This window comes from Polyodon spathula, chromosome 25, assembly GCF_017654505.1.
Source record: "Polyodon spathula isolate WHYD16114869_AA chromosome 25, ASM1765450v1, whole genome shotgun sequence".
NCBI classification, from domain to species: Eukaryota; Metazoa; Chordata; class Actinopteri; order Acipenseriformes; family Polyodontidae; genus Polyodon; species Polyodon spathula.
Window position 1 is genome coordinate 6,861,328 of NC_054558.1, and position 136,945 is coordinate 6,998,272.

General features: G+C 42.3%; 4 protein-coding genes across 12 annotated transcripts; 1 reads left to right on the plus strand and 3 right to left on the minus strand.

Annotated features, from left to right (window-relative positions):
- Positions 1 to 33,174: 33,174 nt before the first annotated feature.
- On the plus strand, positions 33,175 to 35,393 carry LOC121299692 (leucine-rich repeat neuronal protein 2-like). The gene has a single exon (XM_041227623.1). The coding sequence runs from the start codon at positions 33,198 to 33,200 to the stop codon at positions 35,331 to 35,333; it is 2,136 nt and encodes a 711-aa protein (XP_041083557.1). The 5' UTR covers positions 33,175 to 33,197; the 3' UTR covers positions 35,334 to 35,393.
- Positions 35,394 to 42,714: 7,321 nt separating this feature from the next.
- Positions 42,715 to 52,250, minus strand: LOC121299693 (protein Mdm4-like). 3 transcript variants are annotated; one of them, XM_041227625.1, is made up of 11 exons: positions 52,073 to 52,250; positions 50,181 to 50,275; positions 49,820 to 49,894; positions 49,418 to 49,551; positions 49,056 to 49,105; positions 48,149 to 48,216; positions 46,868 to 46,967; positions 46,578 to 46,729; positions 46,102 to 46,248; positions 45,781 to 45,867; positions 42,715 to 45,672 (listed from the first exon to the last, which is right to left on the minus strand). In XM_041227625.1, the coding sequence occupies exons 2-11, from the start codon at positions 50,256 to 50,258 to the stop codon at positions 45,109 to 45,111; spliced, it is 1,455 nt and encodes a 484-aa protein (XP_041083559.1). In that variant the 5' UTR covers positions 50,259 to 50,275; positions 52,073 to 52,250; the 3' UTR covers positions 42,715 to 45,108. The 3 variants fall into 3 exon arrangements, 2 of the variants coding, with proteins under 2 accessions (XP_041083559.1, XP_041083558.1); XM_041227624.1 differs by having other exon boundaries at positions 48,149 to 48,222; XR_005947451.1 differs by lacking the exons at positions 42,715 to 45,672; positions 45,781 to 45,867; positions 46,102 to 46,248; positions 48,149 to 48,216 and having other exon boundaries at positions 46,638 to 46,729.
- A 1,005-nt stretch (positions 52,251 to 53,255) lies between these two features.
- LOC121300190 (adenosine receptor A1-like) lies at positions 53,256 to 57,747 on the minus strand. The gene is made up of 2 exons (XM_041228686.1): positions 57,217 to 57,747; positions 53,256 to 54,949 (listed from the first exon to the last, which is right to left on the minus strand). The coding sequence occupies exons 1-2, from the start codon at positions 57,564 to 57,566 to the stop codon at positions 54,283 to 54,285; spliced, it is 1,017 nt and encodes a 338-aa protein (XP_041084620.1). The 5' UTR covers positions 57,567 to 57,747; the 3' UTR covers positions 53,256 to 54,282.
- A 7,859-nt stretch (positions 57,748 to 65,606) lies between these two features.
- LOC121299958 (plasma membrane calcium-transporting ATPase 3-like) lies at positions 65,607 to 111,445 on the minus strand. Of its 7 annotated transcripts, none has more exons than XM_041228236.1 (23): positions 111,145 to 111,444; positions 110,317 to 110,872; positions 91,457 to 92,050; positions 86,168 to 86,365; positions 85,263 to 85,520; positions 84,834 to 84,959; positions 84,611 to 84,736; positions 82,684 to 82,719; positions 80,773 to 80,934; positions 80,198 to 80,412; positions 79,536 to 79,778; positions 79,005 to 79,249; positions 78,465 to 78,693; positions 77,476 to 77,655; positions 77,117 to 77,204; positions 76,399 to 76,505; positions 75,596 to 75,787; positions 74,793 to 75,006; positions 74,045 to 74,256; positions 73,697 to 73,804; positions 73,426 to 73,608; positions 69,890 to 70,006; positions 65,607 to 66,749 (listed from the first exon to the last, which is right to left on the minus strand). In XM_041228236.1, exons 3-23 carry the CDS (start codon positions 91,650 to 91,652, stop codon positions 66,450 to 66,452), a joined length of 3,735 nt encoding a protein of 1,244 aa, XP_041084170.1. In that variant the 5' UTR covers positions 91,653 to 92,050; positions 110,317 to 110,872; positions 111,145 to 111,444; the 3' UTR covers positions 65,607 to 66,449. The 7 variants fall into 7 exon arrangements, with proteins under 7 accessions (XP_041084170.1, XP_041084164.1, XP_041084165.1 ...); XM_041228234.1 differs by having other exon boundaries at positions 66,671 to 66,749; positions 69,787 to 70,006; positions 111,145 to 111,445; XM_041228230.1 differs by lacking the exon at positions 69,890 to 70,006 and having other exon boundaries at positions 111,145 to 111,443.
- Between the last annotated feature and the right edge of the window lie 25,500 nt (positions 111,446 to 136,945).

Consider the following 136,945-nt stretch of genomic DNA (forward strand, 5'->3'; position numbering starts at 1 on the left):
ACTAAAAAAGTATTTTAGGAAAATCCATGTAATAATTTGGGGAAAATGTGTAGTTGTTTTTACTTTGATGTGTTTATATAGTGATAAGGCTTTGGTATATATTGTAATTTGTATCAGTTAATATTTTTTTATAGTGTTGTCGCCTTGCCTGGGTCACAACACAGCAAAGTTCTGAGCTGTTCTGTGCAGAGCTAAAACCATTCACATCTACAGTTTGCCAAAGGTAGCTGCAGGGCTCTGCATTTCTTAGTTATGCTGAACCACAATGGAATTTCACAGGAACATACATTTTCTCACGCATTACATTCAGGGCTGTGATTTCAAGTGACATCTTATTTAGTGTGAGCAGCATTGCGGTCTTAACTAGCGATTAACTACCAGCAGAGGTGTGTCAAGTCAACATCTCAGACTTTTCATAACCAATAATCTGATTCAAGCCCACTGCATCTAAAGGTTAGATTTACAAGTTCATTTATTAGCTTTAAGTCTGGGCTTAGCTCGAGGAAACTCCAGGAGCAGAGCTGAGCAGCCTGTGTTATTCATACTCTCCGCTATCACTGCACGTTGCGAAAGCTCTCCGTTCCCTAAATGAACCTATGAAAAATTCACTTTTTTAATAAATCACACTTTTCATATTGCTGCTGCAGGCAAGGGCAAAGGCGGCTCCCTCTCCAGACAGTAATGAGCTGTCTCCCAGCCCACAGAGATGGGTTATTATCCCCCCTTTAGCCTCTTTATTACATATAGGTGTGACTCCCTATCAGTAATGCATATGCTTGTGAGTTCATCAAGGATGCCAGTTAGTGCATATGGCATTATAGAAAGAGTATTGGGTAACACTTTCCATTCATTGTCTCTAATTTCTGTGTAGTTACACAGTAGTTATTTAGTGACTACATGTGTACTTACACATCATTACAATGTTATTATGCATAGTTACAGTGTGTTTAATATGTCTCCAACAATTTTCTTTTTTCCTGTCAATAACAGAATCTGCCCAAACAACACCATCAACATCTTTCACTCTTCAAAATAACACATGACAGGAATTGGTATTTGTGTCAGTTTCATAACTGTGCATACTGAGGAATGCACACAACCTCACACTTCAATTAATTATAGCTCAAAACACACTGTCACACCTCTATTACCCAGTTGCTAGTACGGATGTACAAGAGGTATTGTGGATAACATCAGTGAATGCTACACAGACAATGCCTGGATAGCGCTTTTATTTTTAATGGGAATGTCGGTGTACAGCTGTGGCCAAAAGTTTTGCATCACCAAGAATTTTAGCAACTGTTTTTATTAGGTAATAAATAAGGACAGATTGGGGATCTGGTTATAATATTGTGTAACACATATCCCTGTCCTGGGTTTCTTTGCTCTAGGATATTAATTTTATTAAGGAGCACACATAGATGTTTTCTTTATTTCTACTAAGTCAGCTGCAACTAGGTCCTTCTTAAAAAGTGTATTCCCTAAAAGAGAAAGTCACATTGTATTCCTAAACTAAACAATGTTGTGGTCAATTAAGCACAACATATTGTACACAGCATAAATGCACATCGATTAGAGACACCGTGTAATGTGTCACCAACTTATTTAACAAGTTAGCTAAAGATTTAAAGATGCGATTGACGCTGCAGATCTCAAATCAACAGATAGAGAATTCCAGGAGGATTGAATCTGACTTGCAACAGCTCTGAGTTTACATTTAGATTAAAACAGTGAGGGTGTCTGTTTCTATTGCTTTAACCAGAACGTCAACAAGCAGGATTACATACAAATTACAGAAACCAGTTACAGTGTGGGTACAATCCCCACAGCACATACCACTGGTGAAGTTACCATAGAGAATCATTGATATTCTGGTGTTGTTTGGTTCTGGATAGACAACCGTGTCAAAAAGTGGAGGTGAACGGATTCATTTAAAAAAAAAAAAATATATATATATATATATATAGATATATATATTGCATTTTCTAGGTTTGAACTTTGCAACATTTCTTTCCAAGTGATAGTTAAAAAGAGAAGTTGAAATGTCGATGTGTTGTGGGGAATAACTCAATCTCACTTGTAAAGCTCTGTTCCTTAGAGATTGAATGACATCTTAAGCACCTTGGGGACAGACAGGAAAACAGCTCTGTATGCTCTTAAAATACTTCAAAGAAACCCTAGTGAAGAAGCGAGAGACACACTAAGACAGCTTAATACACAGCTGAGGATGGATGTGCACTGCCGCGTATAGATTCTGAAGGATTCGGCAAGGGTGCACGATAATGAGAAACAGAAAAAAACTTTTTCAATCAAAAAGCAGTCTAATCAAAGAGCTGCAACTTTATATTTATTATTCAGTCTGCTTGGCTATCTATCTGTCTTAATTGGTCCCATTCTTGAGTTTTCCATGCTTTTCAAGTTGAGCTTATGATAAGCCAATCTACAGTCGCCTCTGCCCAAGGCTCTACATATTGGCTGTAAGGGGTTCACACAACATAGGACCGCCCAATCAAAATGCAGTATTAATTAGACCAATGGACAATCCTACATCCCAGTGAATCGGTAATAGCGACTGGCTTTCATAAAATGCCCTTTCAGTAATAAAAGCCAGACCGGAGCAAACTGCGTTCGTCATTAACACACAATTGCGACCAGTTTATAATAAGCTTTTATGAATAAAAACAGGCAATGGTTTTTGACAAGCCTTTGTCTAATTTCCAAAGAGGAGCAAAAAAAAAAGACTCATTTGTGAGTAGAGTACAGATACTGAAACACTGACTAGATTTGACCCTGGGATGAAAAGTTTATTCCACTCTGTTTTTACATGCCTGTTAAGCACCATCATATTTCCAATATCTGAATTTCTTGAAATAGAATCGCAGAATGAAATAAGAACTATATATATATATATATATATATATATATATATATATATATATATATATATATATATATATTGCGTTGGTTGAGAAAATTGTATTTCTGTTTGGTGGTGATGTCATGACATCTATACAATATGGATGAGGGGAGCACCCAATTACAAGTGAAGGTTTAGACAGGCTTGGTCTGTTCAGAAAGATGTTCGACGAACGAATAACTGGCCAGAAAATAAGGCACCTGATTTAAACTGTTCCTAGTCTTTCACTAGAAAAACTCATTCTTGAGAGGAGTAAGCCATGCAACGAGAAGAAACTTTCTGGGTCAATAGTCAAGGCTCTGAACACTGGTATCAAGCTCAGCTATGACTGACTGGCAGTATGCTGATGAATGCTGAAGGAAACTAAAGAAGTGTCATGTGGGTACATAACCAGTGGTCCAGTGGTTAAAGAAACAGGCTTGTAACCAGAAGGTCCCTGCTTCAAATCCCAACTCAGCCACTGATCTGTTGTGTGACCCTGAGCAAGTCACTTAACCTCCTTGTGCTGTGTCTTTGAGGTGAGATGTCTTTGTAAAGGACTGCAACTGATGCATAGTTGATAAAAAATAATGAATGTGTGATTATAATCCGATCTAGTCATGCCCAATCAGAGAGGCATCCACATTAAAATGATCACATTTCCCTCTGTTAATATGAAACAATTATCATTTTGATTGAGCCTTCCTTAGACTGTGCTTGAGAGACAATGCTCATCTCATTTGTCTGTCTATCTGCTTAGAAACGTAAGACCGTTCAACCCTTGTTAGTACACCATTCTCCCCTACTAGGGGGATCTCATTTAAAAGAGCTATCTAATTGAATTTTCTGCTTTTAAATCCCAGAGATCTAACGACTAGACCACACTGTTAACTTTAACCAATAGGTCACTCTACTTACCTCCAGTTCACTCAGCTCACAGTCTCTTAGCTCTGTAGACTAGGCTGAAGCTTCTCAGTCCTTCAGCTTTAGCCACTCGGGTTACACTGCCTCCACCCCTAGTCCTTCAGCTCCAGGGCGCATTGTGTCCAAGCCATTCAGCTGCACATTACCCACTGATCCCCACTGCCTCCCTCTCAGCCTCTCAGCGCTAAACAGAAAGCCTCACTGCCTCCCAATAAATTAAACCTTTGGTCACAGCTTGTAACATTTATCTCTTCTGAAACTTAAAGGAATTTACAACCCCTGAAGCGTAAAAGAGAAGGAATCATTTGTCATTTAATGCGTATGAAATAGCTGAAAATAAAGACATATCCTGTGGACATAATTTAGAAAACTTCAAACAGCCAGACGTTAATTTGAAAGTGTGATTTGTTTCTATATTTAGCCAGGAAGGCAGGAGGCAGGTGATGTGCAGGAGGCATTGGTGACGTCCATAATCTAAAAACATATACAACTGCCTTTGTTTTAATAACGTCATTAACAACTTAGTAGCGTACAAACAAACAACGTCAAATTAAAATCTTTAACACACACTGAATGACACACTGAATGAAAGCAGAAATCTACCTTGTTATACATTCAACAAACTAGTTATCCAGTATCTTTTAATAATCATGCTGTACCAGTTCAAATGGAATGCATGGTATTTAGTATGAATAAATGTTGAAGGTTGCCATGCTTATTGCATTCCATGCAAACTGTTAGGACAAGCTCCCAATACAGCCTCTATAATATCACACATACGCAAATATATACTTTATAGAAACGATCGCTGTGCTTATAATGATTAAACAGCTTGAGGTTATTTATCATCAGCACAGTACAAGAATGTGGTTCTTTCTGAGAGGGCACGCGCACACACACACAGCGCAAATTTAAGCCGTCTCAACTAAAATCACACCCAATTAACCAGCACACTGCGTGGGGCCAGGGACTGGGAAATTACACTCATTACTCTTGAAAAAGGTCCAGGGAAGAGAGTCCCTCTGAACAGTCGATGAAGCATGATCTTACCAGTGAGGGAACTAGTATTTTGACCCCTGTTATTATTTAGACTAAGCAGACTCCATAATAGCAGTACGGTGTTTCATGTTAGATTTCGAAATGTCACATTTTTCAATTTGTGTCAGTTTGCCGTTATATGGAAAACTACTACAAAGCGATATGTAATTCAGTCTGTTAACATTATCCAGCAGGTTTCATTTGACTTTATGATGCAAATCTTTTGGCCATAGCTGTATATGCTATTTAAAGACTGCTTTTTGCAAAGACTGGTTATGAGTTTGATGCTCATGAAACCTTTCTGAGCATTTGTTGAAAATGCCAGCAGCCTCATAAAGCTTTTTAAAATGAGCATTTGGTTGGTTGACTTCAATGTAATTTTCAGCCTTTTATCGTACACCCTTTTATCCAACTGGAGAATCAATAGCAATTTTATAAAAAATAAATAAAAGATTTAAAGCAAATATGAAGCTCCTGTGTTGAAACACAAACCTGACCGGAGGTGTAACACATTGGGCTAGATTGACTGAGGACCTGTAAATGAACATTGCTGGTAGTTGCTGTAATTCTACTGGGTTTCAGGGTCAGACGGGGCTACTGAAATACCATTTTGACCGGATCCGCTTGACGTCTCTTGACCCCGGCGATAGCGTGACATTTGAATGTGTGGCAGAGAGCATCCTGTCTCAAGCATCCCTGTGTTCTTCTCCTCTGCTTTGCTTGGCTACATCCTGATAATAAACCGAAGGGTAGCCGTGGGTCAGCGCACCCAGTTTATCTAAATCTTCTTGCGATGCAAGGCCGAGGCAACAGGAGGATGCATTCCGGCCTAGTGCTCAGAACCGAGGGACTGAGAGGTAAGCAGTGTGGTGTAATGGTTAGAGCTGAGGGACTGAGAGGTAAGCAGTGTGGTGTAATGATTAGAGCTGAGGGACTGAGAGGTAAGCAGTGTGGTGTAATGGTTAGAGCTGAGGGACTGAGAGGTAAGCAATGTGGTGTAATGGTTAGAGCTGAGGGACTGAGAGGTAAGCAGTGTGGTGTAATGGTTAGAGCTGAGGGACTGAGAGGTAAGCAGTGTGGTGTAATGATTAGAGCTGAGGGACTGAGAGGTAAGCAGTGTGGTGTAATGGTTAGAGCTGAGGGACTGAGAGGTAAGCAGTGTGGTGTAATGGTTAGAGCTGAGGGACTGAGAGGTAAGCAGTGTGGTGTAATGGTTAGAGCTGAGGGACTGAGAGGTAAGCAGTGTGGTGTAATGGTTAGAGCTCAGGGACTGAGAGGTAAGCAGTGTGGTGTAACGGTTAGAGCTGAGGGACTGGGAGGTAAGCAGTGTGGTGTAACGGTTAGAGCTGAGGGACTGAGAGGTAAGCAGTGTGGTGTAATGGTTAGAGCTCAGGGACTGAGAGGTAAGCAGTGTGGTGTAATGGTTAGAGCTCAGGGACTGAGAGGTAAGCAGTGTGGTGTAATGGTTAGAGCTCAGGGACTGAGAGGTAAGCAGTGTGGTGTAATGGTTAGAGCTCAGGGACTGAGAGGTAAGCAGTGTGGTGTAATGGTTAGAGCTGAGGGACTGAGAGGTAAGCAGTGTGGTGTAACGGTTAGAGCTCAGGGACTGAGAGGTAAGCAGTGTGGTGTAATGGTTAGAGCTCAGGGACTGAGAGGTAAGCAGTGTGGTGTAATGGTTAGAGCTCAGGGACTGAGAGGTAAGCAGTGTGGTGTAATGGTTAGAGCTCAGGGACTGAGAGGTAAGCAGTGTGGTGTAATGGTTAGAGCTCAGGGACTGAGAGGTAAGCAGTGTGGTGTAATGGTTAGAGCTCAGGGACTGAGAGGTAAGCAGTGTGGTGTAATGGTTAGAGCTCAGGGACTGAGAGGTAAGCAGTGTGGTGTAATGGTTAGAGCTCAGGGACTGAGAGGTAAGCAGTGTGGTGTAATGGTTAGAGCTCAGGGACTGAGAGGTAAGCAGTGTGGTGTAATGGTTAGAGCTCAGGGACTGAGAGGTAAGCAGTGTGGTGTAATGGTTAGAGCTCAGGGACTGAGAGGTAAGCAGTGTGGTGTAATGGTTAGAGCTCAGGGACTGAGAGGTAAGCAGTGTGGTGTAATGGTTAGAGCTCAGGGACTGAGAGGTAAGCAGTGTGGTGTAATGGTTAGAGCTCAGGGACTGAGAGGTAAGCAGTGTGGTGTAATGGTTAGAGCTCAGGGACTGAGAGGTAAGCAGTGTGGTGTAATGGTTAGAGCTCAGGGACTGAGAGGTAAGCAGTGTGGTGTAATGGTTAGAGCTCAGGGACTGAGAGATAAGCAGTGTGGTGTAACGGTTAGAGCTCAGGGACTGAGAGGTAAGCAGTGTGGTGTAATGGTTAGAGCTCAGGGACTGAGAGGTAAGCAGTGTGGTGTAATGGTTAGAGCTCAGGGACTGAGAGGTAAGCAGTGTGGTGTAATGGTTAGAGCTCAGGGACTGAGAGATAAGCAGTGTGGTGTAACGGTTAGAGCTCAGGGACTGAGAGGTAAGCAGTGTGGTGTAATGGTTAGAGCTCAGGGACTGAGAGGTAAGCAGTGTGGTGTAATGGTTAGAGCTCAGGGACTGAGAGGTAAGCAGTGTGGTGTAATGGTTAGAGCTCAGGGACTGAGAGGTAAGCAGTGTGGTGTAATGGTTAGAGCTCAGGGACTGAGAGGTAAGCAGTGTGGTGTAATGGTTAGAGCTCAGGGACTGAGAGGTAAGCAGTGTGGTGTAATGGTTAGAGCTCAGGGACTGAGAGGTAAGCAGTGTGGTGTAATGGTTAGAGCTCAGGGACTGAGAGGTAAGCAGTGTGGTGTAATGGTTAGAGCTCAGGGACTGAGAGATAAGCAGTGTGGTGTAACGGTTAGAGCTCAGGGACTGAGAGGTAAGCAGTGTGGTGTAACGGTTAGAGCTCAGGGACTGAGAGGTAAGCAGTGTGGTGTAATGGTTAGAGCTCAGGGACTGAGAGGTAAGCAGTGTGGTGTAAGCAGTGCGGTAAGAGCTGAAGGGACTTGTAGAAAGTACAATACAATGCAAATACATTTTTATATAGCGCCCTTCACACCATGGTATCCCAGAGTGCTGTGCAAAGTTAAAAACATATAAGAGAGCTCATATGTACCATACACTCCAGATATCATTAGTTATATAAAAACACATTTAAAAAAAAAAACGGTTCCAGTGTTTCAACCTGCCTAATGTCAGCGGAGCTGCAAAAAGATTTAAGGTGTTTTTTTGGAACAACTAAAAGTTCTGCATTTTCTCAAGGAGCGAATAGGAATCTAGAGTTAGTTTTGCCCCCCAAAAATAAATAAATAAATAAATCCTGTTGATATTCTCCTCAAGGGTTGATTATTGACCGTTCCTGAATTGAAATGAATAAAATAGACCCGCTGATCTGGAAACAAACCACAACAAGCCTGGAGGATTCACATTTCAATGCTAAAATACTCCCCCCAGCATCACGTCCAAAAAGGAAAAAGTTCAACAAAGCGATGCAGCTAAAGCCTTTCGATGGGCTCAGCTGCAGTTCCAACGTGTCTACGGGGGATGCGATGAGCGGTTTCTATAGAGAGGCACTGAAGTGGAAACAAAAGCAGAGCTTCTGTGGGTCCTTGGATATCTGATTGAGTCACATTACCTTGTGTGACATACCTTTACTGCAGATACAAGCCCCATGCACGCACACAGACACAGCACACACGTGTTTGTGCATCCGCACATGATTGTTTGACAGACATTTCTCAGGTGCTTCTATTAATAAGCAAGCCCCAGGCTCTCATTATAAGGTTTTTGTTTTTTTTTCAATATACTACTGTGTCCAATTCATGTATTTAGAAAGAGATTTATAACCATAACCACTGTGTTAGTTTTAGCACCAACACACCTTCGTATTATTTGCCACTTTTTTCCAACTCATGTCTTGCGATTGATAATGAACTAGCCATCTGAAACAGATCTCTCTGAGTGCACATATTTCTCCCTGGGCTCCATATCTGGGATGAAGATTACTGTGCTTGCTTTTTCTTAGCATCACCATTCCCAATGTGTGCGATAGACTAATCAGGCTCATTATTATGAACGAAAGCATCTTCAGTCACTGTATAGCCATCAACCACACCTGGTATGCGGATGTGAAGAAAACAGTAATGAGAGCACTCTGCTCCTGACATGGAGTTGAGGGAGAACGGTGGGCTTTTAACAAGTGACGACACTATTTAGGTAGCGTGAATTAATAGTGAAACACCGTCTATTACTTTTTAATAAAACAATACTGCAACCTCTTTATTTCCATGTTTTTTATTTTAAAAAAATGCCACAGATAAACACACAAAGGATATGTCATTGCTATAGCTGTGACTTGAGCATGGTGCAGCTCGGTAACTTGTGAGTGTAACAGGGTGGATGCTGGGCAACTCAACACACCGCAATCAGGCATCCTAACTACAATGCAAAAGAGCCGGGCTCATCTGCATTTGTGCTTTTAGCACGTTTAACCTCATCTTAACTCACTGACAGGACAGAATCCGTAATGGCAACGTATCACACAACACTGCCCATTAAACTAGGTAGGCATAGGGATGGGGTGCCGGAAATGTACTGCTCTGCACTTACCAATGGGCTGCAATTACAACCATGGGGAGAGTGCGGACTGAGTGACAGTCAGATTGCAGGCTACACATGGCCTTCTAACAGAGTGAGGGGGAGAGGGGGGGAGCGGGGAGGGAGGAGACTCAGGAGGAAAAAAAAATTGTCCACTGAATTCTTTTCCACTCTATCTCTCCTGCTCAACAACGCTAGTCGAGAACAGCGTCAGAGAGAGAGAGAGAGAGAGAGAGAGAGAGAGAGAGAGAGAGAGAGAGAGAGAGGGACGAGGCAACAAGATCTACCATCAATCGTTCGCCTACACAGCTTCTAGAAAAAAGGATTTTTTTTTCTTGGTCTCTAGCAAACCTGGAAGATGTACTGATGCGCTGGAGAGCAGAGCAGGAGAACAACAAGAAAGAAGTGATAGATACAGAGAGAGGGAAAGAGGAACCCAAAGATGCTGTAGCACCCTGCCTCCTCACATAGTAAGTTCATTTATTAATTGGTATAAATGATGGTGTGGGGTCTCATAAGCTATATGTGTACAGAAGAGCTGCTGGCCAGTCAATATCCAACACATGATTGATGAATAGATTTCAGACATGCCTCGGGATTGTCATCTCTGCCCAAGTCTTCGCCAGATTTTGTTGTGACTGGCTAGAGAATAATGCTAATGCTTCATCTCAGAAGATAGTACAGACAAGACCATGGCGTTTTGGGATATTGCAATATTGGTTTGGTCATGTAATTATCTAACGATTATTTTTCTTAAGTCTGTTGCCTTTGTGAGATTGGTGTCAGTATCAGCTGGACTGTGTGCAGTACATGTATGATGTTGTATTTTCCATATCCATACAGTAAATATGCATATATAAATATACAGAGAGCACAGAACAGTTCTCCTGTTGCTGGCTTTGGCTCAGGTTGCCAGCCTGCTTCCCTTAACTCAGTGATGGGAAGCACAGCGCATTAGGAAAGGGGCTGGATCTATTTATCTAAGGCTTATGAATGCACATACATAATACAGCACAGAGCCTGGTGCTCTACTCTTGTGCCAAAGTGTGTGGGTGTCCACGATCATGTGTGTTCTGTGTCTGCGTGCATACTGCATATGTGTAGGTGTTCTATATGTGTGCATGCGTCGCGAGTGAACCGTGTGTGTGTGTGTGTGTGTGTGTGTGTGTGTGTTTTTATTTGTCCATTTGGTTCAACTGGCAAAAGCACATCAACTTGTTCTCACTCTCATTCCCCCTAACCATTTTTTGCACACACAGAATCGATGGTGGTCCCTGCCAGCACGGAGCAGTGAAACATTGAATCATACGTGGTAAAAAAAAAACAAAAAAACATTTGTGAGTGATACTATTAAACATGAAGACTCACCAGTCAGCCAAATATTCCCATGCAAGACTACAAAGCATGTATATATGTACTGTATCTGTGTAGGGGTTGAACGCAAATGAGTGTGTGTAACTGTGTCGCATATCTGTGTGTGCAGATTGTGCTCAAACTGGCACATATAGAAAGCCTGACTCTTTGCAGAGATCCTCAAGATTGTTCCAAACTATGTGTCGTGGTTTTGTAAAACACAGACAGAATACTGTCCACCAATGCAAAAGTCATACGAGCTGCAGAGCTGAAAAGCCAGTTCATTAACCTTGCACGCCACATTCAGCACCGCTCTCATAAAATACCATTAAAAAAAACATCCATACTGCATGAGCCTTCAAACACTGCACTGGATCGAAGAGGATTCCAGTGCAGCAGGAGAAGATCAGTCAGGGCAATGATCAGATGAAGCCACTGTCAGCGATTCATGCATCTAGCCAGAGGATTAATCACCATTACTATTGCTCTCAGTGATGCAGGTCGTCAATTAGACTGATATACCTCCCTGTGCAAGGTTACAGGGTAATTGGACAGACCTCAAGTAAGCCAGAATTCCATGCTTGACTGTAATCTCGGTTATTTGTATTGGATTTACCGCACTGTTATTGGGTAGTAGATGTTTTACAAACAGTTCCTGTGACATTGCTGGCACCAGAAAAAGTATGTACCTACTGAGATCGTCACAAATCGTGGTTATTCAAATCAAAACTTCTCCCAATGCGTACCCAGTTCAGGTCATACTGTATGTGTTAATCCTGATGTTTGAAGATTTCAGAATTGATGTGCATGTCCAAGGTCTGGTGATTGAACTCAAGCCAAATGATTCAAATGACATAATATGTTTATTGTCCAGAAGGTGGATTCATAGACCCCGATCTGTGCTGACTACCGGAAGATAACTCAAGGTAGATTAGTGCTAATCTTGGCATTGTGAAACCTTTTGATCAGTGATTGATATTTTATTGAGGTTTACTTGCCAGGTACGGGCATATCAGACCAGAGGCAGAACATTCATTAAATTCTGAAGTTCTTTATTAAAATGCCCATTCATGAAAAAAAATCCATGAAGGCATTTCTTCAACAAGATTTTTATCAACATTAAAAGTGCCAAAACCTAACAGCCAGCGGCACTTTGAAATGCTGCTATTTCCTGGGTCAAGGCAGAGGGAAACGAGGCCGTGGAACTGCAAAAAACAAAACCGTGAAAGCAAATGATCAGAAAACAGCATTACAAGCATCACAAGCCCGTCCCTTTTGCAATGAACACAATTTCAAAATTAATCCACCACTGTACAAATTGGTATTGTTTTATTTTCACATTTGTTGGTGGTACCTGTCTTGTTATCGTCAGGTAGTTGAGTTCTGGGATGTTTTCCGTTACTTGAAGAATTGGTTGCTCCTTTCAAAATCTGTTATATCTTCTCTCATTTCTATCAATTTTACTTACTAATTTACAGCTAACCATTGTAGTTCTTATATGCTGCATCTCTGTTGCATAATGTTGGATATCTTTGGTAATCTCCCTTTTAATGCAACAAGAATGATTGTAAATGAGGTTAGCATCCCTCAAAGTGACCTCCATTATATGCTGTACCACTAGGAATCCATCTGCAGAGCTAAAATAAACCGTATACATATTTACATACTAGAATGGGTATCGTAGCCACTTTAGAATGAGTAAATCATGCAAGTGGAGCGATGATTGGCAGGTCCCAATGAAAACATGTTCAATATGATGGTCTTAAGCGATTGCCGTACGTTGACGTTTATAGCGTTTGATCAGAGTGGTATTCTCTACCTGCATTAAATCCTGTGTGTGTCTAAACCAGTGTTTAGATCTCTCATAATATGTTCTTATGTTTGAGACAGATAAACATTGAGGAGGCACTGTACAGCTATGCCAAAAGCTTTGCATCACCCTATAGAATTAACACATTTTGCTTCATACAGTCGAATGAAACCTGCTGAATAATGTTACCATATTGAACTACATATTACTCTGTAGTTTTCCATATACGTAACAAAAAAATGATTTAAAAAAATTGTGACATTTTGAAATCTAACATGTAATACTGTACTAGTGTTATGGATTAAGGTTTTCACTACATCATTTAGTAGTCTCTTTGATTCCATGATGTTAAATAAATTATTACATTATGTTCATACAGTTTTTTTTTTAGTTTGTTTTTTTATTATTTCTCAATCCTAAAATTCTAGTCACAGCTGTATATTGTCTGATATATACTGTATGTCAATTTCTGGACATCTGACCAGTAGAATAAATCTGCTTTGCCTGCAGAAGGGTCAGATAGCTGTGAGACCCTCAATTACTAGAGCAAGCTGCTCTCTCCAGTTTGGGAGGTATTATATATCCGGGCATGCTAATGCTATCTAATTGTATTTCAGAGCATCCTGCTGGAAAATTACTGGTTAGTATCCAGTAAAATCAGGTTACTAGATTCAATCATCTGATTACTCTCCTTCTGAAGGCCAGCAGCCAAATATCAGGGCTGCATAAAGCAGGCATCTGATTTCTCCCTGTCCTCATCTCTCTCACTGCAAGCATACTCCCTCTCTCTCTCTCTCTCTCTCTCTCTCTCTCTCTCTCTCTCTCTCTCTCTCTCTCTCTCTCTCTCTCTCTCTCTATATATATATATATATATATATATATATATATATATATATATATGTATTTATAGAATGTGTGAGTCTACATTGTTTCAGTTTACTGTGATGTCAGACACAGTTTTGAGACTGGTTATGTCAGGAACATCTTTTTGAATATTAGTATTTGACTCAACCTTTATTTTTGTAGTATTAACAAAAACAACAATGTAGGATTGATCTAAATACAGAATGGCTTTAGCTTTTTCCAAATCTGTTTTCAGAAATCCTAAGACTTTTACAAGCTAGCACTACCAAACTAAACAGCAGATACACACAGTGCAAAGAGCTGCAAGATTGTGTCAAAAGCTATTCAGAGCAGTTGTAAACATGACAGGTGCGTGGGCCCTGAGTTTGAGGTGCTGCTGCTCGCTCTGTAACACTCACCTGGGTATCTCCGAGGGTCTGATTAGGAGATTGGCAGGCTGGCAGGCAGTGGGGGGCACTGTGCGACTGTGTTCCTGATTAGCTGCGATTGCAGGCTGTCAGCGAGCATCCTGCAGAGAAGTTCATTATTTCCCTTAAAGGGGCGCTGCTTTTAATTAGCATCGGAAATAATAAGTGACTGCCATCACTGCAGACTTGGCTTCTGCCAGAGTGGAAGAAGAACAGATGATGGAAGGGGGCAGGTTTGATCAAAAGAACTTCAAAACAAGTTGCCCCATGTTGGGGTATATAGTATGAATGACACAGCTCCCAGTGCAAACCAGTACGATAGAGGGAAAAAAATCCAAACTACATGGAGAAAGAGAAATGAACATAGTATTACACACACGCACACACCCACACACACACGCACACACAAAGAGTCACCTAATTACTAATGATAACGTTAAAGCACATTTTCTTTACACTTTAATTGTCCTTAACACGAACGGTGTACAATGTAGAATCTAGTTATCAATCTTTGCAAATTTATCCGAACGCCTTGCACGACAAATGTTCGTTAATACTCAAGCATAGTACGTTAAGTCACCAATGCACTGAGTGAGTGTGTGTGTGTGTGTGTGTGTGTGTGTGTGTGTGTGTGTGTGTGTGTGTGTGTGTGTAAAATTGGGAACATTTAAAGCAACCCCAGAGTGCCATACCTCACATTCATGTCACCTTTAAGCCCGTTCAAATGCTTTGTGTTTGATTCCAGCGTAATCCATGAATCCATGATGATTATGCACAGCACTTTGCTGTTGGCCAAGCTTTTTCTTTTTTTTTTTTTGCATTTACTAAAGTCCAATTTGCTATTGGGGTTGTTTGGAATGTGTTGAATGTGACACTTGCTGTCTCGGCATCAGCTTTATCGTACGTCTATAATGTTCACGGGCTCTAACAGTATTGGCCTGTGTAACACATACGTGGATGATTGTAAGGATAACCTGACTCCATATTTCTGTGGATTCATTGGGTGGGGGTCAGTCAGGATGCCTCATGACCTTCTCTCATTTAATGAATTTGTCTGAAATGATTATCCCCCTCTCCCTTGAACTGCAGCATTCCATACTGAACAAATGCCAGGCTTGCTATTTTTTACTCTCAAGCAACATCCACACCAATATCAAGGCAGACCAAACTTGTATTCCTTTATTTGTTTGCTGTTATTGTTGTGTTATTATTTTTCAGCCGTGGTTCTGGATTTGCAGTTGAATTTAGAGAGGGAGTCCTATCTGAAATAAAAGGAAAAGCTCTTAAGACGCACATTCGTCAAAATCTAATGCAATGGTGCAGTCTTCTAATGCTGCAGCAATCACTGTTTTGATACAAGTACAGATTGCCCGTCTGATCAGACTGTTTCTATAAACAGCCGGCAAATCCCAGAGGCCAGGTTTCCTGGCTTTGATTCATGGAAGGCATGTATAGTAATGTAGCCGTAATTTATACTTCTGCATTGCTTTCCTTTAAGACTGACACGACTAGAAGACAATGTAACGGGAAAGTCAGAACAGAACAGAACGTGAGTGCAGACGAGCCTGCCTCTTTTGCATAGCGGTTAAGACGCTTGCTTGCTGTGTGCGTAGTCGCCAGTTCATGCCCAGCCTCTGCCCCGCTGCACCATTCACAGAGACCCTTTTACCATGGCTTCATGTGCTCGATCAACCAATGCACTGATGACCTCAAAATCTTTGAAGGAAATGGCAATTGCCTATCCCAATCCAAAAATAAAACCTTATGGGTATCAGAGCTACTATAAACTGCAAACGACTTTCTTGATTCTATAGTAAAGTCAGTTTCAAGATTCCAAAGTTTAGAGGGTGTCTCCTGCAGGATAAGAACTGCTTTACTTGATATCCAATTGGCTAAGACAGTCTGGGATGTCTATCACATCGGAGAGGGCGCTTGCAAAACAGAACTACAGCAATGAATCAAAAACAAAATGAAGTGTTTATTGCTAAACCAGCAGGGGTGTCAACCCTTAACGACACTCATTATTCATATAGGTGCCTATCATTTCTTACAGATAGCTCTATAGAACGAATTGGATAGATTTTTTTCTTTAAAGAGTGCTGACCGAATGGAAGGTTAGTGGAAATAAGAATTGACAGCCGGGCTGCTTCGCTGGCTACAGACCTCTAACAATGAATGATAAACGCAATGATTATAGAGACAAACTGGAAGGCCAGGAGAAGGGAGTCTACAGATTGATAGAGACTTAGAGACACAGCAGCAGACAGATCACTGTCAAATACAGCACACTGATAGACAGCAAGCCCGACAGAGAGGCCAGTATCTGACAGAACAGGGGTCAGGGATTGGTGGCTTGGGAGCCATGCTGTATCTGGATCCTTAATAGAGGAATAGCTTTCTTTGAATTACATTTATATTGACTGTAAAGTGCAGAGCAATGCTGCCCCAATATTGAGACTTCATCATGCCCAACCCTGCAAAACTGTCTTACAGGTACGTTCTTTACGAGGAATGCTAACTACCTGCCTGATTCTTTTTTTGGTTTTGTTTTCTTTTCCAAATTCCGCTGCATGGTTAAGTGCTAAATTCATTTAAAAATACCAAAGTTAAAATTTTAATTTGCCATCGTGTTTGGCACTAAGGCCACTTGCTCTTGAAACCACATCATGTTTTGTTCATTTGAACAAAAAGGTCCCCTGTGATAGCCAGATGGATAGACAGAGACCGAAGGGGGGGGGGGGGGGGGGGGGGGGGAGGGGTTGGCACTCTTTCAAAAACTGAAACCAGGACAGATGGAGAGTGGTTCAGGTTAAAACCAACTCTTTCGAGACAGTTTTGAGACATATTATAGAGACACATTATAGTCTTTGCCCAGTGGATTTCTTTAAACTGCTTTGACATGCATCTCAATGTTAATACAGTGCAACAGACACAAATAGGAGCTAAGTGGCGTAGTCAGTTAGGGCACTAGCTTTTCACCTCTGGAGGTCCCAGGCTTGAATATGGCTTCAATCTTGTTTAGATGATAATCCCTCAGTGGACAGTATCATAACAAGAGGCCAATGATTGAGCCGTGAACATATTCTCTCAACCCTTAACAGAAAGGGGGATCTCTCCAGGATGAGCTTCAAACATAGGAGAGACTGTGCTAGTGTGGGGAAGCTTGCATTGCCACAGACCTACGCCCCCCCCCCCCCAAAAAAAAAAAAACATTATAAGATATATATGAAAGTATTAATCTACGTCCATTGTTGCAGTGGTTCCAGCTGCAGCCGAACCCCAGTGCCCTGAGTGAGCTGGGTGTAGGAAAAGGGTTAAGAAGCAGGTCAGCCTCCCTGGTGCTAAATCACAAGCAGGAGATTGGTTTCACCCTGGCCAGACGTGGGAGTTTTGTCATCCCGCTAATAGTCTTGTACTCGGAGAGGCAAATGACTGCAGCTGAGAAACTTAGTTTTACTGCAGCACATCTCGTTCCTTCAGCCACTCACTGTGCCGGGAATGACGGCACAGTGATAAATAAACGGCCGGCTTATTCACTCCTTTTCTGTTTGGATCTTTGAATTGGGGTTCTGGCTGCATCCAGGTTAATTTACTGGAGGTGAGAACATCATTCTGGACGTGTGCATGCAAAATAACCCATCATTGCGTAGCCTTCTATAGTCTCTATAAATGAGTGGGGGTGTGCTTTAGTTTTACAGGGAGCAGTTTGCTTTATAGGAAACACGTGATCATTTAAACCTTCCCACTTGCATGCCCCTCAGGTTAAACCACGATATTGCAGTGCCTACCTCCTAGTCACTAGGCTCTAACCACTATACTGTAATGCTTGCCTCCTAGTCCCACAGCTCCAATCACTATGCCACACCGCTAACCCCCCAGTCCCTCTGCTGAAGACAGAATAAAACCAAGTGTCCTGTAGTTTAAGAGCTAGTCTTAAATAACTTTGAACCCTGTAGGGAGCTGTGATAAATTTCTCACTGCAACTCTCTGGAGTCTGACATAGAGGCAGGTAATTTAAGTGCAGAATGTCTCTCCCCTCCATGGTAACCTTCAGTCCCATGCTGCCAAACCGCAGGCCTCTCGTTAAAGTGTGACCCATAAATGTCAAGCAGAGTTAAATCTAAGAGGTGATGTCATTAAAGTTACAGCCAGTGTTTGTCTGGCGAGCAGCATATTGTACTGTACGAAATCACACAGCAAAACCAGTCACTCGTAGCACTGGAACAGTAGGAGTCTCGTATTAAAAGCATTACGAGTGTTCTTTAGGAAAAAAAAGAACAAAAAACATCCCAAAAGTGCTTTTGTCACAGCTGGAGTAGGTTTCCATACATAGCATTTCATGTTACTACAGCACTGAGAGATTTTTGAAATTTCATCTGACTAATCCCTTAAAGGAAAAACAAAAACAGAAATGAGTTATGTCAAGAACAGGGGCTGAATTATCTCAAGAACCCGACATTTCCAACCGTTATGTCGAGGTCACAAGGTTTTTTTTCTTTTCTCATGTCCTCAATGAGCTGTTGCACCTAGACGTAGGTATAGCTATTAAAGCAAACACAAGGACATATTTGTACAGCTGCTAAATTTAAAAGCATCTGCTTAAAAAAATATATATATAAATGAATACAAAAATAAAGCCTTTTATAGTTTGGATTTTTCTGCTTTATGAAGTCAAATATTAATATAAATTTTAATTTATTTAAAAAGCTTGTGGCGTGTGTTGGACTACAGGACAACAACTCAAAACACAAAAGCAAAAAAAAAAAAAAAAATTCTTGCACGAGTAACCAGTAACTTGAAATTACCAAATTAGACCCAGCGAGCTGTCTGTTATTAAATGCTGTGGCACTGAACGCTCAAATTTACACAACACAGTGTCCGTTGTTCAAACAGGATAGCTTTTGAAAACATAAAGAAACGTTGCTTTATATTCAGATCATGAAAATGAAAAATGGTCCCAGAATCCCAGCTATTCTTCATTAGGAACATGGTGAATGTGAACTCAGTACCTTCCAGTTATAAACCTCCACTGGCATTGCTAAGAAGCAGCCTGCTGCTGGAAGGAGGCTGTGTGCATTGTTAAAGGGTGGATAAACACTCATATATATTCTACATCCCACTGCATTTCAAACACAGGCAGTGGCACTTTTACATGGCAAGATTGATGGGGACACCTTAATTATGCTGCCATCAGCTGATTCGCATCATAAAAAATATTCTCTCGCCAAGTAAAGGGGATGAAAAGCTGCATCTAGTCTAACGGTGGCACTCTCACACACACTCAACCTTCCTGGGAACTCGTAGATTAAAGACAGCCTAATACAACACTGCATTTTCTGTGCAGAGGAATTTGCTGGCTCTCAGATCCCCAGTAGTTCCCCACTTCCCCCTGCTATACTGAATTTAATGTAATGGTTCAAGTACGGATTTACATTACTGCTCTAAATTTGCTGTACTGTTCTGTACTTTTATTTAACTTTCAGGATCCCATCAACTCCAAATTAGCTCAGCTGGGGTGTCCCAGGACAAAATGTGGGGGCTGGTACACGTTTGCCATCAGGATCTTGTGATGTTGCCCAAGCATGTGATGAAGTACAGCACCCCAGATGGCTTCAGGCTGCGTATCTGTTCAGCTCTGTATTGATAGCATGTTCTGCACTAATCTCTGGCTAGCTAGCCTCGCTTTGTCTCCAAAGGCCCAGCTTTTGACAATAGCAGGACAATTACTGCATTAAACTACCAATTTGAGCTGTCAAATACTGTCCTGCTCCGTACTCCCTGCTCTGGTAACCAGGGTGTGATTAATAGCACAGCTCAACGTCCAGAAATTCTCCCTTCTCCTTTTTAAGTCAAGATTAGGCCATACATTATTTGTGAGCAGCAGTCACTGGGTTTTGTAAATGCTTACTGCACTAACAGCAACAACACCACTTTTTGTGGAGGTTTGGGACTGGGAAGCAGGAGACTATGTGTTTTGTGCTGAGCAACTTGCAGGGACCAAGCATGACCTGGTGGTTAGAGCTGAGGAACTGGGAGGCAGTGTGATCTTGTAGTTAGAGCTGAGGGACTGGGAGGCAGTGTGATCTTGTAGTTAGAGCTGAGGGACTGGGAGGCAGTGTGATCTTGTAGTTAGAGCTGAGGGACTGGGAGGCAGTGTGATCTTGTAGTTAGAGCTGAGGGACTGGGAGGCAGTGTGATCTTGTAGTTAGAGCTGAGGGACTGGGAGGCAGTGTGATCTTGTAGTTAGAGCTGAGGGACTGGGAGGCAGTGTGATCTTGTAGTTAGAGCTGAGGGACTGGGAGGCAGTGTGATCTTGTAGTTAGAGCTGAGGGACTGGGAAGCAGTGTGATCTTGTAGTTAGAGCTGAGGGACTGGGAAGCAGTGTGATCTTGTAGTTAGAGCTGAGGGACTGGGAGGCAGTGTGATCTTGTAGTTAGAGCTGAGTGACTGGGAGGCAGTGTGATCTTGTAGTTAGAGCTGAGGGACTGGGAGGCAGTGTGATCTTGTAGTTAGAGCTGAGTGACTGGGAGGCAGTGTGATCTTGTAGTTAGAGCTGAGGGACTGGGAGGCAGTGTGATCTTGTAGTTAGAGCTGAGTGACTGGGAGGCAGTGTGATCTTGTAGTTAGAGCTGAGGGACTGGGAGTGCCCTCATTGGTTGCTGGAGTATTGACATTGGTTGACTTCTATGTTTTTAGGGTGTCAATGGATATTTAAAGTGCTTCCTCACTTATTTATATGATACCCTGGAGACCCATGTCTGTGAGATTGATTTTCCTTGAAAGAAACTGTAGTGTTCAGGAGTGCTATATCCTGGGGACCAAGTCAAGGCTGTTTTTTTACCACAGTATCAAAGCAATGGATCGAGTGCATTGAACCATAGAAGGGCTATTAGAGAAACAATTTGTTTTTCCCATCTCTTCAGTTTCTATGCCAGGCTCCTTTTGTCATCCCTTGTATTAGAGTTTGAATTGAAGAACAGCAGGTGTCAGCAGGTAGCACATTCATTTTGCTATGTGCCATTCACTTTGCATTATCATCGTGGTTTACCATGCTTCTCTGTAACTGAATTGCTTTATGCCTTACTGCACTTTGCTGTGTTTTACTGTGGTGTGCTGCTGCATTTATAAGAGGTCTGTAAAACGCTGGCCTCTTTCAGTGTTCAGTATCCCCTGGTTCTGGGGATGAAGGGTCATCATGCCACACATGCTGTTTAATTAGTGCAGGCTGCTGCCTCTGCTTCCTCAGTGATCCGTCAGGAGGCAGATCAAAGCGATGTGCGGTGCGCTGAGGTTATTTACCGGGCTGCTGAAGTAACGTTACTAATTTATCTTCGACGCTTCCTGTGCAAGAACAATCAGAAGATGATATTGCATTAACCCTTCTGTCTCTAGCCCTGTACAGTGCAGTCTATTCTCAAGTCATTACAGCAATCAGCCATCACCCTGCACTTTAATATTGTGAAACTCTCCACGCCTGGCTTTCAGGCACTTAAATAATGAGCACCAGTCTAAACACTCCAGTCCCAGCTCTCCTTCACCATGGATTGTAATACTGTATAACGGGAAGTCTTGGCTGGTATGAAATTCAGTGGATTTGTTACCTTGGTAGATTTTGACGTTTTTTTTAATTGAATTGTTTATTTAATTCTACTTTTAATATCAAAAACATTCAAATACATGTTTAATTAATAAAGTCAGTCTTCTAAAACAGTATCTCATATACAATAATTCGTTATAGCATCTACAAGACAGAGAACAACAAAGAAGACCTAAAAATGAGTATCATAATAAGCGCTTAAACGCTCCAATTATTAGCATGTTGTTAATGTATAAATGAGTCTGATTTCTCCACCCTTCGTTATTAAACTGGAGGTGAGAAAATCATCTGCAGTGATGTATTATAACCTTTCATGAATCCTAATACTGACAAAACAGGACAGTACAGGACTTCTCAACAAGTGAGTGAGAGACACACTGACTGGACCTTTAATCCAAATAAAGTAACTTGTGTTGACACACCCTTTGGCGTTATTGTTCATCATTTTTGAGGATTCTCTTGCCTCTGATTAAAATTGTCGTAGTTAGATGACAAATACTTATTCGACTGCCCACACTTGTCTAAGGAGGTGTTACATATGAAAATATGTTCCCATCTCCTGTTGAGGAAGGCATGGATGTAAGCAATTGCTTGTGATTTCACGGTTTCAATTAGTTCATCATCTGACATTTTTCCAAGCAGTGTACTCAAGGATGTATTGAAGGATGCCATAATTACTTCATCCGGATAAACCACTATGCATCAAGTCAAGGACCCTTGCAAAACTTGCCAGTCAGTCAGTCAGTCACTAGTCCTCAATCCAGAATTGACTTACAGCCTACCAGAATACAAGTCTTAATTTCAGAATTTCATAGAACAAATTTTGTCATTTGTTTAGTGTCCAAGAGCAGTTTATGCAATACTGTTCTCAAAATTGGCGAGTTAAAAATAGTCAGAAGCAGCATCTTATTTAATACATATTTAATGGGAATAAAGCCTAGTTGGATTGATTTATTAATTTATTAATTTAGCTCAGCGAGTGGGAAGGTGTAAAAGAGAGGCTGAGAAAAAGACCCATCTGTGTCAGTTCCTGCCTTCAGGGGGAGAGAGGGAGAAAGAAAAAAGAGAACTGGCGAGGGAAAGGGAGATACCCCACACCCAACTGCAGTACCATAATTGTTTGGCTGTGGGGATGATGATGATTGCTTTAGTTAAAAGGTAATTAGCACCAATGGCCATCCATTCTCCTTGATGCCCAGGGGTGGATGCCACCATGCCATGTCTTTGGTTGGTTTAATGCCACCATGCCATGTCTTATTATCTAGCTCTGTTAATTACCCTATCGAGAGCAGCCACCATTGTCTGCAGGATGTCTAGGGGCCCTGTGGGTGGTGGTGGTGGTGGGGGTTCTCATAAGAAAGCTTCAGATCTGTGAAGCCTCAGCAAACACATATAACACAAACCCACCAAGACATCAGCCAGACGTATTCATATCTCCGCAAGGGTTTCTCCGGCTTCTTGATAGACCTGTGTTTTTCACTACCTCCCACTTTACTCTTGCTGCTCCCTTCTTCCTCATCCATGTGGAAAACCAATATATGTGGAATATAATCATCTAGACATCAGGTGTATAGCTTTATACGAAGTCATTAGCAAAGCTTCCCGTGCAACACAATACACGCCATGCTCTCGAATTCCACGTGGGCAGCTCAATTCAAAGGCATGGGAATGAGAAGTAATACAGGTTTTGACACATTTTGTAAAATGCATTTTCTAATCTCTGCAGGGGGACGGGGAGGAGACAATGAGGTGTAATGGTTAGATGTGAGAGGTGAGAGACTGGGAGGAGGCAGGATGGATTTGTACTTTGAGCTGATAGATTATGCTGAGACAGGGCTGGCTCGTGGCTAGAGCTGAAAGATTGGTAGGAGGCAGTAAACGGTTTGTTGCAGGGAAATTCTCGATCGGATTGCAATCTGCTATAGCCAACAGGCGGTATTATTTAATCAGAGTTAAACTCCATCGCCAGAGCCTTACGTTTCCTGGTTCAGATTGAGCGCAAGAAGCAGGTTTAGTGTCAGCATATTGGAGGGGCCTGGTGATCCATCAAGACCACACAGATCAATACTCTGTCCCCCTAATAAAAGAAGCAGGCGTTTCAATGACTGCAGAGTGTTATAAAAAGAACCATCCTATTTTGTTAAAAAGAAAAAGGCATTGCAGGGTCACTTGCTATTTAGCATCTGTGTGTGATTTTACGTTGAGATCCTCACTGGATCGCAGGAACAGTTGGTAAGAATTTAAAAAAAAAAACCTACAGAATGTGCCAAGCCATTTTCTAGAAGCATTACTGTTCAGAATAGGAATGACCTGGGCTTGCTCCAGCCTTATAGTGCCTCTGCAGTATTATTAGGGGAAGCACAGGTACGTATCTCATTTACTTTTAATAGTAATAAAATAAATAAATAAAACATCTGGTTTTGTAAGGCTTGAAGGCTGGATTTGGGAGAGAGAGGCAAAGGCGCTGGTGTGCATTAACTAATTCTGTTTAGTGAAATATAAAATCTGGCCTCACACACCGAACATCCTGAGCTCACATCCTCCGTCTCTCCGCATCTCTCGGAATGAATGGCAGAGAACTTCTGCTTTTAATAAATAGAAGACGTGCCATTGCTGCCACGTTCACATTGTATCCAGTAGGTTGCGCTATAATCACTCATCCTCCTGTGCCGAGTGAGTTTCAATGCCCTAGACTTCTTGGGGGCCAGAATGCAGTTAATCAGTGGCCTCAATTCCTATTTTTAATTTGAACTCATGGGCACTAAAGAGGCATCAACAACTGAGTTATAAATTTTATTTGTACAGGTGGTCTCTATCCCAGCTTTACTTGTCTCTGCAGAAGATGTCTATGCTGGAGATTGTCTGTTTAATGAGATCGAAAGCAGCTGGTGCCGGGGAAAAGCGAATGTTTACTGCAGAGGGCACCGGCAGAGCCTGCAGTCATCCATCAGCCACCACGCTCAGGAGCTTAATGAGCACAAGCATACACACTGAGAGCAGGGCTGCACCCACCCACACACTGAGAGCAGGGCGAGAGGAGAGAGGGATGCACCCACCCACACACACTGAGAGCAGGGCGGGAGGAGAGAGGGCTGCACCCACACACACACTGAGAGCAGGGCGAGAGGAGAGAGGGCTGCACCCACCCACACACACTGAGAGCAGGGCGAGAGGAGAGAGGGATGCACCCACCCACACACACAGAGCAGGGCGAGAGGAGAGAGGGATGCACCCACCCACACACACTGAGAGCAGGGCGAGAGGAGAGAGGGATGCACACACACACACTGAGAGCAGGGCGAGAGGAGAGAGGGCTGCACCCACCCACACACACTGAGAGCAGGGCGAGAGGAGAGAGGGATGCACCCACCCACACACACTGAGAGCAGGGCGAGAGGAGAGAGGGCTGCACCCACCCACACACACTGAGAGCAGGGCGAGAGGAGAGAGGGATGCACCCACCCATACTTCCATTGACAGCAATGGTGATCACAAAGGAGGAGAGAAGAGCTGCACACACACAAACATGCGTTAACTCTTAATAAGGTCACTGCATTGACAGCTGTTATAGTATAACTATTGCCTCTTAACCTCTATAAAATACACAAAAGGTACTTAGTTAATGCATATATTTTTTGGAAAGAGAAAAGAAAATACAGTTTCTGTCCTCACTTTGTTGGTGAAAAAAATGTCCTCACTGATACAACAGGTACACAGATATCTCAAGTGTCGATATTGGAAACGCTTCATTTAATAACTAACCTGTGACATACACTGTACAAACAGGTGTTTTCATTGAATATGCAATCGGAGCATCTCCAGTTCTTATCAAGAAACATTATATAATAACGATTTACTATCTTCAGCGCCTTGCAAAAACAAAGACGTGCATTCCTCAAACATGCGCTAATCACTTTTGTGGGCGTGTTCGTTCCCTTCTATCCTCCCAGCATGGGCGGTAAACAGTAACACACACAATTACACACACGCAAAAACGTGGGCTGAATCAAACAATACTGCAGATGTATCCCGCACACGATTAAACAGGGAGAAAGAGAAGGAAGAAGGTGAGTTTTAGACAGATTGAGGTGATCAAACGTAAATCTCTTTGAGAGTTTAAAGTGGTTTTGGAATCGCGGCATCCTGTCTCAAAGACACCAGCTCACTTGAAATCACTCACGATGTCAAAGCAGTGAAAAAGCCTTCCTTTCCCCAGAAGTCTTTGTTCGATCCAAACACAGACCAGAGGGCACATTACCGAAGCATTATCCTGAATAGAATTAGTTTCTTCTATGCCATTAGAAGCCATTCTACCTTTTATTGCAAAGACATTCGAAAAAAGAAAGTGCACGAAAATAAGTTCATGGATCAGTGCAAAGCTTGACCCCATTAAAAAAAAAGAAGAAAAAAAAACTGCTATAGTACTGGCAAGAGAGACCTAAATGAAGATTAGGTCAACGCTATAGCCATTATAAAGAATAGCATCTGGCAGAGTTTAATTCAGGCCAGAGCTTATTTAAATGCTACTGAATTTTTCTCTTGCTGGTAAAACACTTTGCAGTTCTGTTTCCACCAATTTACTCCACCGATTGTGATATGGGTTGAAAGGGTTAACAGCGCCTAGCCTGCAGTCACTATAGTGGTAACAATGAATCCGTGTGAGTGCGATCATTTCAGCAGCCTCGCTCATCTTGAATGCAAACTGCTCCCGATTTAGCAAATCATTAGCGTTGACAAAATAAAAGAGCCAGTCTGAACACACTTTCCCCGGGGGACTGTCTAAACCTGGTGTTACGACCTAGGATCCCTGTGGAATCCTCGTGTTGTCACATGTTGTCACTGTACCTCAATACAGAGTGAAGGCTGCTTATTGACTGCTCAAGGGACCGTCTGAAAATGCAGACTTTGCGCTATGAAATCCAGTACACAAAATTCTGCACCTTGCTGATTTGTGCAGGAGTCACTTCATGTCAGATTAACTAGTGACCCTGGCTTGACTATCTCAGCTTTATACCACATTTTAAATTCTATGTATATAAATTTTAAATGCACTAAATTCTAACTTAATATGTACAAGAGGAATCATTTCTCCAAACTCACATCAAGCAACCTCAGTTCATGCTACATATTAACTAGACTGTTTTACGTTCAAGTGCCATTTGCTCTTCTGTGGTGTTTTGAAAATCTTAAAGCAACGTCGCATGCTACCTTGGTCTTGCAATTTCCTCATGTAAAAATCAGGATCTCTGTAGTGATTTTCCCTGGATTCTAATGTGCTGCGCCCTGTTTGGAAGGCCCTGCTTGCTTGCTGTATTTTAATATTGCGAAGCACCAGCTCGCCACAAAGCACAAGCAGAGGAATGAGAAATGACTGCTATACTGTAGCACTGCAATTAGTAGTTTGTTAACATAACCTGGAACTACTGGGGATTTCAAATCACATATTAATTGAGTTACTCTAGAGGTCTCTACATTACTTGTATTAAGTTGCTCAGTAATATAAATCATTTCTTATAATTTGCTTGTGCTCTACATGCATCATGCTATTTATTGGATTTCATTAGTTACAGCACCAACATAAGATCACACAAACGCAGAGTAAATGAGAAGATACAGACAGAGCATAGCAGAGTCTAATTCAAATATGCCAACATCTAATTGATGTTGTTGGATATATATATATATATATATATATATATATATATATATATATATATATATATATATTATATATATATATATATATATATGTGTAAAATAATACAATATATAGTACAATATTAGCATAGTTAATAGTACATAGCACAATAATAACACACATTTTTTGTGAACGATTAATAATGTTAATTTCTAAATCATGCATAAAAGATCATTGAATAAAAACAAAAAAGAAAACCCATAGCAGCACTATTATTTTCTGTTGCTTAATAAGCTTATCAGAGGGCTGCTACTGAGTGTAACGAGAGTGTGTGTTTGGGGCTGGTCATAAAAGGGGCTCCCTATTGAAATTCAGGAACTATTAAACCTGTTGTGAAATTGCAGCCCAGCCCTTCGTTATTTCTACACGTCTTCAGTCAATTAGCAGTTACATGGCAGCTGCAGTCTGCCTCCCAACAAATTAGCTTAGCGTTAATAGACACGTATACCGATACAATAAATAGCATCTAGCTAGCAACCTCTTTAAATCATGCTCATAACTAAACTTAAAGCACTGGATTTCACAGTAGAGACAGTAGACAGTAGTGTAAAAGCCCCCTGAGATGCCATTGCACCATATACTGGTCAATGGCATGATGCAGAACTAGCTCTTCACATATCTTGTTCATTACAAGCTGTCCTGCATCGCTTAAGCCTATAAGTGGAGTAACACCCTTTAGCCACGGTCTGCAGAGAATTAAGTTTGATTTAATAGAAGTTGTATGCTGGCTTTGCTAAGTGTGGTATAAGCAAAATTAAAACCACACAACTAGCATGTCACACTGCAGAGCAGGAAGGAATGTGTAATAAGTGTGTAATTACCACATGCTCTCTTGCTTTCACGCTGCAACTGCTGTCTAATTGCATGGGAATTTACTTGTGACAGCATCACACAGATCACTTCCACATAATTGCACACTTATTCCATCAGTACCTTGTAAGACCAATGACCATTAGTACTCAGCTAGTTATTACCATGTTTTTACATTGTTATGTATAATAAAGCATAGTGAAATAGCAGAAGCTTCAGAAACTGCACAATCACTCTTCAGACTTAGCACTGGAGTAGAGCTTTCCTTTATTTCAACAGTATGCATGCCATACAGCACCTGTTTATTATTGTTCCAACTGTTCTTTATGGGTTTTTAATGTGTCCGTACCAGTCTTTGCAACTCTACTATTGTGAGAAGGGGGCATCCCAATGCTTCTTGAAAGATAATTAGCATTGCTGAGAGCGCACAGCTAATGCACACTGTATTTATATCTATGAACTCAATACTCTGTGTCAAAGTCGTAATCATTACTATAGATTTTAAACGAAAGGTTCCTTTCCTCCAATTAAAAAAAGGAATTTTCCTTTCCTTGAACGGATGCCGATCAATCGCTAATTTGTCTCATCTGGTTTCATGAATGTGGATCTAAACCGACACTGTGACATATTGACCAGAGAAAGGTGGATCATTGTTTGTTTCTCTTACTGTACTTAAGTCTGTCACCCCTTCATATAATTTCTTGAACAAAGTGACTGTGATTCAACCGTTAGTGTTGTTGCTTGGTTCTGGATAGACAGTATTCGGCCACACCAATGGATGCATTTCTGGAATGTACTAAGAACCCTTCTAACCTTTCTGCAACTGCGGATAGCTCTGTAAAAGCTTGCTAAGGTTATGAAATGCCAAGTTCCTAAAATGCTTTTCTAATTCCAGGTGATTTGCATGCATATGTCGTCTTATTCCCTCATTACTATTGTTTTTGCAATGTGTTTGTGGAAGATGCAGGATTCAGACTGTTATTTAAGATATATGATTCAATCCCGCCACAAAACACGATGCAAATCACATTTGGCAACACTTTACATTAAGTGGCTTAATTATTGTGTATTTACACAGTATTTAATAAATACATCTGTGATTACACATTATTATGCAGTTACAACCTACTTGTGTAAATATTTTTGCATAATATAACCCCAATCCTTTCCTGATACAATTGTGTACTTACATATATTGTGCAAAAAGATTTACACATTACATTGTAAATATGCATAATAACATTATGTAAATACACAGTAATTAGAGGAACTTCATGTAAAGTGTTAGTGTTTGTAAATACATTACTATAAAAAAAAAAAACCTTAATAAAAAGTTGTAACCATATTTGGGTAGCAGGGTCAGTAATTCGAATACAGCTGGGTCAAAACCAGCACAGTTCCTATTGAATTCATATAATGCAAGCATCATTTCAAGAAACCGTCACTACTTATATTGGTGATATTATTAAAGTGTGCTTATTCATCATGAATTTTAGATATAGGGCTTGTCAATTCATCCAACTGTGTCACACTGAATTACTACTTAATTTAAATGGGATAGCAAAACCTATGCCTTTTTATATGCAAGTACATTTGAATTATAGACACACCATAAAGTGTTAAGTAAGAAAGCTAGCGGTTAGTAGTTAGTCACCTGTTCACACACACATACAGAGGCTCAACATAGCCCCAGCTTCAGCTTCTAGACGTGAAGATGCTGGCTGACCAAGAACGAAGCACAGCTCGGGGGTGCAAGGGTGAAGGGGTTTACTACAGCAATTACTGGACTCTCATCTGAAAGCTCAGGGGGTGGTGAATGCGGTTCAACGCTGGCCATGGTAATTGAAGTATTTCGCAGCACTTCACCCACAGGACCTCAAAACCCCATGCATTTCATAACCTGCTGTGACATGGCTCATAAAATATAAATAGCAAGTCGATTCCCAACTCCCATGAAACATTTATCACGGCATATTTTTAACCTAAAAGCCTGCATAATGATGTGTTTATTACTTTGTTCAGTAATAACTATATAACTGATTAATGGAATAAAGCTGGATGAAATAATTAACAATAACAGGCAAGCAAGCATTGGTTGTTTTGTAGGAACAAGAATATAGGCAGTAACAGTGCACACGGCTGGCCCTTTCCCCTTTCTTTTTCTTTCCTAAATGCCCTGATGACCCAAGAGACATTTAAAACTATCCATTTTATCTGTGTGTTTTATGTAATCTGCAAGTAAAGAGCTATAACGAACACATTTCATTAGGGACAGAGGCATGGGGAGGAATTCTAAATGGGATCCGGTGACCTCAGTGGGAGGAGAGAAAAAAAAAAGAGAGAGCGAGAATCCATCACCATTCAAGTGAAGACGCCTCGCTCGGCTTCTCAGCTCTAATTGGGCTTTAATTGAACATCTAGCTGCTCCACAATTGACAAATTAATTAAGCAATGTTTGTTAAAAACATAACACGCAGAAGTATTCAGACATTGGCAGGCAGGTGTCTTTACATCACTGCAGGGGTAGGTGGGTTTGTGTCTGCAAGCCACAGCAGTGTACTGTGTTCTTCTGTCTGCCACTTTAATAATGTGCACTGGTCTGGACTCTCCTTTCTCAGCTCTCCGGTACTGATCAACGTGCATTTGCAACCGAGTGAGAAATAATGCATGGGACAAAAATTCTTTAACAGAACAGTGAGAACCCGTTCTTGAAGAGCACTTCCCTGTCTATCCAGCCATAAAGAACAGCAGGAGACCGAGATTTGTGGGCACTGGGTGGGAAATATATTATTTAACACGCCAAGCACAGCTCCTGGCGATACATTTCTAGCCACTTTGCGTTTAAAGCTGCTCATAACACCTCCGCGTCTCATCCTAACAGCTCGTGAAAGGATTCCAGGGAACCTCTTATAGGCTGGTGGGGTTATTACAGTAGAATCGTGTAGGCTGACTGGGAACTGTTTGATGGATGTCAGAAATCAGATGGAAATATGACACTTTGTAAATGAGGCTGGAAGCAGAGTTTTCACCTCCGACGGCAAGGGAAACAATTTCAAGCATATTCAGCCTGTCAATATTTAAAATCGGTTGTCACTTCTGATAAAAATCTACGAGGTGAGAACTGAACATCCATTATACTCACAGCAGGTAAGTTTTGCTATACAAAATGCAAAGGGGTTCAACGAATAGGAAAACACATTATATTTCTATCTATCTATATATTCCATCTCCGCATGTTGAATTATACATTGAAATTTGGCAAATCTATATATAAATGTGTAGATTTAACATCCAGTGTACTTCTCAATCTGTCTTTATTTATTTATTTATGTACATACATCTAGATTTTATACATGCAGACAGTTTGCATTTTACCCTACATTTAAAAGGTGCATTCAATCACTTAACCCTAGCTTATTGACAATATTATGTCCACATGCAACAGCAAGTAAAACTGTTCAGTAAGTCTGCTCAGTGTATCTATTCGTGTAACAAATGAACAACAACAGATAAGCTCCACTTGTAAATTATTAGACATGCTCTTGTGAAGGTCTTAAATAGGAGAGGGGGGTCATGGTGATTAATGATTGTTATTACTAACGGGATAATTATGTTTCACTCAACTTCACAGATTCCATCCGAACTACATATTCTTGGCATCAATTCAAATTCAAATTAGAATTTCTAAACTTATTTAAAAAAAAAAAAAAATTATAAATAATTTGTCAAATTTTTGTCTGCAGTCTTGGTTGATCATGCGTTATCTGGTCTGGTAATCATTTGCAGAGCTGTCTTTATTGCATGGAATTAGTTCCACAACATTAAAGCTACTTTTCTCAAATCGTTTGCTACAGCTTGGACAAACTTGTGGAGGTTTAACTTTGATGTCCTTGAATACATTTCTAAGAAAACAAAAACATGAAACACAGTTTTCCAGGAATGGGTTACCTAGTCATGTTGTTGATGCTAAATCACTGGGATCCTGCTAAAGCCAAACTTGACAAAGTTTTGAAATCAATCAGCTACTAGGAACCGGACGAGCACAGATGGGCTGAATGTCCTCCCCTTGTTCGTAAATGTTCTGTTGTTATGTTCTTACAGTTGTATCCAACCGGGTTTGGTACTGTAATGTGGACTAACTACTGTCCAGAAAGGATCAAGTTGAGACTTGGCGACCTAAACCAGATTCCAAATCAGGACTTGCGAGTTAAAAGGCTTTGTTATAAAGCTACTGAGTCACCTAGCCCTTTAGCAACCAGTGGAAGTGTAGCGATTTAAAGTACGGACGAAGACGACAGATGTCGTTGTCTTGTTTGGTTTCACTTTTGTTAATTCTTTCAATCACATCCTGGTGACTTTTTAATGCTCCCCTGTGACCTACATGAAATATAGCTTTCTGAATCATGTCTAGATTTAGTACACCGGAGTGTGGTCAGCTACAGTCTGCCTCTGATGGATGTAAAGATCAATAAGGAATACCTCATAGATGGTGGTGTTTCTTTTCTCCTCAGGGAACAGCATGGTGCAAGGGGAGAGGTTAATAGGGTTATGCTCTAGTGTACGAAAAGACACGGTTGTATTTATTCAACATTTCATGAGCTCTAAAATACTGTTTCAAGTGCTGTTTCATTTTAAGTACTGGCGCTGTCAACGGTTTGCATTCAGTTTTGTCAACACATGCCTGAAATGCTTAGAAAATCCTTACTTGCCAAATTTTAACTAAATCTTTTCTGTCTCTTCCTTTTAAGATGTGCTGTGAGTGAAGGTCGCCTCGTCTTCTGTTTTGCCGACCCCAGGATGTAAAAACGGAGAGAGAGCGCGCAAGCTGCAGGAAGGTGTGTGCGTGACACACCAGGTTGCTCTGTTGGATTTCCATTGCAACAGGAACAGTCTGGAAACTTTTTACAAACCTCGTCACGTCACAAAAGAAGACCACTAGAATCATTGAGACAAGACCATGGAAGGTTCCACTATATGTTACTTGTATCATTTGTGTTAATGAACGTCAAGGGGATACAAAAACAATAGAAAACAGAAAGCGAACAAAGAACCATCAGAACTGCAACAAAGAAAAGCAAAATATATGTTATAGCAACATCCTAAACCACACTACAAATACCTAGAAGGTAGTCCTTATTTTTTGTTTAAAGATAGTGGCTTCTGATAGGGCGAGAAAAACTAAACAATAAAAAAAAAAATACCATTAAAAATGAAATATATTGCAATGAGACTTCTGCAAGTCCACCTGCTCCTAGGAGTCACCAGCGCTCTGGTCATTCAGTCTGTGCCCTGGAAGGTCCCTTGTCCTCGGCAATGTGTGTGCCAGATCAAGCCCTGGTATTCTCCTCGCTCGGTTTATAAAGAAGCCCCCACAGTGGACTGCAATGACCTCCTGCTCTCTCGCTTGCCAGATTCCCTGCCTGCCGAGACCCAAACTCTTCGGCTGCAGAGCAATCTGATCAGCTCCCTCGACCAAACAGAGCTCCAGAGGATAGCAAACTTGACCGAACTCGATCTCTCTCAGAACAGCTTCACCAGCGCACGAGACCTACGCATCGCTGGAATGCCCAGACTCCTCAGTCTGCATCTGGAAGAGAACCAGTTCCGGCACCTCCCAGAGGCTGCCTTCTCAGGTTTCCCAGGCTTGCAGGAGCTGTATCTCAATCACAACCAGCTGAGGAACATCTCCCCTGGGGCTTTCACCGGCTTGGACAACCTTCTCCGACTTCATCTCAACTCCAACCGCCTTCGCGCGGTCGACCGCCGCTGGTTCCATGCCTTACCTCATCTGGAGGTCCTGATGATCGGAGGCAACCCTGTGGAAGTCATCCAAGACCAAAATTTCAAGCCACTGGGGTCCTTACGCAGCCTGGTCCTGGCTGGCATGGGCCTGAGAGAGCTCTCAGAGTGGGCATTAGAAGGATTAGCCAGTTTAGAGAGTGTTTCATTCTATGATAACCGTCTAACCAAAGTACCCAAAGAGGCCCTGCAGAAGGTACCTGGGTTGAAGTTCCTGGACCTGAACAAGAACCCAATCCAGCTGGTTCTGCCTGGAGACTTCAGGGATATGCTTCATCTGAAGGAGCTAGGACTGAACAACATGGACGAGTTAGTTTCCATAGAGCAGTCAGCCCTAGAGAATCTGCCTGAGCTAACCAAACTGGAGATCACCAACAATCCACGACTATCTTATGTCCACCCACAGGCTTTCCAGCGCCTGTCCAGCATGGAGAGTCTGATGCTTAATAGCAATGCCTTGAGCGCTTTACACAGACAGACCATACGTTCCTTACCTGGTCTCCAAGAGATCAGTCTGCACACCAACCCGATCCGTTGCGACTGTCTGATCCGTTGGGTGGGTGCTGAAGACGATAGGTCTGTCCGCTTCATTGAGCCTCAATCCACGTTCTGCTCAGAACCGCCAGAGCTCAAGGCAAGAAGGGTGAAGGAGGTCTCTTTTAGAGAGATGGCCAACAGCTGCTTGCCTTTAATTGCCCCAGGAACTTTTCCTTCTCATGCACGGGTCAGGCTTGGAGAGACCCTGTCTCTACACTGTCGGGCCTTAGCAGAACCAGAACCCAGCATCTACTGGGTCTCTCCCACAGGCCAAAGACTTTCCCCATCTGAAAGTTATGGACGGTACAAGGTTGGATCGGAGGGTACTCTGGAGGTCTTTGGAGTTACCCTAGAAGAGGCAGGTCTTTACACTTGTGTGGCACAGAATTTGGTTGGGGCCGACACCCGCAGTGTTGCTGTGAAGGTTATCGGGGTCGGGAAGTCTTTGATAAGTAGTAACAAGAGAGGCGGTAATAGCATAATTCTGCAGGCACGGGAAGTCTCAACACGATATGCTCTGGTTAGCTGGCCATCTAGACAAAACGTTCCATCAGCATGGCTGTCCTGGTTGGATAACAGAAGTGCTGAAGGCCAACACAGTGCCCGACTGCTAGCGGGAACTCGAGGCTTTAACCTGACACACCTGAGACCCAACACCCAGTACAGAGTGTGCCTGCACCTTGGTCCAGACGATACCTCCTGTCTTCATCTCAGGACTAAAGAAGCCACAGCAACTGCTGTATCTCCAGACCTGACCCCTGCAGCTCTACTTGCGACCTCTGCTTTGCTCCTGCTGCTGGCAGTCAAAGCTTGCCAAGGAGGGCCCTCTTCCTGCCTGAAAGAAGAGGACTGCCCATGGCAGGAACAATCAGAGAAGCCAAGCGTCTGCTCCCCAGTGCCCACAGCAGGAGAGTGCCATCTGGACATGCAGCAGTCTCAGACGCAGAGCTCGGATAAAGACTGCGGCAGTGTTGACAATGTTCAGAACATTCAGCCACAGTCGTGCTGAGTCGGACAGCCCGCACCTGTGATGCTACACCAACACTGGTCTCAACGATCCCCTATACCAGATGAAGTGGTACTGCTTTCGGGGCGGTGGACATACGATGGTGGTGATGTTTGCTAAAGGTATGGTCACCTACGTTCACTTTTTTTGTTGTAAAATGAAGATGTCAATACGTTTTTTGTTATGCAACAAATCAAAACTTACTCTTGTGGGGGGGGGGGGGGGGGGGGGGGGGGGGGATATATTACTCAAGACATTTTTTTTAATATATAGAATTAAGTAAGTATGTAGGCTAAAAGGAGACATGTTTCAAGTTGTGTTAGTGCTGCAGCAATTGGATTCTCTTAGCACTATGCCCACACTTGCCAAGTATCATCAGTGCTGTGATATAGTTTAAGTGGATCCTCTCAATCCTATGCCTCACCTGGATTGGGTACTGTCAGGGCAGTGACTAGAGGATAAAGATTACAGTACAATCGTAAATCTCGAAAAACTACTCACTTCTAAATCTTTTGTAGTCATTTTTGTATTACTTTAGTATAAATACATGTTAATTTGGATTCATATGTTGTTTTTTTCTGACTTTATGTGAACGAAAAGACACAAAAGCGCCCATTTTCTCATTGGAAATAGTGATATTTTGAAATTTACCTGTCCTGGTCACAAAAGCAAAGTTTGTGGGGAATAATAGCCATTTTCTATACTTTTGAGGCATAAGCAATTAGGAAATAACACTTACTACCCAGGAACAAAAAAAAAAAAAAAAACAAATTTGTTACATGGTGTAATCAGATTCCTTACAGCATACTGCTTAGTGAAGATGCTCAACACACACACACACACACATCCACAGTGGCTGGACATTTCCCAGTCAATGATGCAGACAATTGCCACACAGTGAGTTCCCAGAAGTCCCATCTCTGCTCCATTTACTATACATTGCCATTGGAAAAGTTCAAAATACTGAGTGTAACTGCTCACGCTAAGAGACTTATTATCTTCACTTCGTCTATTACCAACCATGACTGTAAAAACCGTGATGACACGGAGTATTCCCCAATATATACTGCACAACGTAATACAATAGCCAAAAACATTTCCCACCATACTGGTTTCTTGTATTGTACATCACATTAGGTCTAAATGTCTTTCTATTGAAGAACATTGACTGGTTACAGAGTGCGATCTCTCGTGATGTGATCTGGAGTTCATTTAGAGGGATAAGGGATAAGATTAAATGTCAACACTAGATAATATTATTGTTATGTTGTTTTCCCCAATTCACTGTACTCTTCAGATATTGTGCTTGTTCTGTAAATTACACCCTTGGGCGTGGAGGTAGTCTACCATTGCCAAAAAACACAGAGGGAAGGATGGAACCAGATCCAAGAAGCAGCCCCAAAAAGGTTTCTCCAACCAATCAGAGAGCTACTGCTGGGAGGATTGCTGCATCACAACCAATCACAAACATACAAAGAGATCCAATAGCCAATTGAGAGTTAGTGCTCGGTTAAACCAGAGATGAACAGATGATCAGCCTGGATCCGCACTTGAGGAGGTTCCCATGGACAAGATGTCTCTGCTTTGTTTGATTTTTGTAAATGAAGTGGTCAGCGTGTCTCCCAGACTCAGAAACCCTCTCCCTCTTCCTTTCAGTTTTTTTCTACCTGTGACTGTAAATAAAACGTTCTGGATTTCCTAAGCGGTGTACTGCTCTTATTTTGATGAGAATGTAGATGATGATTGTGTGTTAAATTCTATTTTGAACAATTATTAAAACATTTTGGAATTTAAACGGGTTGAGAATAGTTTTCTTGTGATCACGTCTTGTATGAAACTCCACAGCCAGGCTGCTACCCCAAAAATGGGCAAGTGTCAGAAACCAGAACCAGGGTTAGTTAACTGTTCTGCTGGAGTTATTTTTTCCTAAACCTCTCTACAGGTCTGCAGTGTTAAAAAGGAGAGTAAAAAGTCGAGTTGCAGAGTGGTTTGGACACTGCAGACAGAACCGACTACAGTCCCACTACGAAAATGGAACAAGATGCAACCTGCATTTTTATCTAGTAATTTACAGCACATGTGGAAGGATTACATTACCCTCTGCTCTAACCACTAGACCAGGGATAGATAACGCCATCCTGGAGTGCCATTCCATTACAGATTTAATGAAATGATTAAGCGCTTAAGAACTTGGTTTACCTACCTGGAACTCCCCATCCATTGCCTCCCAGTTAGTCTATAGTGGTTGAACTGGTAATCAAACCCAGAATCTCAGATATAACCACTATCCCACAATGCCTGCAGTTCACACAGTAATAAGCAAAGTGCAGTAAAACACATGCCTAAGGTTTCACAGACAGCAATTAGGACTAATCTTGGACTGCCTTACCTATAATAACATTAGGTAATGCAAGCTTAGTGCTAATCTGGGTCTCTGAAACCTTAATGTAAACAAGGCAGAGGCTGGGAGCAAACCAGCCACCCTGCGCACCACAACTGAGAATCTTAACCACAATGGAAGAGAGACAGGCTCTTCTGCCTTTGTCATTTTAGAGCTTTTAATCTCATCTCACCGACAAGGGACAGAATCCATGACGGCAGTGCATCACACAACACGACCCGTTACACTAAACATGTTTTACTGCACCTTGTCTTTTCATGTCTGATGGAAGCTGGATTTCAGCTCCAAGTCAGTTTTGAATGCAGGAGGAGGATTTCAGACCCCACAGTGAGACATCTCACATGCTTGTGTCTTCCCCCTGAGAAACACGACCGGTGGGGGGGGAAAAAAAAAAAAAAAAAAAAATCAAGAGAAGCAGGTGCCTGTGTTTCGGGAGCAGATGGTGACCTTAACCCTTCCCTGGCTGTGCTTTTTCATGGTCCTGCAGAACTAAACGGCAATTACCACTAGAAATAGTTTTTCTAAATGGGGAAATTGGGAGCTATCAAAGTGTGATTAATGAGCACCAGGAGTGCCGAAAGAAATTATTTTCCCCTGAGCCTTCTCCAGATATACTCCGACCGAGATTGCTTCTCACAAACAATCAAACTCACAATCCGCATATCACAGCCCAGTGCTTTATCCAGATCTCCTCAAACCCACTTCCTTCCATGCTGCAGCCCTGAGCTACTGCAACCTGCTGAAGACTAGAATCTCGCAATGCTGATTAAATTGTCTGAACAGTCAAATTTGACCTTTAAAAATCTACATTCCAAAATACATGAAAAAAAAAAACAACCCAAGGCTCTCTTTCTCTTCCTCCTGTTTAGACCCGGAAAGCTTGTATAGGATAATGACAGAAAAATTGATTGTGAAATCTATTTAGTGTGGCTATTGATTTTCTCAAAGGAGACCAGACTGGGTGTGCACGTACAGTAATAGAATATGAAAGCAGGGAGAAATGGAATCTGACACTGTCTAATGGACTGGAACTGGGTTGGAGTCAGGGGGATATGAGAAAGAAACAGCCCCTCAGCTCTACCTACCATGGCACACTACATCACCTTAGTGTCCCAATTCAAACCGCCAAGCCATGTGGCCTCACCCTAGAGCCTCACCTTTAACAAATGAGGCAAAATTGATTATTTCCCAGTCCCCCAGTTTAACCAGCAGGCCTAACTGCTCCCACTACTGACGCACGACCAGGCTTCTTCACTGTGGAGATCACAGCTCAGCTCTCCCTATACAAACACATCTGCAAGGTTAGAGTACTTAGGCATACAAAGAGTGTAGCAGGGCTTTGAGCCGTCTCCTTGCAATTATTTCTGAAAATTTTTCCCATGTCAAGCTAATACGGGCACCCCCTTAACCTCAGAACATTTCTCTATGCAAGTCAGCTAGCATTGCACAGACCAATGACAGTTTGGGTAAAAGGGAGCAGTGTACTTCTGCACTCTGAACATTCCCATGACTGTAATGCTGAAGTCCGGGGTACTGCCACTTGTGTGACCATCACACGACTGCCAAAAGTGCTTTTAGTGAAAAGGCAGTTTGGGCAGAACTGATGTTTGCTGCAGTGTTTTACACAGCACCCCACCTTCAGTACAAAGGAGACTATTTCTTACTGCAGAACAAAATAGCCATGTATGTTGGATCAAAAGCATCGCTCCAGATGAAACATTTGCTTAAATTTCACAATTATGCCTGGAATTTTCATAAAAAGCTCCTTTGCACTTTGAAAAATATAACAGTGGTCCCTCGAACTACACTTATTTTGTACATTAGCGTTACAGTTGCTGCATATATATGTTTTTTATAGCCAACACCCATTTGGTTGTGTGGGGAAAGTGCATTGATTTTTGTATTTTAAGTGAAAAAAATCTGGGTAAAGAACTGTAACATATCCTCTCAAACAGTTTTACTTCAAACAAAACCAAAAAAATGTGAGTGCAAGGGAGCAGCAGTGAGATATTTGCATGCGTTGCTTTAATATTCAGTTTGGTCATTTTTCTATTGCCATTTCCCACCGCCTCCCAGCACGGGTCAACTGTTTGAAGAGGCAGGGATACGAGTCCCTGGTTGAGGATATTCAGCATCTCCAACAGACACGTTTCCAGGAATTAAACCTTTTCCATTCTCTAATCGTTTCTTAATCCCTTTCCATTCCAGGTCAGTGTGCTAATGGGGGACCATCAGGTGACATAACCAGTGCTGACAGCCAGTAATAAAGAGCTGATCCCACATTACAGAAGCCAGGGGATTGTATGAAACAGCACCAAGACAGAGGAGAATAGCTTAGTACTACAGTAGCTGGGCTGGGGGATATGTAACACAGGAAGAGGGAGAGCACGAGAGGGAGGCAATTTAGTCTTTCAATTGAAAGGCACAAATACAGAAAAAAAGCATCTCGGAATGCAAAAATAAACTGGCATCACCACCCTACTGCAAATTCAGACAGATGACAATTACTGCACAGCAGGCTCTGGATATCTGTGTAAATACTGCAAGGAGGGATTGGCAAAAATCTGTCATTATTCTCTGGAGAAATCAAGCTCTTAATACAAGCCAAATACAAATTACTCAAAATGCTTATTACATGCATTTATATTTTCCCTCATGATTATCCTCGAATAAAGTTAATTATATTTGGGTCCTAACATATCAAACCACAGGACTGCCTGTTCATTCACTGACACCCAAAGTTTAACCTGCAGTTTACCTCACAGCCACAGAGCCAGACTTCAAATGCCCCCCAAAAATCAGATGCATTCTTATTGAGCCCACAATGAACAGCTTGCCCAGACTATAAACCGCATTACTGACAAGAACATTTGGAAACCATTTCATCTCTAGAAATAAGGTCAGACTGTAACCTTCAATGCAAAGGTCTTAGTTCAGTCCCTACATTCGCCTCAGTGAGGCTATTCACCACCAGGAGACAAACGCATCCAAAGACCTGCTCTTTGCAGACCTACAGTATATCATGCCTGTGTTGAATGCCCAATCACAAATTTGCATTTTGCTGTCTTTTTTTGTGTTTATACTTGGTATTTCTTGTGTGTTTTTTTTTTTGTGCCAGTGCCACAATTTCTCACTCCGCAATTGATACATATAAGCCAGTATGTCGTGATGCAGTACACCTCAAGCCCCACCTGCTGCCAGGCCCCTACAGATCTGCAGCAAGCCCCAGATTTCATACCACATCTACATTCAATATAATATTGAGTCCGACTAAGGTAACAAATTCCAATAGTAAGCTTACAGACTGCAGGTGAGAATTCATACTGTGTTAAGTGCGATCAATTCAGAGCAAATTCTACACCTGATTGCTCAAATTCCTGGAATCTGGACATTCTAATAACATACCTGGGGTTTTAATTGATTAATCACACCTGTTTGCTGGTGATATGAAATTGCATTGAAAGACAATTACAAGTAATCACTTTTACTGATGTAATCTGACATTTTCTTTTGAGCTGGACTGCCATTTACGATTACCTTCAGCCAAATGCCAAGTTTAAAAAAAAAAAAAAGATTAAACATACATTGAGCATCTGTATTACTGTAACTTTCCACCTGCACTACAACCTGGAATACTGTATTTAACAGATCCGCTTTAGGTATTCTGTCAGCTTTCAAGTTTCAGATAGTGGTCTTGGCCTTTTCAAAAGTTTCAATTTGCTCTGAAAAGCAGTTAATAGCAGGAAGCTACATTACTGCTAAAACATTAACAAATACAAAAAAATGAAATGTCCAAATTAAGAGCTTTCAAGAGAAATAACACACTAAAATTTATATATATATATATATATATATATATATAATATATATATATATATATATACACACCTTATAACTTGAAGCCCCACACTCAAATCAATACAAACAGTGCCATTAACACTCTTAATTACACTCTTGGGAAATGGTGCCACACACCTGGAATGAACAAATCGTTTTCATCAATGTAAAGATGTGAAGAGTTAGGAAAGTTCATGCTTGAAATTTACAGACCTGTACTGCACCTACAAATCTGCTTTGGTATTTTGCATTTTTATAATTGGCAGCTTCTACAAATAGAACGATTACTGGGTTTTTGGGACATGAATAACAGATAATGCACATCTGCTTCAAATGAATGCATAGAACAATTTTAGTCTATTTTGCCCACGTCACAATGCTTGATGTTTCCATTTGAATAACTCACGAAAATAAATCCAATCTCCTCTGTAAGTGTGTGTGGGTGTACCGTCTTCAACCTCTGAACCCTTCAATGAAGGGGTCACCTTACAGTCTGGCCTGTGCAGTCTTCTGAAAAAGTGAAAAAAAAACAAAAAACAAAAACACTTCACATACGACTAACAAAGGTAACTTATTGAGTGCTTTTTATTTAGGTTAGCTGAAGAGAAATGTCATTTATTGAGTGGAAGTTTATTTTGGTTAACTGAAGAAAAAGTATGATATAGCTGTTATTTTTCTGGATACCGTCTGAAAGAAACATGTTGAAAAAGAAATCTGTTTACTTGGGGCGAAGAAGATCCAATAAACATGTAGTACTGCTGTGAAGGAAAAGCACTGATGAGCAATTCTTGAAGTCTTTTTTTTCTTCGTTCTGAGATATTGAGAAATACGCCTTACAGTTGCCCGTTTACCTAGATCTTTAGAAGTACCATCCACTACTAAGATTTATATTATAATATACCAAAAAAGAGTTATAAAACCAGAACTTGAATACAAAACGTGTGTAAAAAAAAAAAAAAAAAAAATAAGATTCATATTTGAATCCTGCAATTGTTTGGAACTTTGCTACCTTCTGGTGGCTATAACTAAAACAGCACTGGCACATCTGTACAGCCTAAAGCAGACCCCTCTTCGGAAACATCTCTACGGTCTGCTTTTTCTTAATCTTACAATACCTCTAAAAACAAAGTGGAAATGAAAAATCCAAACCTGAACACCGGTCTCATTTATTTAATGTGAAGATTCTGTCCAACACTTGCGAGACAAAAAAAAACAAAAAAAAAACAAAAAAAACATTTTACATGTAAACAATTTCTCTAACAAATGGCAGTGAAGGTTCTTGGGAAAACAAGGTCAGACTGCAGTGTGGGGGGCGGTCATGGTTTCAAATACCACAATAACAACCCCCCAGTTTCACAGCTGTGACAAAGTAGCTGACAGCAAAGCCAGATTCTAGCATTGCCATCTTCCTTGTACCCACAAAACTTAAACCTCCTAACGCTGAACTAAGTTCTCTTTACAGAAATAAGAAACAATAAATGATCAGTCTTCAAAGTCCCCTTGTAGGAACCCATCCTGTAACTATTAACAATGGGGTGTTAGGCACATGTGGAGCACTCACCACTGGCAGGCATCACAGAGTTTTAAAAGTAAAAGGGGTTACGGTGGTTCCAGTTTTAGGTTCGGTTTCAAGTCTGCTTTTTATATTATGCACACAGTGAACAGAGCTGGCCTCTTCACAAGTTTCCCTTTGCACTGAAAAGTACTTAATGGCAGGTAACTACAGAGCTGCTCAAACATTTCTACTTCAAAAAAAAAAAAAAAAAAAAAATCAAATGTTAAAATTCAAGTGCTTTCAAGAGAAACAAAACACACACAAACAAATCAACAATTTTACCCCTTATAAGAGACGGCAGTAAAATTAAGTATTAAAGCCCCACGCTCAAATTAACATGACCAGTGCCATTAACACCCTTTTAATTACACTGAGGAAATGGTGCCACATGCCTGGAATGAACCAATCATTTTCATCAACGGAAAGGTGTGAAGAGTTAAGAAAGTTCATGCTTTAAATTTACAGACCTGTACTGCACCTACAAATCTGCTTTGGTATTTTGCATTTTTATAATTGGCAGCTTCTACAAATAGAACGATTACTGGGTTTGTTTTTTTGGACATGAAAAATAGATAATGAATATCTGCTTCAAATGAACGCATAGAACACATTAGTCTATTCTGTCTGGCAGTGAGAAAAAAAACAAAACACAAAACCCTTCTGACTAAGCTTTTAAAACTGCTGGGGTTAAAGCCCACAATAAATAAACTGTGATAACCAATAAATTACAACAGCAGTTATCATAACGCAGAAAAATAAACTTTTCACATATACTTTACATAGTAGTACAGCGTGGTTAATTACATTGGACAAATAAGATTTTACTATAAATTAAAACCTTCTGTACAAAAATACACCAGACAGCAAGCCTTTGATTAATAATAAGACTAATCGTTATAATACACAACTATATAAAAAAAAAAAAAAAAAAAAAAAAAAAAAAAAAAAAAAAGCTGTCAACGTTGAGGACAAGGGCAGGTGTTTCCACTGCCTGGGTTACTCTACCAAGTACCTCAAAAAGAACCATGTCCTTCATTTAATTAGCAACCTGTGCTCTGTAAGGCAAAATACATTAAAGAAGGGGTGGGGTAGCTGCTGACAACTTTCTGTACATCGAAACCCTTCCTTTACCGAGACCCGCACAAACTCTTTGAACTGCAGCATGCGTACAATCAACAGTTGTTTTTTTAAGCAGTATAAAACGAGCCTATAGCTAACTGAGGGCATCCAGCTTCAGGATGCAAAAGACTCTTAACTGAAAATATCTTGTCTTCTAGTTCTGTTGAGAAGGCGAGATTCTAAGTCCCTCTGCTTTCACCCTCCGGGAGTCCTGATCTGGAATACGTTTTGGCTCTCAAGTAAAATACTAACTAGGAATACAGAGTTCAAAAGTTCACCCCCCCCCCCCCCAATTATCAGTATGTGGCTTAAATTGACCTATCCCCTACCATCCAAGAAAAGGTGTCCTCCAATATAAGGTGCAGCAGCAAAGGGGTGAGAGGGGCAGTGTGTATGGGTGTGTCGGGGAAAGCCACATACCAAGGGTACCCTTTGTCTTCCAACAGGGCTAGGGCTCCATCAATATGAAGGGGTACAGAAATGCAAGCATTACTTGACACAGAACATTGGCAGTGGTGAAGCTTTGCCAATCCTGGTGCCTGCGGGCCCACAAGCTGTTCAGGTTTTTGCTACAATCTGATCTGAAATCTCAGCAGCTGTGTGCCATTTTACATGCACTGGAAAGCCTTGCAGATTTGAAAATAAATATTTAGTTTCTTATAAAAAAAAAAAAAAAAAAATGCTTTTAGTTGCCCCAAAGGGAGCAAGAAAGAGAATCATGGCACAGACAACCGAGGGAGAGCTGGTAAGCAGGCACAGATACAGGACAGCGGGACAGAAGGGTGGGGTGCGGGTTTATTTAAAGAGAGAACAAGAGAGAAAGACAGAGGAGGTGTTAAACAGACTCAGAGGAGTTTCGTTCAAAGCTAAGCGACAAAGATTTTGATGACTCTCTGGATGATCAGGCCGCAGCCTGGGCATGGAGAGCGGAATTTGTGCAACTTCCTGGCGCAGGAGAAGCAGGTGATCAGGTGGGCTGTCCGTCCGTGGATGATGTTTCCATTGCGGGGGCGAACATGACACAGGCTGCAGGGCTCCAGGATGGCTTCCGACCTCACGTTCATCCCCTGCCCTAAATCCAGCAGATCCAGACTGTCCCCCTGGGAGCTCTCGAGCCCCTCAGAGACACCTGAAGGGGTGAGGGAAGCTGTTGTTAGGGTTAGGGCTTTGCTGGGGGGCCCTGGTCTGTCAGAGAGGTGAGAGGGTAGGATGATTGGGTCAGACACGGTTCTGCGGCAGTCAGGGATATCAATCCCATCATCTTGTTCAGCCTCTTGCCCCACCGCACTAGCAGGGATGTCCGGTAGAGAGATGGCGTGTACCAGTCGTTGGCAGTCCTTGTACCAGTCTTTGCGAAGGGCCCAGCAGCGGATGCAGTAACGCTGCAGCGGGGAGTTGTACTTGCGGCACTCCGTACACTGCCAGGCATCCTATGAAAATATGAACGTCAAATGGGAGTAAAAAAAAAACCCACCACAAACAGGAAAACATAACACTCTGAAAGATCTTCGAGTTTGCAGTGAAGAGAGGTGACTGACCTGTATGGAGACCTCGGTGTCAGTGTCATCACTCTGACACTGAGAGTCTTCTTCAGGTTCCTTCTCAAAGAGAGAGCATTCCAGCATCTGTACAAGAGTCAGGGAGGGGCATTTAGAGATATGGGAAGAGGTGTGTGAGATGGGGGGGCAAATACAATTGTACTTTTTTTTTTCTTTAGATGGGCATTGAGGAGTTTAGTTTAGAATGTAAATCTGAAATACATTATTGTTTTCCCTTCTTCAAATTATCAGAAGCCTGATTGCTTAGATTGCTGGCTCTTGATCATTTAAGCGACTGACGTAGCACCACAAGACACTCACCTCTTTCTCTCCCCCCTCCTCTCTCTCGCTGCCCCTGTCTGACTCGAGGGCTGCTTCCTTCATCTCGATGCTGACTCGCTCGCTCTCTCCCTCATTCAGGAACCACAGGTCATCTGTGGTGTCCGACACAATGGCAGTGTCTTCATCCTGGCCAGGGGAAAACTATCTGCTCAGTTGTGTGAAAAAAAATTCTTCCATTTCTACAAGCAGACACACTTCTCTGCATTTCGGAGTGGCAACCAGTACGCACACTGTTTTATCTGAGGTTCTTTCTGCCACATACATATCTAGTCACATATATATTTATTCAGTGTTTGGCTGCCAGGAAAAATGTTTGAAGGGAAACACATGATTAATCAGGACCACACACAGTAAGCTCTAGTGAGATTTAAATATTATTGTACTAAAGTATAATTAAAACATCTGCCAACAAGAAGTAAATAACTCTACGCTTTCTAGCACTAGGACTCCTGTACCTGGTTTGAGTGAATATCTGTGGAGCCATTGCCCTTGTGGCTGTAGTTACTGCGCAGGTTCCCAAGGAACCACCAGGGCAGACCAGACAAGTCCCAGTCCTCCAACAGCACGTTCAGCTTTTTCCGTTTATAAGGCTGGCCGTCTTCAGAGTCTGAAAATAAAAAAAGAACATGAGGAAAGTCTGGGAATGAGACAATGCCATTCAGCCCATCAAGGCCCGTTTTTTGTTACCACACTATTTGTCCTTACTAGGGAGAGAGTGTGCATGTGTCTTGCAATTGGAAGTTACCTTGGTCAGGCTCCCTGTGTCTGCGATGCACGGTAGGTGGTTTGTGGGATCCGCTTGCTGTCTCTGATCCTGGGGTCTCCTCACACTGCCCAGTACCTCTCTGGACGAGGATGGAGAGAGAGCATGTTAACACACAGGAACGTCTGTGTTGAGAGGATGAAGCAATTCATCTCCTTGTCGCTGACCCCCAAGAGTGTGTCAGTAAGGGGTCATACAGGTTGCGAGGGTGGGGGGGGGGGGGGGGGGGGGGGGAGGGGGGGAGGTGTGTGGTGTTATTGTAATACTGTGTGGGCTGGCTTGCAGTATTGACAAGGGACCAGTTCTCTAACCAGAACACTTAAACTTCCCTGACTGATCCTTTCAACCAACTTCTCTTACCATACTTAAATACTACGATCAAAAGCTTCTCTTTAATTTGGACTCCCATCTTCATTGAGAAGAAAATGAAGCCACTGACCGAGATACAAAGACAGCCTAACCGCAGTGCTAGATCAGTTTGCTTCTTTTTCCTGTCGACTAACAGCTTTTCAGGATGGTATTACATTTTAAAAGCCATTCCAAGGATACGTGAACCCCTTATTCACTGTCGCCTCTAATAACCAAACAATATTTTAGTTTTCCATTGCAGTAAGGGCAAACCCCTATAATGCCAGTAATTTGACGGCTGGACTCTACTCCCCAAGAGGAATCAGAGAAGTATATGGGATTTGCTTTTGAATCTGAAGGACAGGGGGGGGGGGGGGGGGGGGGGGGAGGGGGGAGGGAGTTGGGAGCAGGAGTCAGTGAGAGGAAGAGAACCTACTTCACCCTTGGAGAGACAGCAAGGCAGAGAAGAGAACTCTGGAGAGACAAAAACAGAGACAAGGACTCTGTCCCCCATCTATGGGGGCCACCTGGTGGCTTCCTGAAGAAACTGCAGATTCCATTAAAACCACCAGGAAGGCCCTGAGATGGGCAGGTACAGAGACGGTGCCACTCTGTACAGGAAAACTAAGAGGCAGCGTTTCTTTCTTAATGGCAAACAGCCCTCAATCTTGGCAGTGGGGTTGCTGCAGCATGTCCAAAATAGGGAAGCAATGATAGATATACAAAGCTGCTATTATTACCAATAACTGACTTTGGGAATACATCGATTCAGGTAACACAAAGAGCATTCTGTGTTTGCATTGCTACAAAGGTGCATTTACAGCAGACTCTGATGTCAGAGGGAAGATGCCAAGCAGCTGTGTGCCCATGAGGGAGTAAACGCTGCCCCTCCGAAGCACCATGCTGGGGTTTTACCTGACCGGGCTCTTCTTTTGTTGCTTCAAGATTTGAATCCTTGGCGACAGAAAGAGTCTTTGCAGCACCTGCATCTCAGATAGGACATAGAAACAAAGAAAAAAAAAACCTTCCCCATAATTACTCATCTCACAACCATCAAAACATCACACAGTAACCGATCCACCGCCTCTTGGCAATCTGTCTGCAGATCACCATGAGACTGAACCCTCTCCCTCCCAATCTCACAACATGCATGAACTCACACACTTAGCAAGCACTCATGAACTTCAACATTCATGTCTCACATCTCAAAACCAACACACAATTCAGCAATGGGCATCTTTCACAACAGGCTCCCGCCCCAGGTCTTTAGGCATGCTTGCTAGGTAAGACCAATATTGCCACTCTCTGAACCACTCTGTGGATACATAGAGGATATCAGACTCCAGTGCTGCCAATCCAGCACCTTTCACGAGAAATTAATATAAAAGACAGAGCAGTAGAAGTAGACAAGACAAAGATGGATAGGCACAGAGTGAAATAGGCTAAAAATACAAAATGTTTTCTTTGTATTTCTATTTGTGTGGGCGGGGATGTTCTTTATTAACTAGAAGAGTGGTGGCCTTAAATGAAAAAGTGCCTGACAAAATGAGAACGCAGAAACGTAACTTGACCTTCACATTCTCATGCACAAAGACACCCTCACTAACGGACAGCATACACACACCCGTAAAAGAAATTAAATGATTTAATACACTTCTAACTCGATCCCAAAGGCATTTTGCAATTTTCCCATTTGAATTTCAAAGGGAAAACACTTTGCCAGTGAGGAGTATTGAGTTTCAGAAATCAGAAAACACCAGAATTAAAATAAATACAAATAATCAAAACCAAAATGTCATAAATGGTTGGAGGCAATGCTTACCTGTACAATTTAAGACAATCAGATTATTTCTCAGCATCTTATAGATTGGGCTATAAACAGAAAAGGAATATTTATTTCAGCATTGTCAAACAGCACATGAAGCTAGTATTTACAGCTGAGAGTTGATGCTAATTTTCTTTTCCCACACACAAAAATAACATCTATTAAAAGACCTAGATGGAACAAAATCTGTTCTACTTTTGAGCATGTCCCATTCCAGATTTGTCATTACCCAGGGTGTCAGCTATTTAAAACTGCCCCACAAGCAGCCAAGCACAGGAAATATGCAGTGTGATTGCTTCTAAAAATGGTTTAAATTGGGACCAGTTTTAGAGGCACTCCTGAAACGCAAGGAAACTTACCTGGGGTTTTTGACGGAGAAGCTCTTGACTTCCAGCAGTTCTCCCAGTGGGTCCTCCTCACAGTGCACCATGTGCTGCCTCTGCTTGTCATACAGCTGCTTCAGCATGATGTACTGTCCCAGGTAATGCATGACCTGTGGCAGAGACACACTCATCAGAAAAGCAACAACTTCACATGCTGGTGCTAAATTAATGGCACTATATAATTATTTATTTTTTTTTTTTAAGAAAACAGAAAAAAATGGATGTGAGGAGCTGGAGTGCTTTTTATCTTCCTTCCAGCAGTGTTCGGTTTCATTTCAATACAGCACAGTAAACAGTTCTCTCACAAGCACGCTAATGAACCCGATACATTTAGCTCAACGCCCCTCCTGGGGTGTGTGTTAATCAGCCTTTCCTCACCTCCTTTAAGGTGAAGGTATCTCCTTGAGCACCGGCCTCACAGAGGATCTGCAGCAGGGAGCTCTTGGGTTGAACCTGCACAGAGCAGCAAACACATCTCAGACACTCCCAGCAAAGACTAGCCCTTACAAAACAGGGTAAACATGCCAACTGAAAACAGGTTAGCACTGAGAATGGGTCATCACTTACACAGCCTTGATATATACGGTCGTACCTTTGGTATTAATCTGAATAGATACAACAGCTGAAATGTAAACAGGGAACTGCAACGCCACGTCAACAAGCGGTATTGAGTTCTATGCTACTGTGTTCTCAGGAACAACCCCCAACCAAATTCAGAGCCAATAGAAACTGGACTCACCTGGCTCATCTCCCCAGGTAAAAGCCTGCATGTCAGGTCTGATGATTGGTACCGTGTTGAGGCGGTAGCTGTGGTCATTTTTGGCAGTGAAACAGCTGTTAAAACAACATTATCAATAAAAACATTACAAACCAAAAGACGACAATATTTTGCCTGGCTACACATCAAGTGCCTATTAAGGTAACAAGTGTATTTAAGTACACACTGTAGTATTATATTAATATTAAAAACATGACAATGACTAGGGGTACAGAACGGAATAAAGGATCAGATGGCAGGAGAAAAAGAGATGATACCTATTGATTGAAAAAAGACAGACAAGCATGATCAGTTTAACATATTAGCCATTAGGTCATACAAGCTAAAAAAGTGCCATGCAAATGATATGCAACTTACAGAACCTTGGCAGAGTTGTGTGTATGTGTGCCAGGCAGCCAGCTTCCTCAATGAGGGTAGCGTGCCTACAGAACTCATTTTTAGTCATCATAGGTCCTGCCCTGACATGTTGGGGCAAGATGTGCTGCCCACAATGACACATCAGACAGAAAAAAAGTGACAGGGACAGCTGAGTCAACTGCAAACCAGCAGGGAAATCCAGGGAGATAAACATGAAAGGGGATTGTCCAATTAAAATGTCAGAAAGACAGAGTCGGCTCTTGGGAGTTTTTTTTTTTAAAGGAAGGAGGATATATTTCAGAGATTCCAGGTGGCAGAGCTGAACACAGATAGCTAGTTGCACAGACGCTAATAAATCTTAAACAAGTTAGACAGTAATAAAATAAATGCATTTAGCTTAACTAACTCATTTATGCATGCAATTTAAAGCATGCTTTTTCTGGAAAGTGGGATACTGCCTCTTCACAGTTGTACTGGGAAGTTACACAATGCTTGTTATGCTTAACTCGAACTTATGGCTAGGACCACCCCTACAGATGGCAGGCTTCACTTCACTGCTTTTACTATTTAATCAGGTGTCTTAACGTAGGTGCTTGGGCATTTTGATACACTATTTTAATCTTATGCACAGTAATTTCCATTGCCCAAGCTCCATTCTAGAATACAAATCATTCGTACTAATAGTCCTGCCATCACATCCCTCTGCAGGTTCATTTAGGACTCGGCAAGAATAGCCAGGACACCTTTCTGTCCGTTTGATTGACTGGCATGGCTGTAGCGAAGTAGCACAAAGCCAGCCCCTAAACACAAGCTAACAATCTATTTGCATACACATACTCCAAAATATTTTGAGCAGTTACTATACGAAAAGCAATATTTATCTTAATTTGCACTGCATTTTATTTAATTGCCAATAAACTTCCCGCCAGACACGAATATCAAAATGTAACATTATTTTATGAAAAACAGAAAGATAAGAAGACATATTTGTTGGTAAATTGCGTTACTTTGATTCGTGACAGCCCGTAACCTATTCCGATAGTTTTACAAGTAGTAACACAAAATAAATATCAGAATCTTGCAATATGGGGCCTACGTCGTTACCACGTTAACATTAAAACCAATAAACCAATACCTTCATGAATCACAGACAAAAGTATACAGCTTGTATTGTGCCGTGTTTTTTTCTTCCTAATTATGAAAACAACTTGCGAGATAGTTAGCGCGTTAGTCTAATGTACATTTATCACGTCTCGTCTCACACACACACACATTGGCCTGGCCTTGCTGCATACCTATGCATACACACTCACAATCTCCCGCATTATGGAACAACCTCAATCTTAAAATCAACACCGTAAAATCGCAAAAAAAAAAAGCCATTGCAAATCTGAAACACTTAAGCAAGTTATCGTAATAATAATACACATTTCATACTACTGTTCAGTTTTGTTTGGCAGTGGGGAGTGTCGCAAAGTAAATAAAGCGAGACTCGCCTTTAATTTCTTCTTTCTACTCGCTCCTACATGGTAGCTCAAATACTTGTGCAGCCCTTCTGGTCTGTCATGGTTTTGTCTTATTTAAAAACGTGGTAAAGATTTAAGTTCATTCGCTCTTTCCCCGAGCGATTCCTGCAGCCCGGAGCATCTTCACAGAGGTCGAATCCAACATGGCGACCAGACAACTTCCGGGTTAATATTTTGGGCACGTCTGCAGTTTTAATCCCGCATTAGGCCGCAATGTTTTGAGTAACAAAGACTTAAGTTATGCTTAAGCAGCGCTTGTGTTTTATGCGCACATTTTATATATAAACAAGTTTCCTTATCTGTTCATTAATACAGTGCCATTTAATTTTGATTTAACAGCTAGTTAATAACTCATTTGCCTGTAAACTAAAGTTGCACCCACGCCATATATTTGAGTTCCTTGTAGAAAACAGAATTTACCCCTGAAGCTGTGTTTGTTGGGATGGAATTAAAGCTATTATTTTGGCAAACCATAGCTGAAAAATTAGTTATTGAGCTATGTTTTGTCAGTTTCGTTTTGTTGGCATCTGGATCTGGTCTGAAATAATAATAATAATAATAATAATAATAATAAAAACAGAGTAACAGCACCCAAAGCTCAGGAGTATGGCAAACTGAAGTTTAAAAGGACAGGCCACACAATCAGCTCCCTGGCCAAAACGTTTATTAGCAAGCCTGCAGAATAGCAATAGCATTGGAGGTATACACTGCGGTGGATTGCAACATAAACAATTTAACAACAGATATAGTCTCAACCTGAGAGAAAGAGAGCTCCCCCTTCTGGAAGTCACTTGAAAATCGTTGAGGTATTTAACAATGGCCTTTTCCTCCCAGGAAAAGAATGGGAGAGACCTCCTAGCCCATGTACAAGAACAGCAAAGGCAGCTGCATACAGCAGCAGAGCTTAGGCACATAACATATTCTCGTTTAATAGAACATCTTTTTTTTTTTTTTTTTAATTAGGTTTGCAGTCATTCTCTATGGTTGTTATTGTGTTGAATTATTTATTTGTGACATTCTGATACTGTATATCAGTTCTTCAGTTCTATTTACCAGGTGTTTATGTAGAGCCAGCCCCCTCTAATGAACAAGAATGAAGAATCCAGTTTCCGTGTGTATTGCTGGCAAAACACAACACTAGATGGCGCTGGCTCTCACGTCTTGAAAAAAAAAAAAAAAAAAAAAAAAAAAAGTCAAAGGAAACAGAACATTAAGAATATGCTTTACCTGATATTAACCTGTTTCTAGAGTTCCTGGAAGATATCAGTCCTCATGTAACAATGGCATACTGTAACAGAGTTAAAGCTGTGTGAATAGGGAACATTAATGCATAACAAAAGTATTTATAACAAATATTTACAGTAAATTAACTAATGGTCAAATCCCATTAAAACAGACTTAACACAGAATTTAACTATAAATTCACTTAAATATAAACCTACATAGTTGCGTGAGGCTGCCTGACCTCAATTGGGAGTGTTGGGGTTTTTCTCTGATGGTGTGTTGCTTTAGAAAGTAGCATTATTACAAACATCTGTGTCAAAATGAAAACCAGCCCAATGAAACAGAGAAGTGGCACATCTGGTAATTAACTTTGTAGTTCTGTTATAAATAAATGTGTCTGATTAGTATCTTTTTGAAGTTAAGAAAGACTGCTTCAGTGCCATTCTCCGATTGTGTTTTGATCAACATCTCTCTTGGTGGCGCTGCTGCCTCTCATGTTTTTATGTTTTTTTTTTTCATCAAAGACACTGTATAGTAGTTATGTTGAATTGGCACATATACAGTCACATTGGTACTAACCCTTTGTTGCACGCAAGGAAACCAAAACTGCAAAAACAGTATCAACATTTATCAAACCCCAGCAAAAGATTGCTTTTTAAAAATGTATCCAGTTGAAATGTCCATTATACTGGTAAAAGGCATGCAACCAAACGTATAAAAATAGCGCATCTTTTTTTTAAGATACTTTCATTAAAATTCAGTACAACATAATACAGTGTTGAGAATACTGTAACAAAACATGGACATAACACAGAGGCAGAAATATAATAATGCCCACAGTACTAGTACTACAACTAATGGGCACCATCATTAGGCTGTATACAGTGGATGCTTTGCAGATTAATGGCCATTTCTCACTGCTTGGCTCTGCAAAAACAGGGTTGCTACCCTGAGCCTCAGACACTATCCGATTTCTCTGCCCCCTGTGACTGCAAGGTGTTGGAGTGAGGAGCTGATTCGCTCCACTCTGATCCAGTATAGTAATGGCGCCAGATCTTCAAGAAGGTGACCCTGAACTTCTTGATTTTGAAGGCGTACACCACAGGGTTGATAGCAGAGTTTGCGTGACTTAGTAGAATGCCGCAGTAGAGAATGGGCTTGGACACATGGCACGTGGGGCAGAAGAACCCCACCGAGTTCATGATGGGCAGAGGTAGCCAACACATGGCAAACAGAGCCAGGACTAACGCCAAAGTGTTTGCAAGCTTCAGTTCCTTCTGGAGCCTGGAGGCTTTGCAGGCTGCCTGGGAGAGCTGCAGCTGCTTCTTGATGGTGGAGAAAACCAGCACATACAGCCCCAGCATCAGCAGTAAGGGAGTCAGGATGAGCCCAAAGAAGTTGAAGTAGACCACGTAGTCCATGCTCATCACCGCGGAGAAACTGCACGCCTTGTACCTTCCCTCAGTGCTGCTGCTGCTGCTGCTGCTGTTGCGCTCTGCAGTAGCCCCCAAGCTGCCTCCTCGGTGCCAACCCAACATGGGCAGCAGACCCAGAATGGTGGGCACCAGCCAACAGACTCCAACTGCCATCCAGGCGCGGCGGTGGGTCATTACTGCTCTGTACCTATGAAAATAGGAAGACAGGAGACATTTAAGGATACATGAAAATTGCTTAGTTGTCCGCTTCAGGCCAGACAGCAATGTACCCAAGAAGCAAGCAAGTCAATGGCGCTCATCCCTCGCCAGAGCTGTAATACAAAACAGGCACTTCAGCAGGAGATAAAAAAGATATAGTTATTGGTAACTTGAAAAATGCACCTGTTCATTTTTAAGTCTCACATACAGGCAGACAGACAATTCCTCCATCTAGTGTAGTCCAGCCGGAACGTGCCTGAACACAATTCCGGTTCTGTTTTCCATAGGCAGCTCAGACATCCTCGTTCTGCCACTGACAGACAGACAGACACACCAAGTAGAGCAATGTCTGAAAAGACACCTGGTAGAAATACTTGTAGAAATCAGAGAAATGCATTACCTACTATATGTGTTACTAGTAGATCCGGATAGAAATAAAATATGAATTGGTATAATAATTGTTGTTTAAGAAAATCAATGTTTGAGTGGTGTTCTGGTACCTTCAGATTTAGAACTACACCTCTCCTCAGTATACTCTCATAAGAATGTCCAAAAAAAGTTCTTTACAACTGCAGCCTTTGTGAGAACGGAGGGGAGAGACTGAATATTTGGGGCCTACCTGAGACTAGAGGAAACCACAGCTGGTTTTTTTCAAAGCTCAATCATTTTCCATCAGCCTGCTGTTTCATTTGGCAATTACAATTTACAAAAACAATCATCCTCTATTCTGGCAATTATTGTATATGAATATGATTTTTTTTACTTTTACAGAGGAAGAATCCCACCTAGATCAAAGGCAAATAACAACACCTTAAAGGGGTGCAGAAACACAGTAGCATTTGCCCACAGCTCTGTCTCAATCTTATAAAAGGAGAAAGCCTGCTGTTAAAAATGTATTTGGGCTATTGTTAAGAACACTATATGAATAAGGATTAGCAAAAGGCAGATTACATGAATACATATGGAATGCATGATAACTTGATAATTACTCCAAAACAAAAACACCAGTAACCTTGCAGCAGCAAATGCAACGTTTTATTACATGCTGCAAGGTTAGTAATACACGACGTTGAATGAATCCATACTGTCCTCTTATCTTCACTTAGGTATTACTAATGTACTTTGGGGAAGTCAAATTTATTCAAAATACCCAGGTTAAGTAATCCTTCATGGTATTTCCATAGGAAGTAATGAAACAAAATACTATTTTCTTGTAATATAATAATAATTAATAATAATAATAATAATAATAATAATAATAATAATAATAATAATATTTTCATTAGTAGGCATATTTGTCTAGCCCGATATATAGTGTTTATTTATTAATTTGAGATTTCAATCTATTAAATAATTGGCAGGCAACATTATCAATCAATATATTTTGAGTTACATAAAATATTACACACTACAATATAAAAAAAGGAAGATGTTATTTTGCAGCAAGCACCATAATAAGTCCGCAAAAACTTAATTAATTAATTAATATTACATGTACTAATTAATCACGTAACAAAAATGTCACTAATAAAAAGCTTCTACGATTATAGACTATTAACGCTCACAAAAAAAGCATGCTACTTGCAAATACTGATCGAGTGTGTCAGTGTGTTGTTGTCTTTGAATAAGGATAAAAGTTGTCTGTCAGCCTTTGCAATTTAGTGCTTTTTGAGTAAATCCTGAAAGCATTTAAAATATTAAAGTATTCGCTTTTTTTCTTCATTTGTGTCGAATTGAATCTTTACACGCAATGTTAAGTATCACAGTCGTTCACTGATGTTGAACCATCGCAGAGCGTATTTAAATAAGATTTCGCGCTGACCTGCCTCTACGCGTTCCTGCGATTAGCTTCTTGGAGAGAGTCGCAAGTAGAGGGGCTCTCCCAGAAGCCATACAGGTAAATGTTCTCCCATATTTCAATATCACTTTCATTTGCCTTGTAAAAAAGCGCGCCAGTTTCTCAAATATGCTGGCAGAGCGGATTTAAAAATGGATTATATATTAATTATAGTTTCTTATTGTTGTAGAATATGTTTTTAATCATTTTATTTGTGTTGGTAATTTATATTTCATGCGTTTGTCTATTAAATGGAAAAGAACACATCATTCAGTCATCACTAGTGCAAACAAAAATATTGCATTTGCATGTTAACCACCAGACTGCACACAACAGAAAAATAGAATAAACAAACAAACACATAAATAAATAAATAAATAAATAAATAAATAAATAAATAAATAAACAAACATCCTTACTTGACAGGCAGCTTTACCCTGAGGTATCTGTCTATCGCGATAGCCAGCAGCGACAGTATGGAGTTTTGTGTCAGGATACACAAAAGACAGCCGGCGAACAGGCAGCAATAGAAGTGCATGTTGACCTCCAGGCTAATGAGAATGGCTATCGGGATAGCGACTGCTCCAACCGCGATATCAGCCACAGCCAACGAGACGATTAAATAGAAAGTAGTATCTCTGAGTGCCTTGTTCAGTTTGACTGCCCACACCACAAGGACGTTGCCTGAAAGGGACGCCAATGCGATGACCGCTTCAAACACGATGTATGCGATGTCTAGGCTAGAGATTGCATTCCCGTTTGCTGGCATGATGGAGACTGGCGAGGTTGTGTCACTTCACAAGACAAATCAATTATCTTTAAAAAAAAAATTAAAACAAAGAAAACATAAAGAGCTGGCAGAATATTTTACCAGCACCCAAACTACAGATTATTTTTTGTTTAATCGGGTGTTTTTTTTTTTTTTTTTTAAAGCAAATCAACAAATCGTATTTTCTAAAGTTATAATTCAAAATACATGTATCACCACAATTATAAAAGGTTAACAAAAGTGCCTTCAACTTTAACAGGCTGTAAATAAAACGAATAATATATCATTATATAGTCCTATCAGTAAAAAAAATAATTTATTTGACCTGATACCCGCACGTACAGATGTAGCACTTATTTTTCTGCATTTCTGAGAGCGTGTGTTCATTCTAATGCTACCGTTTATATTATCTTCCTATTTGCTTTACACTGCTATCCTCACACGACCACGAACTGACTTGCCTGAAGGCTGCACTGCGGTTCATGTTGAAATACAATGTGGTTAAGAGCAGGTGGTTTCCTCTGCGAACATTGGGGCCATACCTTCGAGCCGTTTGAAACAACGGCCACGAATTCACATGTGTACAGAAACTTAATAATGAAATATCATTAAATAGGATTTCACAGGAGCAACACCTGAGTTTAGTTATTTTGTAATTAATATCCTAATTATTATTATTATTATTATTATTATTATATTATTATTATTATTATTATTATTGAACGTGGTTGACCATGTGTTTTAGAACATTATGAGCATTCATGCTTGAACAAATGTACTTTTTTTTATTAATCTGTCCTTTCCTGTAATTTATCCTTAAGTTTTTGTGAATGCTAGTAGCTACATTATTACCAATTTTGATATGGGTCACACATAATCTTGTATTTATTATTTTGATCACCTTTAGAATTCGTTTTCAACACTAAACACATAACAACAACCAACCAACAAATCTATGATTATTTGCATGTGTAATACACAACAATGTCCACAAGGGTGCAGCTCTAGCACATTACCTACTCAACAGCCTTTGTGGATGATTTGCAAATCTTTTTACTGCAAGTTACACTAGGCTAAGTTAGATCATATCTGTACAAACAACTTTAATGCAAAATATCATACTAGTACTGCATATGTCACCTTATTGTGGCATGGTCTAGTTCACGACTGTTTAATTTTACGACAATTGTTGTCGTTTGAGGAGGGATGAGGCAGGGGCTCGCGCTATAGCCTCTGCCCGGGCCCCTGCGAGTCTAACGCCAGTTCTGCGCGGGGTGGTCAGTCCAGTAGCCTGAATCTGTTTGTGTTGTACCTCCTCAGAAGAGACTGCATTGTGTGAGCTGGGTTCAGCCTCTCCAAGGGTTGGTTTGTTTTCATAGTGCTGCAGCTCTTATTTGCTGTGGTGTATCATGCTAGACAGTGGCAAACCACATGCAAGCTGGGCACATCTCAGATAAGTGTGCCAAAGCAAGAAAGTGTGGTTAGACAAAATAAAGTACCTTACATGCATTCAAGTATAAAGCACAGCAAACTGCAAAACTGCCACTTAAAGCTGACATGCAAAGCAAAGGTGTAGAGGATGGAAATCTTGATTACAGGCGACGGCCAAACATATGACATGTACTATAAGAGTTGTCTCGCCTTTAATTAAATGACTATGGTGTGTTTTTACAGACATGAACTTGTCTATTGCCACATTTTATGAATTCATTGTATTGAATCCTATGCAGCCCACTTGTGCAATGTTGCTCATTTAAAGGGCATTTTTCTTAATTTGCATCCATTCTTCTTACTGATACCAAAAGCACCAGTGTGCTGGGATATGTTAGTGAAATAAAGAAACTCTAGAAACAGCAGGTAATCCAACCCCAATGGCTTTATTTTGTTTATATATATGCTTGTGGTTTATAATTTTTTCCTTCTTTTTATTTGAAAACGACAGGACAAAGAGAACAATGCATTCCACACCGCTATATATTACCAAACAAGAGCGAAAAAGAGGACCACTTTTATTTATTTATTTGAAGTGGAAAGAAAGTAAAAAAAAAAAAAAAAAAAAAAAAAAAAAAAAACAGGAACAAGCACATTCCACCGAGAGACAAACGCACAAACAGAGATCAGAGAGAGAGCAGCTGAAAGAGCAACTCCTGCAGATCCTTGCATAGTTCAAAGCAAACAGGAGTGCCCTTTTGTCTGCGCTGTGGTTCCTATTTACAAAAGGACACGGAGAGAAGAGGAGGAGGGGGAGTCATTCACACACGCCCCAGTGACACACACACCGAATCAGGATGCTGTTGCACAACGAGGACCCTCCAATGACTTTTTCGGTTGATGCTGTAGAAGAAGTAGTTTTCAAACCTCCTCTATTCCAGGCACTGCCTGCAAGTGTATCTTCCCCAGATTTAAAAGGATTACTGGCAATTCATTTTAAGTACAATCGCAGAACTTTTTTTTAAGTTTCTGAATACAATCACATGTTCTTGAAGTCTGTGTGGCCTGAACCATAGTTATCTGATGGAATGGTACTAAAGGTTAAATTGAAACTGAGCAAAACTTACAGACTGCCCTTTGCTTAAATGTTTGCCACATGTTGGACAGGATGAGAACGTGCAATCCTGAAACATGCATTCCACAGCTGGCTCTGTCCTTATGTATACAGAACGTTAATGAATGCTTTTTGTTTTTCTGTGTTTGACTCCCGAATGCTTCCGACTGCCTCGAATGTGACCCGTAAGTTATTTTCATTAACTTCTATCTCCCCCTTCAGGGCACACATTTTTTTTTTTTTAATTTTTAGAAATTTTAAAAAGAGTTTGTGTGAACTCTACGGAGTTCCAGAAGTTGCCTTGCCATAACACATGCATTACAATATAGATTCCTAACATGGTACAATTGCGTACACAGTGACTGAAGAGGATATCATATTAGCAATAATGTTTTAATGTTATACACACATTGTAATTAGTGTGCAGTTTTACTTTTTTTTTTTTTAAATATATGCAAATTTTTGGAATAACAGTAACCTAACAGTTTTTGCTCCCCAACGAAAGCCTTGTTTGTGAGCCTCTCAGAGTTAAATTATATTTCTTACAGGAAACCCCGTGGGTGAGAAATCTGCTAATCTTGTCTGCCATCTTTGAGAATGTTTTAACCAACGTTACGTGACCCGGATCAAGCTATTTAAAAAGGAGCAACTTTCCAGTCAATAGGACAACAATAAAGAATCTGTTAAAAAGATCCGAGCAAGCCTTACTGCATAAACATCAGCAACGGGAATGTGAACTAGGAGCAGTGAACTAGCCATTGAGAAACTGAACAGATTTGTTAACATGTTGTTATAAACTAGATATTAACAGTTAATACAAAGCTAAATAAATAAAGACCAAGTAACAATGGAGCTTAAAAGACATTGTTGTGCTCAGTCATTTGGCCATGCGCTCTTCCTCAGCGCTCCTGCAGCGCACCAGTCTTGGAATGGTGCGTGCCGATATGAAACGCAATGTTAATGCATTTCGTTAGCTCTCACTAGCGCTATGTCTTTGAATGCATTAGATATCAGAGTCCTCCAATGCTCTTTCAGTTAATCTCTTGGAATATTTGATGTTTGCGTTCCTTCATCAAAGCATAGTGGGATTATGACGCTGGCCGAGGACAAGAGAGAGAGGTGATGGTTCTGAATCTCGGATGAGTTCGTTTTCTTTCAAATCTGTAAAACAAATATCGGATGATGCCAAAATAACTCACGACACTAGCCTAACCCGTGCCAGTTTGAAGTCTGACCCCTAGGTGTCACCAACGGTCCATATAATTATTTTAAAGCCATTTGTTTTTTACAGCATTTTTAATATTTCTGCACACAATCGTTTTAACCCTCTTCTGAAAGGAGAAATGCACCGAACTGAAGTCTGTAAACCAACGATAAATACTCAGACATTTAAGTTGAAATACTAAAAGAAGCTTAATAAATTAAATGACAAACGTTTAGAAAGATATACTGAAGGCGGCGTTTAGTCGAAACCTCGTCATTGAATGTATTAACTTTCTTTTCGTATGGATAATGTTGATCGTGCAAACACTAAACAAATCTTGCCAGTGCTTTACAGATTCGCATTTTCTGATCATTCCAGAAGCTTAAGGGTCATCGGGCTTTCTGTGTTCTGCCAAGACTAGACTACAACAACTGCCAAAAACACATTCTAACCCCTACTTACAGACTTCCTAATTTAGGTTTTTCTATTGACAGCAGTCTGTTAGTCTTTGAAGCATTAAGACAGTACAGTATTCTTATTCTGGCACTGCTCGCTTTCTCTAGCAATCGCCTTAGTTCTAATTAATTCTCCCAGCGCACAGAAGCATAAACTTGGATCAGATCTCTCCTCCCATGTGCATTGCAGAATGAACGCTTGCCTTCCTCACGCATCCTACCGGCATGCTATCAGCACACGCAGGTCGTGTCTAATCGTGCTTTTAGTGCTTAACTCACTGCTGCCGCTGCCAAGTTTCTAAGAAATTAAACTAAACATTTCCCAGAGAGACTGAAAAACGATTGGAGAGGTTGCCCTGCCTGAGTAGAACCGCCCGTAATTTGACTGATACTTCACAGCTTCGAAGGGAGTGTATAGTGTAGTCTGTTTATATGAAAACCGCCTTCAGATTATTTCGGAGTCTGCAAATCAGGTTTTTTTTTTTTTTTTTTTTAATTTAAATCTTATTCCGTTCTAACCCTTTCAGTGAACACCAGCGATCATGGCCTCGGCTATGTTAATGACACTTCATTTGAACTTGTTTTTTAGGTAACACTGTAATAAAACTGATCGTGAAATACCAGAAAACATTCCGGTTCCAGTATTACCTGAATGCATGGAGATATAGTATATATCTAACCCAACAAGAAAGACAAGAGGAAATGAAAGTATACACGTTTCATAAAACAATACACTTTAGCCTAGCGTCTGAACACCCCCCTCACAGGAATCCGCATAGATCTGAAGTGTATAGGGCTTATACAGTATGCTCCCCTTCCGCCATACATCTGCGTGTTTCTCTCTGGCTACAATATGACTGAGGTGAGAGTCAATCTATTCACAAAACATATATTGTATTTATAGACTTTTATAGACGAACAAGGTTGTCTGTGACATACAGTAAATGTAACATTAATACTATATATATATATGTATATATAACACTATCCATGGATTGTGTACCTAACTTTTAAACTTTAACAAACCCAAGAATTACGTATAAAGCACATTGGATTGTCGGAACATTGGAAAACTAAGTTTGAGGTTCTTACAGCGAAAATTAAACAGTTACTTGATTATAAGATAGATTTTTTTTTATTTATTTTTTTTACCCCCGTTTCCCCCAGAAACAGCATCTGATCAGTGTGTGCGTGTAAGCCTATTGTTGCGTGCGCACGCACAAGCCTGTAAGTGTGTGCATGTCAGTGTCGGGAATCCTGGAAGCAAGTAAACATTGTGAATGATTCATTCCATAAACATGCAGAACACTAAAACAGTTTGAATTTCCAAATGAAGTCTCAAGGTACAGCATGGCTGACGTTACACAGGACGGTACGAATGGCACTCACACAGGAGGTACATATTGCTTTGAACGATCAAAATGTTTATAAGTCATGCATGCCACAAGTATAAGTCAATCATATTGTTTTATACAAAAATAATACCAGTGCTTATTATATTACATTAACTTCTGAACATCTCTGAATCTGTCTTGTTTTGCTTTTTTAAGAACCAGTTTATTTTAATCAATCCAAAGGGCTACTAAATGTAACTTCATTATTATTAAATGTAACTTCTCTGCACTGGAGTGGAACTGGCAGATTTCACCAGCTGCTACGCCAATCTAAATTCAGGCAGCTCTCAAGCAATATACTCCACGCAAACTCCCAAACTTTGAAAATAACAACGCTATTTTATGAAGTTATATTTAGTTCCCTTCTGTTGACAGTATTTATTAAAGTTACTGCACAACATTTATTTATTATTATATATATATATATTTTTTTACAATGTACATATCAATATTTTTTATGCCTGTGCAATAAATCTAAATCACATGTCAGTTACGTTGAAGATATGGCCTGGGCAGGCAGGAAGTGAGGCAATGGCTTTGGTTTCACCTTTGCAGACTGTTTTCTATACACTACATACGATCGCTGACATTTTTCACTTGCAGTGCGGTCATAAACGACAAAACGCTTAGGCAAACACTTTAACGCTCACTAAGAGGCATAGATCAACGATAAAAACAAACAACAAAAAAATAAATAAATAAAAAATAAATAAACCCAACCTCCTCCAAACACAGGTGCAGGGTTCAAACGCTAAAGGTTGCGTGCGCAAAATTTCAAGCGAGCGCTTTCAGTGAACTATTTGAAATAGTTCTGACCGCTTCAGAAATAGGGTCGCACACACATTACTGAATGCTCGCTTCATTGTGGATTTGTGAAGCCTCCTTAGTTTTGTCATCCAAGCAAAGGCATATACACAATGGAGCTACAACTCGTCCTCCCAGTCAGTGCTAACCGTTGACGAATTTGCAGAAGTGTTTCTGTAGTTTATAACGGTACAGCTGATAAGGGTTGTCTAGTTTTAGATCAAATGCTCCTTTTTCAACACTAGCTATTACCGGGTGTCTTTTAGGAGTAAACGCATCACTTCCTGTTCGCTCCAGGCAGTACCTCACGTGTTTAGATGGCCTTTATTGTATTTTTTCTTCTATATTACTTAAAAGCCATTAAAAGTAGATCTAAAGGCATATTCCTCTTCCGCACAATAAATTAAATGTGCTTTTGTTGTCAACCAGTTTGAACGGAAACTATACTGAAAATATATATATAGAAAAAAATATACTTCCGAAACATAAAATCATAAAACTCTTCTGATTTCCCCTCCTCTTGGGATGTAGGCGGCTGTCAGCCAACAGGGAGGTAGTGAATATGACTGCAGGCTGAGGAGAGGCTATGATTGGCTGATGAGAATTCAGCTAAGAAGAATTCACCCAATCACACTGCTGACCTGTATCTTATTGTGAGAAACTTTATTTTTTTTTAAACAGGTTTGAGAACTCAAATCTGCGAGAACTTGGGGCCCCTGGTATCACAGAATGATACAGGTGGTGCAACATCATAAAGATTTGTGACTTAAATATTTGTAAGATGGTCAAGGGTTGGTCCATACGTAAAGGAGGGCAGTAAACTGGGGGCATGGCTATTTCAAACTGAAATCAATTTTGAATTGGAGCAACCCCTAACTTCAAATCAGATTTCCGTTAACAGCTCACTGTTGCATGCGTACTGCAGCTTGATTTGCCTTGCAACAGTATAGTTTTTTTTTTTACAAAGTAAATGAAACCCCCCCCCCCCCCCCCCCCCCCCCCCCCCCCCAACCTAACTTGCACAAAAGCAGTCCACGTTAATTGTACAGCTTCTACACTTGACACAAGGGCAGTGTTTGAACAGTTACTGGACTTGTGTTTCGCATATATAAATTCTCTTTTCATTTTGTATTTAATTTAACAAGTACTTCAACAAGCATGGTCTTTGTATTTCCCTAATCTAGCAGGAAAGAACCTTTGACCCAAAACTAATCTGCAGGCCAGTCTCAAGGAAGGATGGGATTGAATGGGTCTCGTGGTGTCAGCGCTGCGAAATTTCACAGCGGAAAAGAGACGAAAACAAAATGGAACTTCTGTCTTTTAAAAATTCCAACAACGGCAATAAAACTACAGCTGACTTTATACAGAGACTTTTTTTTTTTTTGTCTTTTCAAAAACAATTAAAAAGGATCTGGTGGTGTTGTGCGCTTAATTGCGACAGTTTAGAGTTATTCATCTCCCTCCCTCCCCCAAACGCACACACACACAGATAATTCAATTATAAAAACAACCACAACAATGCCCATCCCCAGAAAAAAAAAAAGAACATATTTAAAGTTTATATATATATATATATATATATATATATATATATATATATATATATATATATATATATATAATATATAAACTGATGGTTTATCTAAAAGAAAATAATTAGCAAATATAATACATTTCTCCTTAATGTTTTGTTAAACTTTTCTGATGGCACTGGAGGAGAGACTACTAATCCGCAATTGGTCAGACTGCCGGGCAGTGACACCTAGCTGCAGACAGGAGGCACTCATTGACTCCCTTCTGCATACAGTACTCTTACTGTGCGTACAGAACAGTTCATTCAATAAAGTGTCTGTAAATTACCTACCTATCTATACATGCACACACATAGAAAGAAAGAAAGAAAGAAAGAAAGAAAGAAAGAAAGAAAGAAAGAAAGGAAAGCTCTTTAGTTTTGGCAGTGTTGCAAAACATAAAAATAAGACCAGGGTGGATTTTACTTTGTACCATCTCACTGGAGACAGCTTAAAAGTATCTAATCCATTCCTTAAACCACAGCTTGTATTTGGGAAACTGTATAATTCAGCAGGATCACCATAGCGTGAGCTGGGAAACAAAACGGTGGGGCTAACTTGAATATTTGCAGATTTTTGTGGTTTCACTTGTTTGAATTTGAAGTTCACATACAATATAAAAAGTATTTTTTTTGATCACTGGATATAACTTTAAAACTAGAACCCACAGAGTACTGACAATTATAAACATATAGCAAAACCAGAGAGAGAGAGAGAGAGAGAGAGAGAGAGAGAGAGAGAGAGAGAAAGAGAGACAGACACATAGTAACTGAAGGAGTCAGAGTAGACCTGAGCTCTCCTGCCCAACAGCTGATTTTGCATGACGCAGTCAAGCATGCACATGGCAAAATCATGCACCCTGGAGTAGTGTGTTTGCACAGGAGATCTGAGGGTCAGAGTTCAAGGGTCATCAGACGGATGTCTCATGGCTGTGCAGGGGGCTCCCCGAGGATGTGTTGCCGTGGGAAGGGGCCGCAACGATGTCCAGCGCGTTATTGTTGCGATTGGGGGAGTGTGCCCTCGGACTCCCTTTTGCTTTTGGAGACTCTGAGAGCCCCTCAATCTCAATGCTGCTTTCCTGTATGGTGGGGATCCTATGCTCGTCCTCTGCAGATGGACCAAATTCAGGATGGGACATGAAGTTATGGATGGAGTTCTTCGACTCTGGCTTCTCGTAAAGGGAGCTACGGAATGCATTCACCACTTTAATCTGCAGCAGAGGGAGAAGAGAATAGGACAGGAGGAGCAAATGAAAAGAAAAAAACACAAAGTCAGTTAGGGGAATTGGTGAGTTCATTTCTTCATCTTTTGCTTTAGTGATGTTGGTTGGTGAAGTTACGGATTTATCTGCAAGAATAACATATAAAAATGTAAAGCCAACTTTGCATAATAAGGCGGTAATTCTATTGAGGGTTTATGGTTACATAAATCACGAGATCGCTCTCGGGAAACCTGAGATAGAATTACAGCCTTATTATGCATAATAATAATAAGGCATTTTGGAGATGGAGTATGGGATTTTAAATCACTAGACCCACAAAACAACACAAACACACTAGGAAATCCACTGTAACACAAGCTCATTGAGGTTTCCATACACAGCTCCACAGCACACAAATCACGACACACAATACATTCCAGGCAGGCATGCTTGTGATGCAGGTTCAGGTTTAAAGGCAACATCTCCAGGACCGGGGGGTTACTGCGACACACATGCACTGAGCCGGCGCAGATAGCGATGGCCTTTAAAACCCCTCCTGTCGTGCCTGATGTGCTGCAGCAGGGCTAAGGAAGTAAACAGATTGTTGAGTCAAACTGAATAGAGCGCCACCTATTGGAAACAAGCAGTGATGCATCTCATGCAGAAGGACTGTGCGGGGTTGGAAGGGGGAGCACTGGGGGAGGGACCGAAATCTGATGAGCAATTAAGGGAACCTGAAAGACTTCGATTAGGACCAATACAGGAATTGGTGCAGGAAGGATTTCACAGCCACGCACAAATGCATTATCATCACCGTCATTATCATGCTTCTCCACTACCTCTCCATGGCTTGCGGATAATTAGTTCTTATTACTGTTTTGAAGGCTTGACACATACGCTGCAGGTTGGAGTGGTCGAGGTGTCCGCTCCTTTAATCAAAGTAAAAGTGACCTGCCGCCACCTCTAATGCTGTACAGACCAGCAACACCACAGGCTGAGAAGGGTCTTATTTTGAAGAGACTGTTAAGGAGTCTGATAAATGCGTTCCCTGGGCAGTGTTTTAACTGCTTGTCAGTGGAGAGTTGTGACAGCACAGACAATTCTACAGATTTCAATCCCCACCCCTGGCTTGATAGAGATAAAAGAACTTCACCCCAAATTCTACTCCACTGGAGGGGGGGAAAGGAACCCCTCTTTATCTGACTCACTGGGGCTCTATAACAAGGGCACAAACAGGTTCCATTTTGAAGCACCTCCCAAATTGAGGGGAGCGGAGTCAGAACAAAGGGTAACGTTCTCTAATTATAAGGCCATGGTGTTGTGCCACCTGTGCAAAGACAGACAGATAGACAGGCGGACAGACAGATAGACAGGCGGACAGACAGACAGACACACACAGACAGACAGAACCAGCTTTATCTTTACAGGAGCAGGGCCCCTCTCTGCGTGCTCTATGGCAGCAGCCTGGCAGTGTGCCACGGCCTCAAGCTCTGGACACACCAACACGAAGAACACTGAACTCTAGATAGTCAATTTACAGATGGGAAGAATTTCTCCACCCTAAACCTAGAACACAGTTCCTAATTTCAGTAGCAGCTAACAACTGGTTGACACAATGTCCTTTCAAGGATCAAGAAGCAAAAACAAGGCTTATGATGTTCACAGTGGGCGAAGAAGCTTGAGCAAAGTTTTTTTTTTTTTGAATGTCTTGCATTGTTTTCTATTACAGGCATTGTAATGTACCAGCCTGTGTGCCACTGAGAAAACAAATCACAATGTGAAGAAAGCAGCCCCCCAAACCCATGTTCACAGACTGTGGACATCAAGAAGAAGGGAGGCTGACATTGTACTGCTCCTGATTTCTGCTCTATCGTATTCGGGCACTGCCACTGTACCGAACAGCAATGCGACAGTGTAAAAAGAACACACACACAGTTGAGAAACTCAAGGAAAGCTTGATCCACAATCTACCAGCCTAATCTGAGAGTGCCCCTGCCCCTGTTTGAGTTACCTGTGCAGAAGAACAGAAATAGATTTATAAACCCTGCGAGATATGGCGAGGGACAGATTGAGAGAGATACGAGATTCAAGATGCAGACAGTCTCAGTGATTAGAAGAGAGAAGCAAAAGACGGAAAAGACATCTGGTTAAGTGAATGGAATTAAAAACAGGCCAGCAGCAAAGTGAAAAGTAACAAGAGCAGAAGGTTGGTGCAGGCGGTTTGCCATTCTCATTATTGTCTCATGCAGTTCTCTTGCTAATAGGGCTGCCACCCTTGATGGTTCAAACCTGGAGAGACAGGGAGAGCTGAAGGTCCAAAGCCCATTTTAATGACTGCATAAGAATCAATGCCTTTAGCACAATGGGGCGCTTTTTAAAAAGTGTTTTCTCCAGCCTGTAATTTAGTCTATAAACATTACACAACGACACAGCTTCAGAGTGACCTTCAGTTATCTGACAGAGTGGTTTACAGACATTATAACCATTCTGCCTGTCCAGATCCAAGACGGAGGGTCACTGAATCTTCCCCCAAAGAGGATTCTTTTGATGACTGGGGATGTCATTCAAATCCCCTGTAGAGACGTGGAAATACATTATAGTACTTCATACATAAACCCCACTGGATCAGTAGTCTTGCCTTGTTCTCAAAAGCACACAGAAACACACTGTTTATTTGCAACATTACAAGGTAAGAATACTGCAACTTGTACACTGAGCGCAGGGCTTTCCAGACCACTCTAGTTAAAACCTGCATAGGTGGCAACCCCTGTACTAGCCAGCAGAGAGAAGAAAGAGGCATGGAGCGAGACACACGGAGATTCAAGATGCAGGCAGCCTCGATGCATAAGAGAGAGAGAAGTGATGGTTATTGGCATTATTACTGGCATCACGTCATGCAGTTTTGTATAGAAAGAAGGGTATGGAGGAGAGGAGAGAGAGAGAGAGAGGACACCTCCGAGAGAGATGGTGGTTATTCTCATCATTGTGATAGTCATTACGGTTATTAGGTCATGCAGTTTGGTTGCTAGAGAGACTGCACACTCACTGCCTGCAGTAGAGGAGGAAGCGAAGGTGGCGACAGGAGGGCTAGCGCTAGCGGCTGCAGCGGCAGTAGGATTAGCGGACAAGGAGGAAGTGGAAATCACTACATGGGTGGGGCTAGAAACTGTTTTTGCGTCGTGGTTCTGGCTGACCACTGAGGGCTGCCGACGCAGAGCCCCCGGCACCGCCGTTGAGCCCGTCTGGAATGTAGAAACAACGTCCATCTGCAAAGAACCAGAGAGGCAGAGAGAGAGAGAGAGAGAGAGAGAGAGAGAGAAACCACATTCATAGTCAGAGAATAAGAAAGCCTGCTGCTTTTATTTATCATCAAGGAGTCATAGGAAGTGAAATCATAAGACAGGAAGGGGAGGGTCTTAGACATGATGGTGGAAGTAGACAGGAAGTGGCTGAGTGCAGGAAAAGGGGCAAGGGTTCTGTAAATGGGAGACAAGGGGAAAGGTTTGAAGGAGGAGGATAGACTAGCATTTGTATCTTTTTAGACGTCTGCGTTTAAAAATATGGGCAGAAAATACCCAATATAGTAAATGCCCTGTACAGTATGGTCAATTTTCTTCTCTGGTGCAGGTTGAGTCGGGGCTTGCCTGTGTGAAATATCTATTCAATCACTGACAGTACTGTAGCAATTCCTGCCCTGTGCACATTTGTGTGAAAATTACAGGAAAGGGAAGGTTTACGGGACAGAAACAAGGAGGAGCTTGGAAACAGAAAGGAAATGGATTCCTATAAATGGGAAATGGAGAAGGGAAGAGGAACACAGAAAACCCAGAACAAAGGGTCGGAACTGTCCAAGGCTGTAATCTGGAACGCTGGAACCCAAAGGATATCTGACTGGGAGTCAACCCCTACTGAAAACGAAGCAAAACACCTCCAAACAAAACAAATACAAACTGAAAAACAAAAACAGCAAAACCCTTTAAAAACAAGAAGGCAATCAATAACAAAATAAGTGCATTAATATACATAAACTAATACATGCAAGGATAGGGACTTCAAGAGAGGTGTCTGCTGAAGAACAGAGACCCAATCAGGACAGCTCTCACAGAACGTTGTCTGTTTAGCTTGTCTGTCACCAGGCATGGTTACAGTATGGGTTGGAACTCTCCTCTACCAGGCTGCTCTCTGTGTGGGAATACAGAACTCAGCGAGCAACAGCAGGCGTGTGTTTAAGTGCTTTACTTCTGTCACGTTTGAGCTGTTGGATTTTTTCTACTGCTAACTGCAGCCGTCCAAGAACAGCCTTGATTTAAGATGCTATTTCTTCAAAATAATAATGAGAGTGTGTGTATACTGTGGGAGATTATGCACATTCCATTAATCCAATGAATGAACCAGGAGCTCAGTAGAGACATCCTTGCTTTTTATTCTGTGCGTAATAGCAATCAGCACTTTAAAAAGATGCTGGACTGTTACATTCATGACACAGCTGTGTGATGAATTGATGTACTCCTGGACTATCATGAACAAACAACGGGCTAGATTCACTAGGCATGAACTCCAGTGCTGCATTCGTAACAAAAAAATTGCCAACCTAAGCCCTCCCTACCCGGGCAGCGCTCGGCCAAGCACTGCCCCCTAGGAACTCCTGGTCATGGTCGGCTGTGACATAGCCTGGACTCGAACCTGCAATCCCCAGCGCCTTTGGAGCGCCTTTGCTGGATGTGCCACTCGGGAGCTGCCATCATGGAATGATTTTGATTTTTATAATATATATATATATATATTTTTTTAGTAACAAGGTGGAAAAACAAATGCCAATGCTACAAATTAAGCAAAAGAAATAGCCAAATTGTGCAAACTGGTGGGAAAACAAGTCAATAAATAATTCTGGTTTTTTTCTTCTTTCAATTTCGGAATATTATGCAAATGCAGCACTGGAGTACCACACATTCATGTGAAATTGGTCCCCATGCAGGGTAATAATTGCAATGCATTTCAAATGGTTTTCCGCACAACTGGGGATCTTGCATAATGGGCTTGTTTTTTTTGCGTGTGGTTATGTGATTGAATGCTGTAGTCTAGAGAAATCTGGGTAATATGGGGAGGGTCTGTGCAATTTGTGTACAGGGAGGTTGTTTTGTTTTTTCTGATCCTCATGGTGTCGCTTTGGCACTGGATCTGAAGATGAAACCACTCAAAAACAAATCATGAGGAGAAAACGAAAGAAAGGCACTGTTTTCAGGTAAAACAGAAGAAAACAAAACAAAAAAAACTTTCAAAAACCAAGAAAGAAAACAATGCTGAACTGAAGTAAAAAAAAAAAAAAAAAAAAAAGCATTCTGTACCATCTGTTTACTAGAAAATCAACGTTAAACTTCCCTATGCCTGTATCACTTACACCTACAGATTATAAAACAGTAACACACATGTAAAAGTTCACCAACATGATGCCTTTTAAATTAAACCCAGGAAGAAAAAAAACCTCTCTCCTGTGCTGGGAGGCAGGGTGGAATTAACAGTTAAGGAAATAGATCTCAAAGGCATATGTTCCTTGGCTGGGTGCATGTAATGATTTCAGGGATACCACCCACAAACAGACAGGTAGGCACCAAAAAACACCCCCCATAACTTGAACCAGAAGCTGTACTGTCTTCAGGACTGCTCCACCCTGCTGGCAGACTGAATACAAGCTGGTCCCAGTCTCTCCAAGAAGGACAGGAGACACCTGGGTCTTTTTTAATGACCTAAAAATGGAGACGGTTCCAAATACTGCCACCATTTAAGTGAAAACCTTGCTGGCGTTGCCCAGTTTCCTGAGTGCACCATCAGAATGATTGTAATAGGTTCACGATGAAACAGTATCAAGGTCCGTGGCTATTTAGACCATTAAAAAAAGATACTGTCCTGGGAGGTGAGTGGGTATCATTTTACTTTCTGGTCTAAGCTGCAAATGAGAAGATATTATTTAACAGTGATAACTGAAATCAGAAAAAAAACACCAATGAAAAAATCCCTTGCAAACAAAAAAAACAAAAACAAACAAACAAAAAACACATAAAACATTTCCAAGCATGAGCAGACCCCATTTCAGATAAAGATAAAAGAAACACCACTAATTTTTTCTCTTGTACAGAAGTAAAACCTTATGCAGGACTATCCAGGAACGCTAACCAAAAAAGGAGAATTCTGCACAGGATCACTTCTTCTATACATTATACAATGTCTATTGCAGCAGTTGTAGTCCGAAAGAAGACCACACTTGGTCACTCAGGTGGTGTTGACACCTTTGCATGCCAGGCTGTGCCTCTCATATGGTGGGACCAACACTACCTGCAGGGAGTGTGTTTTTATCCAGTACACTTCAGGGTACTACACTGGTGACCCAGGCTCTTCTACAAACTCTCACCTGGGCAGAAAAAAGAAAGAACTAGCCACTCAAGAGCCAGCTCTATCTCCTGCAGCAGATGAACCCATTGGCTTCAATCCTGTTCTACAAAACATTTAAGAAATTGATTGTGCCAATTATGCAAGAAAGACAAGCTAGGAAAGGGCAATGGGCGAGAAGGCTCCAGGCAGCGTTCCGGCTGAAACGGGAATCAGGCTGCAGTGCCAGCAGAGTGAGCCGCTGAAATTGCAGCAGGACAGGCCTGTGTGTTCTCAGGATCCAGGGGGGGGGTGGTCGTACCTGTGTCTGAATGCGGTTCAGCCCCCGGAACCAAAGGATCTGCCCTCGACGCATCTCCATCTCTGCATGGTCGATTTCATCCGTTCCCTCTGTGTACTCCTCCTCGTGGATGTCCTCCTTCGTGGTCCCGTGGCCTGCCTCCTTCAGGAACGTCAGGCGGTTTGTCGGGATCGCGGAGATCAGCTGCGAACGACATGTGCCGTGTTAAAGCATTCACTGAAACTGTGATCGAGGGGGTTTAAATTTCAGAATTAAAAAATGTCCCTCTCACCTGACCCCAGAGCAGCTCTCCCACCCCGATGAAGACACACCACAGCCACTGGTCAATGGTGAGGCCAGAGCAGGAGAAGGGCTTCCCTCCCAACTCCACAATGATGATCTGAGGAAGGGGAGAGGACAGACTGAGAAACATGCGGCTGTATCAAGTTACTCGGATTGTCCACTCTTAGCAGACCGACCGACTTTATTTCTGCAGTAGCACTGAAAGGCTACATGTTAATACCACCTCTTTATTATACTGATGTGGTGTTATTGACATGCACAGGACCTGTACTGATGAGGAGCTAGTGACAGTAATGTGGTGTTACTGATATTTAATCAGAGGTGTTGTGAACAGTACCTGGCAGACAAAGGTGCCCAGCACCACTCCACAAAAGATGGGGTTCTTGTAGATGCCCTCAAAGACATTCCTCTCCCCGTGGATCTTACGTGCGTTGATCTCGTTGAAGAGCTGCATCATGACGAAGGTGTTAAAGACGATGGTGTAGTGTTCCGAGGGCGGGGAATGCAGGGGCGCGTTCCGACCGCTGTCGATGTCAAAGAACTTTTCTCCTGGGAACGGGTCCAATTCATTTAAATTAATCGATTGCATCCACACAGATGTGCAGGAAATGGGATAATTAATTTTACTATTTACCAGCGATTTATTTATTCATTTATTTTTATACATTGCATACCTCAGTGGATTTCAATATTGTCTGATTTTGTTTTACTGGGTCAAGTTTCTGTGTCTATGCAGTATTACACATTACACCCACCCGCAGGACAGCAAAAACATTACATAATGTTTACACTGCTATTACGATCAAGTCCGACACTGGGGGATTCGGACAATATCTAGGCCTTTTCACCAGTCCTGTGATGATTTCTGACTACAGAACCAGATTGCGGATTCCAGATTGCAGATTTGATTGATGGCTATATCAAGGTAGAGTATTTTGTGACGGATACATGCCTCAGAAAATGGAATCGCAGTTTGACCGGTCACTTAACACCCACATGGATGAACTTGATACCTGTGTTGTGTGGTGAATAGCACAGTGTTCAGCACAAGGGTATTTTCTCATTTTCTCTCTTTCTCTCTCTACCTGCGAACAGCAGTGTGAAGATGATGGTGAGCTGGTAGACCGCGTGGCCCAGGATGTTCTTCATCATGGTCCGGGAGATAAGTGGCTTGTTCCTCCCGTACGGTCTGCGCAGCAGCAGGGACTCGGTGGGGGGCTCTGTGGCCAGGGCCAAGGATGCCAAGGTGTCCATAATCAGATTGACCCACAGCATCTGGACAGCTTTGAGAGGAGAGTCCTGGGGGTGAGAGAAATAGTGCGATACAGTGAGAAGGAGAGGCAGAAGCCAGACCGAGAGGAATGTGAAGATCGTAAATCAGAGCATCAGAACATAGAGAGACAGAATCCAAAAGCTATTTACTCCATTAGCACACACTCTTAAAAGGACACATTAATAACCAGCTTCTGTTTATATATATATATTTGTATTACATTTTTAAACATACATGTAACTCTTTAATAGAACCTTACTCAAACATGTAACTTTTATACATGCATAGATCTAAATCCACATACCTTGAATGATAATTATTACACATTATGAATTTTAGGAACAAATATTACATCATTTTTAAAAAGTCACTGTAGTAAGCCAACGGTAATCTCTCTCTCTCTCTCTCTCTCTCTCTCTCTCTCTCTCTCTCTCTCTCTCTCTCTCTCTCTCTCTCAATAAATGAAAGTCAAATTGAATGTAATCTTCCAAACTCCACAGCATGGCTGTCCATAGCCATAAGTGGAGGTTGAACCACATAGTGCGTCACTAAAATGTTACTCCCTCCGACTGAAACACAAGCTCCTCAAACACACAGCAGGTGTCCCTGTCCTACCTGTGTGATGCAGGCCCCGGTGAAAGCCACGATGACGGCCACCACATTGACGGTGAGCTGGAACTGCAGGAATTTGGAGATGCTGTCATAGACGTTGCGGCCCCACATCACCGCCTTCACGATGCTGGTGAAGTTATCATCTGTCAGGATGATGTCAGAGGCTTCCTTTGCAACGTCCGTCCCTGCGATACCCTGAGAGGAGAGAGGAGAAGAGGACACCCGTCAGAGAGAGACCAACACACAGCCAGACACCGGAAGGGCGCACCTGAGCAGGGTTAGAGATGCTGCAACATTTTTGCAAAGCAAAAAAAATTAAATGCATGCCATGATTTTTATTACACGAGATTAGCTGTTATTTACTTCATGCTAACATTGGACTCGGCCCGCAAAATGAGCCAGCAGTGGTGGGGACCGCCCAGGACATAGCTTTGCTGTAATACGTGAGCCTTCCGCGCTTCTCCGCCAGGTAAACAGGATTTCCTATTGGCCAGGTGTTGATGGCTGAAGCATAGTGCTGGATGCAGGGAACAGCCTATTTGCAACCTCTCTGGTGCTTCAGCACACACAAGTTATGACAAGATGTGTTTGAGCCTGTGGTCTGCCCCCTTGCCTAATCTACAACATTAAAAATGAACTATAAATGACAAAAATCATCCAACCAAACAGCACATTTCCCAACATTCATACAGTGCGTTTTGCAATGCGTTAGAGAGCACCTTGCTCTGACACAAGAGAACTATCTACTATATTTCAGATGTCTGTATCGCATCCACCAGGGTCCACTACATCCTATATACGGTTACCATAGCAAAGCCGACGTCAGCCTTCTTGAGGGCGGGGCCATCGTTGGTGCCATCTCCCGTCACGGCCACCACCTGTCGCGTTTCTCCCACCGTGCTGTCGATGATTCCTGCAGGAATGACTTCAGTTACCCCCTGCTGTTGAGTAACTTCATCTAACTGATGCATGTTATTAACAAAGACTCTCTCCCTGCAAAGGTTTATCTTTGCTGTAAAACCCTAAAAAAACATAAGACTTTCGTTGGGCACATTCCTGTCAACGGCTCCAGTTTCTGATGCATTTCCTAGCCTCGGTATATCGTCTTTGAACCGCCCCCACTCCCCACCACACACGTGAAAGGCACGACAGATAAAACATTTTCAGAGGAGACGAGAAATGATCTGAAGGCTCACGAAATAAATGCCAGTGGTCAGAGGTCAGACTGCCTCTTGGTCCCTAATGCAATATGAACCAAAGGGAATTTCTGCTCATTCAGGCTGAACAGATGTTTGCTTTAATATATTTATTTACAAGAGGGTCTATTTAATTGATATATACAGCAGCTGAATAACATCATTAAAAAAAGCACCCCACCCCACCCCCCCACCCCTCCGTTTTACACTAATGAGATGTTGGTTTTCGTAATCTTGGCACACAATAAAATGTTCTGCATGAAACATAAACCTGGACTGGTAGTGCCACTGTGTAGAAAATGCCCTCGAATTCTGTCCAGCGTCATACCTTTGACGAGGGTGTGCTTGTCCGTTGGAGACGAACGGGCCAGGACCCGCAGCTTAGGCCAGACTTTATCAAGACGTTCTTGTTCAACCTGAAAACGGAGAAGGAAGTTAAGCAGTACAGTGTGTGAGGCGTGGTCTGCAGTGTGTGAGGCGTGGTCTGCAGTGTGACCATCTATTCAGTGCAGAGCAGTGTTATGCATCCACTGCCAGACACCGAACCACCAAGCAATTGCTGCTGTACCAAGAAGGTAGAGCATCTTGCGACACGTTCTTCAGAAAAGGAGTCTGACAGGTCGTTTAATGTGAATGACCTTGGTGGCTGTGCTGTGTGGTGCAGAGCAGTGTGTCCAGTACTCTCACCTCGCCCTTCTCATTGCGGATCAACGTGTTGAACTCTTTGCCCTCTAGGCACAGGAAGTCCTCTCCAGGCAGCAGGATGCCGCACTTGGTGGCGATGGCCCGCGCCGTGTTGATGTTGTCTCCCGTCACCATGCGCACTGTGATTCCAGCCCGCTGGCACTTGGTGATGGCATCTGGTACCTGGCCAAGAGAGAGAGAGAGATACACTTGGTCACATGGATGTTGAATTTATAGAGGATGCCTGGCACCATACTGTCCCATCATTATTAACAATGACAGTTTATATTGTTAAGCTGAACAAACACTCTAAACTAACTTGCTGTTCCCATGCAAACCTGCATGCTCTTCTGCAATGTTCCTATATTCTGAGCGGGCTGTGGTGTGGCAGCCTAAGCCAAAGGGAGGGGGGCTCACAACACAATCCTCTGTAATTATCCACACTGGGAGATATGATGAATCACGCCACACCACTCATTAAACCCAAATCAGCCTGTTTATTTATAGAATTAGAAATCTCCGAATGCACAGCAGACACTGGGAGAACAGCACGCCACACACCACGCTCTCCATCTCCATCACTTCAGAAGCTGGTAGACCAGGCTGGATTTTCTCCAATAAAAGCAGGACTTCTAGCTTCGATTTCTTGCAATACATGACTGTGATCAGGTTGAAATTTTAATTCTATTCAAGAACACTCCAGAATTTATTTGGTGTTTGCAGTCCGAACACTTGCTTATATAAAACAAATAATAAAAACCACAGGTCACTGCATAAATGGGATTATACATACAGCAATGTGGTTGTACTGGGAGACTTTATTGTCACAGCATTCTTTTTTTGCATGCCCCTAAAACACTACTGGTTACTTTGAACCTTCTAGCCTCTAGCTCCAGTCTAAGTTCCGAGTCTATGTGCTTTGTCCTGTTACCTCAAGTTGTCCAGACAACTGGATCCATTGATTACACAATAATCCATCCAAAGTGAGTTACCTCCGGCCGGACGGGGTCCTCAATGCCCACCACAGCGATGCAGGTCAGGTTGGACAGGATTTCATTCTCGTTGTCCCAGTCGGGCTCCGTCTCGAAGTCCCGCATGGCCAGGCAGATGGTGCGCAGGCCATTGCAGGCCATGGGCTCAATAACCTTGCACACCATGTCATCCCGATCCTTCACCTTGAAGATCCGAGATTCACCAGCCCCATCCAGGATCCGAGTGCACCTGGCAAACACACACAGAGTGTGGGGGGTGAGCACCAACAAGAACCAGCAATGCTCAACTCTAACCAGCGCAAAACTGGGACAGCCAAGCCTAGGTTTGCTGTATTTTAATTGCTTTTATTCATTCATTCTTTCATTTACCTCAGTAATTTTAAGACAGGCACACAGGGATTTTACAGCTATAGACATTACTTCAGTACTAGAGAACAGCTTAGTGAAATCTTAACTGTAGGAAAGCGGACAGGTCGAGGAAGGGAGAACGTGCGTGGAGCCGTGAACGTGTCTGTGTATACTAGAAGGTAGAGCTCTCACTTTCGCAGTATGATCTCAGAGGCTCCCTTGCTGTACATGCGGAAGCCTGTTCCCACGGGGTTCTTCAGCACGGTGCTCATGCTCTTGCGTGAAGAGTTGAAGGTGTAGACCTTGTGCAGCTTCTCCTCTGGAACCTCGTCTCTCACTGCCTGGTAATCCTTCTTCAGATCTAGGACCAGCCCCAGCAGGGAGCACTCTGTCTTGTTTCCCACTTGACGGGGCAAACCACCCTCCTTCTCAGGGGGCTAGGGAAGAAGAGAGAATAGACTAGTCAGAACTGTTCATCCAAGATCAAAGCATACAAACAGTACGGACTAACTCTTGAGTCTTGAGGAAAGACAAGGCTGGCATATGGGACAGTTTGGAGGTGTTGGTATTTAGAGTGAAGTTCTCTGTATATTGGAATCCAAACACTTGTAGGGGTTGGTATATAGAGCCCTACTCCTGCAAGTCATTTGAAGGTGTTGACATATTGTGCATTTTGAAGGTGTTGGTATATGAGGGGGCGTGGGTGAAACCACACACACTCACCAGTATCTTTGTAGTGTAGGCGGAGTTGACGGCGATCCCATTTACCAAGAGCTCCAGAGTTTCGGGTTGCAGTGCTTCCGGGTCTGGCACCTGCGGGAAGTGGGTGTCCCCGATGTAGGCCTCCACCACCGTCATGCGGTTCATGGTCAGCGTGCCCGTCTTGTCGGAGCAGATTGCCGTGGCGTTGCCCATGGTCTCACAAGCGTCCAGGTGACGCACCAGATTGTTGTCCTTCATCATTTTCTACAGCAGTGAACAGTAGGGTGGGAATAGATATTACTTTTTAGAGGCGTTTCACCAATTCCTTTTTTGTGCTAGTTCTCTGTGCATTACCTTTGCTTGCTTGAATTTCAAGGTCGGCAAAAGGATTTAAAATTAAACACTCAATGTGCTTGAAATTATCAGGCATTAAAACATCCATATAAGACCACCTCTTTGAGCATTATAAACAGAGCTGCACTCAACTAAGCAGTACAGCGTGTGAGATGTGGTCTGCAATGTGTCCAACTAAGCAACTGTACGCGTTTTCCCACACCCTACCTCTTCCGTGTTAGCTTATATCAGCAGGCAACTGCAAAAAAAGAACAGTTCAGGGCCATTTGCAATTGCACAGCTGAAGGCATGCCTGATATGGCAGTAATATTTGTGCTGTGGTGCGTTACCTTGACGGAGTATGCAAGTGAGATGGTTACAGCCAAGGGTAGCCCCTCGGGAACGGCCACCACAAGCACGGTGACTCCGATGATGAAGAACTTCACGAAGAACTGGATGTAGATTGGGGTGCATTCCTTTGTCCACACATATCCACGAACCCCAAAGGTGTCGATGACAAAATACAGGATCAGGATGATCACAGTCACAGCCGACATGATCAGGCCTAGAGAGAGACACATGGGGTCAAGATTCAGCTGTGGCTAGGGATGTGCAGCAGCCTGCAAAACGATTCCACTCTTTTGACAGCTCTTTCTTCAACAGTAGTCAATTTGTAGTCATGACTTACTGAAACACCAGCTCAAACTTCCAAACCTGACCAGTATGCAAGATTTTCTAAAACAATTTCTCCCCTTAAAACGTAACTTCTCAGTGAAATTAATTTGACATACTTTAGGACAGTGGTGTACGATCCAAAAAAAAAAAAAAAAAGTGGACAGTAATATTTTTATGAACACGTGAAAATGAGTTGAGCTCTCAAGAGAATTATCTAAAATATTTGAATAAAAATAAAAGCAGTGCTCACCTGCTTTGCCGATCTGTACTGCTAGTCTGGTAAGCTTGCCCTGAAGCACCGATTTTTCCTTCTTGGTGACGTTAACTTTCTTCACCTCCTTCTCCTCACACTCCACTCCTTCCTCGCTTTTCAGAGGCTGTATCTCCAAGGCCACTCCGTCCTGGGCTTTTGCTGCAAGGAGAGGGGGAAGTGGGAGAGAGGGAGAGAGAGAGAGAGAGAGAAATGATTGGGGCGGGGAAGAGGGAGAGAGAGATAAGTATGTCCACTTAGTGCTCATGAAAAGAAAGGGATAACTACACTGGCTACAGCCAGATGTATTGTGTGGCAGGAGCTAAATTCCCAATTGCTAATGGGCACTCAACCCGTTACACCAACACCTGCATACAGTGGTCGCTTTAGACAGGGTACTGTGTGTTGCAGTAATGTACAGAATGTGTTGTAATCTTTTTTTGTTTTTTTGTTATTTTTTTAGCAACTTGATGATTAAGAATTGGACTGTCATTGGTTCTTTAAGGCCTGACTGGAATGCCACACTCTGGAGTGACGTTGTAACCATGACAACTTTCCATTGAGAAAGCTCTCTCCTTGCTTACCTTACTCCATTGACTGCTTTAATGCAACAGAAAACACAGGCAAGTCCAGTGGTTTCTACACAGAGTTTGCTTGCTTCAACACAGAACCGATCAAAGAGAGAGTGACGAGACTGACAAACAGCGACACACGGACTGAAGGACTGACTGACGGACGCACGGACAAACGCACGCACGGAAAGAAAGGGCGAGCGCGTCACAGGCTGGAAGACAAAGCAAGCTGAAACTGCCGAAAAGAAAGAAAAAAGCGTGAGGAGGGAGTGATACAGAGAGGTGATAAACAAACGTGATGAGCTCCTCAGCACACCCTGAAAGAAGAGACCACACTGAAAATCACAACCAGAATGGAGATTCACAGCCCACGGAACAGGAAGGGTGCAACTCTTATTACCCTGCTTTTAAAAAGAGCCCCTTGGTTGTCATTGAAAAATAAGACTGAGCTGTTGTGTTTTATAATTGAGTGTTTATGTTATGGATACATTATCAACAGTGAATTAGCAGGAAAATTTTCCAGAAAGAAAACAGTACAAACTTGTGTTCCACCAGAAGCAGTTGCTCCCATTTCCACAAGGGACGGGGCCACATGTTATTTCTGAAGTGTCGGTACAGGATATGTGGGGTGGGTGACGCAGCAAAATCTATTAAAGATATTATCTTTGAGCCACCGACTTCTACAGCTGCTCGATCCTTGGGGGATGACAGCTCCATAGGAACAGGGAGGAGGAACTTAGCTTTTACAATACGGTAAACACTCTGAGGTCACACAGAGCACACCTGCCATTAAAAAGTGCGTGGCCTTCTCACTTAGCAGCACTCAGCCTAATGCAAGCAATGCCTTGGAGATCTGTAAACAACTTCAACAAGCTCCTAATTAAAGCCTAATTAGCAACGCGTACAGAATTGATTTTTTGTCTCTTCTAGCTTCTTAATTACATATTTTCCCTACAGTTCAGAAAGCTTGTTTCCATTTTGGCCAGCTTATTGCTCCATTTTAAACAGTACATTGTGAACATCCCCTTGTCCAGAAACAAAGGGTTTTCACTGAAAACTTAACCCAGATCTTTTTGGATGATCGAGTTGCAGACTGTAAAATTCTCAGGTCAGCTTTGTAAAGCATCCAAAAACACAAGAGCCATGTGTACAAGCCTTTTGAAACAATGGTTTCATTTCTTTATTACAGATACGAGTTGCACCCTTTTACAAGAAAGCTGGGCAAGTATCTCCTGCAGCATTGCAGAAGAGCGATAGAGTGAGTGAGAGAAAGAAGGAGAGAGAAAGACGTGACTCCAAAACTGTGCTTCTGGATGGGAGGGGAGGAGGGGAGGGTTACCTTTGTTGCGATTTTCTGCAGGTCCTTGTTTTTTGCCTGTTTAAACAGAGAAAGAGGGTGGAGCGCTGATCACATGATTTAAAAAAAAATAAATAAAAAGAAGAACTACTCACCATGAGCATGAAATAACAGACTGCAAGTGTCATATTCTGTTGGCAAAGACCGGAGCTTTGTACAATACTAAACACATTGCGAACCAAATGTCCCTCCGCCATCTTGGTAAGGGGGAGTGGGGGGTCAAGAAATTTGGAGGTTAAAGCATGTCCTAACAAGCCCCAACTATAACTTTGGAGTTTTTAATGGAAGATATGCCACTTGAAGGCTAATTACTGGAGGTTTTTTCAGGATGGCGGCTCTATAGCCTGTCTTTCCTGGCCTTTCCCATTTGAAATGACACTCCAGGTCCAATCCAGTTCGCTTTTTAACTGGGAAGATCAATTTGGGAACCGATTTTTTATGTAACAAAGTGGTGTACGTGGAGTAGCATTTACATATTCAGTCAATCTAAATAAACACCACTCCACATTCCTTGCACGTATTACATAAAACGACAACTTCCCTCCAGCTAAAAGGGTTCACTGAACCGAGATCTTTACAACGTCCCCACATTCACAAGGTGAGCCTGCTAGATAGGGCTGGGCAAAAGAAAAATCCATGCAAGATGGACAAACCACCACACTTTTGAGTGATTTGCTAACAAAGTTAAATGCATCGGTTTATATGACAAAGGTCAGGGTTGCATTGTTCCTATAAATACTTGAATTCAATATTCACTAAGGCTTGAAGGCCTTCGGTAAGCTGAGAGAACGTTCCCTTAGACTTTACCAAACCCTTTACAGCCACAGGCAGAGACGTGTGGGAATGTGGAAGACTACTTCATGACAGTAAAAAACACTGGAGCGAGAAAGAAGGGTGGGGAAGAGATGTTTGAGTGCTGGAGTCTGGGAATGAAATGCAAAAAAATATAAATCAAACAAATAAACTGAAATAAAAGGATTAGTAAATGCTTATTAAGAAGGATGATTAAAAAAAAGAAGAAATACAAAAATGAGTCTGGAATATCTAACTGACCAATCTTGAGAAACTAACTATAATCCATTAAGCTCCTACTAGCCAAATCAAGAGGCTTCAATTGTGGAGATAGTTCTTGACAGAAAACTAAAATCTCACATACCATTTTGTTTACAAGAAGATTGCCTGCAAAATTAGAAATGATTTACAATTAAAATGGTCAGTGAATTGAAACGTGTGTTCTGTTCTTTGGGGCCTCGGTGAGGTTGTTAATTTTCAAGTCTACAAGACAGATCTACCACAACACAATATTTTAAACAGCTTCTGGGAGAATGTGGAAAAGTGCTCAGTGTGTAGGCCATGGTGAGAGATGCAGCAGTACATGTAAAGGGAGTGCAGAAGTATGTGTGTGAATCGGACTACAGAACCCACAATGCAGTGGTATGCTTGTGCTGACCAGGAGGTGGTGTATTCTGGGAGTTGTAGTCATATTCTGGGAGTTGTAGGGGCTTTTTTTAAAAAAAAAAAAAAAAACACAGCATTGGAATTGAGTCATGTTTGGATAGTGGTCTCTGCCCTTTCCAAATCCTAAAATACTAGCGATGTGGGCTCTTCAATAGGCTTTCCTCAAAGAATCAATCTACCAAGCAGACAAACGAATCCTGCAAACATGTATGTCATTAATAAGTACTTGCCAGGCGTATCTCTCAGGCTCTCTAAGACCTGTAAGAACTGTATACAGCCTTCTCATTTCACTTTTTAATTTCGTTTGTTTTGATTTTTGTTAAGCCAGCTGTATATTGGCAGTGTCGTTCTGCATCCCACAGTTGAAAGGACCTTAGAGGACACTGCATCACATATAGAATGCATTATACAGATTGATCAATAGATCAATATTCTGGGGTTTGCTCATTACCTTTCTTCAACTTCTTCTCCTCCTCATCCCCTCCAGCCCCTAGCAGGGTGAAGATGATGCCAGTCTGAGAGTTCAAGCCCACTGCTGTCACCACCATGCGACCGGAGCCCTCCATCACGTGGGTCCCTGCGAGAGAGAGACACCCACGCACAAGTTAGAGCCCAGGACTGTAAGTGATGAAGCACTGAAAAAGAAAAGTCTTAAAGCAAGAGGGTGTTCTCACCAGACAGCAGCATGGGGTCATTTTCGACTGACTTCTTGACGTGATCTGACTCGCCGGTCAGGGAGCTCTCATCAATCTTCAGGTCGTTGCACTGAATGAGAACTCCATCTGCTGGCAATAGATCACCTGGAGAGGGGATTGGGGGGGGGGGGGGTTAGTTACAGACTAGTCATGCCTTCATAAATCCCCTCATTGTCTGTGCTATACCCTGCTCCCTGCTATACCCGTATGTTTAGTTTGATAACAACTTGTAAATACAATTAAAAAAAAATGAATAGGTCACCGCTGTTGGTGTTAATATTTCAGTAGAGAAAGTCATTTTTTAGACTAGGAAGTACTGGTCCAAACACAGTTGGAAAGGGATTTTAATGCTCTTCACCCCCTTCATGCTCACACACACACACACTCAAACTCTTGTTCGATACCTACCGTATTTGATCTGGGCGATGTCCCCCACCACAATCTCAGCCACAGGAATCTGGATGACCTGGCCCTTGCGGATGACGGTGAATTTCTGCTCCTGCTCGATGCGGCTCTGCAGCCCCCTGAACTGCTTCTCTTTGCTCCAGTCGTTAAAGGCCGTTACCAGGACTACGATAATGACAGAGAAGAGAATAGCGGCCCCCTCGATCCAGCCAGCCTGGGCCTCGCCCTCGTCCTCCACTCCCCCGCTTACCTGACCACATTCTGAGGAACAAAGGCACAGCACTCAACGACGGTCCAACCCTTCTGAACCTGCTCCATCTCAAACGGTTAATGAGGCATCAGCGAATCTAAAAGCCTTACATGGAGACCCAATAACAATTTATAATAGTAACACCGGGCAATGGCATAACTTTGGTTTCAAAAGTAGAAGGGATAGTTTCTGTAGCTGGGGCATACAGCAATAACAGCTCTTTACTATGGAGCTCTGCTTTCTCCTCTTAGCTGTAGATTGCCCATAATGCATTGCGCACTAACACTGCCTCAGTTGATTAGCGTTTCTGCTAGGTCCTAGTGGAGACTCTATACTGACTGGTGATTATATTAATAAATTATTGAGAAATAAACTTCTTAGTACTGCTGCAATGTGACACCTTGGACGACTATCATGCAATAAATAAATAAATAAATTGTGCCAACTTTTCATGCAACTAGTTGCTGGGGACATCTAAAGCAACAATCCTATTGTTCGGATTTGGCACAGTGAACGATCCACATGGTGACAGTTGCTTAGCAATGCCCTTGCCAACAAGTTGCTTCATAAGTTGCAAGAAGAGTTGCCCTGAAAGCTGCCTTTTCATGAGCTTTAAAAAGGGAGTTAAAAATCAGCGAGACTACACTGAGGCACTCACGCTCACTGTTCCCCCCTGGAGGGTGGTAGAAGGACAGCCCCAGAGAGATGATGGCTGCCACTTCCAGGATGATGAGGGTGACGTCCTGCAGTGCCTCCCACACTAACTGTAGGAATGTCTTGGCTTTCTTCGGAGGGATGAAGTTCTGGCCAAACTCCAGGTGCCTCTTCTCCAGGTCCACAGGGTTACCGGAGAGGCCTGTGGAAGGACACAATTCCATTAAGGTCAGGTCTGAATCGAGGGTCCACAGTCATGAAGAAAGGAAACTACATTTTCTATTACATCCTGTATTTATTCCCCCCCACAAAGCACACTTTTTCTATGTATTATTTCCTCATTCAACCCATCTTTCAGTTTGCATTTGTGGTTTTAGGAGCGATAATAGGAGATGCAAACGCCATTTAAAACCTCCTACATCCATCTGATACAGTGCAGCTCTATGGAAGGATACCAAGTAATAACATTGTAGTTTTTTTTTTTCCTATTCGACTCATCTTGCTTCTTTATTTAATATGTTCTGGGATTCTTTTTTGGAGAACAAAGAAACACACAAAACCAGATCCAACCCCCACCTGACCCCTATGTGAAGTCACCCCGACAGGTGGCTATGCCAGCCACACATGCTAATCTGTCACAAATAGACATGACCTCCAATGACCCCGACGTCCCCAAACCCCCAACACGCTTGCCATAGCACTGCAGTCAGACTGTAAGCATACATTCATTTGAAATTCAGTTTCTTACAAAGCTTTCTGTAGTTGTTTTTTTACTTCTTTCTCTGTGTATTTGCAGGTTTTGTTTGTTTATCAGAAGCACTGTACATCGTAGGCTCTACAGGAAAAAAAAAAAAAAAAAAAAAAACTGTTGCAGATTTTACCCCATCTGTGCAGCGCTTCACAGTTCAATATTATACAAAATATCCACTGGAGGTGGCTTTTGGCTTTGTGTTTTATTGCCTATCGTCAGCCCCTTTAAACTGATATTTTAATCTCCTGTTTTGGTTTATTGGGGGGTGAAATCAGAGGCCATTATTGACCACTAGCAACTGATATTTGAAGTAATCTCTTACACCTCCCCTTTCTCTGACACTTAACCAATGGTCAAGGTAATTTAATTTATTGTGTGAGTGTTAATGTGTGTGTGCTGTGTGTGTGTCTAGTGTGACAACCTCTGAACTCAGTGCATTCTTCACACTCCTGGAGACAAAAGGTCCATACATCTGCCTTTTGTTATCTCCTTGCGACCCCCTTTGATGCCAGTGGGATTATCTCTTTTGATCTCTCTGAACCTAGAGCCTGTTCCCTTCTAGTCCACAGCATTGTTATCTCATTAGCTTGCAGTCATTGTTGGGCATTTTGTAGACGCATCGTCTCTATCAGTGGTTAGCAGTACATGCAATTTGAACCAAACAGTCTGCTATCTGCAATATTAGTCTCTTTTCAGAAAAGAACACCAGTATAGCTCTGCTAGTCCACATGCGTAGCAAACCCCTAATCAATTCTCAATCCATGTTTTCCAACAAAAACTATTTTAAATTTTCCACCCATCAGTTTATTTATAACGTCACCTAATCCAGGGTGACAGAAATGTCTATTTGATGTCATTTTCGAAATTCTGACGAGATTGTTCGTCTTCTTGTATCAGAACCTCACAATGCTAGATGTGGCCATTCAATTAAAACAGACAATGCACGATCTGTGAAGCTGAAAAGCATGTGAGGCTTACAGGAGTGCAAAACCTGTAGAACAGCGGATATAAAATCAATAGGCACATGAAAGCCATCTGGTCTAACATACTGCCACACAAGCAAAGTGTGGGGACAATTCAAGGAGATTCTAGCTTTTTTAGAAGCAAAACAGCAATCCCCACACTTCAGTTTCTCTTCCAGACTTGTCAACAGCATGGTTGCTCAGACGCTGGAGTTTAACAAAGCGCACAGCAGGCTCTCTCTGATCACTGATACCATGACATCATGGAGGGGCTGAGTGGCAAAGTGCATTGGCATTAGCATTGTTAGTCTCTCAGACACAAACAAGGTCGGCTGTGCTCAAAAGCCACTGAGACTTTGTAATGCAACTGGAAATGCGCTCATCAGAATTACATACCACCTCTGCCTGGGGTATGCTCAGATGTTAGAAGCTCAGAAGGGTGGGGTCTGATCAGTCCTGCATGACCTCGTTGTTTGAATAAACACCTAAAAAGTTCTCAGTAGCCTGTGGCCCAATACCCACCCAGCATGGCGTGGCAAATATCCACCTTCTGGGTAAAAACAAAGTTCTCCCTTTTGTAACAGTTCAGTTAATTATTACAAGGGTTTGCTCAACCCCAGACTTGGACACTTGGAATCTTAGTGCAACACATTCACTGGGTGCTTTGGTGAAAGAGATGCATTACATGTTACAAAGATGAAAACCAGCACTCAGTGCAAGCAGAGTTTTTTTTTTAAAAGATGCAAAGCGAGTGCTGGTCTTCTAACTATCTGATAACTCATTGCCCTGGTCTGTTTCCTAAAAAGCTGTTCAATCTACACTTAACCGATAAAGCTGCTCAAATTAAAGATCCAAGCCAGGGATGGAAAGACTGGGCTCACAACGCCGCGGCACTCAAGGGGCTAATCTGAGAACCCCTCTCTGTTTGGCAGCTGCTGGTGGGATGACTTTAATCTGCTGCAATCCTATTTGACAACCCGGAGAGTCTCAGTTAACTGTTATATTAAAAGCACAGCCTTATTCGCTTTGACTGCGTCTGAACAGACTTTTATATACTCCTTATAAAATAAAGAGGAACAATAAAATACAAACTGCACAATTCTGACAGTGCTGGAGAGAGAATGAGTGGGCTAGTGCTCACTATTAAGGTACAAGCTGTCAATACTGGAAATTAGTAGGCTCTGACTAATCTAATAAGACACATTTAACATGGACTGATTTTTTGTTGTTGTAATCAACACCAGCTAGGAGCTACCTATAAAAAAAAAAGTCCACCTTAAAAGACACACCCACCGATGGAGGAATCCCTCTTCCCATCATGCTCTCTGTCCTAACTGCCACAGCGGCCCCCGCTGGAGCGCAGCCAAGTCTCTGTATTTCCCTTGGTCAGCTAGCCAGCCGTGCATCACTGCCGCTACCATGCGGGCTGAGAAAAGGCCACCCTCCTCTCCTCACACACCACTCCTCTAAACAAAACAACTCCAGCCCTGCAGCGAGAGGAGCCACAACAGCACCTCCACACACGAGCACATTGCTTATTGATTGAGAAGAACACAGTATGAGAAGACAACAGCTCTAAAGCACAGTGCCAGCATTTTATTCAGAACAGCAGCTTTCTCGTGCTATAGCTTTAGCAGACCAAACATTGTGCCCAGGTGTTTCCAAACAACAAAATCATGAAGGCTCAGTGAGACTGATTTTTTTTATTTTTATTTGAAATGGCTTAAGTGCTACTAGAGTATAACCCTGTAGGGTTTATTTACATTTTTTTTTTTTTTATTGCAAAACAACAACCGTGGATAAGAGAGAATTGTGCAATCCTGTGACACACACACAATGTTATCTCTCATTGTTATCCTACATTTACCACCCTTACAAAAGTTTACCACTGTATTTAAGCATGCCATTTCTCCAGTTTTCCCATGGTTGTACTACGCATTTACCCTGGTTTGCCATATTTATTAATATGCTTTATCATACCTTGCTATTCTTTGTTGTGCTTTACCACTATGCTTTATTACACTCTCTATGCTTTTACTGTGGGAAACTTTTATAAGGGCACCCATAATCCCCAGTCCCAGCTCTACAGTGACTGTTCTGCAGCAAATTCAAACCAATTACTCGGCTTTAAGCCCCAGTGCCTCTGCCTCAATCATCTTAAGAGATTAACCTGCCATCTCAGCTATACCAGGGCCACGCTCTTCCAACCCTACACAGTCAACTGCACTGTGCTGCACCCCACAGATCAGTGAGAACTGGGTGTTATACTTGTATGTGTTTGGTTGCTACAGTTGCACAGGGTTTCATAGTGCTGCCATGCAAGCATTGCCCCTTAAATATGGTGTGTACTGCACCCAACGCAAATAAAAAGGCAGTATGAACTGCAATGGGTCCTACCCTGTAGATATCAGCAAGCAGAGGCTTGTAACTCAGACCAGCTCGCTGCGTGAACTGCTGGAAGACTCTTCCGAGCACTTCAAACACATTTTTCTATATCACAACAAGATTATTCTGCACTGTTTTCCGTTAAAAAAAAAAAAAAATCAAATAACAGAACCACAGCAACTAAATGTAGCATTTTAAAAAAGCATTTATTTTTTAATATACAAAATATTTGCTATATCCTTTAGAAATGTGTTTTAAGGGGCCTCATATTTATAATATTGTGTATAGTAAATTGAGATGACTCCTGTGCCCTTCCTCTTCTGAGCCATAACAGAGCGCATGATATTTTACATGACTGTTTAGTGACTCTCCTTGGGGTTAATGGTAATGTGGGATTTTGGAGAGCTGTGAACTTTGGTTTTCTATTGTATTGCTCCGATCAGTAGTTTTATAGCTGAGCTTATTTGCAGAAGAAACCGAAGCTTAAACCAAGGACAGACGTGCTGGGAGAAGACAGGCAATGTTAGCTCCTACTGGACTACAGGACAGCAGAACTACAGTACCCTACACTGAAGCCTATGTAGTTCCTGCTCCCCTTCCCCCCTCTTCCTCGAGTACTCAGCAAACTGCAGTTCACTGTACAAGGGCAAATGTATTGCGCCAAGCATGACCAATAGAGCCGTTCATGCAACTGGAATGGAATGCTTCACCAGAAAAAAACAACTTAAATCATGCTGCAACTCATTTACTTGCATGTGAAAACATTGCCATCAACAAGTAGTTGCTTCCAAAAGTTGTTCTGTGGCCTTTATGCATCATTTCTGATTTGCGGTTCATCAGGGAGAACGTTTAGATCTCAACACATGAATGCAGGGAAGCTAGCCAATCTCTTAATTTATTTATTTTTTCCTACAGGCAACTGACAGAAGCAAGCATTTGTAAAGCATGATGGTTTTGCAGAGAAGAAGAACAAAAAACATCATCAGTGCATATGCGTGACCTGTCCTCTCTGGAGGGGATTTCTTACAATACACAGGATAAAAACACTCGATCCAACAGATTAGGTGCATTCAAATCTGCAGTCTTCCCTCTTTTCTTGCTTTTAAAGAAGCGTCTGACAAAAACATTTGGGATACCAGTAGAAACACATGACAAAACCGACCCCTCCCCACCCTGTGTGTGCGCAGACTCTTACCTTCAATGGGCGAGGTCTTCAGCCTGCGGCAGATGCCCTGTACGTCATCAAATCTGTCCTTGATATTGGCGACTGCCTCGCCGGTCCGCAGTTCCATCAATCCACGCAGGTCAGCAACCGAGCAACCAAACTCGCCTTCGTGGTTACCCTCGGCAACAGAGTTCCCAGGGGGGTGGGCCACCATATTGTTCGCCATTTTTATTGGTTGAATGTTGGGACTGTCTTCTGTTTTTTTTTTTTTTTTTAAACCCGTTTTTTAAAAGGACGATATAATAGTATTCAGAATGTTCAAATAAACAGTTTTGTTTTTACGATGATACAAACTTAATTTCTTTCTTCTTACTCCACCTCTTCCTCCCCCAAAAAGTTCAAAACTTCAGAGACTGGAATTATGCCTAGTCCCTCCCTTGGCAAGGAATTCTGGGAATTTGTTGAAATTTTTCCCTTACGGATACAGACACAAACATCAGCTGAGCCAGGCTTCCCCAGACAGAGGTGTAACCAAGAAGAGCATGTTACCACAGCGTCTGTTGCCACGAGCAGTGACAGGTAGGCATCTTCTCAAAGGGGCGGGACTTCTCTGGATACAGGCAACTGCAATAAGAAGAGAAAAGCGTCAGTTTGTTCACAGAGGCTTAGGGTTTACTGAATTCAATTGCACAAGATCTAAACGTTTGATTTAAACCTTATTTTGCTAAACGAATGCTTCTTGCAAAAAAATCAATTTCTACAACATCTCCACAAATGAAAAACAACTCGAAAAAACTGCAAAAAAACCGTATTACTCATGTGGAAAAAGCTTGTGTTTATGCAGAACATTAAAAAAAAACACCCACATTTCTAAATGGTGTGCTATAAACTCTCGCAAGCTGCAACAAGCAGACAAACTTTTAAAATACCTTCAAAGAGGCGTCACAATTATACCACCTTGTAAGTATGTTCCCCACTAGAATACAACAAGTCAGGATGTTGAATAAACAAGACTGTACACCAGTGCATGCTCTGGGGGGTGGAACATTAGCCAGCAGTTCAGAGCAGGCTAGAACTTCTGTTGAAAATTCCAAAGAGGGGCAAAGACAGGCTGTAATTCACAGAGTGAAGAATCAGCCAGTACAGGGATAGCGCTGTTCACACCCACACTGACAGACAGACAGACCAGGACAGCCGTCAGGTGTATGTGAGCGAGTCCAGTGCTTCAGGCAGGGGGTCAGGATCTATGGGAATGGGCAGGACTACACGAGGCCAATAAAGCAACAGTCTGTTGAACTGGTGAGTTTCTCTATTGCTCACTCACCAATACAATCACTGAACACATTTACAGTGCAGGGTTTCAAATCAGGAGGACGCCGCTGTGTAGACCAGAGCTCTCAACTAGTTTTTTTTAAGGAGGTCAGACTGAAAAAAATAGTTACGAGTAGGTTGGCCAGAAGTATTTTACTCTGCACATTTTTAAGCAATACAACACAATGTTAGTATACTGCACAAGACACATTTTATCATATGAATAGTACTTTAATAATAGAACAGTGTGAACTTGCATCCTGTTATGAAATCGCCTGGCATGACAACCTTTCTGCAAATCTGACACATGAAACTCAGAGACAGACTGGCAGGGGCTGCAGGCAGGTGCTCGCGTTAGTAACTGGACCCTAGACGACAGGCCAACGCAATTCTGTTGATATGTCAATGAGGCTGCTCTATATAAAATTTAACAGTACCTAAGGAAAACATTAATCAAGTGTAATTACAAAATGTGTGGATACAGCATAGCAAAGGTAATTTAATAAACCATGTCTGGCCACGGCAGCACAGTGGAACAATTGCCCTATAGGCTCACAAGTGTTGTCATGTCACAACAGGTTTCAGTTTATGGAAAATACAAAAACTGCATTGCACAGGACATAGTAGCACACTGGCATGGGTCCCGCGATAATGCAATCAATAACTAGCTGGTGAGCAACATAAAAATAATCACTGTGGTAATGCTGTAGCTGTGCACCATGGCACCTAACGTACAGAAACAAACTGCTGTGCCCCTGCCATTTCAAAACCTTATTTTGTGTCTATTTCCTTCTTTAGAAATCCGTAGCTTCTCTGAGTACATGGAACAACAACAAAAAAAAAAAGGGCCTTTGTATAGGTTCAGACCATCCCTGTTTTTTTATAGCTGGAAAAGTCTATGCCGTTTCTGCTGTTTTTGTCTTTTTTCATTAAGCAAACCAAGGCTTTGTGTTCCTTCCTGTTGTCCTCAGACGCTTGTATCAGCAAACCAAATAAAAAGCTAGTCCCTTGTGAAGAAAATGAAATTGGTAATTTATTTGATTTCAACGCACGTTTGGCCTGGCTGTCGCCTGCTGATATCCTGGCACCGAGTTTCTAGAAAGAGGTTTCTTTTTCCTTTGTTGAAGCTCCCAGAAGCAACAGAGACAATCACAAATGGATTTAGATCAATGAGATGTAATACACTTAGGCACACAGAAAGGGTTTAAATGATTACAAAATTACATATTTCAGGATGTTTCATACAAAAGCCTTTCTTCAGCTGTGTAATAGCCATCATGCAAAATTAGCAACCTTATTTATGGTATATTTTGGCAAAACTATAACAAAATATGTAGGCGCGACAGGTACAGCATTATATAAAAGAATACAGAATCACCCATTAAACTTAAGAAATAAAGTAACATGAACCAATAGTTCACAGTTTCCAAAAAATAACACAAATGACCTAAAATGTGTAGTTTTAGATTAAATTTGTGTACAGTACAGAAGAACAAAGGAAAATAAATGGATAAATACTTAATACTCGATGCCTGAAGGTTCAGATAGAAAGGCTGTTACATCATTATCTGCTGTACAGAGGAATTTAGTTACCATGGTATCAAAATCCTAGAAGTTCCGCCACTGTTTGTTTTGGAGATGCGAGGACCACCAATCCAAAGAAGGAGGGCAGAGCAGTTCCAGTAAGTGTATAGCCCGGGCACTTCGACATGGTTGGTACCTAGTTGCCTTTGATACCCAGGCAAAAGCAAAATGGTGGTACATACTAAATTCTCTTTGTAAACCATAGTTACAAAAACAAACAAACATGGCAATACAAACTAAAAGCACAGCATACAAAACTGAAGCGCACATGTACACCAATATGTTTTTATAAGGTCAGACTCATAAGGAATACTTAACTCCCAGCTGTTGTTGATGAGCACAGGAAAGGTCTGCCCCGAACACTGTGTTCTGTGCAGTTCAGTGTGAGGCTGGCTCAGCTGAGGGAGTCTCCTAGCTGTGTTACTCTGTTCTGAATGGCAGGGCTAGTAGTGGCAGAGCTCTCTCTCTTTCTCTCTCTCTCTCTCTCTCTCTCTCTCTCTCTCTCTCTCTCTCTCTCAAAGATCATCATTTTCCTGGTCATGGGAGCTCACTTCACCAAGTCGTTAATGCTCCAGTCACCACTCCTGGTTGTGTCTATGAAGAGCAGCTAATACATCTCTCAAGTGGATTTGAAAATACAGTCTGCAAGTGCTCACAATAAAACGTGGAGAGGCTCCCACCACTGCTATGGAGTGGGAGTTTTTCATTGTTGAATGCTGTGCACCGAGTGGACCCTTCCTCCTGTCTCTGTGCATTAAAATGTATCCGCTGCCGTTTGTCTGAATGATCAGACAGCCCTATACTAGCCCATGTACACTTATCTGCCGTAATGGTGGTCCAGCGCTCCTCGTCTTCTGCTGCCAATCACACAGCACGCTGCCAATTACCAACACTGACCGACACAGCGTTATTATCCTTTACACTACACACTCAAAGTATCTACTAGTGAGAAACTCAAATCCTCGTCCTTTCACACTGGAGCCCAGTCGGTCTCAACGACACACAAACACATCAAGGTAATAACAAAGTGGCTTTCAACCTACTGCGTATGCAGGCTGCAGTGTGCAGGGCTCAGCTTATTTGTAGTCCGCTGACGTGGTGTGGTCTTAGTGTACTGTATTTTTCAGGGGCTCCTCACAGTGCCCCTGCAGCGTTGGGGGTTGGTAAAGGGTAACGGTGTGGTGCGGAGCATTAGGGGACCCCTGCCTATTCAACACGCAATACGAAGGCCATGTGGTTTGCCCACTGGGGAGCTTCAAAAGAGGTGCTGCCAGACGCACTCTTAATGAATAAATAATTGAGCTGCTAATTAAATTGAGCTGCTAGTCTCTCCCATCATCACTCAGATCACGCTGGGGGACCAAGGAGATGCTGGAGCACATTAACCCCAGCAAGAAGAAACCTCGATAAGAGGAACACTCTTGGAATCGTACAGTGCAACAATCATGCAAAAAAAAAACTGCTGCAAGACATCGCTTAAGAACAATCAAGATAAAGTATAAAGGAGTGGCTCTGCTTAAAAGGTAATGTAGTCTCTAGACACTTCATCCGCATAGCAGCAAAAACAAACCGACTGCCTGCCTGCCTGCCTGCCTGCCTGCCTGCCTGGAGTCTTCTTAATTTGTTTGGATCTGTGTCCTGCTCCATACATACATACATCCATCATGGGTCAAGGGAAGGCAAATGAGAAAAAAACAAGAGAAATAGTTCTTGGAATTGACAAGTTAATGTTTAAGAAAGAAAGTGTGTGTGTGTTTGTGGGAGCAGCGCTGTGATGGATTACCAAGCTGCAGAACTCGGAGCTCTGCAGCCACACCTGCCCTGAATACTAAAGGGGAGGCTGCAGCTATACAGCATTACACCCCACCCCACCGCCTTTCTCCCTGCGCGCCCGCCACACACACACACACACATTCACTCTCTATCCCTGAACCGCTCTGCTGCAACAAAACAACAAGAGCAGATTGGAACTACACTGCAATGCATTTCTGTGAACCGATGAAAGCCAGCACAGAAACGGCTTTGATACAGGGTTCCTGTACAGTACAAACAGAAGAAAAATCAGAAGCTACAATACTGCCCTATAGACAATCCACAGTGTGTGTCTATATGCATTGCTGCAGGGCTGTTGTTTGGCTGATCGCTCTTATTCATTTCTCAACATCTGTTGTACCCGCTGATATTATTTTAGATTTAAATCTGCCCAGCAAGTATGTCCAGTATGAGTCACCTTCACCACAGCAGAGAATGCCACTCACCTCTCTGCAACAAAACACAAGAACACTTGAGCCGGGAACAAACAAAAGAGAGTGTGACCCTAATGACAGTCAATGCAAAAAACACAAAAAACCACTGCAGACACTCAGCAACCAGAGGAGTGAAAATGGTATGTTGTGCAACGTAAATACACATTCTGTCCTGGATACAGCATTATTAGAGGCAAGGGGTTTGAGTAGCTCGTGATTAGACAGTGCTGGGTCGCAGTGTGGAAGATAGTTGTGGCAAAGTAGCTGGGGAGTACAGAAGAGGAGATGGTCTTTGCTCCAGGCTGTTTTACGAGCTACACAACGTTGTTTGACCCTGGGCCTTTCAGAATGAGATTCCACCAGTATGTCTACCTGGAAGGTCGTACCCTCTCGCTGAACAGACTGACGGAAAGCTGAGCTGGGAAACAGGAGTTCAGAGCAACATAATATGTCAGAAATAATTACAGGCAATGTGGGAACCAAACAAGAATCTCTTATAACAACTTCAACATACAGGGATTCTACAAGCACTAGCTTTATTTATTTTTGAATGATTTTTCAAACTGCAGTACAGTATCGATATAATGTACCGGGACATATGGCAGACCCCCCCCCCCCCCAAGGGAAGAGGGTTCTAACTATTACATCTGCTATTGGTGTGGGTCAAGATTTGTTGGAGGGCCCTGACAATGTGCAATATTTTATTTTATTAATCTCCCGTTTCCAGCTTTGAAAGCTCACAAGCCTCTATGAAGTTCCCTTGCCTTAAATCTCTCCTCCGACACAAGGGCAAAGAGAAGATCTTTAAGCTAAATTAATTGGAGACAAACAGATCCTTCAAATCATCCAATTTTTTTCCAGATGGAACAACCAACCCTTCACTGCTCAACACAAAATGGCCTTTGAACCTTGCTGTCGAGAGATCCTTGGATAGCCAATCCTTCCTTGAAGCGCGGATATTTAGAAAATGATATATTCATTTCTGTGCAGCCACATCAAGCTATTTGAAAGAAGAGCTCTTTTTTATATAAAAAGGAGGCAAGGTGGCACTGCTAGAAGTCTGGGTTCAAATCAGGCTCAGGAGTTTTGTGGACACCCTTGCCAAAATAAAAAAGCGAGTCAGAGCTGGTTGTCTCTGCATGAGAGAGACTCAACAACTGAGCTCTCGTGATGTAATGAGGAGATCTACATTTTTAAGCCACCTCGCCAGCGCTATTGAAGGCCACCCTCGGAAAGGCTCAAGGTTAATTATTTTAGTAATTAATGAACCTTTTCATCTCCAGTCACTTGACTAAATGACCTGATTCAATATTTAGCCTACATATTCCCTTAATTGACAATCAACTTCCACAATGAGTCTGAAGAATCCCAATCCAAGTGCCGGGTTTGTCTACTGGCCCCAGACACGTTTTTACAAGCTTTTCTACTCCAGTGCTTATTACTTCCCCTGATTTTCCACGCGTAGCACAAAGCAAAAGATAAAATGAAATCTTCCACACAATGCTATCGGGAAACCAGCCAGATGGGAGGTGAATTCTACAAAGCAATTTCAATGCAGTACAAGAACATTATTAAAAGCTCTTCATCGCAGAAGCGCTACACAATCAGTAGGTTAAAAAAAAGCCGGTCTCATCTATCTAAAATACAAAACAATGAGACACAGATAAGACTCTGGCAATGATACATTTCAATTATGTACCCTGGAAGAGCCTACAGTCCAATTAGCATAAAAAAACCACATGCAAATGAACCGCAGCTATTCAATCAATCAAATTTATTTTGTGTAGCACCATTCGAGCCAAGGCATCCCAAAGCACTTCATATTACAAAGAAATATACTATACAATAATATAATACAACAAAATATCAAAAAACATCCAAAAACCATGTTGTCTGATCACATTACCCAGCGGCAGCACCTACAACCTAATAAAGTAAAGGACCAAGAATAGAGCCTTGTGGAACCCCAGAAACAACATTAGTTATGTTCTACAGAAATACCTAGATCCCTTTCCAATGCCTCATCATGTTGAATCTCTTCTTTATAAATATATAGCTGATAAATATGCAACACCCAAGACAGAAAGAGTTCACGTCAGGACTTGCTAATCGCCTGCTGAAACCTCATCACCTGTTTGGCTTTATTCACAGGTGTGGAGAAACCAGCTTATTAAACTTCGCAGGCATTTATCGACTTGTTAACTCTCTCTAGGAAGACTATCTTGCAAACCGGCTACCAGTGTATGATGAGATCGGTGGAACACAAGCCTAGGCAAGTTATGTTAGATTTATTTATGGAAAAACGTCTTGTTAACCAACATTTCACCCACCAATTAGAATTCCCAGCAGTATCTCCAGCTGCTTCTGCCGAGGGATGGAGGAGTGTGGCTATTTATAAAGTGGTAAAGAAATCCATTAGGAATGGGGTTATCCCTGCTCCGGCGACTCCTGTGGCCTGAATATAGATTGACATTCACTACTCCCCCCACCCCCACTCATCATCCTGCAACAGTGGGGGCTTTTAGTGGCACCTGGTTAGAGAAAGCGCTGGGTTGCAGGGTGAACGCTAGTGATTTAGAGAATTAGGTGAATTTATTTAAGGTTTAGTATGGGACAAATCTGGTACGGAACATTTTCCATAGGGCAATCCTTTTGGATAATTCACTCTGGAACTAACTAAGCCAAAGTGTCTTTTTTCATGTGCCTGGGAGGACATTTGCTTCAGCATGGTGCGAACTAGGTCTCTCTAGCAGTGGAGGAAACTCTTAACATTTCCACCCCATCGGAAATAGTGCTTGTCTGCATGCCCAGTCACACAGTGCCACTCCCAAGGGGGTGCGTGGGCCCAAGTTCCATTTATAACTGGAAATGATTCCTTGCTGTCAGCCGCTAAACGAGAGGCTGAGCGAGGCAGAGAATGAAAGGCTGGCTTCACAGTGAAAAAAGCCTTCCATTACCAGCCTGCCACCAAAGAGGAAAAAAAACAACAGCAGCTTAGAATTAACGTAAAAGCAGCTCCACTAAACACAGAAATACATATAAAAGGGCAGCTCTCAGCTCTCTCTAGTTGAAGGGAGTTTTGTTTAACCCAACGTCTCAGAACAGCAACTGTGCAGAGAGACGGGGAGGGATTACAAAGTAATTCATCTCTAAACAGTTCAGAAAAAAAAAAAATGTCTGTAGTTCAATTAATTCTAACACCTTTATAATGAAAGAGGAGTAATGGTGCTTTTATTCTTCTACGGGCTGAAGGATTTTAATTAGGTACACAAGACAAGAGAGAATTATAAGAGTCAGTCAGCGGTAAAATAACTGCGTTTGTTCTGCAAGGGGATCCAATTACAAATGATATGTATTTCTTACTGGCTTCTGTGTATTATGACAGACCCATCACCTCCCAAAAAATCCTGGGCTTGGCATTAGTCTGATATTGAAGGTTTAATGCTTAAATATTTGATCACTTTGAAGAGGCAGTGTGGTCCAGTGGTTAAAGTCCAGGGCTGGTAACCAGAAGGTCGCCAGTTCAAATCCCACTACTACCATCAACTGACTCACTGTGTGACCCTGAGCAAGTCACTTAACCTCCTTGTGTTCCATCCTGTGGATGAGATGTTAAATCAATGTCCTATTGTAAGTGACTCTGCATATAATGCTCAGGTCACAGCCTGCCTCTGTAAAGTGCTTTGTGATGGTGATCCACTGTGAAAAGCGCTAAATAAAAAATAGATGTTATCATATTAGTATAGACTATTATAAAAGTTGAGGACAGTATTTTTGCAGTTTTAATACGCTTTTTCCCCTTGGTTAGGCTTTGCCTGTACTATAGTTTACCCTGGCTTGCCATGTTTATTATTCTTCACCATACCTCACTATTCTTTACAATACTTACCTATGCTTTTACACTGTGCAAATGCTTTTACTATGGTAAACTTGTATAAGACCTGCTATCAATGACCATTCAATGGACTGTCTTTATAAACTTATATACCCTGGTGATTTAATATGGGGGGAAATAACTGCATTGTAGTAGTCATTTTATAGACAGGTGAGATTAATATAAGGCATTTAAGACAGTTTTACTGTATATGGAATATCATAGCATAGTTCACATCAATAAAAACATCATGCGTTCAATCTTGGATCAGAAACAGTTACACATTGATAATTCTTAGAACCTACCCATTAAAATAAATGGAAGTCATTGTTCTAGGATTACCAGATACCTTTGGGTTATTTATCTGATGCACCATCATATCCCAGATATTCCAGTCTACCGATGCCATAGGGGGAGCTGTAACTAAATGCTGATCGGCCAACACAGGACCTTCTCCAAACTGTACTTAGATACATTTGCCTGTAACATCGAGCCTAGGTAACCTGGCAACAAACCTATTACAGTTTTACATACAAACGAAGCCAGCAACTGACAGTTGATGGTTTGAGGGTGGCATACATGAGTAAACACACATTTTGAGTCAGCTTTTTCATGCAGCAAACAACAATGTGCATGCTTATTCCATTTGGCAAATGAGTCAAACAGGCCATCACACATACAGCTGGCCCCTCCTCCTCCTCCCTCCCCCTCTATCTCGACCCCCCAGGGACATTAATGGAAGGTCTGGGATCATAGCAGCATGTGCTATGTGATTATTTTCCGATTACTTTTATTGGCTTTATTGCATTTTGCCTGGTTGTTGGAGGATGTATGTACACACAGGCAGCCCCCTTGGGCGTGCACATTTTATTAATTTAGTGGTGGGACGACACAAGCACGCATTCATCATTAATCTGTGTAAAATGGAGCATTTCAGATGCAGGCATCTCCGGAACAGACACTGTCCTGAAGCTGCTTAGCTCTGAACTGAAGAGCTGGATTGAAGTGCTCTTTCAACAACAGAATAAGGATAAATAACCCTATTGTATATGAAACCTAAGTCTGCAAGTCTACGTTTAGGATAAAACATTTAAAACTGCTACAAGCATTGTCAATGAAAAAGTGGCACATTCTTATTTTACTATTGTACGCATTTCATATTTTACCAAGATTTACAATAGGATTGACGTTGCTTCCCAGGGCTTTACTGTGCCAGGCTTCTAGCGAAGCTTTACTGCTGAAAAATTTGCCGTGCTTTTACCAGGATGAAATGTAGAAAACTCACTCCACTGCAGAAAACTGCTAATCTAGTCTAGCCTTGCCTGGAAAAGATAACAGACTGTGCTCCCATCCCCCTGCCCAGTCCCAGCTAGCATCGCTTTATCAGTGGACTCGAGTACAGAATCATTAGATACACAGGTATTTAAAACCCCAGGGAGCCTGGATCTCTTGCAACAGGTCTGTCAAATCCCCCAGTCTGGAACTGAACTGGAACTACCACTCACCTTCTTAACAAAATACACACAGCCAGTATCAAATATTGCACCAGTCCCGACAGGACGCTGTCATGTAGTGGTTTATACCATTGGGATAACATTGGTGGATGAAGATATTTATAAAAGGTTTCACTGGCTCGTATATTCTACCTGTCTAACAGTACAGACAGTTGTCTGATTGTTTTCAAGAAGGAACAAACACTCTTTTCTTGGGGCTGCTGTGGATTCCTTGATCGCCTCTCTCACATGACTTCCATTTGCACTACGCCCTCTTCTTTCACTGCTGTGAGCTTCTTACTGGGTCTGACTCATGCGCTTGTGTGTGTGTGTGTGTGTGTGCGTGCCCAACCCGACATGCTGTGCAAAGGCTAGAAAAAGTTTTTAACTAAAGCAGTTAAAGCTTCATGAATTGGGCCCACAACTAGTTTATAACCCTGCAACCCTTCATTCTGCAGAGGTCTAGTCTACACTCAAGAATGTAGAGAGAGCAAACAGCAGAAGAAATGTTGGACATTTTGACATTAATCCCAAGACTGTATTTAAGTCAGGGTTTTAAATTTGGTTGCTGTAGTTTTACTGACTTTGGCTGCTTTATACAGAACAGAAACCTCACTGTTCTGAACACAGAGTAACGTTTGTGTGGAGAAACTACACAACCAGGCTGAACTGCCATTATTCAACATACAAAGATATGGTAGAGCAACAGCAGCTGCTGTTTCAGTATTTCCACACAGCTGTAATACTCTGTAACCTGGCTCATTGACTACAGGGCTGTATCACCTATACTGGTTTCCCTGGATTACTGAAGCTATTCTAAAGAATCTCTACTTTCCACCATGTTGGTTGCTAAGCTGCACCTCGCACAAAAATTCTATGATCACGCTTCACTATGACATGAGTCTCTGGGTAGCCAGCTAAAGGGCTAGAATGTCTGGGTATATCATCTGTATTGGCTGTGCAATGGTTTCTTGGTTTACTGTACACAGTGCTGTATTTATACCGTGGTGAAACCAAAATGATCTTCCCTGGCAATGCAATGGCTTTGCATTAAGGGGCAAGGGTAGCACAAAGGTAGCTACAACATTATGAGCCATTTGGCGAACAGTACCACAGTGGTAATGACTTCATATCTTCACCCACCAATGTTATCCCAATGGTATAAACCACTACACGACAGCGTCCTGTCGGGACCGGTGCAATATTTGATACTGGCTGTGTGTATTTGTACACAGAGCTGGAATATGCTCCCTCTGCTGGACAGGGAAGGGCAGCAGAAGGCATTCAGAAGCTTCCCGACTGGCCATGTGCCTGAAGGCTAAAACAGAACCGTATATTCATCTCCTACACAACAAGTACCAGGAACTGGGGGAGAGAGCTGGTTCTTACTGATAGCAAACCCTAAAGGGCAAGGGAAAAATACTTCTGAAAAGAGGTACTGATTCCACATGTGGGACAGGAACAACTAGAACTTATATTAGAACCTCTCAAGAAAGAGGGTTGTGAGGAGGCAGCAGGAAATCAATTCTGACATTGCAGTGGACAGCAGTACGACTCCCACTGCAGTGCAGTTTGATCCATTACGCACAGCTGGTTTTAGATTAATAGCACACTACGCAAAGTTTCAATTTCAATTTCCATTTTTTTATTTATTTTGCGCGCACAGCTATTTAAACACAGGCACATCAACGGCCACCATTGTTCTCTGAGATATTGGGGACAGGTGCTCAGGCGTGCATAAACAGGTCCTTGTTTACACAGCACATGCAGGATATTGAACAGCTTTACATACTGTACATGTAGGCAAAACGCAGCTGTCTGATTATTCTTTAATGTCTGCCCATATTTTAAGTCTGCTCCCCCCTCTCGTCTCCACTGAGTTTCATGCAGCTCAAGCCAGCATAGAGTAACAGACTCTCACGGTTCCCATGAACATTCATCCTGGGAGCCATAATCTCTTATTCTTTGATGCCACCCTCCCTGGAGACACTGCGGGGTGAGGAGGTGCTTGAAATCTGTTCAGTCCCGTCCCAATGAACAGCTTCGCTTTTATAGTCGTAGATAGTGAACACATGCATACTGAAGTTCTCAGCATCGAGCTTGCTGGCTTTCAGATCCTCAACACCCATAGCAGTACTAAGTTCTGTCTCTATTTCTGTTTTGAGCTGAATGCCAAGTAGCGAGTTTTCTCTGCTATACCGAGTTTGCTAGCTTTCTGCTACAATCTCCCGATTTCTGTTATGCTGCAATGTATTATCCCCAGTCCCTGTGCAGAATTGTATATAAGCTGTTTGTGGATCTCTGGTACTACTCAACTCTGTATTGAACTGTCACAAGATCAGTTCCAGTGCCGTTTATTACAGATGAAACAGAAAAGACCCTAGATAGGGCAGCATGGCGGGATCGATAACTGGTGACCTCTAGAAGGCTTTGGCCATGACGTCGTCCCCCCATCACGGTTGATTTGCCCTGTCTGGCGATGGGGTCATCTGCTCGTATTCCATCTCATATAAAAATATAAGTGACATTAGCTTAATGTGAGTGAAGGGAGGGAGCGAGTCTAGCCCTTTGATCCCAGCCATCTAACCTTCAAGCCAACTTCAATTGGCAACCGGTCCACGAACAGCAGCATATCGTGATTCGGAAAGATAAAATGGTTCAAGAGATGACAAGGTGGCTAGAATTACCAGCATATGCCCTTTACAACATTAATCAAACAGGGGAAAACCCAGGTCCTTAAAAGGGATACTTTATATTATCTACATTTTCCAACTATTTAATTTCTCATGTTTGTTGTAAGCATGAAACTTGGTCCTTTGTTCCTTTGGAACACATTGTACACAACAAAAGTTGCTAAATGTTCTCCCCTCAGCTCTTACCCCTTTGTTTGGTGCAGTGGTTTTCAAGCACCCCCAACAGTCCAGGTTTTTGTTGCAGCCAGTTCTGTCTTTTTCTCTGTATTGAGTCTGGTGCAGGGCTGAACTGTATGACTCACTAAACTCCCTAGTATAGCATCCTTTAATGGAGATAGCAAACACAGTCAAAGTGCAAACACACCGACGTTGCCTTTAAACGTGACGCACGGTTAATGAGCACAAACTCACTGAAGATCCGTCCTCCTGCAGTGTCTTTTTATAGCTCTCTATTTCAAAATCTGGAAGGATTGTCCTACATGCACTGGAAAATGGGTTCAATTGCACCCTCAAACTAATTCTACATTTAGCAGCAGGTGACTCTGCTGTTAAGCCAAGCCCCTCCCTGTCTCAGTCGGCCAGTGAACTAGGTTTATTTTAGGTTGTGCTTTTGCTATTGGCCAGTGCTTTACATTGCACAATATTAGACCTGCCGTTAATTACTACATACCAAGACAGGCGCTGAAAGGAAGCTCGACAGGGAAGTACAGATGCTAGTGCATACACCTAGATTTCTACTGCAGCCACTAAACACAATTTGACAGATTAATTATTAACAATAATAACAATATTACTAACATCAGGGGTCAAGGGTTTTAGAAATACTGCCAGCAGGATAAAGGGCAACTCTGTTCAACCAGGACAGCCCTGATTCGATGTGGCAACGAGACTGCAAGGTATTTCAAAAGGTTCTGCTGGCTGCAGGACTACGTGACCCATTCTCAGTGTCAGCCACCTCTTCTTCCTTCCAGTCATCGCTTTTAAGATGGTGAAACGCTGATCTGTACGACCTTGGATACAGAAGAAGCTGTCTACAGAGAGCTGGCTTTTGTCAGGTCTGCTGTTCTGCTCCTGATGACTAAAGAACAGGAATATGCATATTTCATAGAAGACTCCCCCACAATTTACTTTACTACAGAATACCACATGTGCTTAACTGCACCGAGCAAGTCGTGTCAGCCTATTTACACAAAAGTGTGCCTTCCCAGTTCCCTGGTCCTGCACAATGAAGGATCTTTACCAGTTTTGCCTAGGTGCACTGGTTGAATACACAGTGGAAATCTACTGCAGTAAGGAGACATAAGATTGGGGAGGAGAGGTAGGTAGGTTGTTAGATCACAGGGGAAAATGGAAAACCTCAGGCTCTTACAGAAAGAAACACATGAATGCAGGAAAAGACCAGGGGCAATATGCAAATCATAACATGGTTTTAACAACACTCTTGACAAAACAGAGCGAAGTTACCATTATCTTTCTCTTAATTATATATCAAAATGTTAACCTCCAGCAGTTTGACCTTTCTCCAAATTTCTGAAAATGTTACGCAATGCTGAAACCCAGGCAGTTCTTTATGTATACCGCCCTCCGGTAGAGAAAGAGGAGCCATCAGCTCCGTCTAATAAACTGGAGCAAGGCCACATGCTGCCTTTCAGTGTCTCTGTAACACAGAGAAGAGGTTTTATATGAGGGCTTTGCCGTTTGAGACATTACCCTAACCCATAAAACATCTAGGTGTTGCACCAGAGCAAATTCCGGGGCGCAGGGTGTACCTGCCTGTGAATGCAATAGCAGGCCTCAGGAGGCTTTTAGCATTGTTTTAATGCACTTTGCAAAACAAATCAAATACATCTGCAGGTTGTCAGAGTCACAAGTAGGCCTACTGAGCGCACCAACTCTGTATTGATTTATCAGAACCTCTGAATGCTGCCTTGTCTTTTCCAGACTCTCCAGCCCACAGTACTCTCTGCACTGTATTAACTTTGAGCTTATCAACAATCGTGGATGTACTAGTCTGTATTTAGTTTTCTCTTTTTAAGATTCCCTAGTATTTGAGTCCTCTGTCACACACTGTATTGAACTTACAGCCTCATTACTGCTGAATCATCACACTGCAGTGTTTAAGATTTGCTGCCTCTCAATACTAATTTGCTGGCTCTTAGATCCCCAGTACTGAGCCCTCTGTACTGTACTGAGCTTCATTAAACTTGCCATCTCTAAACCCTAACTGGCTCTCAGATCTCCCTAGTTCTCAGTGAATTGCATTGCACTCGCTGGCTTCAAAAGACAACCAATATTACACAGTCCAGCAAGCAGCTCCAATAGGCTCTCTCCATAGAATTCAAACCAATATTACTTCTCCAGAGTAAACTACAGCGCCTACTGTGTCACCAACTCCCCCACAGCAGTGAGTCTGTTGAAATGCAATTGCATTCAGAGCCTAACGATGGCTGAAAACATGTCCTGGGGGAGAACCCACAGAGACGCCCAGTCTCTTTGCTGTGACTAACACCCAGAATACAGATCCAACGCAAAGCCATCCCACACATAATACTGTTGGGAGTACAGCTTTGCAGACAGTGCCAGCGATTACTCACACTGCATTCAAATCATTAGAGAACGGTGCATCTATCACATGCTCCTTTACAGCACTAAAGAAGCACATAGCAAGAAAAAAAAAAAAGAAAAAAATGTGTGTTACCTTCTGACTGAACTTTCATTGGCGACACGTCTACCTCCACACAGGTTTGAAATCAGCTTAGATTTGATTTTAGCGGTCCTGGACTGCAGTCCACCTCAAAAAAACCCACACGTTTTTAAATCCCTTATTTGAAATACTGCTAGGACCACTATTTTAAATTATTTTAATGCAGCACTGGGTCTCCCTAATAGAAAGACAGGTACATTTGCCAGCAAATTGAAAGGATTTCACCGGTTGGGAAAATTCATTAACCTCGGAGTCACAAGCTAAAAATGTTAGAACTGAACCCAACCCCCCCAAACCAGCACACAATTGGGTTTGATTGGGAATGGGTCTGAATGACAGGTGTGGGATGTTCAGACCAGGGTTGAGGTGCACTCAACAGCTCATGGAACCTGCCAGCACTGTGCACTGGTACCCATTCCCCTTGATTCAAACCCAGTCGTACAGAACGGGATGGCTATAGTATAAACCCAAGAACACCAAATCCTGCGCCGTGCACCGAGGACTGGGTCAAGCAAGCATCTTGCAACACTTAAATAGCCATCCTGTCCCCTCCTGTCGTCCGTCCGTCCGTCCGTCCGTCTGTCTGTCTGTCAGCCCCCGAGAAAAGTGAGCTCATGGAATAAGCTGGTACTCACCAGTGGGAGTTCCAGTTTAGTTTGGGGTCTATGTAAAGCTGCTAAGGAGTGTCTCTTAATTAGAGAGTGGATGCTGGCTAAGTGAACACAGCTTGCTGTGCTTGATAACAAATTCTGCTGCTTTGCTATAGCTGGGAAGAAAGGCGAGGTTTCCAGAGTCTAAACATCCTCCACCAAGGAGCTGGCAGCTTGATGATGGAAGGCTGCATTATCAAAGCCATTCCAGGTTTCACAATGATTAAACGGGTTACAGTGCTGGTGAGCCTACAAGAGAGACAGTCGCAGCTGAGATGCAATCTACTGCAGACACCTTCCACACCCTCTTTTTACAGCTTCTATAAATGGTATCCATGAAGCATAAGCAATAACAAAAGTGGCTGCCTTGGTTCAATGAACTGACATATCACAGTTTCCATGCATGCCTTGGGAGTGTCACTGTCGTGTTTTACGAACAATAATATGTGCGCAGAAATAGGATTCTACCTACACAGAGAGACTTTGTTACCGTCACATTATCATTCTCTGCTGTTTATAACTGGATTGTATTTTCTGAGGGCACTCCAACAGTTTAATAATTAATACATGTTAAATGTGCTTCAAACGCAAAAGACATAAATTAAAAATTGAAGGCACACAGTCAAATCAAGTGAAATACAACTGCAAAATGACTGCTCAGTTACTAATTCTCCCATAACCTGTGCTCTTCATTATCAAAGAAAAATAGATAGTGATAGATTCAGCTCTCTCTCTCTCTCTCTCTCTCTCTCTCTCTCTCTCTCTCTCTCTCTCTCTCTCTCTCTCTCTCTCTCTCTCTCTCTCTCTCTCTCTCTCTCTCTCTCTCTCGTCATAAATGTTATCAAAGCCAGAAGTCAAATGAAATCTGCAAGCTGCGCTGTAGCTTAGGGAATCCAAACAAACATTCTGTTTTTGCTACACTGATAACATTTTACAGGAATGACCTACACAGCGTTTCCAATATTATTAGCAAGCTAGAAGATTAAATATGTAAAAACTGTTTTATCTAAGTTTATTTCAATAAATGTATCTCTTTCTCTCCAGTTACATTAGACAGGGGGAGGGATAGGTAACATGCCTCAGTGTTGCAAAATGGACGGCCACACCTAGCAGTGGAATTGAAGTACATGGCAGCCTCTCATTATACTTGAACTATGCGGTCGCAAAGAGCACCATAACCTGTACTCTTGGAATGACTACTAAAGTCTGCATGAAACATCATTCTGAAAATAAGTCCACAGTATTGCTGTCACAATTTGCTCAAAACAATGTTTTTGTTTCTTATATTCAAACACCATTTGAGACATAAATCCACCAGGACCAAGGTTTGTGATATTCTTCATTTGAATGGCCTCTTTACTGTGAATCTGCATAATGGATTGGACACTAACCATTAACCCCTAGCCCAGCTCTAGTTCTCTGACAATATGTCCTTTTGTTATATGTCATGCATGTTTTTTTTCTTCTGTAACAGTCATCGGTACCTTTCAGCACAGTCTTGGTACATTTTCATATCTAAAACATAATTTAAAAGATATATTCATATCATATGTTGAACTGGGAAGCAGCGTGTGTCAAAAACATTACAGTAACGGGTTAGTTCATACGCAGTGCCCAGAGGAGAGACTGGCTGATCCCCGTCACCTTTATCCCACAAAGGAAACCATTCATCACACAAATGCACGTAACAGATATTACAATACAGTCTAACCACTAGTTTGACAACATATTGAAAAATATTAATTACTGCTTAAAGCAGAAAATGCTAAAATCTGTTGCATCAGATTTCAGTTTGGTTTAGAGAAACAGACAGGCAGATAGATCCATTACTTGTCACTATGTGCAGGTGGCTTGTCTTCAATAAATACAGCTTTGTATCTGGTAGGCAAAAGTATGCTGCATTACTGTTTTCACGGAATGTGCTGCACTATTCCATCTTCCACAAGGACCAGCACACCCATTCGACTTGGATGCTGCGGAGGTAAATAAGTTGCCCCGCCCTCTGATCAACAGGCTGACATACATTGACCGATTCAATGATAAGTGTGGTTTCGTGGTATCAACTACAGTGCAGGTTCGCTAGTGCGGATAACACGCTGCAAACCCTATAACAAAACGCCGTAAGAAGACTATTACCAACTCCCCATCCCAAAACAAGACCGAATTCTAAAACTGAATATTATTCTAATTAATAACAACATCGTACCGGCGGTGTGATTCAAACTATTCTGGTAATCCCATTCTTCAACCTGTACAACAAAAATGAAACACACACCTACACCTGTGGAAAGAGGAGTCTTAATCACCAAGAGAGCATAAATGTACAGTTACCAACCTCGCTTGCTCACTGGGTCTTCTGCTGATGAATCTTCGGGCTCAGTGTAACATGACAGCTGTAGTTAACGACTCGTCCCTCGCATTTAAAAATCCAGGTCGCAGTGGTAAAAAGAATGGCGTTTTAGTCTCCTCCCCTCCCAACAGAGAACTCTTCTCCAAAAAATATTCTTTACGCAAACGATGAAAATATAACACTTCAATCTCTGTTACGCGGGGAAAGAAAAGAAATACATCTATACAAAAAATATGGCTTTGATTAGTAATTAGCGTTCTTCTTTCGAGATTTTGTTTTCTAAAATGTTTCTTGTGTCTTTTACATTAATGATTAAAAAATTTGATAATATTTAATTTCAGTAACGATGACGCATTCAAATGAATAGCGTTCTTGAAAAACAACTGAAAGTATTGAGCCTTTTATATACCAATTCAGTATTAATGTCTTCGTGATGTGGTTTTTTCCTCTTTCCTCAAGATTGTTGTAATAAAATAAAACTTGAAAACTAACATCCGAGTTTATACAGACAGACAGTTCCAAATTCTGTTTTTGCTGAAATCTGGGATTCCAAAAAAAAAAAAAAAAAAGTGTTTTAAAAAACAAGCAAAAACCAGTTTAAACAATGTTTTTCTGTTTTGTTACTATAAATGTTATTAGTAGTAGCAACGATTCTTTCTACTAAATAAATCAATGATGTGTACCAGTAATTACAGGATCACGATTATATCTACAATAAATGGAACATGAGCATGTATTGATATGAAGGCAGTCTCTGCCTCCCCGCAAAATTACCAATCCAGATTTCTGGAAAATAAAACCCCTTTCCCCCACCTTTTCCAAGAAGAAATGAATACCACAGAAAGGGATATCCGTTGGTATATTGTGGATTTGCCGTCCGGTCCGGGTTCGAAGGCAAAACGAGGTTTCTGTTTCGATTGGTAATTTCCCAGTTTCAACCTTCGATCACGCTCGCTAGCCTGCCAGATCCACCGCGCTGCAAGAGCGCGTATCGACGCAGACAGGCTCCGGACTACTGCGGATTAGCAACAGACAGCTGGATCCAGTGATTCTGGGACAGTAAAGAAAGAGCGAGCACAAACCGGGGACCGCTGCGGGATATGAGAGAGAGAGAATGAGAGAGAGAGAGGTCTGGTTTGAGATTAGTCATTTAAGGTGGAACGAGGGGAAATGGCAACCTGCTGGATGGACTTTGGTGGGGATTAAAGGCGGAGCCTCCTTGCGTAAGAGCAAAGCTCTGCATCTACACGCTGTAGTACATCACCTTGCTGCTTAATATCATTAAGCATTGTTACATTATTGTTGCAATGTTACATGTGTAGACACTGATGGTTTGGCATTGCTGTACTGTACGTTTTCAGTGATGCTTTATTACAATGTTGCAGCACGTCCGGCTCGATTCTGTGATATGCTATAAACGACGCTTGTGTGTGTGTGTGCAGGTTAATAAGAGCTGAAACAGGAACATCACTGTGTGTCTCTGGCAAGGCAGGCGAAGGGGCTGGGAACTCGTTTAAGGTGGAGCCGGTGAAGTTTGAAACGCGGACGTTTTTTTTTTTTTTTTTTTTTTGTTATGTTTCAATACTTTTTTTAAAAAAAATTATAGTTATAGAATTAGACTGTATAACAAGGGTCAAAAACTGTCATGTTGACTGTAATGATTTTGTTTGTTTGTTTGTTTTTAACATTTGAAAATTAGTCTATTGAAAAAGGACAGGCCTTGTCAATCTAGGACTCTAGTCACTCCCATTTGCGCATGACCACCTGTCCCCAGTCATGTTTAGACAGAGGTGGGGGTTGTCTTGTGTTGCTGCAGTGGCTTTTGTGAAACTGCGCGGTTCTTATTTCTTATAGTGTGCTCGTTTTGCTGGCATTGACTAGTAGCAGAATGTAACACTGCTGACACCCCCATTAAACAACTTAATAAGTGCACATAAGATCTCTAGATTAGGGTTCACTTGGTGTGCATCCCATTTAATAAACAGATAAATATAGAAACTCAGCGCATTACACATGTATTTTACCGTAATGCAAGCTTGATACAAAACACATTACACCAGCATTCGTTTCAGCAGGTTTATTACAGCTCATGTGTCACACATTTCTAATGTGTAAAATGTGATTGTCACTTAAGCTTGGGATCGCATAGGTTGCCTCACACCAGTGTTCTGAAGCCGTTAAAAGAAAGAAAAAAAAGAAAAAACGGCAGGTGTTGTTGAAACACCTGAAGCACTGTAAGCCGCGGCGCTAATTATACAGCCGCTGATGCAGTTAGCGTGGGAGTCAGTGAGGCACACCACACCGGCAGACAGAGCAAGAAACAAGCGGGCAGCAGGCAATGTTCTGCGCTATCGCCTCAATGTTCCTTAATCCTTGTACGATTTTGAAGTGTGGCATCTACAGCTGTGGCCAAAAGTTTTGCATCAGCCTATAGAATTAACTCATTTTTCTTCTTAAACCCAAATAAAACCTACTGAATAATGTTACGTTAACGAATTACACACCGCTTAGTAGATTTCCCATATACTTAACTAAAAACGAACCTTTCTAAATCTAACATGACTACTATTATGGCTTCCGGTAAGTTTGTAGTTTCTATGAGTAGATGAAGTGAAATAAAATATCAAAATTCTGTTCATATAGGCTTTTTGTAATTATGCCTCAATTCTAACATTGTAGGTGATGCAACACCTTTGTCCATAGCTGTGAGGGTGCAATAGTGTAGGAGCGATGTATATCACTTTGTACCAAAATGTGTGTATCCAGTGTATTCAGTACCTTCCAACAATGTTAAACTGCATATACTCTATACATCCAGTGCAGGTTACGTCAGCAGCCACACACAGGGCGTGTTAAAAGTCTGACGTGTTTCAATAGGCTCCAGAGTTGAGATTACAGCCGTATACCCTCCCACCATTACAGGACACCGCGTTCCTGTTGTTGCTTCCTGCCTTCTGATAATATCATTACTTACTGTTACTTCCTCGGTCGGTTTTATCATTGCAGTTTTCAGCTAAACTGCATTGGGGTGTGTGTTTGTTGGCGTTGTAGGTTCTGCAGCTCCCGTGTGTACTACTTTCACTGGGGACGTCTCCATGTGTGTCCACTGATTTTCCAATGTTAATATATCACTGCGTGGTGAGGGCTAATTTCGAGTGGAAGCCAGTGTTTGGTATGCTAAAGGTTAATATGCCAAGTCAGATGAGAATGTCCTTGATCTCCCCTAGATGGTAGTAAGCGCAGGACACCTGTTTTGCTGAGTGGTACATTTTAGAGGACTCGGTGATGTTTTTCCATCTGCCCAAGGTCCTGACAGCATGGCTCCATGTCTTTTGTTTAGTATTTGCACAGTTTCATCCACACTTGCACCTGTCAATCCAGCACCTACTTCCCACTGGGGCCAGTCAGCTCCGCCTCGTTGATTGAAAGCCATCTTCCAGTAAATTGTCCCAGCTTTAAAAAAAAAAAAAAAAAACACGTGGCATTGTTGCATAGGATTCATTGTTAGCTGCAGGTTGAAAACTGCTTCCCATAGACTTAGATGTAGCAGAATCACAGCTGCTTTTGCATGAGGCGTTTGAACGTTATAGCTTGGGAGCCACCTTACAGATTACTGGACTGAGCCGTGCCATGTGTTGTTTAAAGCCCTATTGTTACTAGTATGTTACTAACCTATACTATACCTTGTTGCTTATGCAATTCCATTAAACTGGAGTATGTTTTGAATATGCACTGAACCCTTATGCAATGTACCCCTAATGATATATGATATATGGCACTGACCTTAGTTTGAACCAAGAGACTAAATAATATAAATAGACCCATGACAGCCCAGTTCTTTAATTAAACATGAATGTGCATACACAATAGCATGCATAAATAGATAGATCATATATCTAGATAGATATATATATATATATATATATATATATATATATATATTATATATATATATATATATATATCTCTCTCTCTCTCTCTCTCTATATATATATATATATATATATATATATATATATATATATATATATATATTATGTAAGCTAGGTAATGGGTTTGAACAGCACATGAAGAGAAACCCATATAACTCTATTACACGCTGGGGATCACGGTACTGCTGACTCAGTGTGGTCTTTAGTATTAAACCAGGAGATTAATTTTACCCCATGCTAAGCTTTAGAAATATACCCTGTAAACCTGGCTGTTGGCTGCTACACAGTCAAATCGTTTCTTCATTATAATCCCCTATGAATCTAATCCGTGCATCCAGTATACTATATATATATATGTGTGTGTGTGTGTGTGTGTGTATATATCCTGGACCCTTTATTAGGACCTGTAGCTAATATCGGATTGGGCCTCTGTTTTCCCAGATCACAGCCTTGGCCCAATGTGGCATAGACTCCGCAAGCTGCTGGTAGGTGTCTCGAGGGGTGCTAATGCATTCAATCATTAATATTTCACACAATTGGTACAGAGGCAGGAAGAGGATCCTGATGCCAGATGTGTCGTTCAAGCTCTTCCCAAACATGCTCAGATGGATTGCGGTGTCCGCGGAAGACGTCTGAAGTCTCTGTTATGATCCTCAAACCATTTGTGTGCGGTTCTTGCATGGTGGATGGGGGCATTGTCGTCTTGGAAACAAAACCAGTGTTTTCTGAAAAAATAGCACACTGACTGATGCTGGTTCCGTGGTCATGAAATCAATTCCAAATTTCAACTTCCATTCCATTTGAATCAATTCCAGTTCCAATTCCATAGAAAAGCATTGCAGAGCTCAGAGAGGTGTGGCAAACCGTGGTCAACACATAATATAACCGTGAGAAAAGCATAGGAAAACTGCAAAATGACAGGGGCAAACTTTTCTGCTGCTTTTCCTACAGTGTAATTGTGTCCTTGCATTCCTTTTTGTTTTATTAAGATTTGATCTTTGCTTCTGTTTCCCGGAACACCAGGAACTCCACTCCCCAAGCGTACCAAGCCCTGGAGCAATTGCTTTGGTTTATATTAGGTTTTGTTATCAATCAGTCTTTGAAGTTACGGGTGAACAGTTGCTATCTTTGAAGACGGCTTTTATCTTGGGCCTAAGCAAAGCATATAGATGGAGGTGTGGATAGAAGCTGTATAACCCGTTCTAATGTAACAGCCACTCCCGGGGCTGACTTCTTGGACAAGTGACTTCTTGGACTTCTTGATGAGTGTCACAATGCAATAGTATCCAGCTGTATGTTATGTCATCTTATATTATATTATTTTATAATAGTATTCGAGCAGAGATTCTGAAAAGATGTCCTTTATTGAGACTGAGGGTAAATGATTTCTATTGCAACCTCCCTAGTGAGGTTCTTTGTTGGTACAGGGATACAACAATGTGGCTTTAGAGATTATTTTAATAAAGTTTTTTTTTGTGTGTGTGTGTATGTAAGTATATATAGTGCATGGTATAGGAGACTTGTTTATATACCAAACAACTGTTGTTATGACAACAACAGGCAGAAGTTACACGCCACAGAAGGACATAATGCACGGATGGGAAGTCATGTGACCCACCCTGGAGGTCAAGCTTCTGCTGCTCTTAAGGCAGTACTCAGAGTTCTTTTAGAGAGGAGAGGCGAGATAGACGACAGCAAGAGAGTGACACAAACAAGTTTTACTGTAGTTTCCTGCTGCAGCAAAAAGTAAATGCCAGAAATCCACCCACCTCCTCCCCCTAGATCTGCAATGCATTATTCCTTTCATTAAAAAAAGTGCCACAGGAATATGTCAAACCGCTTCACCAGTGGCTTATAGTTACCGTAATTGCCCTTGTGCTAACATAGCCCCTTAGTACAGAACTGTGTCATGCATTGCCATTGATTGCAGTGCCCCTGTATTGGCAATGAAGAGCATTTTATTTTTTGTTCCAACAAAGAAGTACTGTAGATTGTTGTTTGAAATCTGCATCACTCCCCTGTGTGCACAATGTACAGCGCTCACAGGTGTTTGAAACTCAAGTAGTCTAAGCGACGGTACTTGCGCTCTGTTGCACACTGAACTGCAGTTCACATTACAAAAAAAGAGAATCAATTAAAACAAAAGCCGGCTGGTCTGTATTAATGAGCCGAACTGGGGGTGTAACAGCTGTTGGCCTTACATGTATAAACTGGCTCTACTGCAGATCACTTTCATTTTAGGGATGGTAAAGATGGGGTGGTTGGTAGCTGGATAGAAATACCTGCAGGATTGATTTAAAAGAGTGGCGGTCTACTGCTTTTACAACAAGCCCCAATGGACAGTATGTAATTCACTTCCCCACGTTCTCTTTGGGAGTCTTTTTCAGAAAGCCATTTCTGCTGGAATAGTTAGCGAGCATGAAAAACAACTACCTGTGTGGAAATGACAATAGAGAATTATAGAAAGCACACATTGTAGGATACTGCAAAGAAAAGGTAGACACTTAAGAGTTCCAAAGGTCATGTAGACGAGTGTACGGTGTAGCCGAACCTCTGTGGATGTCTGGGTGTTCGTGCGTGTCCCTACGTCTGCCTCTACTCATCTCTGATCACATATGGAGCCCGGCAGGCTGTGTTTCCGAGCTTGGCAGGTGTGAATGAAAGGAATAGAAAAAAAAATCAGAGCAGGAGCGCAGAGGAGTCATCAGATTTGAATGTGGCAGGCAGGGATGGAGACAGTCTATTAATCATTTCTGCTGGGACTCGAAAGCCCGAAGGACTCAAGTTTTCTATGTTGTCCAGTGATGGAAATCCCACACTGATCTAACTTTATTTCAGGGAGAAAAACATTTCAACATAGACTGTCAAAAAAAAAAAAAAAACACATACAAAATAAGAATAGACCAACAACAAATTCAACAACTTGGAACCTGCAACAATTACCTTAGCACTAGCCCTAACCCAAACCCTAACCCTGGCATTAACCCTTAAAGACAATGTCCATGGCAAATCTGTCATACATATTTTTTTTTCACTACCAGTATTGTTTGAGGTATAATAAAAAATATATCAGTATATACATCAAGTTTGTTTTGTGTAATAGTTGTAATTATCTCTTATGGTATGTACTGTATAAAGTGTTTGTAAGCTTGGATATTTCACAGAGGCTGTGAAACATCAACTACAATGGTCTTAACCCACAGCAGACAGGGTCAAATACACACATAGCAACTTTTTGGAAGTCGTGCTTAGTTGAAGGAGCAGGAAATACAGAGCGCAGTTTTAACATTTTTCATTTAAGTTTTCAATTTTTACTGCCCCCCCCCCCCTTTTGAAAAGATGGTTTGTGGCTGCCATATAATGTTTGCATGTTAATTTGAATCCATGTTACTCTTTACAAGATAAGATGTAACATTTTGTGAATTGGACTTTCTGTTTGACAGAAAGTAACATAATGCTGTAGAAGTCTTTCTGTAGAGGCTGTGATGTGATGCATGCTTCATATTCTAGCACAAACGCACACATCTAGTAAAGATTCACCTCTCTGTGGCTGCGACATGTTTCCTTTTTGCAGTTATAGAAACAAAAATACAAAGAAATAATTTCTCTCTACGGAGAGGCAAGAAGGAAGGGAAATATATGTCACAATAATCTTGTAATTGAACACAGCTGTTATCCAATTCCTCTGCTGTAGAGAAAAGAGAACTGAGATCAGGTCATAGGCTTCTGTGGTTAGCGCTACAGCTGGAAGCTGGGACTATGTTAGGCTCTTACAGCACTAAGTGTTTGGTTTGATCTAGCCTACTGGGGCGTACCACAGCTTGATTTTTACAGCATCAGTGTTTCTGTTAAAATGCTGAGTTTGGCCAAGTTTGCATTTTGTCTTTATTCTAATTGCAAGTGCACATGCTTGCAATGATCTTTGTGTTGCCTTGTAGTTTGCACAGTTTGTGTAATGCCTGTGTTATCGCAGGTCACTAATTGTAATTAGCGTGTACCGGCATGTCAGAATGTGCATCGGTGAGTGTGTGTGTGTGTGAGCGGCTGTGTGCCTGTCACTGGGGCAGGGAGACAGATGCATGAACTCACCACGGTCTTGTGTTGATTACTGCTTAATAAGGTAACAGATGGCCGCATCACATTCTGTGAGCCTCTCCTTGGGGTCAAGATCAATCGATGGCGTGGAATTCCAGCACTCCAGGATGTTACAGTACAGCACACACAATTACACCATCACAGCACATGTGACAGCCTCTCTCTCTCTCTCTCTCTCTCTCTCTCTCTCTCTCTCTCTCTCTCTCTCTCTCTCTCTCTCTCTCTCTCTCTCAGTGAGCAAGCACAGGTTTAGTGGAAGTGTGAATGTATTGTTAAAATTCAGTTTGAGGTTAAGAGATTATCTGCTGACATGTGTTAGCAGGGGTGCGCTGTTATCTTAAGGAACAGCAGGTTCAGTCCCTGCCGTGGGTGCTTGTCCTGCCTCAGGTGTAATGCACACAGTGATTTCATTGGATGACCAGGGGTCAGCTCCCTGTCTCCTTGAATGGTGGTGGTAGGTTTGTCTGGTGTTGCCAGGCAGTTTTGTGTTTAAATGTGAGCTTCAAGTTCTAGGTACAGGTGCACACAGTATGAATTTATTTCCGTGATTGTAATGTCTCAATTTGTGTTCACGTCTCACGTGATAGAGAGAGTATGCAGCAGTTTGTGTCTGTATTTGCTTGAAAACATTGAATGCATTTAATAGTTAAGCTTCCTAGTTCTCGTTGCTCGTGTCTGAATGGAGTTTTCAATAGTACATCTGTAGGACTCCTAATGATAGTGAAGTGCTTAGAAAGTTAAAGAATGTAGGACAGCTTTTACCAAAGATCTTCAGTATTAATTCACTGGTATGAGGCTGCCAGTAGCTAGTTGCACATTGGTAACATTTCTATATTTTGACATACCAAGTGCATCACAGTGACTTGAACAGTCATACAATGTCAGCGCCACTGTGCAAAGTGGAAAATCATTTTTTCTTGGCTTCAAAAACTGCACACATTCTGCCATTGTTTATTTGAAGGCAAGCAGTGCTGCATGGTGTATTTAATGAACACAGATTGACAGTCTTCCACATGCAGGAATGATTGAGCTCTATTAAAATAGCATTTGGAAAGACTGTCTTAATAGAAATATCTTCTACTTCAGTGGATGCTGTGCTTCCTGCATTTCCAGCTCTCGTTCTCTGTGCATGTGTGTGCGCTAGTGTGTGTGTGTTTGTGTGTATGTGTCCGATCAATATCTCTCGGCTCTAGGTAGGATGGAGTTTGTATGCATGTGTGTGGGTGTGTGAGTGAGCGAGCCTGTATCAGATCAGTGCCTTGATTTCGTTCAGCTCTGGGAATGAATGCAGAAGTGCGCAGAATGAGCTGTAAGCCCTGTGGCTGAGATGTTGGGATTCTGTTTGGAGTCATTTATTATTTAACAACGCCAACACGCTGCCTCTGAAACACACTCTTTGATTTTCATAAATTAAATTACCTACAGAGCTTCATGTGTGGATTGCTCAAACCCCCTCAAAGGAGAGAGCGAGAGAGCGAGGGGGGGGGGGGGGAGAGACTGGAGAAGCTGTAGGCTTCCCTACAGCTTTCCCTACTGCCTGTTTGTATATGCATGATCTTTCCCCTGGTGCTATGCCATACCTATGCTTTTACCATGGCAAACGCCTAGAAGAGTGAAAACACTCGGATCCCAACCTCATGAGCACTGGCAATGGAATGGATCTGGAAGATTGCACAGCAGTTCTGATGCAGTAGCACACAGGTATCAACCATGGATTACTGATATGTATTGGTTTCAATGTGATACCATTGGTACACTAACAGGTGCCGTTGTACCACTCTGGTACAGTGCTTTCATTGCAGCTGCAGAGGGAGTTATGCGGACTGTGTGTGTTGGTCAAAGAGGTGGGCTTCCAGCTGGATTATACTTTCTCTGATATCATAGCTTCACTCTAATCATAGCTCCAGTTGTTAATTAACTGTAGACTATCTGGGAGCAGTCAGATAGAGCTATCATAGTGTGGAAAAACTATTGACTTTCCTCCACAAAACAAATGACAGGGTGTGGCCACAGTATATCAGGCCATGCACAGTTAGTTATCAGTGCATTGGATTGAAGAACATATGAATCTTTACCATTGGTGCCCTCTATCCCCGATCTCAAGCTCTGCGGCCTGGGCAGTGGACCAGTTGTGAGAGATGGGTGCGAGGCAACATGGATCAGGCCTGATTTGCATTCAAAAGAGGATTACCGAGGAATCAACCAAAACATTCTGCTAGCTGCTTAGAGGACTTTAAGCAGCTTCACTCGGGGAGGGAATAAAGCTGGCATTAGCTCCTCACCTGTGCCCCTCTTCCTGGGAGAGAAAGAGGGGGCACACTGCATAAAACCACCCTCAACCAACTGATTGTGCACAGCCATGCAGTTGCACTGCAACGGCATTGCAGCAGTTCAAATAGTCAGACTTCAAGATTTCACCAATTCTCACCAGTAATTCATTGCTGTAACATCACTACCAGTGTGTTACCATGTCTTTGAAATATTTGCTTTAAATCCATGGTGTTGTCGCTGGTGGTAAAGCTGACAGCAGTCTTATTTTCTATACAGTGTTCGATGTTTGCATCAGCATATTGCCCAGTAATTTTAAACTAAATATTCACATATATATATATATATATGTGTGTGTGTGTGTTGTGTGTGTGTGTGTGTAAAAAAATATATATATATGGTAAGATTCAGAAGGCTCTGAATCATGACTGACTATGTAGAGAACATCAGTACTGTTTGCTAAAAACAGATGCAGTTAAAAAAATAAAGGGACGACTCCAGCATAATGCGTTACATTTAAATGCCTGTGACATTTTTGGATGTCTGCTTTTTACCTAACCATAGTCCTTAATCTTTGAGCACTAGACCACACTGTCTTCCATTCCCCATGCAGGGGCTGCACTTTCTCCTTCCCTGTCAATCAACTCTAGTCACAAGGTCACTCTTCTATCTTCCAGTTCTCACTTCTTATCGCAAGCCTACACTTCCCTGTCCCTCTGCTCTAATCACCCAGTCACATAGCTTCCCTCTCCGTCAGACCTATGCACTGGGCCACACTGCTTTATCTGGTTGTCTTGGCTTTACGCAGTGACGTTGGTTGAAGTCCCAGTTGCTGTCTTGTATACAAGGTGATTGTGCTCCATTGCAGCTCTGCCAGAGAGCACAGAGAGGATGCTGGGCTATTCTCTGGAGGACTTGAGGCTGCAATTAGAATTGGGGAAAGCCTCTCAAGTGGCCTGGCGGGCTGCCAAATGTCTCGGCTCTTTGCTTCGACAGGGGGTAGGCTGGGAACAGGAATCCCTGACGGGCTCTTTCAGGAATGCTTGTGCACTCTGCATTTTGTCTGTCCGAATTGTCTCGGAGGGAGGGGCTTTCATTATATGGCAGACTCCACATCCAATCAGAGATCTCCAAGGAGGGTCTGCTTACTTTGCAGGATTAAACTTGGTCAGAACTGCCCGGAAATAACTCCCAGCTCTTAACACACCAGCAAAGAGTCATTTGTATTATCTTTTAATACTTGTTAATAACTCAAGCAGGTTTGAGGCCAGTTTCTGGCTAGTTAACTTCCCAGTAAGTACATATGGCAAATAAATAATGACATGTTTTTTCTCCTTTTTTATATAATTTACTACTCCACTCATTGCTCCCCTATTGTCTCTTGTCCTGAAATGTATAATTGTATCAATTTATATCCTATATTTAAAAATTAATGTCCATTTTTTATAGAATGATCAGCAAAATGCAGACAAGATGAATCTGTGTTTTACTGTACTGTCAAAGTATTATTGGGCTTTTATACATCTTTAACTCACAACTGGTACAGCAGTATAACCTACAAAGTCTGCTGCCGGCCTTCTCTTTTCCCTTCCTCGTTTCTCCCACGCTACACCACTGAGCTGCTCCCTCCACTGGCTCCCGGTCGCCACCCACACCCAGTTAAAAACTCTTATACTCTCCTATCACTGCCTCAACCTTTCTGCTCTCTCCTATATCCAGATTATTATTTCTCCCTACACCGCCTCCGCTTCCAGAGCCCGCTCCTTCTCCACCCTCGCCCCTCGGTGGTGGCACGATCTACCCACGCATATCAGGACTGCTCAGTCCCTGACCACCTTCCAGCACCTCCTCAAGACACACCTGCTCAAACAGCATCTGTAAACCACAACTCTCCACTATACTGAACTATATGGCACCCAATTGTACCAGTACTTGCATCAGCTTGTACTTGCACTGAACTGCTTAAAATTTTGCCATTTTCTACTACTGCTCTTAATTATAACTAGTTTCTGTCACTTGCAAGCCTGGCTACTCACAGACGCCATCTCCTTGGTTAATCATTTGCTTTGCCATGTGTCAGATGAATTACCCCTGTCTTTCTTCCTGCTACTGTCCAGCATTCAATCGAATCTTAACCCGCTGAGAGCTGCTCCCCTTGGTATAGAAACACTCAAATTTTGAAGGTCACTGGATGTAGTAAGAATTCTTGATAATGTTTCTAAACCCCATTTTACAAACCTCTTGTTAGCATTAAAGCCATCCTAATAACAATTGAACCCTTTTCCAGCTCCAACACTGAAGCCAGCAATCTCTTGGCCTCAGTGCAGGATTCTTGCTCCACCAGGTAGTAAACAGTTGAATCTATTCTCCAACCTACATCTGGACAACGTTTGGATGCAAAGCAATTTGGAACTGAGATTTCTTTAGTGACTGCGTGCAGGCAGAGAGGGAGCGAGGCAGAGTAGAATGGAAAGATCAGCATTATGGAGCCCTTGTGTCTGGCTGATTTCAGTGGAATTTAACAATTTATCACGCTGATTAAAGTTGACATTTAGCAGAGATCCTCCTATCCTCTCACTGAGGTCAGCTCCTTAAAGGGCAGACCCTGCTCCCCTCACAGTCTCCACAGTCACTTCTGGCGTGTTTATCTTTGATTCCGTTGCTGTTATTTCACGGCGGCGCCAGAGAACATTTATTATTTTATTTAATCTTTTCGTTTGCATGAGTCACGTTGAAGGAATCGCTGTGCCTGTTCCAGTGGAAGGACAAGTGTCACCAGTGGGGATTGTTTCCAAGACCTTGATCACACACTGCAAATAAGAACCTTACTGCTTGAGCTAAAGTAAGAGGTTGGCACATTCTTAATCTTAAAGTTAATTCTTTCTTAATAGTTAAAGTTAACCATCCTGCATTCTTCATATTGGGATCTGTTTTAATGATCTATGGATTTAACCTTGGACCACAGAACATGGGATCACCTGTACCACACTGGAGCAAAAGATTTTCAGACCCATCCCGATATATACTTCAAGAAATCCTATCACATGCATGTGCCGTGTCTCCGGAATTAGGAGACGTACCACTGTAGCAATTTTGCCAGTACAGTATATTTCCTTGTACAGCTGACAGCTCTGCTGAACTGAGACTAAACACCCTTCACATGCATACCCCCGCCCTTTGTCTCCGCTGCTAAAAAGCCTGCAGTAAACTCGTTGATTGTTGACACGCGCCCTTCGCAAAGGTCAGAGGTCATAGCGAAAGGCCCCTCTGCCATGGCTATATATTCGTTTTTTGACGCCTGTCCATTGGAAATCCATGAGCCAGGTCTCCCAGGCTCTAAGCTATTGATTTGCTGTCAGAGTCTGGAGCAAGCAGCCTCACATGAGGAGCTGAGGGAGAAGGGCTTCTGAGCTACTGCAGGGGAGGAGGGAAAACAAAACAGAGCAACCCTGTTCCATTGCTGCAGACTTCCAACCTTTCCATCTCAAGTCAGAGAAGTGGATAAGGATGTGTTCAATAGTAATTATATCATTTGCCAAATCCTTCGCTAAACATATATATAGACGTTTTCTTAATCCTTCGTTACACATTTATAGTGTGTTTGAATCCTTGATTCACTGGTCTGACCACACCGCAGGTGCCCAGCTTATGATAATAACCTACAACACTGCAGAAAAACTAAATGACTGTATAACAGTGGAAGAGCAGTCATGGCAGGTGGCACACATACATTTATAGATGCCACTACACCAAAGAAGTGAAAGCAAAATACGAGAACTGAGTCACCAATCCCCTTTCAACGTGACAAAGTACAATGTCTCTCACAAGATGAATTCTCGCTATAACAGAATTTAATTAGCAGCATAGCGATTCCTATCTATAATTAACTATGCATCTATTAATTATGAATAAATAGTAATGCATTTTTAATGACTACATACTGCTAAACTTCATCTTCATTCAGACCAGTTAGCTCAAATAGCCAACAAAGAGTTGGTCTGCCTGCAATTGATACGGGATAGACACAAATTGAGAGAGATGATCCTGCAGCATTGCTATACAGCCCCGGGATGATCAGATCCAACCTATCGGTGCATTTTAAACCCCGTTTTGTTCACCTCATTGCAAAAAAAGAAAGTTAGCATCATTTGAATGGTGGGACCGAAATGTCCCTCGCACCTTAAAGGTTTAACCTCCTCTTTTCACCTCTCTCTCTCTCTCTCTCTCTCTGTCTCTCTCTCTCTCTCTCTCTCTGTCTCTCTCCCTGCAGTGCAGTGCAGTGCAAAATTGTTTCGAGTTATTCTGCGACACTCTTCAATGTGTACAAGGTCAGTAATGTGACAGCACAAGAATGTGTCTCATATTTGTATTTCGCATGCACTATGAAAATTGTATAAACTGCTCTCGTCTTCATACAAGGAGAGCAATGAAGGATTTTATTAAAGAAACAGATTGTAACGGATCGCGTTCTAACAAATAGACTAGGGTCAATTTTATGTCTTATTGGGCAATTCCAACAGGTGCAGGCATTCATCCCTTCCCAGTCTTCAAATGCACATTAACAAAATGCCCAAAAGCTCAAAAAACCATAAAAGGAAATAACGACAACTACATAAATACAGGTTTGCCTAATGAACAAGTTCCCTTTTGTGTATTTTTAAATTCCTCACATGCTTTCTCAATTATTATCAAAAGCAAAACCAACCTTATTTGGTCTGTTCATTGCAATAACCAGCCAAGAAGAAAAACATCTTTGGTACGTATCACTCCAAAAGGCTTCCTGTTCCCTAGTCCGGGGAATCTATAGGTGTTTCAGATCCATTTTATTTTCCCAGTAAGTACTGTAGTACCTTTCAAAGTCCACAGTTTTAACGCCTTATTTTGAAGAAGGCTTGAATTACTGTTTTAATTTACAGTGGTTACACTCCCTATTCTCACCAAACACAAAATCCTCCTACCCCTTTGTCTGGCAGTTCATCTTAATTAAGACATCTGGGCAACCTGTTGGGGTTCTTAAAAGGACAGACCCTTTAATTAAAACAGGGCTGTTAGCACACGTGTTGTATTTATTTGGAAAATCTGCAAAGATGTATATTTAATTACAGTAAATATCTTCTCCTTTTCTGCTGATCCCTGTTGTACAGTGACAACCAGTGATAGCCTGTATACCCTACTCAATGCTTCCCTGAAGGAAAGTCCTGCTGCATAATAGCACAGGGTTGCTTCTTTGTATTTCATTAGAGAACACCAACGCATTTGTCAATATTCTGTTGTGGTCTCCTGAGAGGCCTGTATTGTAAATCACAATTCAGTCCTTTTTGCTGCAGCGATTGCTTGTCAGATGTTATTGTTATTGTTGTGATCAAGTTTCACTCAAGCCAGTGTACTGGCTGGTCTGTTTTGAGATGTCCGTCTCTGAGGACGGAGCAGTTTGGAGACAAACGAGCTCATTTTGACAGCAGTACGTGTGTCTGGATATGTTTGCTCTATCCTTGGTGTATAAAAGAGATAGGGAGGATTTGGGGTGCTTGCACTGCATTCTGGGGTCATTGCTATCAGGGGAAGAATTAGGGTCACAATAATTACCATCTAAGCACTTTAAAAAAAGGACCCCTTTCCTCTCCCCACCCAATACTGGGGGCAGTGTGTTTATTTTTTATTTAGGGTACCCAATTATCTTACCCCCAATTTAGAATGTCCAATATTTTTTCCCCTCACCGCAGCAATTCCCTACACAGGTCAGGACAACTGAAGGTTCAGTGGATGTCTTCCGATCCCACAACCAAGCAAGCTTCCTTTTTTAGACCCAGGAACTCGAGAACTTTAGAGGACAAAGGTCAGCTCTGCAGGTGTCTGCCTGAGCTCACAACGTGCCAGGGGAACAGCAGGGTCCACTGTAGCGCGATGAGGAGAAACTGTTCCTGACAGTTTTGTCTCCTTAATCCATGGGCGTGCCAGAGTCAATGTGATGCTCCTTTTGGAATCCACAGCAAAGACCAGAGACTTTGCACAGCCAGGAAGCAAACTTGCGCACCCCTGACTGTGTGACTCACCTTGCACACCACACAGCTGTGCTTTTACCAAGTGAGACCCTTGGGGAACCCTGGGGGCAATTTTAATGATCTAAAGGGTTGTTGCTCTTAATTATTAATGTATCCTAACGTCTAACGAGAAGCCCTCGCCTCATCCATGCACGTTACATTGATCCAACTAACTCCAGGGCATGAAGCCAAGCAGTGTGACCCACCAATATCCATTAATTGTATCACTTTCTTATTGCTATTATTTTTTAATCTGGAAAAATGTAAAGTTTAGAGATGCACTTGTCTGCGAAAGACAGGCTTTCTGAAGCATTGTGCACTATTACTGCTTTTTCTATGCAGTATGCTCAGTGTACAGAGCACTGGGCTGGCATTTGGAACTCAATGTTATACCCCACGCTTTCCCTTTCTTTTATTCTCTTTGTCTCTCTTTTGATCGCTCCCCCCCCCCCTCCCTTGCCTCCTCGGAGGGTATTCCCAGTCAGCAGCAGAGGAGCGATCAGGCAGCGCATCACTGCTGTCAGCTCTCCTGTTACCAAGCAGTTTTGACTCCAGATGGAAATGTATTAAGGTCAGCTCTGGAACGGCAGTCAGTTTAATGCAATTATCCACTCTAACCTTTCAGAGTCCCTGGTGACAGCGGTCTGACTGGGAGGTAATTCAAACAGTGGGAGACCTTTGACAAAACAATGAGCTACCAAACCTGCTGTCTTCCACACTGCAGCCCAGCACAATCTATAACCACTGAGCTACTCAAACCCACTGCCTTCCACACTGCAGCCCAGCACCATCTATAACCACTGAGCTACTCAAACCCACTGCCTTCCACACTGCAGCCCAGCACCATCTATAACCACTGAGCTACTCAAACCCACTGTCTTCCACACTGCAGCCCAGCACTATCTCTAACCATTGAGCTACTCCAAACCACTGCTTTCCACACTGCAGCCCAGCACCATCTCTAACTACTGAGCTACTTAAACACACTGCAGCCCAGCACCAACTCTAACTACTGAGCTACTTAAACACACTGCAGCCCAGCACCTTCTCTAACTACTGAGCTACTTGAACCCACTGCCTTCCGCACTGCAGCCCAGCACCTTCTCTAAACATTGAGCTCCTCAATCCCACTGCCTTCCACATTGCTGCCCAGCCCCTTCTCTAAACATTGAGCTCCTCAAACCAGCTGCCTTCCACACTGCAGCCCAGCACCTTCTCTAAACATTGAGCTACTCAAACCCACTGCCACCCACACTGCAGCCCAGCACTTTCTCTAACCATCTCATTACCTTCCACACTGCAGTCCAGTACTATAACCACTGAGCTACTCTGCTGGCCATCCCCACAGAGCTCCTCTACCCCTGTTCAATAGCTGAATTAATCCTTTACAGTTTTTGTTTGTAGACATAATGTTCTTGGCAATACAAGTCCTTATTTTATGGTCGTGTGTATAAGGTATTATTGAATTGAATTGAAGTAATTTAATTGAGGGAGAGAGAGAGTAGGCAGAATGAAATCGAGAGTGCAAGAGTTAGAAGGGAGAGAAAAATAGTCCTCTCTCTCTCTCTCTCTCTCTCTCTCTCTCTCTCTCTCTCTCTCTTAGATCTCTCTCTACTATATTATTAAATAGATTTATTTGTCATATTTTTCTTTACACATGTCATGCATAATAAAGAGAGAGAGAGAGAGAGAGAGAGAGAGAGAGAGAGAGAGAGAGAGAATGATAACAGTTGAAAGTCAGATCGATGTGGATGGAATTAAATATTGATTTCTGGTGGGAAGCTACTTCACTGTAATTGGCTTCCATTTATCCTGAAAACACTGTATTTCACAGAGATTAATCATTCCTACAGGTCATTGTTTCACAAACCCATCAACTACCAGGGGAGAGGAGGAGGAGGGAGAGAAGGAGAGGGAGAGAGGGAGGAGGAGGAGGAGGAGGAGGAAGAGGAGGAGGGAGAGAGGGAGGAGAGAAGGAGGAGGAGGGAGGGGTGTATCAAGGTAACCTACCTTGTAAGGAATGGGGTGTTCCTCCAGTGATACCCCACTAGGATAAAGCAGAGATGTGTCATTCATATCTGAACACGTGGTATGGTAAACTGCATATCTGTTTGCATTTGCAAATAAAATATCTGAAATGCATGCTTGCCTTTACCCATTACAGCCACCCAAGTAGTCTGCCTACTGTGATGTCATCGTGAGACAGAAACCTCAAAGGCTTCAAAGAAAATACAGCGGCAAGATTTTTCTTTCCTTCCTAAAACTTGTGTGGGTGCTTGAACTGTGACCAAACAAACTCTTTCATCTAATTTAGTTCTCTTCTCATTAATTCAGTCAAGCACTGAATCAGATTTTTATCTAAATGGTTTTGCTGTAGTAGGGATTCAGTGCTTTTCAAGTCTGTGTATTCAATGCTTTTCAATGGGCCATTATACCCAATGGGTTGTTAATAATTTCTTTGTTTTTATATAGCACCCTTCATAGTGGACCATCATCACAAGCTGTGAACTGTGTGTTATATGCAGAGTCACTTACAATAAGACATTGTTTTAACATCTCATCTGCAGGATGGAGAACAAGGAGGTTAAGAGACTTGCTCAGGGTCACATAGTGAATCACTCAGTGGCAAGATTTGAACCAGGGACCTTCTGGTTACAAGCCCTGGACTTTAACCACTGGACCACACTGCCTCCTTAAGGCTTAGGAAACCATCTTGTTTCCTTTTCTAGGGTATCGGTTGTATTGTGCACATATTTTTTAGGTGAACTCAATTGCATTGAACTTCATTCTTAAGTAGGATTTTGAGAAGCAGAAGTGAGCAAGGATTAATTAGGGGCTGTACAAAACTAGAAAAAAAAAGATAGAGGAAGTGCATATCTATGGGAATCATAGAAGGGGTCAGTTAATGTTTTTCAATGTCTTGTTTTATGACTGTTTTAATTCACCAAACAACTGTGAAGCATCTTGGGAAACATCAAAGCTATGCTTTAAGATGCAATTTAATTGTAAATGTACTGTACTGTATATATAGATGAATGTGTTTTGAATGCACAATACAGCGAAACCCATGCACAGGGTATTAATCAAGAGACTGGAGTAGAAGGACTCCCCTCTTCTCCATGCACAGTTACAGGGTCACCCCTTGTGAGTGATGTATGGTGATCATGAGTATCTGCTTGTTGATTGGGAGTCCGTAGAGCTGAATTTATTAGGACACAGAGAGGGTTTTACTGCAGCAGACTATCGGAAAATCAATTGGAAGAGAACCCATTTCAATTTACAGCTGTTTAAAATTCTCCTCCTGGTGTCTGTGGTTTCTGTCTCTCAGAGCAATCTGCATTCAGCAGCGTGATGTTCCAAAGGGATGCCCATGAAAGCAAAGCTGGGATTCGGAAAAAAAAAGACTAAAGAGACTGGACACATGGCAATGATGGGATACACTGGGGTTAGATATCAACCCCTTCCACACTGCAGCCCTGCGCTTTCCCTAACCACTGAGCTCCTCAATCCCACTGCCTGCCACACTGCAGCCCTGCGCTTTCCCTAACCACTGAGCTCCTCAATCCCACTGCCTTCCGCACTGCAGCCCTGCGCTTTCCCTAACCACTGAGCTCCTCAATCCCACTGCCTTCCACACTGCAGCCCTGCGCTTTCCCTAACCACTGAGCTCCTCAATCCCACTGCCTTCCTGCACTGCAGCCCTGCGCTTTCCCTAACCACTGAGCTCCTCAAACCCACTGCCTTCCACACTGCAGCCCTGCGCTCCCTAACCACTGAGCTCCTCAAACCCACTGCCTTCCACACTGCAGCCCAGCGCTTTCTTTCCCTAACCACTGAGCTCCTCAAACCCACTGCCTTCCACACTGCAGCCCTGCGCTTTCCCTAACCACTGAGCTCCTCAATCCCACTGCCTTCCACACTGCAGCCCTGCGCTTTCCCTAACCACTGAGCTCCTCAAACCCACTGCACTGCAGCCCTGCGCTTTCCCTAACCACTGAGCTCCTCAAACCCACTGCCTTCCACACTGCAGCCCTGCGCTTTCCCTAACCACTGAGCTCCTCAATCCCACTGCCTTCCACACTGCAGCCCAGCGCTCTTTCTTTCTCTAACCACTGAGCTCCTCAATCCCACTGCCTTCCACACTGCAGCCCAGCGCTTTCTTCCCTAACCACTGAGCTCCTCAAACCCACTGCCTTCCACACTGCAGCCCTGCGCTTTCCCTAACCACTGAGCTCCTCAAACCCACTGCCTTCCACACTGCAGCCCTGCGCTTTCCCTAACCACTGAGCTCCTCAAACCCACTGCCTTCCACACTGCCTCTCACTGAGCTCCTCAATCCCACTGCCTTCCACACTGCAGCCCTGCGCTTTCCCTAACCACTGAGCTCCTCAAACCCACTGCCTTCCACACTGCAGCCCTGCACTTTCCCTAACCACTGAGCTCCTCTCCCACTGCCTTCCACACTGCAGCCCTGCCTTTCCCTAACCACTGAGCTCCTCAAACCCACTGCCTTCCACACTGCAGCCCTGCGCTTTCCCTAACCACTGAGCTCCTCAAACCCACTGCCTTCCACACTGCAGCCCTGCGCTTTCCCTAACCACTGAGCTCCTCAATCCCACTGCCTTCCACACTGCAGCCCTGCGCTTTCCCTAACCACTGAGCTCCTCAAACCCACTGCCTTCCACACTGCAGCCCAGCTTTCTCTAACCACTGAGCTCCTCAAACCCACTGCCTTCCACACTGCAGCCCTGCGCTTTCCCTAACCACTGAGCTCCTCAATCCCACTGCCTTCCACACTGCAGCCCTGCACTTTCCCTAACCACTGAGCTCCTCAATCCCACTGCCTTCCACACTGCAGCCCTGCACTTTCCCTAACCACTGAGCTCCTCAATCCCACTGCCTTCCACACTGCAGCCCTGCGCTTTCCCTAACCACTGAGCTCCTCAATCCCACTGCCTTCCACACTGCAGCCCTGCACTTTCCCTAACCACTGAGCTCCTCAACCCACTGCCTTCCACACTGCAGCCCTGCACTTTCCCTAACCACTGAGCTCCTCAATCCCACTGCCTTCCACACTGCAGCCCTGCACTTTCCCTAACCACTGAGCTCCTCAATCCCACTGCCTTCCGCACTGCAGCCCTGCGCTTTCCCTAACCACTGAGCTCCTCAATCCCACTGCCTTCCACACTGCAGCCCAGCACCTTCTCTAAGCATTGAGATCCTCAAACTCACTGCCTTCCGCACTGCAGCCAATCACGTTCTTTCTCTATCCATTACACCCAGAATCTTCTGCACTGCAGCCCAGAGCTCCAACCACCAAGCTATTCAGTTTTTGTGTGATGTGTGTAATGTGCTATGATAACATACTGTATATTTCCTGGATGTACTGTTAAGCCGAGTATACAGTACATGTTTCACAAAATGCTTTTTCCAAACACGAGTAGACCTGACTTCAACTTCAACCACCTTATTTACAGCACCTTGCAGTATAACAACTACAAACAATATTGTTTTACTTCAAACAAGTAACTGACTTGTGGAGCTATACTATAATATTCACATTCTGCTTGAAGTTGGTCACACATTGTACATTAATAAAAAAAAAACTTGATTAACTTAATTGCAGAATTGATTGGGAGGAGATGCTGAAGCTGGGTTGTTAAGCTCCTGTGGCCCTTCCCTTGGTGTCAGTCCAGGCTCTCTGGCTCTGAAGGGATGTCCCTTCTCTCTGGGCTTGGATCCAGGGGCCTGCCATGTCATTCCTCATCCCAGCCCTGCTGTTAGCGCTAATAAGAAATCTGAGGAGGGACAATAATCAACAGCAGGCTGCAACACTATTCCTCCGAGATTAAAAATCGCCTCCCAGCACTCGAACATCACGCTTCACGGTTTTACCGCTAAAGATATTCTTCTCTGGGCCTCACAAAACACATTTCCCAATGCCTGGTCGTTTATTACCCTGCATACAAATAACACTCCTTTAGAACACTCCTTCACTCACTCACTCCCTCAATCACTAAGAGCAAAGGATTTCGGGTGCAGGAGTAATCCTCACAGCTTCGGCTGGGTAATATTGTTCACAGTGCGTAGCTGGAGCATCGCAATAACTCTGAAATGCCAGGAACTCCCCAGGAAGCAATCAGCCCGAGATCCCTTTATTCCAGCTGCTAAATATTTTACCAGTGTGGGGCTCCAGCAATGCTCTGCTGCATGCTAATGAGCACTGGGGCTTTGTGCTCCGCAGTGCCCTCTACTGAAGATATCCTGTCATTTGTGTGAAAGTATCATAACACTGTCAGTCTGGTGTAGCACCAGGCTGCCAGGGTGACACTGATTCGCAAGATGTTTAAATTGTTCAGAAGGGATGTTTATTCCCAGGTCTTTTTTTCCCAGAAGTTTCTAAATCCCTTTTGAAAATGTTCCTTGTGAAACACCAATAATTAATGCAGTTGTGGATATAGAAGCAACTGCCAATTGTACACCAGATCTGCAGAATTTGTATATCTCAAAGACTTTTCAAAGAGTTTATTACATGATGAATCACAGAATTCATGTTACAGTTTATTGACAGTAAATTCTGTGGGCTGGCATACAGGCCAGTATTGCAAAGGTCACATGTTTGGAATGCACACGCAGATAGGCCTGCACCTTTGTCAGACACAGCAATTCAATAAAGCTCTTTGCTACTGCTGCTGATGCTGCTTATAGTCAATAGGGCTGGGAGCACAGTGATTATTTTCTCTGACACTGGTTCAGTCAATAATTGAATTTCCCCAGATTGCATGGGTGGCTATGGACTCTCCTTTAGGGAGGCAGGGGGCTGGCCCTGACCTATACATCAATATAATTACTGCATTATCGAAGCCTTTTAATTCCCTTCTCTCTTCCCTGCCATTATCCCACATAATTATTGCAGTCAGATGTGTCAATAATATGAATTATCTACCCAGCTCTATGTGTTCTTGATCAGAGCCCAGAGGCTGTGGAAGCGTGCTATTAGCAGGGGAACCAACTCACAAACTTTTACTTGTAATGACGGGTGTTTCAATCAATCAGTGCGGGTGTTCCCTTAAAGCACTACAAAGTAGCACACTTGGATTGGTTTCAGAATGGTGCAAAAGGCATGAGGTGAAAGAAATACACGAAAGAAAGTGTTTTTCTCTTTGTGCCTCGGTGCAACAGTAAGCGATTGTTGAAGGACAGGGGAAGATGATGGCTGCAGAGGCCGGTGACAGGGTGAAGGTGAACAAGCTATATCAAGCAAAAGAGATACACAGGATGAAGTACTAAGGGCTAGGGCGTTCTAATGCACTGTTCACACTCTGTATATGACAAATTCCTGGGAATGGTAAGGTGATGCAATATTAAAGACTATGCACTGTCTAATGAGGCTGGATTTCTGCTTACCTTATTTAGAAGTACAGCAGTAAGTGCTGATGGAGTGCAAACCCCTGGCTTGTTTAATCACATCAACAGCAATTCCTACAACCCACTCACTACCAGGAACTGCAGAGTTAGTTGCATCTGGCTATAAGCTTAGGAGGGGCCACTGGTTTGCTCTAATACATGATAATGCACTGGGCTATTGTCTGGAAATTATAATTATGCTCACAGCTGTTTACATGTTAGTGTACCAAGAGAAAAGAGAACCCATTTTTAGCTCTAGAGAGATGTTTGATTTATAATAATCTTGCATGGCTCAGAAATAAGATTTTTCTTAAATATTTTTTTTAGCAGTGCAGCATTATTTCAACCTGGATCCCTTGCCTCAAAGAGCCTGTAAATGTTGTTGTTCTCAAGCCCATCTCTGGTGCTGCTGTGTGGTGCAGTACAGTAGGTGGGTTATGCTACTATGCTGTAAACTTTATACAGCAGAACCCTGCTTTGCCTCTCCATATATATAGAGCAGAGCTGAGAGAGAGGCAGACAGCTTGTCCCTGCTGCAGACCGCAGAGGTGCTGTACTGTGACCCCCCGATAGCTCAGAGACAGAAACAACGCGCCTCCACACTGGCACAGCACATACCTCAACCACATAAGGAAGAGACGAGAGGTGGTTTTGAATGAAGCCGGTTCAGGGGGGGCAGATGGGGGGTTGGCGGTGTCTCTGTTTAATGTACTGAATCCATCACCTTCACGCCTGCTTCTTGTCATACTGCCAGCTAGAGGAAGGAGAGCAGACGCTTGAGTGTAAATCTCTGAGAAATAATAGGCTGTTTTCACAGGTTTTAAATAGATTTGTTAACTCATTAGTACCCTATTTTTCTCAGTCTGGCGAGTATGCAGCTTTTCTTTTAAAAAAAATTTAACATTTTAAAATCTTGCTATTGAAGGACGTGTCTCCCCCTTACATAACTGACCCTTTGTCTATTTATACCCCTAGATTTGCCCCATGTGTCCCCATGACCAGGCTAGGAACAGTAGGTGATAGGACCTTCTGTTCCTATGCTCCTAGGTGGTGGAAAGCCCTTCCCAAAGAAATTAGGGCTCTGAATCCTAAATCTCACCTTAAAACTTATTTGTTTAAACTGGCTTGTCTATTTTTACTTGTGTTTTTATGTACAGTGCTTTGTGATGACTTGTCATGAAAGGCACTTTATAAAATAATAATAATAATAATATTATTATTATATATTATTATTATTTATTATTATTATTATTATTATTATTATTATTATTATTATTTTTATTATTATTACCCCAACTCTAGCCTTAACCATATTGCCGTGTTAATCCATTACTACGAAACACTCTTTATATAATTACTTATTATTTTATATAATTATCTGAAAAACGACTAGTAGACTTTTATAACCAGTTCTAAAATCAATCAATCAATCAATCAGTCAATCGATCAATCAATCAAAACATGTTATACACTGTATTGTGCCAGTGTAGGCTTTATATGATATCTACATTGCTACAGCTTTCACACTGTGCTTCCACAATGTTGTGGGTGTGCAGTCCTATTAGATTTCACACTGTGCTTCCACAGTGTTGTGGGTGGGCAGTCCTACTAGATTTCTGCAGTGTCTGGGGGTCTGTGGGCTTGCTGATTACTCATATTGACATGCTGAGATCTTACATTGACAAGAGAACACAGGAGCCTGTTTCAGGATCTCACTCATCTTTTTTCAAAGATTTGCTCAGATGCGTTTGTCTGTTTGGTGTTTTTTTTGTTTGCCAGGAATGTAATCTCCCGTATAGACTTTGTTACGCTGATTAAGATAACAAAAGAAATACATAAAAAAGATGAATGAACCGTGCTTACCATGTGAAAAAAAAACTGCACACTGGTATTATAAAACACACTCAGAATCACCGTTCTAAATGAATGTGAATAGAAGACACTGAGGCAGTGTGCAAAACATTATGATAATGTGTGTGTGTATGGAAGGAGGCTGCTCTGTAAGTTTCAGTGATTGCAGGCTGATAGCTGAATATGTGCTTGATCAATGGGGGGTGAGCGATGTGAGCCAGACCAGATAACAGACCATGAATAATGCACCACCCAATCCCCTTGTGTGGGAGGGAAGATCAGAGGCATTCACAAGCCAGCCCTGTCTTCTCTGAATAAATCAATAGGATGAACAGGGATTGCCTTGTCTGTCAAGGTCACCTTGAAAGCTATGCAGAAGTGAGGCGGTGAAGCTGTACAGTGGCAGTATTCACCCTGCCTGATACACAAACTCTGACACTCCTCCTCTCTCTGTAACACTGACGCGGAGATCCCTTACAGGAACTTTCCAGTGGATCCCATTATACTATGTTACCCCTAGGAATCAATGGTGTAACATTGGATTGCCACAAATATTGATCCAGCACTGTATGCACTTGGTAATCCATTGTAGACCCTGTTCTGTTGCACTGGTGGTTTTCATGCCTGTTCCCTACAAGGGTTCGCTAGTAAGGTACAGGGTAATGACAGCACTGGAGAGTTGAGATTGGAGTGTTTGGAGTAGTGCTCAATATTATGGTGCTGTGGGTCAGTGCTGGAGAGCTGAGAATGTATGCTCACCGTCATTTTCATCAGACGGATGTGGCAGCCCTGTCATGTGTCCCTTCCCTTATTGGTGGCAGGTCATTGTGGATGGGCTTGCTGCGTCCTCTCCTTGACCCCAGCTGTGCACACAGGAAAAGCAACACAGACTAATTATACAGCTTAACCTCGTACTCTCACGCGACTCCCCGCAAAGCTCTTTAGAATTAGAGACCCACACACCACAGCGTCCAGGTCTTACAGCACATTCAAAAGCAATCGTTGTCTACTGGACTAGAA

Excerpts from the sequence above, each read along its gene's own strand:
- LOC121300190 (XM_041228686.1), bottom strand. The coding sequence starts at position 57,566 with ATGCCAGCAAACGGGAATGCAATCTCTAGCCTAGACATCGCATACATC. Across the intron at positions 54,950-57,216 it reads AGGGTAAAGCTGCCTGTCAA|GTACAGAGCAGTAATGACCC; the intron begins GTAAGGATGTTT and ends CTATTTTCATAG.
- LOC121299693 (XM_041227624.1), bottom strand. The coding sequence starts at position 50,258 with ATGACCACAGCTACCGCCTCAACACGGTACCAATCATCAGACCTGACA. Across the intron at positions 46,968-48,148 it reads CAAAAGAAGAGCCCGGTCAG|AGAGGTACTGGGCAGTGTGA; the intron begins GTAAAACCCCAG and ends ATCCTCGTCCAG. Across the intron at positions 46,249-46,577 it reads CAGATATTCACTCAAACCAG|GATGAAGACACTGCCATTGT; the intron begins GTACAGGAGTCC and ends TCCCCTGGCCAG.
- LOC121299692 (XM_041227623.1), top strand. The coding sequence starts at position 33,198 with ATGAAATATATTGCAATGAGACTTCTGCAAGTCCACCTGCTCCTAGGA.
- LOC121299958 (XM_041228236.1), bottom strand. The coding sequence starts at position 91,652 with ATGGCGAACAATATGGTGGCCCACCCCCCTGGGAACTCTGTTGCCGAG. Across the intron at positions 86,366-91,456 it reads GAAGACCTCGCCCATTGAAG|GCCTCTCCGGTAACCCTGTG; the intron begins GTAAGAGTCTGC and ends GTCCTTCCACAG. Across the intron at positions 70,007-73,425 it reads TGAACCGCATTCAGACACAG|ATGGACGTTGTTTCTACATT; the intron begins GTACGACCACCC and ends GGTTCTTTGCAG.